Source organism: Heloderma suspectum, chromosome 4, assembly GCF_057233095.1.
Source record: "Heloderma suspectum isolate Gila_16-S chromosome 4, 16-S_ref, whole genome shotgun sequence".
Classification (NCBI taxonomy): Eukaryota; Metazoa; Chordata; class Lepidosauria; order Squamata; family Helodermatidae; genus Heloderma; species Heloderma suspectum.
Genome location: NC_139461.1, coordinates 163,135,543 through 163,278,739, shown reverse-complemented (window position 1 = coordinate 163,278,739; position 143,197 = coordinate 163,135,543). Strand labels below are relative to the sequence as shown.

At 46.8% G+C, this 143,197-nt stretch overlaps 3 protein-coding genes across 11 annotated transcripts; 2 read left to right on the top strand and 1 right to left on the bottom strand.

Moving 5' to 3' along the window:
• Positions 1–25,550: 25,550 nt before the first annotated feature.
• On the top strand, positions 25,551–115,342 carry NOS1AP (nitric oxide synthase 1 adaptor protein). Of its 5 annotated transcripts, none has more exons than XM_084850974.1 (12): positions 25,551–25,775; positions 48,991–49,062; positions 71,465–71,563; positions 73,297–73,352; positions 74,630–74,738; positions 77,968–78,109; positions 78,579–78,739; positions 80,228–80,395; positions 82,465–82,630; positions 85,816–85,968; positions 110,024–110,330; positions 111,019–115,342. In XM_084850974.1, the coding sequence occupies exons 1-12, from the start codon at positions 25,653–25,655 to the stop codon at positions 111,488–111,490; spliced, it is 2,028 nt and encodes a 675-aa protein (XP_084707100.1). In that variant the 5' UTR covers positions 25,551–25,652; the 3' UTR covers positions 111,491–115,342. The 5 variants fall into 5 exon arrangements, with proteins under 5 accessions (XP_084707100.1, XP_084707101.1, XP_084707099.1 ...); XM_084850975.1 differs by having other exon boundaries at positions 73,294–73,352; positions 110,117–110,330; XM_084850973.1 differs by having other exon boundaries at positions 73,294–73,352.
• On the bottom strand, positions 97,479–99,357 carry SPATA46 (spermatogenesis associated 46). Its single transcript, XM_084848268.1, is given in 3 exon segments — positions 97,479–97,657; positions 97,660–98,073; positions 99,252–99,357. Coding segments are annotated over 3 exon segments (699 nt in total).
• Positions 115,343–119,737: 4,395 nt separating the features above from the next.
• UHMK1 (U2AF homology motif kinase 1) lies at positions 119,738–142,025 on the top strand. Of its 5 annotated transcripts, none has more exons than XM_084850979.1 (9): positions 119,738–119,999; positions 122,631–122,923; positions 126,535–126,726; positions 128,007–128,101; positions 133,093–133,169; positions 133,654–133,752; positions 134,248–134,336; positions 137,817–137,987; positions 140,437–142,025. In XM_084850979.1, exons 1-8 carry the CDS (start codon positions 119,753–119,755, stop codon positions 137,961–137,963), a joined length of 1,239 nt encoding a protein of 412 aa, XP_084707105.1. In that variant the 5' UTR covers positions 119,738–119,752; the 3' UTR covers positions 137,964–137,987; positions 140,437–142,025. The 5 variants fall into 5 exon arrangements, with proteins under 5 accessions (XP_084707105.1, XP_084707106.1, XP_084707104.1 ...); XM_084850980.1 differs by having other exon boundaries at positions 140,466–141,198; XM_084850978.1 differs by lacking the exon at positions 140,437–142,025 and having other exon boundaries at positions 137,817–139,446.
• Positions 142,026–143,197: the final 1,172 nt, after the last annotated feature.

The following is a 143,197-nucleotide window of genomic DNA, read 5'->3' as shown; positions in this document are numbered from 1 at the left end:
GGCAACTTCAAAATAAGCCAAATCAACCAAATTCACCTGTCACACATAACTGGATGGGAGTGACACAATGAGTCACACACACACACACACACACACACAGCCACAAAAGTTCCACAGAAAACATGTTCAGGTACCTGTTCCAGGCAATAGCCCATATTCTTGAAAAAAGGCCCAGAATGGCCACTTCCAAGTGACCCAAATCAACCAAACTCAGGAAATAGAAATATAGTTTGCAGAAATGAACAAGAAACTACCCTCCTGACTGGTTGGAGCTAGGGAGAGAGACAGAGACAGAGAGAGAACTATTTTTAAGAGCTAAAAGCCTAAGGCAGAGGGGCAGAGAGAAGCAGAAGGAAGAGAGGAGGGGGGAAACGAGGAGGAGGCCCACAGTCCTAGAGGAAATAAAGAGTTGAAACTGCTGGAACTGGAGAACTGATTGAGAGAGCTAGACCAATGACAGGTATTGCTTGAATAAGGGACCTGAATAAAATAGGGACATAGTCTAAGTAGGTTAGTTGGGTGCATTTATCCCTGATTGTTTTATTATCTTATTGCTCATATGTTTTGTGTGTGTATATATATCCATTCAGATTTAAAGCCTTTTCCTATTAACATTTTTCTTCAGTAACATTTTAAACTTTGTTATTTGAAACTTTGTGGGCTCTTTTCATTTTGAGTTTCCCACCTCACGTCACCTAATAGCCAGCCCCCACACTAACTAAAGTAGATACCCGAGGCCCAAAGACTTTTAATGCTGGTTTGGTGGACAGAGCCAGAGAAAAGAAAGATTTCCATTTGGTGGCAGCCGAAAAGGCCGCAGGAAGGGAAGGGCAAAAAGGAGTGAGGGCACACTATTGTGCCTATTTTCATTCCATTCATGGACCAGGGCATTGCCAGTCCATGATAGAGGCCCTACAGCAGGGTTCCCGGATGCAGAATATGTGGCCTTCCAGATGTTGGACTGGAACTCCCATCATCCTCACCATTGCTTATGCTGACTAAGGCTAATAGGAGATGAAGACCAACTACGTCTGTAGGGCCACAGTCTCTATGCCTTAGAGCATAGCGTTAAACAAACTGAGAAGATGCCTAACTCAGTCAAATATAGATCAAGCTAAAACTTGAGGACCTAGAAAATAAGTTGCCATTTAAATACTAAGGCACACTGGGCCTGTTCAGACATGCAGGGGGAGAGGGTGGGTAGGCTCCACACACTGCAGGATAGTTTCTACTAACCATGCCAACTGTTCCCCTTCAAACAATCATGGAACCAGTCTGTGACGTGGTTGCACTAACCACTCCTAACCAGCCTCCATCCTGCAAAACCCCACAGTCCTTCACGTAGGCCGCCATGGATCCCAGTGGCCAATGCCGGAGAACCAGCCACAGGCAGCCATCATGGAACAGGCACGGCAGCCACCACCTCCCCATTGGGCTGTGGCACGCTGGGGCAAACCTGCTCCACCGCCAACTGGTGCTGCCACTGCAATCCCCGCCCCCTCCACTGCCACCATCCCAATGTGGAAGCTGCACGCCTGACCTGCCAGTGAACCCAAGTTGGAAGCCTAAAGCGCAGCTCGGGTACTGGCGTTGTTGCAGTGGATGCAGCTCCTCAGCCCCCACCATGCTTCCCCAGTGTGGCACAGTGTGGAGGCAGGCCTTGCCTGGCTGCCTTCACTCCCACCCCCTTGAACCCCTTGCCCCCATAAAATGCCACTTGCCGCCATGCCCCCTCCCCATGCCCCACTGACATGTCCATGCAGCCCATCGCTGCCCAGTCAGAGGGAAGGTGGGTCCAGCCACTGCCAGAATTCCAGGCCTCCTATGTCATAGATGCCCCCGCCTCCCACCCATGTACTTATATGTACGCAGAGGCCTGTGGCCACCATGGCATCAGCGCAATGCCCTTGTCGCTGTAGAGCTGAAGAGCAGCTGTGGGGCCACTGCCGCCTCGAGGGGCTCCCATCACTCCCTGGTGGAGGACACTGCTCTGGAACGTGGAGCTAAGGAGGCAAAGGCCATCACATCCCCTTCATCCCGTTTGTCCTGCTTCCACTCTACAACAAGGGCTGAGGTGAGCCCCCTCTCCCCAGGCACAGGCCGAGCCACCCCCTCCCCCGCCAACAGGTGCAAAGTAATGCTTTATGGGTGTATCAATGCAAAACCATTATGAGGATGCAGATCAGGAAAAGGGGTATCGGGTCAGGAACCCGGGGAGGAAGAGGGCGTGAAAAGGGGAACCCCTGGCACAGCAGAAAGCACGCTCATGGCGCTGGCTAGGTGGCTGGGGCGTGGCTGACAGGAGGAGCCCTCACCCATGGGACACACAGGGGTAGTGATCCCAGGTCCGCTCTGCCATGACAGAGCACACCAGCCGCACATTGTTCTGGGTGGTGGGTGCGGGTGGAAGGTTCAGGGGCAGGGGTGCCTGTGCAGGAGAGAAGAGGGAAGGGGGGAGGTGCAGGGAGGCAGAGCACAGGCAGGTGTGGGAAAGCGCAGTGGGGGGGGGGCAGCCAGCAGCAGGCTCAGAGGCACATGCAATAAGGGGCACAGGGGCATGACTATGCTTGCAGATTTGCTAGTGTGAGCCCCTATTGGCGGGGACAATGAGGGCTGCGCGGGGCCCAGACAAGCCCCTTCTGAACACCGTGCACTCCAGCTGGTGCAAGCGACACACAGCAGTGAGTAGGTGCATCTTCATGGCCCTTGCATGCCTTGTGGATGCACAGATGGATGCAGCTGCGGCAGATGGAAGGGGCTGTGATCAGAACAGTAGGGGCAGGGAGAGGGATAGCAAGGGGGGATATTGGATATCAGCCAGGAGCCCATAAGGGCACAGGGGAAGGTCTCCCCCCCTCAACCCACCTCATGTACTCCAGCACCGAAGCCTGTGGAGTGCTGTGCAAAGCAGACGGCACCGGGGCCCATAAATGCCTCTGGGACATGCAGCCCAGAAGCAGCTTGCAGAACACCCCACCCACCCTGTCCTAGCTCCCCAAAAGCCACAACTTGGTTGACATTCCAGAGGCTGGCCATGGCCTTGGCGGTGCAGCTGGGAAAGGGGCAGGAGCAGTGGTGCAAGGGGTAAGCTAGGTGGGGTGTGTTAGTCTGGCAGCAGCTAGCAGCAGCAGTGGCACTTCTAGGCCCGGTCACCCTGTCGAGCCCCCTCCCCCTCATCCCTGCTTGTCTCACGGTGCTGTGCATGCGGCCTAGGTTGATGCAACGGGGGCTGCCCCAACCACAGCTGGGGGCCTCAATGGTCCCGGCTGCAGTGACAGCGGGACCCTGAGGGGCTCAGGGGGATAGGCTGGTACGGTGGCCCCACCTGCAGGTGGCATGGGGGGGTAAGGGTTGGGAAGGGTATGGGGGTACAGCACATATGGCACAGGCACCTGGTGTGGGCAGATGGCCCCTTGGATGGCCTCTATCAGGGAGATGATGGCGTCGGTCTGGCAATCCAGGGCAGACACGCGAGCTGCCATCGCACAATCGTAGACTTGGTCGGAGGTGGCCATCCCCACGCACACAGACTCCCCGGAGTCCTGTGTGGCTTGTACGCATGCCTGGATGCTGTTGCCCATTGTGTGTAGACCACATGGTGAGGAAGCGCTCGCTGGCCCGTCTCCTGGCCTCCTCCTCGGCCATATCCTGGAATAGGGCATGGGTGCACTCCCAGGGCATTTCCGTTGCCACCACCAGATCCCGCACCACTTGAAGCCTGTTGGCCTTTCACTTCTTGCAGAGACGGGATGCCTGCTCAGCATCGGAGGGCACAGGTGGTTCCTTATCTGGGATCATGCTGTCATTGGCTGGCTGCTGGGTGGCCTCTCCCCCTCCTGTTGCTGCGGTGGGGCAGGCGGATGCTGTTCCTCTAGTTCGCTAAGCTTCTCATCATCAACCTCCTCCTCCCATGGAAGCCTCTGCCCATTGCAGTCCGAGGGTGGGCATGCAGGATCCCCAGGAATCGTGGGCATGGGGGGGGGGGAGTTGCGGGCTCAGGCAGGATCAGAAGCCAGCCTCCCAGGTGCACCTGTGAGAGCTCTGGCAGGAGTGCCCTCTCCGGTTCCCCTCCCAAGTCTGGCAGGGGTCTCCCCGTCTGGGTAAGGGCCTCCGTCATGTGGCAGTCTAGATCCAGGAGGGTGTGCTTGGACCTTTCCCATTCCTCAGACTCTGTCAGCTGTCTGTAAGTCACCGGGCACAGGGGCTGCAGTTCTAGGGTGCCAGGACCTGCCTCTGGCAGCATCTCTCCTGGCCCTGCACCGCCAATGCCCTTGCGGATGGCGGTGGCCAGCCTGTTGCAAGGCTGTCCTTGCGGCCTGGACTGCAGTTGTGACATGCCCTCCCGTGGGACCTGGCTGAGCACAGGAGAAAAGAAGAGGGGGCTTGCACCCGAGGTGGTGGATGTGGCCAAGCTGGTTTCTGGCATGAGCCACAGCAGCCTTAGTGGTGGGGGCAGCACCTCTTGGGGCAGGAGTGAGGGGCTGGGGGCTCACTGCAGGGACAACAAAGCCACTTTTTTGCCCTTTCCTTTGCTGGTGGCAGCTTCTGCGTGGGATGGCTGAGGCCATGCTGAGAGGCCCGGGGTGGGGGCTGTCTCCTGGGTGGTTGGGACATGGCCCTTATTGGCCCGTGGGTGCAGCCGGGGGGCCTGGTGGGTTGGCACCACACTCTCCACGGCATGTCCCGCAGTGACATCCTGCCAATTGATCAGTAGTCAGGCGAGCTTGTCGTAGAAGGGCATGGTGTATAGCTCTACCCCAAGTATGATGAAGGTGCACAACTCGGGTTTGGTCCACGTCTGTGCCCTGGTTCTTTTGCCTCCCCCTCATCCTGGGAAGGGCCCCCGGTTGGGGTCAGGGTGCTGCACTGGGACTGGGATGCCTCTGGGGAGTCATCATCTGAGTATAGCGTCACTCTTGGCCATGGGATCAGGCTTGTGGGGGCCCTCCTGAGCCTGCCATTTGTCCTGGAGTGCCTGGGTGACACTGCGGGAGTGATGCACCTGGGGCATGTGTCCTTTGCCCTGTGCCTGGGCTGCACGGTGCTCCTTGGAATTTGGGCATGCCAAAAAGTGGTGGAAAAGTCTGGCAGGGATGGGGGTGCGGACTAGCCTCCATAGGACTGTGTGAGACTGGGATGCCTGTTGTATGTGTGTGGGGGGGGTGTTTCATACTTGCGCTTACTTGCCATGTTTTTCAGGGCTCCCCCCCCCCTTCCCTGGCATTTTAGCTGTTTCCCCCAAAGGGGTTGGGGACTGTGCAGGGGAGGGGGCGTGGTGGGCAGGGGTGTTTAGCATACTAGGGCTCAGCCATAGCAGCCATGGGGCTGCTGCGGATGGTGTGAGGAGGATGTGATTTTGGCCAGGGATGCAGCAGCTTGGTTGGCGGCCAGGTGGGTGGAGGTGTTTTTGCTTTCCGCAGTGCTCCCAGCTGCTTGTGCCTAGGAACCCAATTTGCTCAAGGTCGCTGTGCTGATAACAGCATCATGAAGGCGAAAACATCTTTGTGCCTGGCATGCTTCTTGGATTGTGTAGGACAGGCAGGGACTGACATGACTGGGGCTGGCTCTTAGCAGCCGTGTCATATGTTGCTAGGCAGATTTTGACCATGGAGCTCTCACACACTGGCAGGAGCAGCAAGGCCATTTTCCCCCACTCTTGCCACAGAGCTCTATGGTAGCACTATGGTAGCTCTATGATAACCACGGGACCCTGACAGACAACACATAAGCCACGGTTAGGGATGCTAACCCTTCTGCAGCCCATGGTTAGTGAGAGAGGTTATACTGCGGTTATGTAGCCACCATGACTGGGAAAAATGCCCTACATATGACACACTAAACCATCATAGTTCACTCAAAATACCTAACCACCATGGCTTAGCCATGTAACCTCACTAAGTGAACTTGGTGAAGAACTAGGATTCAGATATCGAATGAGCACACCTTGTGCAATTGCCAAAACCCATGATATCATAATCTGCTTTGCACATTATTCAGCTTTGCACTCACAAAAGAGGACAACAATCCTAGGAAAAGAAAAGAAAGATTTTGAAGAGGCGAACCAACCCAGGCACATCCATGAGATCCTTCATCAGCAAGTAAAGAGAAAAACTATACAAAGACTAATGGTATCTCTATTGATCCAACACTTGATAAACAAATATATTTATTCCAACCTGGAAAAGTGGTGGCAAGTGTGAATAACATCTACAAACTGTAAAAGAGAGTGTATAAGTAATTTTAACACTACGGGAGAAAAATCCTCTGGGCAAGTGTCCATAGGATGGCTCAAATTTCCCCTTCAGACCCAGAAGTGGGAGTTGGAGATTCGGCCCCCAGCCCTTCACAGCTGGTGCAGAGAGAACGTCTCTGGGGTCAAAAACTCCACCGCAGAGAGTGAGGAAAGGGGTGTTTTCCTGCGCCTCCACCAGACTCCTTCCCTCCCTCTCTAAACCACCCTTGCTAGAGCAAAAAATCAAAGATCGGGGGGAGGGGGGGAGATTGCCTCCACTGCTTCTCCTGCCCTGCCAGCTTCATACTGGTAGGGCACAGGAATCTCAGAAGCCCCCGAGTTTGGGGACTTCTAAGCAGCAAGGATCACGCCCTAAAAAGATTTGCACAAGGAAAAAGATGTATTTCTGTAAAGTGACACAAGGGGGGTAGGGCTGGCCTATAGTAACTACAAACCCTTCCCAATCACAAACCTAGATATGCCAAGAGTCTTTAAGACCTTTTGCAAGGGAGCCCTGTGAACAGATATCCTACACAGAAGGCCTTCTTTAACTATCATAGCTTTGTTCTAGTTCCATGTTTAAGTAATTTAGGGCGCAACCCTATCAGGATAGGCGGCCGCCTCCGAATGCGGAGGCGACCGCCTATCCAATGCAGGGCAGGAGACGCGCAGAGGGGATCGTCCCCTCCACGCTTCAGCTGCCCTGCATTTGTGGCTGGACAGCTGATGGGAATGAAGAAGTGGGGGCAGACGCCGGCGAACGGATAGGAAGTGTCAGAACAGCACTTCCGCCCTCCCAACCCCTGCATGCCCCCTTTTTGCCGCTCCGTGCTCCTCTTCCGAGTGTGGAGCGCGGGGCCATTCTGTGCTGCCTGCAAGGCAGCGTGGGAGGGGGTGGAGGTGGGTTCTCAGGGAACTGACCTATCCTATGGCCATCTAGCAGCTGACTAGCAGCCATAGGCTTGCACCCTTAAACTTTTTTTAAAATCCGGGTTTGTGTCGGAAGTTAGAACAGAATGTCTAAGTACAGGTAGTGAAAGGATGTAACTCAAGGCAAGATTGAATGGTACAGTCAGGGATGAAATGCAGCATATTAATAAGGAGGAGAGACTATTAAAAATGTATCCTTTGAGCACATTATGCAGCACTAGGACAGCAATACTTTTTCAAAGACTGTTCCTTTTCTTTGTAAAAAGCAAAAAAAAAAGGAAACACCGTGAAAGCCCAGGACTATAAAGGGAGATTTTATTTTTGTAAAGGGCATATATGGGAGAAAGCTACTTACAATTACATCAATCTGTATGTCCAACTAACAATCCTATGGAGATAGTTGTCAGCATCTGAACTCAGAGGCTGATGATTACCCCATGCAGAGTGGCCAGAGCATGGAGGCAATCTTCACCTTCATGCCCGAGCCCCCCCCTGCATTTTTAGCTAGACAGTCGATTTCGCCTGCCTAGTCAGGGAGCTTCAAGAGTGTGTGCGCACGGGGTGGGGGGAGTCTGCATGGTATGTAGGAATCTGGGCAATATGGCTTCTGCGGTCTCCTCCCCTCCCCACCCCTGGGACTGCCCCCTTTTCCCCATCTCTGCACTCCGTTTCCGAGCACGGAGACATAGCCAGCGCAGAGAGAACCACACCAGGTATGAGGGGGCAGGGGCGGGGGTGAGGAGAGTGGTTTCTGGGAGCCAAGGTTGGAGCCCTGGCTCTGACCTAGGTTCCCAGAAACCAAAAAGCCCTATGGCCCTCTAGACAATGTCCAGTAGCCATAGGATTGCCCCCTCACCCGTTTATCCAAGGTACTACTGCAATGGAATACCTTTTAAAAAGGAGAAATTATATGGAGCCTGTGTGGTGTAGTGGTGAGAGTGTTGGACTGGGAGCCAGGAGATCAGGTTCTAGTCCCCACTCAGCCATAGAAGCTCACTCACTTTGGGCCAGTCACAGACTCTCAGCCCAACCCACCTCACAGGGTTGTTGTTGCAAGGATAAAATGGAGAGCAGGAAGATAATGTAAGCCACCTTGGGTTCCTTGCAAGAGGAAAAAAGACAGGATTTAAATGCAATAAAGAAATAAAGATGGGGGGCAGTTTCTAAATTGACTACAGTATGAACAACTAAACAGGAAAGGAAAAGAAACAGAAAAGAAACATAATCAGCAAAACACCTAGTAAACCTATTCAGAGATAATTAATTAACAGATGCGTGGAGAACACAGAATCCTACAGAGCAAAATTACACATTCTGTTCCCCCAAATATCAAAACACTTTAGAATAGACTACATTTTACTGTCTAGCACTCTGTCAGCAGTAGTAAAGGCCACCAACGGTCAGCAGCTGTCTCAGACTATGCATCTGTATATGCACAATTAAACATATTTGGAACACACACCAGCATGGAGACCAAACTCCATACTTCTAACAAAACAATCAGTACGCAATAGAATTCAGGAGGAGCTACAATGTACTTTTAAGAAAGCACCATGGCAGGACCTTCTACCACCACCATCTGGGACACAATGAAGTTCTGTATAAATCTGTAAGATATATCTGTCTGTCTGTCTATATGCAATAAGAAAGGAAATTAAGACTGCATAGCAACCAAATTATTGTTTCTAAAGTAAAAATACTATGAATTTTGAAATAATAAAAATTCTAAGATATTAGCTAATAGCTTTAAAAAGTGAATGGATAATTTCAACATGGACAAACAATGGAAAGATAAACACATAAGCCCGCTGCTTCCAAATTACTATACTACACTGTATACATCAGAGCATCCATCTGAACAAAATATTGAAGACTGCCTAGATCAGGGTAGGCTCTACTGCACTCCTGGACACCTTTCTTGGCACCCGTGGATGCTCTACCCACCTTGCTTTCTGTGTGGTGTATGTGTGTGTGTGGGGGGGGGAGAGAGAGCATCTGGGTGGTGAGCCAGGGTGAGAGAGAAAAAGAGATAAGGAGAAATGAGGTGGCAGAGGGAAGGGAAAGAAAAAGAGTTTACTTTCTGTGAAAGAGGCTTCTGTTGGTGCTGAAAATGGTGGGCTCAAAGGGGCTGTTTAGTGTGTTGAGGCTCAGACTCCACCTATGTTGTGTATTCAGTCTTTTGGGCAAGTTAGCTGTCATTTTTAACTAGCCACACCTCTCAGGGCAGGCCATTTTTGTGGTGGCACTGAGGAAAGTTTCTCAAATTGCCAGATGTGCTCATGGGCTCAAAAAGATTGCCTATCTTAGATTGCCTAGTTTATGTTAAAATCAAACCTACTGAGAAAGCACAAACAAACTGTTCTGCCAAAGGCAGAGAGGTTCTTATTTTGGATTCAGAAGCAATAAGCACAGCAGTAGGTAAGAGTCAAAGAGTTTATTAAGTAGCAGGCAAAAGATTACAAAAGAACATGTGTGGTCTCAAAGCAAAGCTAAAAGCAAGATCTCACCCTCCGTTCTGCTGTTGGGAGCCCCAGATAACAACAGTGGAGAGACTCCAGTTGGCCGACATGCAGCACCTCCATGGTACCGGTCTGCATCGAAGTTCAACTTGATTTCCACTGTGAAGGGACTTGGATACCACAAATTCCTTGTATCTATATGCCACTGTCCGCAACCTCCTTAATCAATCATACCTGTTTTGGTGGTCTGATTCTTAGTCTCATGATGTTTATGCAGTAAGACAGTCTTATTGGCATTGGCCAATTTTGCTCTCACAGCCCAATCGCATAGAGCTAATTTTATGACCTTTCAGGAAATTACAAATTAATATTATTTGATTTTTTTTAATGTATGTTGTTGATGTTTATGCATCCTCCCATGAGATAAGCTAAGGCAGGTGGACCACAGCGAGGGAGATCCTTCCTTATTCCAAGGTCGTACCATCCTGATTCTAACCTTGAGAAACCTTAGAAAAACATGTTCTTGGGCCAAGGAGCCTGGAAAGCAAGAGACAGGCCAGGAAGCCTAAAAGCCCTAACTTTTAAGGCCTCACAGAAAGTTTGGTCATGCAAGGAGCAGCTGCAGCATGTCACATCTATCTCCTCGAAATACAAAGTTCTTCCGGCATTTCCTCCACACAAACGTTAAACACAAAATTACAATAGAGGAAATCAAGAATGCTACATTAAAACTACACTAAACAATTAGTTTCTGGGACCTGATGGGATCACAGAAAATGTCTACAAAAACTCAATATCTGATCTTGTGACGCTATTTAATTAAATTCTCAGTGGTGGCCTGTAACATCTGCCTGTTTTGTTATGTATGTTCTTAAGTTGTTAAATTTAATGCAGATAAGATAGGGTTAATAGTATGCCAGCGAGTGAGTGAAAGGTGGGCAGGGCCTGTGAGAGTGGGAGGGTTCTGAGGTTATAAAAGGAGCAAACTGACAGTAGGGGTGTACAAAACACACTCACCAGTCTGCTGGGGGGTCTGCAGGGGGGCGAGGTGATCCGTCCCTCCCCCCGGAATCCTCCCCAGCTGGTTCCACTCCGCGGCGAGTCCACAGAGCCACCAGCTGGGCCTGTCCACAGCTGAACTTCCGGCTGCTGCCACGCAAATGGCGTCCAGCATAGTGGATGCCATTTGCATCCCTGCCTTTTGCCGTGATAGGCTACGTAAATCTTTACGTAGCCTATCATGGCAAAGAGCAGGGACACAAACGGCGGAGCGGACACTATTTGCGTCCCTGCCTTTTGCCCTAATAGGCTACGTAAATCTTTATGTAGCCTATCATGGCAAAAGGCAGGGACGCAATTGGTGTCCACTACGCCGGACGCCATTTGCGTCCGTAGACAGGCAGCAGCGGACGGACGGGGGCAGGTAGGATCCGGCAGGCGCAGATTCCCCTGGGTGGTGGAGGTGAGTCTTTCGTTCCGCCGCAGACTCCGTGGGGCTGGTTTCTTAGAATCCAGCCTCATTGGAGTCCGTGGCGGAATTCTCCGCCATCCCTAGCTGACAGCCAGATGTTTGACAAGGCCTTAGGGATCCTGGCAGCAACATCTAGGTAGTGGGGTTTGTGTGGGGGGTTTTAGGAGGAGGAGAGTAAGTAGAGAAGGTAGGAACAAACATTGATTAATAATAACTTATAACTTTTAATGTTTTAAATAAATATTTATTTGTTTTTAAAAATCCAAATTCCCATGTGTTGTTTGATTGTACGCTACCTTTATTATCTCTATTTCCATGTTACTTCTCCTGTAGTGGGCTGAGAGAAGCAACTGAGCATAATAAGTTTCTCTGGAACGCAGAGAGAAAAAAAGGGCTGAAGCTTGTGGGACAGTGGGTACAGCTGTCCCAAAGTGAAAGCAGGCATTTCCTGAGAGGTTTGTTTCTCAGCTTCAGAGGTGGAAGCAGGGGAAAAGGAGGAACCCCCGGCAGGAATGCCACATGACCCAAAACCAGGGGGGGAAAGCCTAGACATACTTGAGTCTTATAGGTTAAGATTTTCCTGTCTTCCCAGGCATTTGTTGGCAGATGATGGGTGTATAATGCATGAACTGAACTACGTATGGTTGTCACTGATGTTTTAGTTGTTTTATTGGGGAGGGGGGGTAGTAGATAATTTTTTAGCTGTTTTAAATTTTGTATCTTCTAATTGTTTTGTAAGTCACCTGAAGTCTCTTTTGAGAAAGGCACCTAAGAAATCTAATTATCATCATCCAATAGCCCTCTTAAACCAATATATATGTATTCATAGCAGTAGTTGCGAACAGGCTGAATAATTCATATCTCTCCAGAACAAGTGGGGTTCCTGATCCAATAAGGAGAATACTGAACACTAATTCATTTTAATAAGACCAACAAAATGCTATTACTTATTCAGACACTACATACATATAAGGCCTTTGATGGCTTGGGGTGGCCTTATTTGTTTATATGTTTTTATGTAAATACTTTTTGTATTTTGTATAATGTGTTTTAATAGTTTTTAATTTTTGTGAACTGCCCAGACAGCTTCAGCTACGAGGTGGTATAGAAATATAATAAATGAAATGAATGAATGAATTTAATTAAACAAATGGAAAAAAATTCAAATGGAAAGGAGATTCATTAACACCGTTACAATCTTATATCAAAAATATACAGCCACCATCAGAGTAGATGCATATGACACAGAGGCTATTATAGTTTGAAAACAGAAGCACCAAACAAGGACACCCTTCTCACTTTTATTTGCATTATAACCGGAACCCTTGATTGTTCAATTGCAGCTGCACTCTGGAATAAAGGATCTGAAGAGATGGAAAAATTACAGGACAAAAAATGTTAACCTCAAACTAGCTTTATTGAAGATCTATGGTGATTGAAATAAAAATGTAACATCCAAAGAACTGATTGGTTTTATGCTAGCTGCAGCTGGGCTATAATAAGACATTGGAAATATTCAGATGACTTGATCAATGGTATCAGAAGACTTGTGGCTGAGGCTAAAAAATTGACACATCACCACAATATTCATTCACACGATTGACAGAAAGCTGTTCTCTTCAATCTAAAGAAAATAGATGGTTATATTCTTATGAGACCATCTCCAAATATGACAATATTCTGCTAAAATGAAACAAAAACAAAAGACCTTACTGCTACTATTAATTTGTTGCTGGGCAGTATTCAAAACTATCGCTAACACAAATTACATTCCACTAGGGTAAGCGACCTCTAGCACAATGTCAAAAGTGTTTGCTGGCACGGCAGGTTTGGGCATTTATGTTAGCAGCAGTGTCAGATAGCATACTGTTCAATGTATTATATTATATTATATTATATTATATTATATTATATAAAATTGCTTTTTAAAAACATGTACCTTGGATTTCAGGAAAGCTGATTTTAATAAGCTCATTGAAATGCTAGTAGGATTCCATGGCTAGATAAATTAATAGGTAAAGGAGCCCAAGATAGGTGGAAATTCCTGACGAAGGTGCTTCTAAAGGCACAATCACAAACAATTCCAGTGAGAAAGAAAAATGGAAGAGCTCTAAAAAAGCTGCCAGTGTGGCTGTCAAAAAGCTTAGTGTGGCACTGAAAATAAAAATGGACATGCACAAGAAATGGAAGGAAGGACAGGTAACCAAGGTCCAGTATAGATGAATAGCCCAGACTTGTAGGGGTCATGTCAAAAGGATGAGCTGAAGTTGGTGACTGATGTTAACAGCAACAGAAAGGGTCTTTCAGGTCCGCTTGAAGCTAGAGGAAAGAAACACTAGTCTGGCTGTTCAGGAAGGATGGCGAAATGTCAGCAGGCGACAAAGCGGAAGCAGAACTACTCAAGTATTCTCCCTCCCTCTTCTCCTAGATGGGGATCTGTGTGCAACTCGCAAAAGTACTGTGACTAGTTTCGGTATCAGGATCACAGTTCAAAATCAATAAGGAATTGATCAGGAAATACCTAGCTGGCTTAAATGAGTTCAAATTTTCAGGGCCAAATGAATTGCACCCCATGTATTCACAGAACCACAAAGAACATGTTCTCTTCTGCCCCAGAGAACAGGACTAGGGCATATGTTACAGGAGGGTAGATTTCAGTTGACCATTAGGAAAAATGTCTGGATGGTAATAGCAATTTCGCAATGGAACCAATTACCTGGGGGGAGGGTGGGCTCTCCTTTGCTAGAGGTCTTCAAGCAGAGGCTAGAGAGGGGATACTCCAGCTCTGGATTTCCTGTATTGAGGAGGGCGTTGGCCTGGACAGCCTACAAGGAAGGGCCCTCCAATTCTGTGATTCTGTCCATCATATCTGAGAAATCTTGGAGAACATCACAAGACTGGAAATATTGTCCCTATCTGCAAACATGCATAAAAGGGGGATCTGGGAAACTACAGACTTTGTAGACTTGTTCTCTGTTGCTCTGGATTGCCTTCCTCTCCAACTCTATGAGAATACACAGAATGTATATCTTTCCAAGTTTCTAATAAACATTATTGGATCGAGAACACCTACTTACACATTTTCAAAATATCTGTTTCTTTCTAGGAACTTTCTGATTATTTGTCTCTTCCAATATGCCAAAACATTATTTCAGCTCTCATATTATACTCTAATACATCAACACTCCCCCCACTCATTTACGCACACACACTCATACTTATTCACACTCACGCACACGCATAAATCCCCCTCCATCACTGGAAGGGGGGGAGGCTTTAACCTCCCCCTGCCCCAGCCAGCAGTCAAGCTGTTTCTTTGCTGCTTTTAGAAGAGATCTGCTGAGGGGAGAGAGAGGCTTTAACCTCGCCCCCACTCTAGTGATCCCAGTGCAGGGAAGATAGCAGCAGGCAAACAGTGATCTTGATCAGGATTGCTGGAAGAATGAGGGAGGTTGAAATCTCTCCACCCCATTGCTAGAGATCCTCAACAGGATCACTGAGGGAGGGGGAGAGGCTCTAACTTCGCCCCACCCAGGGATCCTGATGAAGACTGCGCTGGGGAAGAGGGTGCGCGGAGATGACTCTCCTTGCTCGCCCTCTTCCACAACTCAGTTGGGCTCCTGACAGCCAGCCAAACAGCTGTTTGGTGGGCTGTTGGGAGCACAATTCTGCTGGGGAAGAGGTTGCATTAGGAGAATCATTCTCAAACACCCTCTTCCCCTGTGCAATCATGGCAGCTCAGGGGTGGGGAATTCAAGGGCGTAGTGGCAGCAGTATGAGCGCTGATGCTAGCCTGCATTTGAGGCCTCCGAGGGATGCAGGTTGCCCATATATGCTCTAATATTATTAGGTTTCCCCAGCCTTCCCAGAACTGCACCAAATGTAAGTGTAACCATATTTAGTGTACCGAAATTATTTTAAATCAATTTTCAAAGAAGGGTCCTTCACAGTCCTTTTTGAGTCTTGCTTTTATAATTAAGATACAACTTTTCAGTCTGTATTGTGCAACTTCCCTGCCTTATTTTGTGTCAGTGAGCCCAAAATAGAGTTCTAGTACCCATAACAGATGTATCTTTGGGAAGACACTAACATTTTGTGGTGCTTTCATGCATGTTTTTCAAGCTGAAGTATAACAGATTAATATGTATGGGGGCCATGTCCTGAGAATTTTATTGAAGGGTGTATTTATTTATTTATTTATGTATTTATTCATAAATAAATACAGATTAGCAGATCAACAGATACATCATTTAATTTCTTTTCCTGTAGCCACACCTGATTTCATCAAGGCTACCCAGCTGTTGCTGATGTTGTTCCAACAAACTTCCTCTTCAGACAGACACATGAAAATTCAAATCTTTTCCAAAAGACACCAGATCATTAAAGCTGTACAACATGTCATCATCAAACCTGTGGTAAATATGTTGACATAACATCAGACACACCAAAACCCCTCCAGCAATTCCTAGACTGATTTCTTAAAAGCAGCAGCCCAGAAGGGGATAGGGTGCTTTCATATTCGTTCTCTATTAAATTTTTAAACCACCCAATAACTGAAGTTCTCTGGGCACTGTACCAATTAAAAACATAAAATGCAAAGTAATGACATGACAGTAAAACAAATCAGATAAAACCAGCAATACATAATAAACCCAAAATTAGAACTAGCAGCAGGGATAAAAATCTAAACCCGCGAAAAATAGTTCCTCAAATGCCTGGGAAAATAATTGTATTGCTTGGCATTTTCATCCTGACATCTGTTTATCACTTTTCTACCACCATGTGCATTTTAGTCATGGACTTCTCTCATCTGCACAACATTGTGAGATAGGCTACTTACCTTTTGCCTTTATACAGATAAGAACATGAAGAGTGAAAAACAGCACCTCGCCTAAAGCCACCTGGAGGGGGTTTGATGAATTCATGAGTACTAAGGATCTTTGGCCCTTTCCCCTCTGCATCCCTGGGCTTAGTGATCACATCTCCATAGAGCCAGACATCAGCTAGTCTGAAATGAATGCTAGGAAAGCCAGTCAAACTTTCCCAACTTTCAGTCTTAAGAAGGAGGCAGGGAATATGGCCAAGGCTGAGGGTGCAAAGCACCACTAAAGGAAAAGATAGGAAAAAGTCCTACAACTCCAGGCGTTCCCTAGCCAATTCCCCATTCCTCAGCTTTTATCCCGTTTAATATGAGTTGGGGGAACGAGGCAGCACCTCCCCTGTACAGTAGCATCTTAATAGATGGTCTCTTAACCAACCAATGGTGTCCAGCAGGTGGCATCAGAGCATCATGCTTTATACATCCTAGACACTGTAGACACACAGTAGGGATGTATGAAAAATTTGTCTTTGTTTTTTTATCAGGATTTCCCGTTTGCACCTTCTGGACCTGACTCAGATGCAATCTGAGATCGAAGTCCATACATTTCTGAGCTTGCAATGTGATTTGCAGACAAAAAAAATGTGTTCGACAGCATGCATACGTTTGAAAAATGCACACAAATACACTTTAATCAATGTGAGAAGAATACACAATTAATGCATACATTTGGGCATATACACGTGAAAATACATAGATTTTCATGCAAAAAGAAAAAAACACAGCTCGTAATCTGATATGGGCTTGAGTTGGAACGCGCTTCGAGATGGAATTTGGAAAACTTTGGCAAGCTCAAATTTTTCTGATTTGCACATCCCTAGACTAGAGCAATTTACCCTTTCAGAATTCTTCACTCATCTCATTATATGCAAGTCTGTTCTAGCTGAATCTGCTCTGAGTTTTTGGTCTACCATCCAGACAAAATTGCACACTTTTATGTCACATTGATTTCCATGTGGATAGTTAGATATGAGGCCAAACCTTCTAAAGCACTTCACTTTGGCTGTGCAGCGCCCTATGTTTCTTACAGCAATGAATTTTGAATATGCAAAGATAAGCAGCTGACAGTTTGACTGAGTCATTGTCAAAGGAGGCTGGTGGGGGTTTTTCTCCCTTCTCTTGCTGCTTGTTCCCATGACAGCTGACCACTTTCTCACAAATTACACCAAGGTGTGATGAGCTAGAAACAACCTGCCTCTAGTTTAGCCAAACTGATTTGAATGAAGGAGCTATATGGTTCTAAGGGGAAGGAAGGGGTTAAATGTGATCTTCTTATGTTTGATACGTTCTGAATATATTCTAAGCAGCTAAAGAAAAAGTGATGAGTTTTAATTTGGGTAACTTTATGAATTCATGAGGTTATGTCCATGCCACGCCATTGTCTACTGCCCACTTGAGTCTCACCAACTCCACTGCTAAGAATTAGAGGACACAGGAGTGAATTACAGAGGCTTGGGCAGATGGAAATATTCTACACATGCCCATTGAGTCCCATGGAAGAGAAAGGAATACAATGCAAAGCTCTTTGCTCAGGAAGAGATAATGTGCTACCTGTACCTGTCGAGTGCTAAGCATTAGTGTGCAGAATGCCTGTGTGCATGGCAGCACTGAGCTACACTTAGGGCTTTATTAAGACCCAGGTAATTATTTGTCAGTCCTGTCTGCCCTCCCTTCCTTATTAGTGATGCAGATGTAAATTCATATTCCTTTTAGGAGCCTCCCTTTTGGGTAGGGCATCTAGCTAATGGCACATAATAACCCCTTCAAGCCTCATAATAACCTGCTGGAATATTTGTGTGGCAGTACAGCAATCAAAAAGGCAAGAATGACAGCTTTGAAGTGCAATGGAGCAGCTATGTGCATGGATTAATGAATCAGGGCAGACCTAGGAATGCAGGAAAGGAAAACCTGCTGGCAGAGATTATAGTAGAAATGAACAACTGCTGGTTAGCAAGATTTGCCTGGAGGAGGCACCGAGCATAAGATCCTTAGCATATTTACTCAGAACCCAGCCCTGTTACGTTCCATCATGTTCCATTTTTAAGTAAGTGTGCAAAGGATTGTAACTGTACAGCTCCAGTTCTGTGCATGGGTGCCCAGAAGAACTGCATTCAGTGGGGCTTGCTGCCAGGTAAGAGGGCACAGCATTGTAGCCTTCGACTCTTAAGCAGCAACTGCCTATCAACCACAAATTACATATGAAATCATGCAAGTCCCCAAGTCCCAAACTCCCAGAGGATGCATAGTATACAAACAAAAGGGTGTGTGGGGGGATGCTTCCTGAGGACAATTAATTTGAGGCAGTTAATGGGCTGGAAGCTCAAGCAGGGACTCCTTTGTGTGTGTTCTTTTCTTGTAGTTCTTGTCCTCTTTTTTGCCTCTCCTTTCCTTTCATGTCATATCAACCCCAAAGACTGCTCACAATCTTGCCCTAAGACCTCTCTATTACACTTTGCACTTCATACCACAAGCAGAGAGTTCTGCTTATGATATTAAGCCTCTGACAGCCTCCTGACACTGGCAAGTCATCCTTTGATGTTGCAGTTATCAAGGGATAGGGGAAGTAGCCTCACCATCACCGTCACCCAAAGAGCCTCCATTCCACACGCAGATGTTCCTAGTTAGGGGCGGACACATCTGTCAGTTTCACTTTCTCCCAAACGCAAATGTTTTAAATCTCAAGTCCCGTTTATGAAGAAATTGGCAAATTTTGGTATTTTCTTATCAAATAAGAACTAAACAAAAATTTCATACATTTTCACAAGCCAAATTCAATAGGTACAGCTATTCCCAGCATAAATCTCAAACTCTTTCTACCCAGTTTATGAAGAAATTTCTGAAGGTTTCTTTTAAACACATACACAAAGATTTTAATAATGCATTTAACATGACAAGGTTATACAAAAGAAAAGAAACAAAATAGTTTTATAACAACCACAAAACGATTTCAATATAACCTATTATTTTGCCAGTTATGGTTCCAATAAATAATAAAAGCATTCCATTTGTCTACAATATAAATTATCTGTTGATTTCCCATTCTTCTATGTATACTTTCACAGAACATCAATTTCTGCTATTTCCAAACACTTAATCAACCATTCACACACTATAGGTGGATGAGCCTTCTTCCGGTTTCTAGCCCAGACTAGTGTAGCTGCCAGTAACATATGTATAATCAAGCCCTTTTGAAAATTTGTTCTAGGAAATTCAATTACATTAAAAAGAAGCAATAAAGAAGACAACTGCACATTAAAACTCAGTATCTGTGAAATAATACTAAGTACTTGCAGCCAATAACTCTAGGCACTTGGGCATACCTACAACATATGGAGAAAATGAGCCTGTGTAGCCATGCATTTCCAGCATATAAACCTATTCCTTGCATAAATCTGATTTAATGTGGCAGAGATAAAGTCTTATAAAAAAAATGAACAAAATTTTCACCCACCCTGATTCTGGTGGCAGCTGACAATGGCATAAGAACATAAGAGCCCTGCTGGATCAGACCCAGGTCCATCCAGTCCACTATTCCGTTCACACAGCGGCCAACCAGCTGTTGGCCAGGAACCCACAAACACGACACGGGTGCATCAGCACCCTCTCACCCAAGTTCCCCAGCAACTGGTGTACACAGGCCCACTGCCTCTGGTACTGGAGGTAGCACACAGCCATCAGGACCAGTAGCCATTGATAGCCTTCTCCTCCAGGAATTTGTCCAATCCCCTCTTGAAGCCATCCAAATTGGTGGCCTTCACTACATCCTGTGGTAGCAAATTCCATAGTTTAACTATGCGCTGTGTGAAGAAGTCCTTCCTTTTATCTGTCCTGAATCTCGCACCAGTCAGCTTCATAGGATGACCCCGGGTTCTAGTATTTTGAGAGAGGGAGAAAAATTTCTCCCTATCCACATTCTCCACACCATGCATAATTTTGTACACCTCTATCATGTCTCCCCTCACCCTCCTTTTTTCCAAGCTAACCAAGCCCAGCTGTGGTAATCTTCCTTCATAGAGGAGATGCTCCCGCCCTTTGATCATTTTAGATGCCCTTTTCCACACTTTTTCCAGCTCTACAATATCTTTTTTTAGGTGTGGTGACCAGAACCATACACAGTATTTGAAGTGTGGTCACACCATAGACTTACATAAAGGCAGTATGATATTGGCAATTTTATTCTCAATTCTGTTTTTTCTTATGATGCCTAACTTGGAGTTTGTCTTTTTTTTTACAGCAGGTGCACATTGAGCTGACATTTTCATTGAGCTGTCCACCTCAACCCCAAGAACTCTTTCTTTGTTGGTCACCGCTAGCTCAGATCCCATCAGGTTATACTTGAAGTTTGGATTTTTTGCCTCAACATGCATCACTTTAGACTTGCTTACACTGAACCACATTTGTCATTTAGATGCCCATTCTCCCAGTTTGGAGAGATCCTTTTGGAGCTCCTCACAATCCCTTTTTCTTTTCCCCACCCTGAATAATTTGATGTTGTCCGCAAAGTTAGCCACTTCACTGCTCACTCCCAATCCTGGATCATTTATGAACAGGTTGAAAAGCATTGGTCCCAGTACAGATCCCAGTGGGACCCCACTATTTACTTCATTGGGAGAATTTACCTTTTATTCCTACTCTCCGCTTTCTGTTCTTTAACCAGTTACTGATCCATAAGAGGACCTGTCCTCTGATTCCATGACTGCCAAGTTTGCTCAGAAGTCTTTGGTGGGGGACTTTGTGAAAAGCCTGAAGTCCAAGTAAACAATGTCTACTGGATCACCCCTGTCTACATGTTTATTGACACTCTCAAAGAACTCTAAAAGTTTAGTGAGACAGGACTTACCTTTGTGGAAGCCATGTTGATTCTTTTTCAGAAGGGCTTGTCCTTCTATGTGCTTAGTAATTTTATCTTTACTATGCCTTCAACCAATTTCCCCAGAACAGATATTAAGCTAAATGGCCTGTAATTTCCCGGATTCCCCCCTAGAACCATTTTTTTAAAATGGGCATTACATTGGCCATCTTCCAGTCCTTTGGTATAGAGGCTGATCTTAGCGACATGTGCATATTTTGGTTAGAAGATCAGCAATTTCATATTTGAGTTGAGAACTCTAGGATGGATACCATCTGGGCCCGGTGATTTATTTGCTTTCAATTTATCAACAAGGTAGAGAACTTCGTCTTCATCTATTTGCCTCAGTTCCTCAAACTCCCTTCCTGAAAATATCAGTTCAGGCACAGGCATCTGTTGTATATCTTCTGCAGTGACAACAGATGAAAAGATTTCATGCAGCTTCTCTGCAAACACCTTGTCCTCCTTCAGTACTCCTTTAACTCCATTGTCATCCAGTGGTCCAACTGCCTCCCTAGCTGGTTTTCTGCTTCTGTTTTATTTAAAGAATTCTGTATTATTGCCCTTGATGTTGTTAGCAATATGCTCTTCAGAATGCTTTTTTGCATCTCTTATTGTCTGCTTGCATCGCCTTTGTAAAAGCTTGTGCTCCCTTTTGTTTTCCTCACTTGGGCAAGACGTCCATTTTCTGAAGGAAGCTCTCTTTTCTCTAAAGCCCCCTTGACACTGCTCGTTAACCATACTGGCAACTTCTTGGACTTGGTGCTATCTTTCCTGACCTGTGGTATGCATTTCAGCTGGGTACACATTTGACCTGTGGTATACATTTTAGCCTCTTATTGTGGTTTTGAGTAATCTTCAAGCATTTTGAAGGGATTTAATCCTCTTTACTCCCCCTTTTAACTTCCTTTTCAACATTTCCCTCATTTTAGAGAAGTTTCCTCTTTTGAAGTCAAATGTGACTGTGTTGGACTTCCTATTCAATTTTCCACTTAAATATATATTACATTTGATAGCAATGTGGACACTGTTTCCAGTTGGTTCAACAACATTTACGTCTCATACTAGGTCCTGGGTGACACCACTTAGGATTAAATCCAAGGTCTCCTCCCGTCTGGTCAGTTCCATGACCAGCTGTTCTAAGGCACAATTGTTTAGGGCATCAAGAAATTTAACCTCTTTGTTGTGAGTGGAACATGCATTTATCCAGTTAATGTAGGGATAATTGAAGTCACCCATTATTACAACACATCCTTCTTTGGAGGCCTCCTTGATGTTGTTTTCCATCTCACAGTCACCCTGAGCATTCTGGTCTGGGGGACAATAGCATGTTCCTAGCACTAAATTAGTTTTGGAGTCTGGTATTGTCACCCACAGCGCCTCCGTGGAAGAACCTACCCCCTTTAGGTGTTATAGTCTACTCAACACTATGTAGACTTTGCAGGCATTGTTGTACATGTGGCACACACTGGATAGCCCCCACTGCCCCTGCTGGCTTTCTACTTTCATAACTGTTTTTTTTTAATTTGGTTGTGTTTTCCCTGGAAAACTTAGTTGTTACCAGGAGAAGGTGGCAAAAAAAATTATTTGTTATTTATTTACAGTTATTTACTGTGAGTACAGAATAGGGAGGAAAGAGTTGACTGCCCTGGCTTCCTCGCCCTGTTGCTAAACTCACACATTTGCTTAACTCACTTGTTTGCTGACGTTTTTCACTGGGGCTGAGAGGCTTTGTCACTGGGGCTCCTTGCACTCGGAGAGCTGGCTCCCTTGCAAGCGTGTCTCTTTATATAGATAGTTCCAACTGCTGCTGCAGTGAATCTGATTGGAGGGCCTTGTTTGAAAAGCAAGGGAGGCTGCGTGTGAACTCATAATCAGCACTGGCTTTCAGTGGCTGGGAGTGTAGGTCAGTTGGCCCACCAGGGAATGGTGATTCGTATTTAGGAAGGAGGACTATGAACAATAGTGAAAGGGAGACCTATTGAGTGGAAATCTGTATTCAGTGGGTTGCTGGAGGGGATAGCAGACAAAAGGTAAGTGATTAGGGAAGCCTGTGGTTTGAAAGGTCTGCATTGTCTTTCTGTGTGTGTTTTTAAAACTTAAAATATGCTGAACTCTTAAAGTTGCTTTATTTAGTGAACCGCTCTTTAAGGCCTAAAGCCTGAGCCTAAACTGAGCCCAATCTGAAGCTAGCCTGCACTTTTTCCTGCTTTAAGCAGACTCTTCAACTACTTTACTTGCATGAAGATGCTTTGAGGAACTGGACCCCACCTAGTACCAGGTGGTGATTGAAGCCCAAGTAGAGGTTTCCACTCCAAATCTAGTGGCCAACTTCTCTGCCTGCTTCCAGCCTAAACTTTAGCGATTCCTCCTGGGGATTTGATCCTTCCTCTTTAAAGCAGTCCAGGCTCCTTCTACCCAGCTGCACTTGGATGGGTGCATGGCCGATGTGAGGGTTTCCCTTTCTCCTGTCAAGGATTGGATTCAGCTTGTGGCATGGCTTGGGGGAGAGACTGACACTTCTGGTGCAGCTTGAACAATGGGAAGTTAGGTGAAGCATGTTAAGTGAAGCCTAATTTTAAAAAAACTGCAGTTAACAACAGCACTTTTATCGTGACAGAAAAGTGGCTGATCAGCAGCAGTTGCTGGTGAGGAGAGGAAATTACATAATAAACAGCAATCTCTCCTGCCCTGCAGCCGAGGCTGGGAGAGGGCTCCCCAGGAACATCCCCCCCCTGCAGTGTCTCCTCCTCTGAGCTCTGCCAACGGGGGTGGGGAGGAGTGTGCAAGCAAGAGGAGGCGTGCTCACCCTCTCTGGGAACTGCGGTAGCGAGCACTGGACCCACAATGCTGACCCGAGACAGTGGCCTCTGCCGGCTGACAGCCTTCGTGCACTCTCTGGGTGATGCCGCAGGCAGGGTGGGTCAAAGAAGGAGCAGTGACCTCCTCGTCTCCCTTGCTGACCTGCACTTTCTCTCTGTGCTGTGAGGGTGGGATTGGGCCCAGGGAGCCAGTCCTCGCCTGGTGAGAGGGCCAGAGAGTGAGGAAGAGGGGCCGCTTGCTTGCTCCCTCTGCAGGGGACTGTGGGGCCCAGCCTTCCTTGCTGTGCTGCCCAAAGAGGGGGAGGACAGGTGAGTGCCGTCACTGCCCAATCTTCCTTGATGCTGAGAGAAGGGAGGGCCGCACAACCATGTGGGGCAGCCACCGCTCCTGCAAGTAGCCACTGCCGCCTCCTCTAACTGGTTCTCCTCTCTCCACTTCCTCCCTGCCGTGCCACTACTTTCTGGGTGCACAGCAAGGAGGACTTGGCTACCTGGGCTGAATCCCCACCCCTGGGCCACCCAGAGGGAGAACTCGGGCGAGAGGCGCGCTATGGTTGTTCCTTGCATGCCGTGACTCTACGCTGCATCGCCCAGAGAGAGAGGGCACTTCCAAGTGAAGCTTTTAAGGCACCGCCACCACCCACGGGATTTTGTGTGGTGGGGGCGGACATCGTCATCTTCCATGTGCAAGGCTTCTGTTTTCCCATGGCTTCTTTCGCCTTTTCGCTTACTGAAGAAAACCCTGGTGCTTCCAGGCGAAGGGGTCCTAGCACTAACTATGAGAAGGCACTGTGCAGCTATTCCATATTTTTTTATTTAATCCATTTTCCATGGGAAGAAAAAGGATGGAAGTAGCAATGGGAGAGTTGCAGGGGCCCTCTTTTCCCTGCGGGATAAAAGCCTTGTCGGGAAGCACCTGCCACCGACGCCAGAGAGACAGAACTGCTGCACAATGCCTTACCGGGCATCTCTACACCAGCCTAAAATCCTGCATTTAAAATGGGGCTTTGTGTTTCCATTTTAAATGCAGGATCACAACTGACTCCCTTTACACAGCCTCCCGCCCCTTCCCCCGTATCTGAGTCTTCCATTATCTTTCATCCATCTCGCTCCTCTTCTTGCCGCTTTAACTCTTTCCACGGAGGAAACTGAAGCGGAACACGACCGGGTAATTTGATAGCTCGTTATCTGCTATCTATTAAAAAACGGAACAAAGGGCATTTAGCGCAGGAAAGTCACGGCGTCATGTAAAGAGCCCGTAAACTTCCGTGAAGGAGTAATCCCAATCGCAGGATAAAAGCTCCGTGTGAGGCAGGGAATGCCAGGAGCCCTCCGTCCGGAAGCCCCGAGTTGGCGGGCAGGAAGAGCGCAGGTCGCGCCCGGCTCTGCGCCACATCATGGGCCCAATCCACCCCGCCCTGGTGCCGAGGCGGAGGGCAGCCAGCAACAGCTGCTGCTCGGCTGCTTTTCCTCGGACGTCGAAGTGGCCGCGTCACCCACGCTTCTGGAAACACGCGGAGCAGCCTGGCTCAGAGGGAGGACGAGCGGCTGACTGCTCCGGGCAAGAGCCGGCCGCCTTGGAAGCCCAACCCGCCCCGGGGCGCCCTCAGCGCCGCCTGCTGGGCCCAGCCTTCGTGCGGGCCGCTGCGCTGGCCGGCTCGGCAGCCGCAAACGAACGCAAAGGCAGGAGGCGCGCCCGGAGGCGCCTCCTCCGATCCCGGCCCCAGGCGGCCTCGCCGGCGGGTCTCGCGGCAAGGAGGGCGCCCTCCCGAGGCGGGCCCGGCGGCGGCCTCTCCTCTTCCTCGCCCGGCTTGGCGCAGGCCCGACAGCGGCGCGGCCTCCCAGCTGCGGCGCCCCGGGAGCGAGCCACTCTCCGCCCGCCGCCCCGCCCCCGCCCCGCCCCACTCCGGGTCGGGGCGGAGGTGGCGGCCGGTGCCGCCGCGCCGCGGCCTGCGCCGGTCAGTCTGCCCTGGGCGCGCGGCTCGCCCGGCTTCTCGCGGCGCCTCCGCCATGCCCGTCGGTGCCTCCCCCTCGGCCAAGTCCCGCTACAGCCTGGTGGACGACAGGCACGACCTGCGCGTCCCGCTGCACAACGACGACGCCTTCCAGCACGGCATCGGCTTCGAGGCCAAGGTAGGGCCGCCCGGGAGACGGGCAGGCATCACCCGGGAGCTCTCGACGCGCCCTCGACACGTCCAGAGCGCTCCTGAGAGGGTGCCGAGCGCCCCGCCAAGGCACGGCGAGGCATTCCTCCCCTGGGCTGAGTGCGCCGAGAGCTTCGGGCGGGCCCTCGGCAGGCGCGGGCCCTGGCTTCGCTGGTCGTCGGGGGCTTCCTCCGCCCCTGTGTCCGGAGCAACTTGGCTCGGCCCCAAACTGGTCGTTGCGTGAGGGCGATGTGGTCTGCGTGTGCTCGAGCGCACGCTTGCTGCCTTCACAGGCTTCACGCTGGAACCTGAAGTCCTGGGACGGGCGGAGCCTTGCTTCGGGGGCTTTGGCGTCCGCTGCTGGGCGCTTGCTGGCAGGCATTCGGGGGGGCGGGGGAGAGCGCGGGTCCCAGGCCCCCCGCCGGCAAGGTTGGCTTGACTCGGCCGATTGCCTTCTTCCTTGCAGTTGCCCTGCAGTCGTGTCCTTGTGCCGCCTTCGGGGGTTGAGGTTGGCGTAGTTGCCGTTTGCTTCTGCGGATGGCCCCTAAGGGTGGGGCAGCAGCGCCAGGCTCAGCCTGTTTTGGGGCGGTCCACGCTGCACTGCTCTTGTTGCAAAAGGCACCATGCCTTAGCAACGTCGGCAGGCTGGTTGATGTTTCCATCCATGCATCGGTTCGCCTTGCTTGTAGTCTAGTGTCCTTCCTTGCATTGTGGGAATTCCATTTTCAGGTTTGCACGGAGTAGGGGCTTCCTCCCTTTGTTCTGCTTAGACTCATCGCCTGAAGGTCCTGGAGCAGGTGTTCCTCAGCTGCGGTCTTTATTCCTGGAGCAGGTGCTCTGTCCTCTTTCCTTCATGTAAATAAATAGTGCAGCAATTACACAGTGATCGTTTTAGCGCTTGGCTTGATCAGGACTGGTGCTACTGAACTATGGGTTCTGCGGACCTCATGCTGAATTGTTGCCTTGCTATCTTTCTCCCCCCGCCACCGCCCCATCAGATGGCTTCCAGAGGGCTCTGTCTGTGCCAGATACTTTGGCACCACTTTGTCATGTCAATGAAGCATCTCTTTGATTGAAATTACTCTGATGTGCTCAGATCTTGGACTTTTGTTCCCTTAATGAGAGTGACTATTCCAGTATGCTCTACAGGGGTGATTTGGGGAGAAAATGGGATCACTTACACTAATTAATAGTTAACTATGATAAGGAATTCTCCTGTGCAGTGCAGGGCAAGATAGTTACAATTGTAATTTCCCCAGTGCTCTCAGCCTACATTATGCTGATCACTCCCTGCTTTTAGAAAAATTGAACATTGCTCATGGAGTCTCTCCAGCGTTCAGGATTGACCTTATCACAAGGCAAGTGAAGGCAGCTACCAGGGCAGCAGTTTGTAGAGAACTGCACCTTTGATGAAATGGCAAGTAGGCGGGGTTTTCTTCTCAGCATCTTGGTATATCATATGTGCTCCAGTTGTCTGTGAAAACCAGGCAAGAGGGTTTGATGGAAGGAATGTAAGAGGGGGGCAGGCAACAGGCCCTAGTGGCACCAGGAAGGGGAGTGTGAGAAGTGCTGTGCAGCAGGAGCTGGGCACGGCACATGGATGAGTTGGAGAGTACCAGATAGCAGCGAAACATCTGGGTTTGGGGCTCATTACAGAGACAACTTACCCATTATTAGACAGCCTAGGGACAGAGCAAAATGGATAAGTGACAGGAGCTTAAGTGTCCAGTGTCAAGGATTTATTATTTCCCCTAGGCTCCTAAAATGTTGATGGATTGCAGCAAGGAAATTTGGGGGGCCTTTGTAACCTGTATCACACAAACAACCACAAAAAGTCTGTATCAGCTGCTTCTGTACACTTTGTATCTAAACTTGCCATTCCTGTTGTTTATATCCCATCCCATATCTTATCCAAGTTAGTGCTCCATTTCCAAGTTAGATAAAAGTACTACTCTCCATGCAAAATACCTTATAGGCATTTGGGCAGGTATCCTACTGCATCCATCACTCATTAGACTGCTGGTCCCCTTATACAATCAGATAATTTCTTTAAAGGCAACACTGGGTTATGTATATTGCCACCTGCTCATTCGTCCCAATAACTTGTTTTGTTTTTGTAGCATGGGGGGATGAGGGTTCTCTCACTGCCCAGCCCTGACTGAGTTTCATAGTATCACTGTTGTCCCTTCTACATGTGTGAATCAGTAATTGCTGCTTAGGCAAGGGCCTTTCTTTGTTTGTTTTTACAGCAGCAGAGCTTATGGACTACAATGAGTCACTTTAAGGTGCTTGTAAACACTTGTTTGCCTGGTTGCCTGTAGCAAATACGAATTGCCTCTAGGTGACCAGGCAAGGAAGCATAATAGAAGTTGGCTGTTCTTTCTTTTATGCCACAAATGACTAAAGTAAGGGGCAAGCAAGCTAGGAGCAAGCAAGCTACCCTAAGTTTCATGGTGGAAGGGCAAGATACAAATGTGACAGTATTTAAACACACACACTAGTAAAAGGGATGTAGGTTAGGGAAGGCTTTCAGTTACTTCTTTATGACAGCATTTGCTGGCCAAAAGTTCACCCCCACACACACAATACTTCTGTAGTCATGACTAACATTGGATAGTTAATGTGGTGGTCTATTGTTTATCTGTCATATTTGTATCTTGCCCTTCAACCATGAAATTTAAGGTGGCATACAAGGGTATTATGCCAGTCCTGCAAATAAGTCAGCAAGAGTTACTAATAGGGTTGGAATGCTACTCCAGTCAAGTATTGTCAATAGGTCAGTTACCTATCCTTTCCTCGCAATCAGATATTGTCAAAATGAACTGCCAATGACTCCATCTTGCTTTCAGCAGGATCCAAAGCGTATCCTTCCATGTACTCTGACTATCTGCTCATTAAAACTCAAGTGAGGGCTAGGAGCAGATATAACCCGGGAGCATTCAAACAGGGGTGCTTGCAAAAGCAAGCAAGGAAGCTGATGCTTCCTGATGCTGATGTCAGGAAGCTGATGCTATTTCCATCACTTCTGCCTGGGAGAATGCCCCAAGGAGGGAGGGCACCTCCACTGCCTCCCCCTGCCCTGCCCTGCCCTGGGTAAGTTACTGGGCCCTTGGGGAGCAGGGGGAGGTGGAAGTACCAGGGGATGCTCTGCAAGCTTTCCCTCATAATGTTCTCAACTGTCAAGGTCTCAAGTGGTTCTCTTGATTTGAAGGCTCAGCGCCTGATGGAGTTAGTAGGAGGATGCTCATGCGTTTGTTGGATTCACGTCTGGCTGCCAAAAAGGCAGGCCTGCAGGCACTGGGCAAAGTAAAACACATGAGATACTGCTGCAAGTGAGACATTTGGAAGTTGGGGAAAGCCCAAGCCACTCTTTTGCTCTAATAAGCTGCTTTAACAACACTTAACCATTTTTTGACCAAATACCCATGTCTGGTTACTAACCCACTTTTTAAAAACAGCTAGTTTGCTTGCCCTTGTGTTAGTCTTTGGTGGCATAAAAAGATGAAGAGCCTAACTTCTATAACACTTCCTTGCCTGGTTGCCTAGGGGCCTGCATGCATCTATGCATTACCTTGGTCTTTCAGACTCCATCCTTCCCCCCTGGTGGTGGGGGAACGCTAAGGCTCAGGACCCTTCCTGCACTTTGCTTTTCATTTGGGTTAAAGAAAATGAGGGGGTACAAGATTGAAGACGTTGAGCGGGGGAGACACACAAGACTGGGGACAGACAGGCATTGGGGCAAGTGTCTGTAAAATTTTGAGATGGCACTGAAGTCAGCAAGAGAAAGGAGGAGGCAAGTCCCACTTTTCAGTAACTATGCAAAAGACTGCATGCGCAACCTCTCCCTCAAATGTATACAAATGCACACAGCAGCAGCACCTGCCTGCCTGCCTGCCTCTCACTCACCCCCCACCCTTCCAGGCACACAGCAGTAGCATCTCTCCCCCACAGAATTTCTATTGGCATATGTTTGCCAGTATATTACCCAGCATTTATAATAGGAATTTTGAAACCTCGTAATTTTAAGAATAGACATCAGATTTTAAGCAGTCTGCAGAGGGCAGACCACTGCAATATCCCCTGTTTTTGACCTGATCTAAACTGGTAAATGTTAGCAGCTTTGTTGATAGGTGGAATATAAATATTGTTAATAATTGTAAACTCCCTTGAGTGGTTTATAATTGTGAATTGTCTTGAGTGGTGCCTTTGGGTGGAAAGGTGGGATATAAGTTTTTTTAAATAAATAATACTAAATAAATGAAGCCGTTGAAAGTTTGATTTCAATTGGCAGAAAAATGGTTGCAAACAATGGGACTTCTGCAGTTCAAAGCAAACTTGTATACTTCTGTAACTCAATACTTTTTCACTTGATTATTAATCCCTCTCCCCCGATTACATAATTCACCAGGTAGATTCTACATCCAAAATTTCATGTGGACAGGACAAATGTTCTTGGTTTTACAATGAATAAAAAATTCAGGCTTTAAAAATAGTAGAATGTTGGAAAAAGAAAGATGTTTCTGCAGCTCCACAATTTGGGGAAATAAAGATTTGGAAAATGACTTTCCCAAGGCTTCACAATGAGCTCATGGCACACATCACGCTTGAAGTCACATTTTCCAGATCGGTGCCCAACTCTGTGTCCACTGGACCCAAAATGCATAAGACTCTGTAATTTAATTTAATCTGTGAATAAAGAATATCCTTAATGCCATCAGGTAACTTTTCACAGCAGTGTACAATTCTATAACTACTGTACTTCACAAAAAGTATTTGTTAAATTATTTTGGTGAATAGATCCTCTACCCAATTAGGTGTTAGTTAAATTACTAACCTGTCTCTATCTCATCCCCATTTCTTCTGGTTTTGGATTGTTGTGCAATTAAGTTTTGTGTAAGAAAGAACAACAACAAAAAGTTCACAAAGAAAATGAGGGCACACACACAGAGTGAGCTATGCCACCTCTAGGGTTTGGTGTTAGGACAAGTGAAGAACAAAATAGGTGGGTGTGCTGGTCAAACATGTGTCAGAGAGCATGAGAGAGCATGCTATATAAGCAGAAGCAAGAAAAATATGTGTGGCAGTAAGGGAGGCTCCACCAGCTCTAGGAGAAACCCAGGCCAAAAATAACAGTTTGGGACTTTGGGTGGGAAAGACTGGATTTTAAAAAAATGTTTATTCTGCTGGGAAACCTTTGGCAGGAAAGGACAGTACCCTCATATATGGCACCCATGGTCAAGATCTCATTGCCCCCACTTAGGCTCCATGCTGGTTCTTTAAAATCCATTCGCAATTATGCATGTTTTATTTTGTAACTTAACTAGAGAGTTACAAAGCTCATTGCATTTTCTCACAGAGATTAATAGGTTGGTATTGCTTGGTCATTGGTGTTTGCCTCATTCATTCCCCTATCATCAGGATTTCAGTAAATCAGAGCTGGTTAGTTCTGTTTGATGGGATGTAATAGTCAGCTCCCCCAACAATCCTTCAATGTAAGCCTTTAAGTCTCTCTCAATCTTCAGGCCTCCTGCAAGTATCCAAAGTGGAGAGATAAAAATCCCCTCCAGAACTGATATGTTGGTGTCCCAGGGGGAAGAAGTGTACATGCTTAAAGGTTTCCATTAAAAGAAGGTTTCATAACATTGTACTGACCTTCCTCCTCCTCCTCCTCTTCAGGGTTCCTTTAGACAACTATTGCTTGCGTGAAGTTGAGTTCAAGGAACTCCTGTATATTAAGGTCTTTTCAAAGTTACAGTGTAGGCCATTCTGATAAATGGTACTCCTATTTAGTTCACCTCTAATGATACTATATAGTTCTTTGTGAATATTGGAGGCTGGCAAGAAGAGATTGAGCAGGATGGAAAGATCAGAGAATGGAGTTTGAAGGGGCAGTGGCAGTGGGGATCGGAAGATGACTGGTAATGCCTCTTCCATTTTCCAGTTCCTTCCCTGTTCCAGGATGTTTAGGGTTGGTGGTGAGTGATACCTTCCAGTCTCTTGCTACTGATGTTCAGTGCCAGATTGCTGATGATAATTCAGTATTTGCATTTTGGACTGTAATTTAAAAGCATTCCTGTTTTTAAATTACAGGGAGGATGATTTTGAATTAAACAGTAGGAACTTGAAGGAGGAGTGCAGCACTGGCTGCCTGGGGAGGTTGTGAAATCATGTCCTTTAAAGGTTTCTCAGAAAAAAAGAAGTCATCAGGTGGGTGGTTTAGACACAAGAGATCATGGGTGTCTGGGACCTAGTGAATCGTGTGTTTGGGTGTTCAGTAAATCTCAGAGGGAAATGGTTTCCCCCAACAATTGTGTTGGGGCTGAAGTGAGGCTGAGCCCTTCCCATCCCAAGCAGATGGGAAGCAGAGGATGAAATTGGGCCCAAAGAGAGACAATTCCCCACACTTTCCCCTCCCCCACTGGTACTTTGGGAGGAAAGGGAGCGCTCAGCCTCCCTTTGGCCCTGAAACAACTGTCATGAAAAGAGATTTGAGATCAGAGACAATGTGCCAAAGGATGCATAGTCTTGAGCAATATCCTTTCTGAGGTGCAGTGACCAGAACTGTACACAGTATTCCAAGAAAGTACCTCTCCCATTGTCCCTATCAACCCTGCCTCTGCGCAGTGCCCCACCAGACTATGCCCTGGCCAATTGCTCCTTGCCAGCCTCCAATATTTATGTAGAACTAAACAGGAATACAGTTTATTAGAATGACCTACCCTGTCTTGCCTCAGGGCTAGCACCTGCACACTGCCCTCTGCTGTCAGAATATTGTCTGGTGCGGACAAAAATATGCAGGTGCCCATTCACTGCTGGAGCTGCTGGGATATCTTACGTGGCAGAAGGAAATGCACAGGTACCCGCCCAAGCCTGGGAATGTCAGGGTGGCTGGGTTGTTTCAGTTCCCCAAGGAGTTGAGGGGTCTCTCCCATTGGTTCCCAGCATGTCTACACACCCACTTTCCTAATATGTAGGACATTGTGTTTTCAGGGGGAGGGGATTCTTTGAGTCTAAGCAGGTGGCTGGCTAACTCAGGAGAAGCTGTCAGTTAAGGTGCTCTTCCGATATTAACTTAATGAAATAGGTGAGTGATATCTCTGCAACTTTCTTTGCAGAGCATCATCGTGTGTGTGTGTGTCTGTGTGTGTGTGTGCGCACGAGTGAGAGAGAGAGAGAGAGAGGCAAAAAGAAGAGAATGGATGGCGTTAGGCAGCATAAAACATAGTGAAAGTTCCGTAATCTCCTGAGTCTTGTAGAGAAGGCTGTGCATAAACATACACTTCTGAAAGTTGCAGTGACATAGAACTCTGGTGAGCCAAATGGAGCCCTCTTGTTCATTGGACAAAACAGCAATCGCTGTGCACAGATACTTGAGATTGTACATGCTACCCTGTTTTCTTGCTTTTTCTCTTGGTCATGTGAATTTCCTCTAAGGTTACACATTTTTTCATGTCAGCTCTGCTTGCGTGATTCAGTAGCCACAAGATGGAAAAGAAAAGGTCTGGCTTGCTAAGTGTCACAGGTTTTGACTTGATGTAGCATTTATCTTCACGGGGGTGGGAGGCAAATGAAATTGATGCTTTTGGTTACAGCACTGGATTTCTGTATCATATTTAGATTAATCATACTTTCAACTGTGCTGGACATTAGGGGTCTTCAACCTTTTGGGGTCAGTGGGCATATTTGGAAATTTGAGCAATCATTATGGACTCTGCCACAAAATGGGTTCCATAGAGGGACTCCTTAGTCACAAAATAGCTGCTATCGGGACCTGCATAACTTGCCCAAGAAACTTTGTAGAAGGCAGGGGATGGGTTTGAGCCCCCAATCCCAAATCGTACATTTGCCCCCACAAAGCACAACAAAATACTCCTTTCAGAGTCAGTCTCGAGGGTAAGCATGGTTGGGCACCTGCCAAGGGCCCATACCCCAGTATGGGCCTGCTGACAACAGCCCCCTGGACTTGCTCCTCCTCTTCACCACTGCAAGCTGCTTGTTCACCTGCTCCTCATTCTGGCCCAGACAACAGTAATGGTGAGAAGGAGCAGCAGCAGATGCCATGGCCTACTTGCTCACTGGCTCTCTGCCTGTCACGCAAGCAAATAATGAGAAAGAGGATGAGAGCAACAGCAACTGGTGAAAATGGTGGTGAGAAGGTAGACACACTGAGGGAGGAAGCCCATTGATGGTGTCTTACCCAAGGGCTTTCCAAAACCTGGAGCTGGCACGGACTCATTTCATTGACGTTAAACTAGTAATGCTCAGAAACACACACATACCCCCCCAACACCCCCCTCAAATCATACAAAAACCCACAGACAAAACACATAAGACTCACACCCCACATAAAAACATACATGCAGACTTACAAAAATACATATGCAACACACACACCAACCACAGCTAAACACACAAACCCCACACCTCACAAAAGAACTAGGCAAAACACCCCCAGTCCATTCCCCACTGCTCCTCCAGCCCCAGTTTGCTCCTGAATGTTTCCAGGTTGCATCCACTGCCCTCCAAGTCACTCCCTGCTACCCCCAGCACCCAGAGCTTACCAGGCAGCAGCAGAGTCCCCCACTTGCCTTTCAGAGACAGTTTTGTCGGCTGGCTGGGCATGCTGGAAAGCAAAGCACTAGCCTCCAAATGCCCTGGCCTTTTCCCTCATTAAGAGTGCTTCTGGTCCCACATAGGGCAGCATTCTGGGAGAAGGAGAGTAAGAGTGTGGGACAACTGGAGGGGTGTGTGTGTGTGTGTGTGTATAGATGTAGATAAATTTTAAAAAATTTGGAGGTGCAGGGTGCTTTGGTGGGCACTAAGGGAGGAGTTTGGGGGCATCATGGTGCTTGGGGGCACCACACTGGGGGACCCCAGCATTCCATGAATCAAAATCTTGAACCTTGCTAAATCCAAGGTGCTGCATTCCTCCTCTCCAGTAAGCCAGTCACTCGATCAAAACAAGGAAACCAAGTTTGTATGACATGTTCAGTCTTTTAAAGATGCGTGTTGGCTTCTTGCGCAAGCTGGCAAACTGCATGAGAACCTCCTGCTGGAATAGCAACTTCTGTTTTTAATTAGTAAGTACATACTTATATGAATGGTGGACACCAGCCAGGGCTTCTGGATGATTTCACTAAACAGGTGAAACAAGGCAGCTCACAGCAATGGATTCCTTGCTGACCAGGAGCCTTGTGAGTCAGAGGGGATGGATGAATGTGGGTGATATACCTGGTGTTGCAGTAACTGACTGCTCCATTTTAATGTTATGATTAATGAGCGAAGGAATACTTAACTGGCTTTGCCAGAGGCATGGAAAACTATTCTGTGCCAGCACTGAAATGTAATGAGGAGGAAAGTTTCAGCAAATTTGACAGAAAACTAAAATTAGCAAGGGATCTTTCATTCTCCAGTGCTCTGCTTTCCCATTTCATTTTATTTTTAACATTTCTATCCCTCTTTTCTTTCACTGCGGGATTCCAAAGTGGTTGTCATAAAAATATAAAAATAATTGAACATTATCAAAACAACATAAAGTCAGTAATCCAAACAAACAGATAAGAGCCATTAAGAAAATATAGCTCATCAGCAAAGACTTCTTTAAAGAGCCTAGCCTTCTCTGGTTGCTGGAAGGCATATAGTGACAGGCCATACTGATCTACCTAGGGAGTCTCAGCACCACAGCGGAAAAGGGCTCATGCCTAGCTGGCAGCAGCATTTTGGACCAATTGACATTTCCAAATGCTTTTCAAAGGCAGACCTACATAGAGTTCACTACAGTAGTCAAGGCTTCTGGCAAATGCATGACCTTAGCCAGATCTGTCTTCATTAGGAAAGCAAAACATGTCCGAGCTTTATTGCACTTCTTGTAACAAGGCAGTTTTTTTGGCCTATCTAGATTATCTCTCAGATATGGGCTACTAGTTTTCCTATTAATAAAGAGTCAAGGAATGAGAACACTATGAAATGTAATTCAGAAAGCTATTTGGGAATTGGATATTTATGTCTTTAGTGTAGTGCTGTGTGTGTGTGTGTGTGCGCGCGCATATGTATATATATATATATATATATATATATATGTATGTATATGTATATGTATATAAAAGAAAAGCCTCTAAAATTCATAATGGATACATTTTCTGTTAGCACCCAGACCTGAGGTGAGGAAACTTGGGCCATCTTCCCATATCCCTTTGTTGTTGTTCTGATGCCGTCCTCTCCGAGTGGGCCTTATCAGCCCGGGCTTGTGGGACATCAGAAAGGTTTTACTTTAAATAATACTAATGTTTATAATAATTATAATGATAATAGATTTAGTGGGAAGGACTAGAGAGGTGGTGGTGGTGGTGGTGGTGTATGTAGCTGGCTATAGAAACCAAGCTAGAGGAGGCTGGCTAAGCACCAGAAAAACTGAGTTGTGATTCTGGTGGATTGGAGTCTGTTGGATTCCAAAACTTAAATCAGCACCTAAGAGGTATTTTCACAAGTAACTCACTCCAAGGGAGTGGCAGTGGTTGCTGCTGGTACACAGATAGGATCATGCTTCCCTTCCCACATTGCTTTGTCTGCCCCAGAGAGACATTGAGCTCTTTCCTGCTGCTTTGTTTCTTCTTCGTTTGCTAGTATGTATGCGCATACGTAGGAAGGAAGGAAAGAAAGAAAGAAGAATGTCAGTATGTGCACAAGAGAGTAAGAACATATATTTGGTAGTGCAGAAAGCACACACAGAGACATGCTGATCAACCACACGGATCAGTTTTTAAATTGTCAGTGTGGCTCTTGGACCAGAAACTGTTCCTGCCCCTTACCTAAATTAATTATAATTTACATGGAAATTCCTGAAGACTGAGTCTATCCACTTCAAGATAAAATTTGCTTTCTGTATATCCCTTGGAATTGAATTTTAGTTCCCTAAATCTGGCATGGTGCATCATGTGCTATGTAGTAAACTTCCTGAGATGGGCCTAGAGATTGTTCCCCTCACAGCTGCAAAAAAGAGCAAAGTTACATCTATTGAGCAAGAACATGTGCCACATACTAACCTTTAAAAAAAAACAAAACACCTCTGTATCCTCATGCCTAGATTAGTCACATTAGATTGCTCCTACCCACCTGGGGAATCGCACAGTGGATGAGACACTACAGAATTACATAACCAATCACGTTTGTCTATGTGATGATGTAACTGAGGGCAATGGAAATGAATAACCAAAAAAAAATTGCTAAAAATTTTTCTGGTACTACAGATCTTCACAGAAAACAGTGAATGGATTTGGCTTGGCTCTAAGGTGATATCAGAGTCACGATATCAAGATAAGATGAGACCTTTTTCAAAACGTGGTTTTCCTTGGGATGGTCAGCTTATGGAGGGCTTTGGAGTTGCAGTCATCCAGCAAGGAAAACTGGCCTGCTGATTGTGGCAACTCAACAGGGGGATGGATAGTCAGACTTGTATTTATATATACATACTTATACCCTACCTTCAGTACTGTTACAAGCAGATTGAAATATGATGCAGCCAGGAGACAGGCCACAGTGATTTATAAAAGCAGTGGCATTGAAGATGTTTTGGAAGAGGCAAACCTTGCTTTTAGAAAAATATGTAAACTCGGTGGTATTTGTAAGCCATTTAGCAGGAAGCTTTACCAGAGGCAAGAGCAGGGGTGGGCAACTTGTGGCCCTCCAGATGTTATTGGACTGTGACTCCCATCATCCCTTGCCATTGGCTATGTTGGTTAGGAGCTGCAGCCTCGTCATCTGGATGGCAACAAGTTGCCCACCGCTGGCCTAGAGGCTGGGGCAGAAAAGGCACTTCACCTTCCTACAGCTGATGTTACTTCTAGAGAAAGGACTCTTAACAGGACCCCTTCCATGGAGCTTAACTAAACAGGGGCTCATGAGGGGAGATGGGCACTCAGGCCTTAACAGCCAAAGCTGCTGCCTTGAACTGGGCCTGGAAACCAGTGCAGGCTGCAAAGCTGATTGAGTATCTTCTTTCCTCTCCAACTCTAAGGGCCAAACGAAAGATTCTTCAAACCACGCCTAACAAATCTATGCATGATTGGATTATTTACTTCAACATAAGCGTGTGTGACCCCAATTTGGATTGGGACCATGGTACTCCTGGAGGGGGATTTAAACTTTCTGCCCTCCCATGTTTGTCCTGAAATTACACGCCCCTGCTGAAAGGGGTTTTAAAAAGTGGGGGTAGACCCTCTTCATTGATTCCAATATTCTAGTTTTTCATTTTTGACACCCCCCGTGGGGTGGGGAGGAATTTCAGTATGAAAATGGGAGGGGGAAAGCTTCCCCCCAACCCCCAAGTGCCATAGTCCCAATCTGAATTGGGGCCACGTGTGCCTACACTGAGGTAAACAATCCAATCACACATACAGTACAGCTTCGCTGTACTCAGCTCTGCTGTATGTGATTTGAAGAACATTTAGTTTGGTCTTAATGTGCTGCAGCTTCCATCTGTAGTTCAAGGGCAGCCCCATATAAACTGCATTCCAGTGCCAGATGTTTTGGACTTCAACTCCCATCAGCCCCAGACAGCATGGCCAATGGTCAGGGATGCTGGGAGCTGTAGATCAAAACATCTTGAGGTCACCAGGTTGGGGAAGGCTGCAACAGTTTCCCCTCAACAATACAAATGTGTTAATGACCGTGGTGAGATCCCTGCTTTTCCAGGGAATAGAGCAGCAGGTGAAACGGATAATAGACGCCCCTAGCCGTAGTCAGTGCACGGTTTTTCAGATATGAAGTCCTAGGTGCAGGAACAATTTGAGAAACTCATGCTCTGGTTTTCAAAGATTTTTAATGCCCGAATGGGCGCAGATTATCTAGCAATGAACTTGGATATTGAGGAGTTTTCTACACAAGACTGGCCATCTCAGGGTAAAAAATCCAACAAGGCTGGGCAGGCACGGTTCCATTTAATAATAATAATTATTATTATTATTATTTATATCCCGCCTTTTCCCCCAATACTGGGACTCGAGGTGGCTTTACAACATTAAAACTTATACAATTAAAACCTATAAATAGAAATATAAATACAAGTGTACAAAAGTTAAAATATAATTAAATCATCAATAGTAACATCGTAAAAATATCAAAACATTAAAAGACAACAAGAAAAATAGTATCCATCTGTCATATTTTCACAGGTCCAGACTAGTTATCCCCAAAGGCCTGCTGGAACAAAAAAGTTTTTACACGCCTACAAAAGCATATCAAGGAGGATGACACTCTCGCCTCCCTGGGAAAGGAGTTCCAGAGCCTTGGGACAGCCAGCTAGAAGGCCCTTTCCCGCATTCCCACCAGGCATGCCTGTGATGGTGGCGGGATGGCCAGAAGGGCCTCACCTGAAGATCTCGGCATGAGCAGGCTCATAGGGGAGAATACGGTCTTTCAGATAACCTGGACCCAAGCCATATAGGGCTTTATAGGACATGACCAGCACTTTGAATTGTGTCCGGAAACAGACTGGGAGCCAGTGAAGCTGTTTTAGCAGGGGAGTTGTATGCTCCCTGTAGCCAGCCCCAGTTAGCAGTCTGGCAGCAGCTCTTTGAACCAGCTGAAGTTTCTGAACACTCTTCTGAGGCAGCCCCACATACAGTGTGTTACAGTTATCGAAATGGGATGTAACTAAGGCATGTGTTACTGTGGCCAAGTCAGACATCTCAAGGAATGGGCACGCTGGTGCACTAGCTTTAACTCCTGGCCACTGCTGAAACCTGGGCATCCAGGCTCAGGGCTGAATCCAGAAGTACACCCAAGCTGCGAACCTGTGTCTTCAGGGGGAGTGAAGCACAAGCTGGATCCCTATTCCCTGATCTACCTTTCGACTGACCAGGAGCACCTCTGTCTTGTCTGGGTTAAGCTTCAATTTGTTTGCCCTCATCCAGTCCATTACTACAGACAAACACCTGTTCAGCACCCAAACAGCTTCCTTGGCATTAGATGGAAAGAAAAAGTAGAGTTGGGTGTCATCAGCGTACTGGTGACACCGAACCCCAAAACACCAGACAACCTCTCCCAGTACTTTCATGTATGTTAAATAGCATGGGGGACAAAACAGAACCCTGAGGACTCCACTAGGGGTGCACGAAAGTCACTTACCTGGTCTCGCAGCTTTTCGCGGTGGGGGGGAGGCGCTTCGCTGCTCTCCCCGTGAAGTTCAGGCTGGGGGGGGAGGCTTCCCGCCTCGCCCGACCGAAATTCAGGCCGGGGAGGAGGCTTCCTGCCTCGCCCGGCCGAAATTCAGGCCGGGGAGGAGGCGCCTCGCCTCACCCGGCCGCGAAATTAAAAGTTAAAAAAAAAAAACAACGACCCCGTGATAGGCTACGTGACGATTAACGTAGCCTATCACGGCTAGATCTGCAAAGTCAGCCGTGATAGACTACGTAAATCGTCACGTAGCCTATCACGGGTGACTTAAAAAAAAAAAAAAAAGCGCGTATGCAAATGGCGGCCCCCATAGGGAGCCGCCTTTTGGGTTCCTTATTTGGTCGCTGTAGTCTACGTAAATGTTTACATAGACTACGGCGAAAGTAAGGGCAATGCTATTTGCGTTGCCCTTACTTTCGCCGTAGTCTATGTAATCTTTACGTAGACTACAGCGACCAAATAAGGAACGTGAATGGCGGCTCCCTATGGGGGCCGCCATTAGCCGTACGCGCTTTTTTTTTTTAAGTCACCCGTGATAGGCTACGTGACGATTTACATAGCCTATCACGGCTGACTTTGCAAATCTAGCCGTGATAGGCTACGTTAATCATCACGTAGCCTATCATGGGGGCTTTTTTTTTTTTTCTGTTATTGGAACGGCAGCGGCGGCAGCCGGTCAAAAGACCGGCTGCCGCTCCCGCCCCTGAAGAAGACCCGACGAACCGCCGGCCGGACCCGCCGCCGGGAGGGACATTCGGGAAAGGTAAGTCCCGTCCCGGGGGGGGTGCGGAGAATTTCTCCCCGAAACTTGTTCGGGGGGCCGAACACGTTGGCACTCGGCCCCCCGAAGTTTCGGGGAGAAATTCTCCGCCATCCCTAGACTCCACAAGCCAATGACCAGGGAGTCGAACAGAACTCCCCCAGCACCACCTTCTGGTTCCACCCCTCCAAGAAGGAATGGAGCCACTGCAAAACAGTGCCTCCAAGTCCCATCCCAGTGAGGCAGCCCGGAAGGATACTATGGTCGCTGGTATCGAAAGCTGCTGAGAGGTCCAGCAGAACCAACAAGGACACACTCCCCCTGTCTAGTTCCCGGCCTAGGTCATCCACCAAGGCGACCAAAGCTGTTTCTATCCCATGACCAGGTCTGAAGCCAGATTGAAATGGATCTAAATAATCTGTCTCATCCAGGAATCCCTGGAGTTGGGAGGCCACCCTGCGCTCCAATATCTTGCCCAGAAATGGAATATTGGAGACTGGCCAATAATTATCCAAATATGGTGGGGTTCGGGGAGGGCTTTTTTAACAAAGGTCTCACCACCACCTCCTTCAGGCAGGCTGAAACTCTGCCTTGCCTAAGGGAGGCATTAACCACTCCCCTTACCCACTCAGCCAGTCCACCTCTGGCTGCTTTTATGAGCCAGGAAGGGCAAGGATCTAGAATACACGTGGTGGCTCTCACCTCTCCAAGGATCCTGTCCACATCCTCAGGCTGTACAAATTGAAAAGTATCCGACAACACTGGACAAGCAGGGGCCAAAGTTACATCCACTGGGTCTGTATCAACTATAGCGTCCAAGTCAGAGCGGATTCGAGCGATTCTGTCTGCAAAGTGCTGAGCAAATTGTTCACACTGGGCTGTCAAGAAGTTTAAATTCTCCTCTTGCAGGCTGGTGTGTAAAAGAACCCTAACCACTCAAAACAGCTCCGCTGGACGGCTCTTTGCAGATGCAATAGAGGCAGAAAAAAATATTTTCTTTGCTGCCTGTATTGCCACAGAGTAGGCCTTCAAATATGCTCTAGCCCATTTTTTATTGGGTTCACTTCGAGTTTTCTGCCAACGTCGCTCTAGTAGTCTTCTCCCTCGTTTCATCGCTGCCAGCTCCCTAGAAAACCAAGGTGCTGGTGCGGCTCCACTTCGTGAGAGAGGACACTCAGGAGAGATTGTGTCCACAGCCCTGGTCATTTCCCCATTCCAGAGATCGGCCAGAGCTTTGACAGAATCGCCTGCCAAGGCAATAGGAGAATCCCCAAGAGCTGTCAGGAAACCATTTGGATCCATCAGCCTCCTGGGGCGGACCATCTTAATTGGCCCTCCACCCCTTCAGAGGTTCCAAGTGCCAGCAAGTCTAAACCCCACCAGGTAGTGATCTGTCCATGACAACAGAACTATAGAGAGTTCCTCTACTCTCAGATCACTATCACCCCATCAAGCACAGAAAACGAGGTCCAGAGTGTGCCCAGCAGCATGGGTGCAGCCAGATACCTTCTGGGACAGACCCATGATTGTCATGGTGGACATGAAGCCCTGAGCCATTTAATATTTAAACACCAGTTATTTCATGTAAATGGAAGTCCCAAGGACAATGCTAAGGGTTATTTCACCTACTTATCAGACAGAGGTGCCAGTGTGGTGAACTGTATATTAGTCTCCACCTCCCTCTGGAATCATGTTTTACATTTAACAATAGAAAATAGAGCGGAAAGGGATCTCCCACCCCTCACATTGCCTCCTGGAAGATGTCAAAAACCTGGCAATAATATTCCAGGTTGAAGCTCACAGACTGGCAGGGCAACAAAGCAATACAGCCTGTCATATGGCTGGTTGTGGTTTGAAGGTGCTGGCAGCTGCTATATTGCTACGACGTCACACTTGGCTGAGAATGGCAGGGCCAAGAGACCAGATCCAGAGAGGAGGACCTCCCATTCTATGGGGAAGGACTTTTTAGTGCCTCTGCAGGTGAAAGTTTGGATCACATCAGGAAGGAGCAGGTGGCTGGGTCCTGCCTGAGGTAAACACTCACACCAGGCTAAACACCATCTTTAACTCCATCTGTCCTGTTCTTTCCAACTGGCTGGGAACCTTCTTACTCATGTGGAAATCCATCATGGCTGACACATGGGTACTTTCAACCATCAGCCACCGTTATGCTATCAAATTAGATGAAATTCTCCCCATGGGGTTTTTCTGCTCCACCCATCTGACCCCTGTGCTCAGGGAAGAAATTGCCACACTTTTGGACAAGGGTGCAATAGAAAGAATCACCTCTTTACAAAAGTTTGCCAGCATAGATGCATAATGAGAAATAAAAGTAAAAAAGACAACGACTGCTGAGAAATAAATTTTATCTAAACATAAGGAGAAACCTCGTAAGGGTACAAGTTACTTGACAGTGGAACAGACTGCCTCTGGGGGCATTGGGCCCTCCTTCTCTGGGGGTATTTAAGCAGAGGCTGGACAGTCATCTCTCAGGGGGCCTGTCGTTACCTTCTGCATTGTGCAAGAGATTGAATCAGATGACCCCCAAGGTACCTTCCAACTCTATGATCTTATGAAAAGTTTAAAAAAAAACAAAAACTGCTCCGTACAGTTTGCTATGTGAAACAGTCTATGTCACCCTGTTGCATGGTAGAACCTACCACCTCTGCATCCTGCGGGCATTCTTTAAAAATGGTTCATGCCTTGACAGCTTTAACCATTACGACAGGTATGCATTGCACTAACTCACTCATACTTAAAACACATTGACTTAGGGAGCGATCTTATGGCCCCTAGACATTGTCTAAGGGGCCATAGGATACTGGGGAGTCTCTTCTCCAAGGTCAGAGACAGCACTCTGACCTCAGAAGGCTGAGTTGGAGATCCAGCCCCCGCCCCCTGGTAGCCAGTGCAGAAAGAACCACACTGGCTGTCCTCTGAAGTTGGAAAATCAACCTCAGAAAAGGCAAAAAGGGGGCATTCTGGTGGGTGAGGAGGGGAGGAGAATGGAGAGGCCAGGATACAAGTTATCCTGAGCCTCTGCCTGCCTCCTTCCCTCCCCCTCCAAATCACCATTGTGAAATACGCAGGGTGGGAGAACATGGAGGTGAAGATCGCCTCTGCCACTCCTCCCACCCTGCATTGGATGATTGGAAGCCTCTGTGTTTGGGGGCTTCTGATAATCGAGGGTGCATTCAATAGGATTGATTATTTAGAGTGATATTTTAAAACAAGGAAGGTCAAGGCCTCTCCAGTCTGCTTAAATTTTGGCACACCACAAAAACAAAACAAACTGAAGGCATGTTTGGACTGCACAAAAAACAGTTGCAAACAAGAAGATATTTAAACTGCTATATCTCAGCCATTTCTTAACAGATGTTTTTGAAATTTGGACAGCTCATAGTGGTTGGCGTGAAGCATATACCTGGCATATTTCATACAATTGGGACAAATTGTCTTGATTTACAAGTAATAGAATATTCAGTCTTCATTATGGTAGAATGCAGTTTAATCCCTTCACCTTATCTGGTGCTCCTGTGCAGGAGGTTTTAAAAACAACAACCTGGTTTTAAAAACTAATTGTCTGCCCTGTAGTGAGGATGACTTGGTGAAAGGGAGAGTTGACTTTCCCAGCAGAAGGGAAAATAGGCTGTAGACCCAATCCCCTTCAGTTGAAAGCATGTCCTGCTTGCAGTGGGAGGAGGCAGAGAAGGATTGGTCAGTCAGGGTGATCTCTTAGCAATAAAACTAAAATTTCTAAGAGCCCAGCTTCTAAGTAGCTGTCACATATATTAATGGAAGTAGTTGAATTTTCTTTCTTTCCTTCTCTTTTTAAAAAAGAATTGGTTTTAGTGCTGCTCACCCACCCATCCAGCATTTTGAAAAAATATTCTACTCTTCGAATTTTTTCTATCTAAGGACATTTGGCTCACTTAAAGAGCTTAGTGATACCTACCTACTGGAGGTAGTTCAATTGCCATTAATAGTGTGACCAAATAAGACATAAACTAGAAATGCTGACATGCAATATCCCTTCATGATCAGGATCTTCTGTGTGGTGTTTTGTTTTGGTTTTGCTTCAGAGCAATTGCATGGGGTTGCTAATATCATTGGGGGAGCCAACCTTTCCTCTTCCACACTGTTGTCCTACTCTAAATCATACTTGAAGCTGCTATGAGACCCTGGGAAGAAAAAATGCAGGTACCCAGCCATGACATAAGGGGGGTAGTGGTTTAAGCTAAGGCAAGTGGAATGTAATTAGAAAGTTGAGTAATTAATAGCAGACTGTTAGGCTAGGGTGTTGTGTGTGTAGAATGGTGAGGTCAGGAAGTCAGAAGCCTTTGTGCAGGCCCTCAAAGGAGATAACTAGAGAATTAATGGAAAGCCACCTTATTAGGAAGAGAGAGCCTCTGCAGTAAAATGAGGCTGTCTGGATATATAACCTTATTGGTTTTAAAGATCCCCTCCATTTAAGAGCTTAGTTGTATATATTATGCAAGTGGAATGTTACTTTAGAATTTAGTGACTTGCCCCCCTGAAGAACTCTTTGTAGTTTGAAACGTGTTGAGATTACTGTAGCTAATATGTATGTCTGTATATGTCCACAGAAACTAATTTCACAACACAATCTATGGCTACTCAGAAGTAAGTCTCAATGAGTTCAGTGGGGCTTACTCCCAAGTAAATGGGTATAGGATTGCAGCCTAAAACTTTATTTTCTGTCTTTTGGCCACAATATCCCTCAAAGCAGCTTACAAATCAATTAAAGCAAAATAAATAGTGATAGATCATTATAAACAAACTAAAACAGCAAATGGTAAAAAAAACAGATATAAAAACAATTTAGTAGATGCTAAACAGATTATTACGGGTCAAGATTTGTGTTACTAAAAGTACGGGTGAACGGTATGGACTTACCCTGGCATCTCAACCGTAGTAAAGATTGCACCAGGCAAACATATCTGGGGATAGAATTCCACAACTGCCCTTCACCCAGTTACAACCAACGAATGGCTTTGTTGCCATTCTGAGTTTTGGGTGTTGCTCTCTTGTCAAATACTGAGAGGAATTCTTCAGCAGAAGCAAGAGGACCAGATGCTGGACTTGCAGACCCCACACAGCTTTGAGAGACTGCATCCAGTCTAGTGAATTCATCGTAAGTTCACTAAGTTTAACTAATCTTAAGCCTTTTGGCCCCAAGCCCTGCCCTCTTCTTTTTTTGGTCCAGTGTCAACACTCAAATCAATCTGATCCTAGAAACAGAGCTAAAGATGTCAGATAGGATTGTTTAGATGGGATTATTGTTGTTGTTGTTGTTGTTCAGTCATTCAGTCGTGTCCGACTCTTCTGGTAATATGAAGTAATATGCCTGGTCAGAGGAAATGGGTATTGTGCACCCTACGGGATGCCAAACACATTGCAGCATGGGAAGAGTCCGAATATCCTAATAATCCATCAGCAGACTGAGGACCTAGGGTGTGTTTCCACACTATCAGCTTCACCTGGCTTGCAACTTTGTTGCGATGTTTCCCCAGTCGCATCTGCTCCTTTTCCAGTTTCCACAGTGCTGGGGCTCTGTGCTGTTTCCACTGAGCTCTAATCAGATTATTTTCTTGATGGCTGGGTGGAGGCTGGGTTGGGTCTTATTACCTCATCCGTGTTCTTCCTCTTCCTGAGTCCTCCCTCCCTCCCCCTTCGCTGACAGAAACCTACTTCCGGGTGGGATGGGGGGATTGGAAGTGAATGTCATCAGACTGGCAGGGGCTGCTGAATCAGTCGGAGAGTCTCCCCCTCCAGGCTCTGCTCCCCTTAATGGCAATCTCAGGAATAAGCTTCATTGACCGCAAAGGGAGTTACTTCTGAGTAGTCTTCCTGGACGTATCCCCGATTCTGCCCACTGTTGTTCCTTTCCCTCTAAATAGCAGGCTACCGCATTAGGAGGCACCCCTAAGGCTACCACATTAGCAGGCACACCATAAGTCACTATCTCATTATCACACTATTGTGCAAATCTTCCATCAATATGCATACCCTCCACATCAGTATGTTGCTAGGACTCTATCACGAAATAGCACTAACATGCATTTATGCTATTGCGCAATAGCGTGAATGCATGTTAGTGCTATTTCACGATTGAGTGATAGAGTCACAGGAAGATACTGACATAGAGGGCATGCATATTGTTCGAAGACCTGCACAATAGTGTGATAATGAGATAGCGACTTAGTGTGTAATATGAACACTAGACTATGATGCTTGCGGCATTGTTTCGCTGGTCCAAACGACCCAAAGGAATATTAGCCATGGATCCTCCCCACGTGTAGTTCTGGGGAAGCGACCTGAGATAAACCTGATTTTCAGGCTGTAGTGGGAGTACTTGCTTGCCCGCGATAGCAGGCTTATACGCAGTAGTGTTCTAGCGCTTATTTTCAATGATGTTTTAAAAGTTGGTACCTCAGCATCCTGCTCCAAAACAGCGATGAAACTTCTGAAAACAGAGAGGGAAAGGGTTGGTCACTGAGGTCATGAGTGACACACCCACGAAGGCTGGGCTACACGCCCCATGGGCAGGGCTATGATACCGAACCCGGTGTGGTTATGGAAACAGGTCAGCAATGGAGCCGAAGTAAGCTGGAAAAGTCGGACTATAACCAGTCCCAGAAGAAGCGGTTTTTCTGTGATAAAATGTGCAGCTGGTGCTGAATGGCCATGACCTGATGGAAAAACAGAGACCTCACCGCACAGACAGGTTGGAGTAAATCGCTGGTGGAAACACAGCCCTAGCCTTGCTCACCCTCCATGAACTGCTGATGTATTAGAGTTACCGAGTTTTACCAAGACATCAGGCAAGCCTTCCCAAGTACCTGTGTCTAACCACCACTGCTCTCCTCATCATCTGGTCCTGCATGCTAAAAGCACTTTTAGATAGTATGGGAACTGTCTGTTTGTAGTTCCTGGCACATGCCTGTCCTGACCCCTCCCCCACCCTTCCACTCCCCTCCCCCCCCCCCACACACACCCAGACTAACATAGGCTAACATAGTTTTGAACTGGCCATTGATTGCATCTTTATGTATTACCAAAAAATGAAGATGTTAAAGTACTGATTAAAAGAAGAATGCTTAAAATTTGTTAAATACATATTTAAAGTCCTGCTGTGAACATTTATGCCCTGAAAGATTGGATGTATCTCTGAAATTGTTCTCCCATAATTTGAACACCAGTTAGTCCTGTAAAAAATATGGGCCCATTTGCTGTACTATGGGTGTTTTTTTTATTTTTGTTCTGTGAGATAATCCTGCTTGCAATATTTTGATCCACAGAAAACTATTTTACAAAGTGGTTCTGTCTTTGAAATGAGTTTCCCTGTCAGGGAAAATCTGACATGGATTGACTGGGCTTTATATGTCTCAGTCTCTCAAATCCTCACAGGCAGATAGTAGAGAGGAGCTGTTCTTTCTGTGTGGGGGTTGGGTGCTGAAGTCAGCAGTTTGCATATCCAAGCCAGGGGCTGGTGACCTCTGGTCAGGGAAATGGCTTCTCTCTGAGCCCAGGACACTCCTCTCATTACACATCATGTCCCCCTAGAGTAAAGGCTTTTCCTTGCTGGAGTTGGGAGTGGAAGTCTTTTCTTTCTGGGTACCAAGAGAGACTGGAATTTTTCCTCAACCTGTCCCTTGTCTTCCCCCTTTCTTCCCTCTTTCATGTTCCTGCTTCCCAGACATAAAAGGCAACGTGCATGCCTGTGACCCATGGGGAGCCTTTCCCGTTTCTTTCTTTCATCCATCCCAAGCAGCTCCCACTGTTCCTGGATGCCCTGTTTGGGCCATCTGGTGGGGAAGCCCTGTATCTTTACATAGTTTTCCACAATGTGAAGAACTGAGTTTATGCCAGTGGTGATCTCCAGGAAATGCCTGGAGTCTTACATCTACTGTGATCCTTAAATGGCCACTCAAAAACAAGACCCTTCAGTTGAACAATTGTTCACAGCGGCAGAGTTAGCTGGGTTGCTGGCATGTTGCCAGGTGAAGATTTCCCTTCCATTCCCTAACTTCTATAGCGTCCACAAAACAAGAGCTCTGTGGCACTGCATAGAACAAGCATAGAAGTAAATTGGTGTATAGATACCTCTCTATACCCTGGGTACAGAAAGGAGGAGAAGAATGGTAGTTGTTCATGGGAGGAAGCTGCCTGCAAGGTTGGTTTCCTTGTTCAGGATGTTTTTGGTAATGGGGGATTCTTCCCTAACTTCTCTTTTTCTTTTTCCTTCCAGTATATTGGCAGCTTAGATGTGCCGCGGCCAAACAGCAGGGTAGAGATTGTGACTGCTATGAGGCGCATCAGGGTAAGTGGTGGCACTGTTCTTGCTTTGACTCCAGCCTGATTTTAAATCTCTACTGCATCCCGAGGAGTCTGGGGTACGTGATTCACTGTATCTGCCTGGATGGTGTGTGTATGTGTGTCCAGGATATCTGTTTGACTAAACCAAGGGATATGTTTCATCCTATAGAGTCCCAAGAACCTGGTTTGTCACCCTCATGGCTAGTAGCTCTCACAGAAACCTTCTCATAGCTCAGCAACCAAGATAATCTGGCTGGGGCTTCTAATGTAACCTGGTCGCGGCAAACCTCCTCTCCTGAAGCAGCCACGGCTCATTGTGAACAACCTCCAGGACGCACTGCCCTTCGTGGGACAGGAGGAAGCTGCAGGAGGGCAGAGCTGGCTGGGCGAAACAGTGGAAAGGAAGGAAGCTTAGGCGGGCAAAGGCAGAACACAGGAGGGAGAGAGGCAGCTCTGCTGGAGAACAGGAGAGGGTGGGATCGGGGAGGAGGAGGGAGGGACAAGGACAGTGCCTCCCTGTAGGTCTCCCAGCCAACCAGGTATAGCAAGCAAACCATGACAGCACTCTCACTAAACCTGGCCTTAGCCTTTCTGTCAAAGGAGTTTATAACTCCAGAAAGCTACCAGCCCACATCTAGAGTTAGCTATCAACAAGAGTGGTTAATAGAAGGGGAATGGTACAACTGGAGCCCCCTTTCTAGCCGATTGTGCTCCTCTGGGTATCCACTAGAGAAACAAGAAATAGTGGCTCCAGGAAAACTACAGAGTAGATCCCAGTGTGGAATGGTGGGCATAGGAATGGGACTTCTCTCGCTAGTAAGAGAAGCAAGGTTGCCAACTTCCCTGTACCCAGTGAAGTAACTGGAGAGTGCCAGTCTGATCTGGCAGCCGTTTCCCATGTCTTGGTTATGTCACGGTTAGACTCTTGCAATGTGCTCTGCATGGGGCCACCCTTGAAGAGTGCCTGGAAGCATCAATTGGTGCAAAATGCGGCAGCTAGGCTGCTGACCAATACATGGCGTCATGATCGTGTTACCCCAGTACTGAAAGGTCCTCACATTCAGTTCCTGTTGTTTTCTGGGATCAATTCAAGGTGTTGCTTTTAAGCTTTAAAGCTCTAATGGCTAACTTGGCTCTCTGAGGGACTGTCTATCTCAGTATGAATCTGCTTGATTATTAAGATCAGCAGGAGAGGCCCTTTCAAATTCACCCTCGCTTGCAAACGCCCATTTGTTGGCCACGCAGGAAAGGTCCTTCTCCTGTGTTGCTCCCAAACTCTGGAACGTGTTCCCTCTGGAGCTGCGACTGGTCCCCACTTTCTCTGCTTTCATGAAGGTGGTCCAGACACATCTTTTTAACTTCGCTTTTAAAATTGTTATTATGGTTTTAAAGGTTGTTTTTAGTTTTTTGATATGTTACTATTTGATTATTGCTTTTTTGTAAACAGCCTTGGTTGGCTTCAGAAAGATGATGTAGAAATACTGTGAATGAATGAATGAATGAATGAATGAATGAACATTCCTGCACCCAAGGAAGTAATTGGAGATTGCCAACTGATCTGTGCCTAGTGAAGTAACTGGAACCTGTAAATAAAAGTAGTGTTCATGGAGCTAATGGAGGACGAAGGGTATAATGTGTCCCTCCCAGATTATCTTGCCACACTCATCCTTGCCGCATGTGTGCCATTTCTAGTAATAATAATTTTAATATAACTATCAATGTGCATGGTTCGGTACAGAGTAACAGCAAGAAGACAGGTCCCTGTCCTGAGGAGCTTACCCTCTAGAAGTACCATAGACAGGGAAGGCAGCAGAGGGGTGGCAGGAAGATGGAGGAGTGGGTAAGCAGGAGAAGAGCATGCATTTAGTTCAATTACACATGCTTAAGCTTAGTTTTAGTAGGGGGTGGAGAATGAGGGGTTGTGTGCCAGTGGCTTCATGGAAAACATGGGCTTTCAGGTGGGATTTGAAGGAAGAGAGGAAAGCAGCATCACATAATGTTCTCGGGTGAAGTTTCAAGCAGTTTTTCTACAGGTAAACCAAATACTTGGTTTAAGCAGCCAAACTGAAGTGCACAAATTAAATATATTCATAGTTTATCTGATCTTAGGAGGTGGGCAGGAGTCCACAAATTTTGGCTGAGGCTGAGTAGCCAACTCAGAACTTCTGATCGCTAGGACCCTACCCCAGCCCCAGCCTCGGCTTGGCATTGCACCTCCATGTGAAAGTGGGGACACGCCCCTGCTTCCTTCCCCAGCTCCAGGTGAAGAACTGGGGGTGGGCAGAGCTTCAGAGGCCAAGCACATGTGCAAGACTGATCTGCACACTCCTTCTGTGGTGCCGGACTTGGAGCTAGAGGAGGGGAACAGGCTTGATTGGGCAGTTCCTCCAGTGCCGGAACAGCACTTTGTCCCCAGCCTTTGTCTGCAGCTTGGTACTGGAGAGGAGGGCAAAGATCTTCCTTGTCGTTGCACTGCATCCTCCAAAGCTCAGTGTGACTGCAAGGATTGTCCTCTGCCTACTCCCGCTCCAGGCTGGAGCTGAAGTGCAGAGCTCCCCACATCACCCTCACCAGAGGGTAATGAACACTTGCCATGGAGAGGGTGGGCAGGGGAACTGTGGACGCTTGGAGCTGGGGCTCAGTTCTTAAGTCATTTTATCATTTATATTTCCAAGTTTTGAAATATGAAATTTCGCTGCAAGTTTTTTTAAAAAAATCACGCACATCCTATTGATTCACTCACACAGCACTCTGAGTATGTTCTGCTCCACTCCTGCGCCAGAAATCTTTTCTGGCCTCTGCATACCTGTGCCTCCACTCCCTTGCCCAGCTCCAGTCCCTGTTGAGCCCATCACTGGATTGCATAAAAGAGTCCAATACTGCACCAACTGTGGTTCCTGAAACCCACCGTAAAGCAAATGGGGAGCCCCAAAGGCCCTATGTACAGCCTTGCATAAGGGGAGGAAGGACTCAGGTATCCCTGTGACATCTATTGGGTGACGTCACGTTCACTATGTAGGGCCCATGGCAGAGGGACTGGCAGGACAGTAGATGAGAGGGACCCCTTCTGAGCTCCCTGTGTGGGGTTTGGCTACAGAGGGACGGGGCAAAAGCTGGCTGGGCTGCCACTGACACTACCCTAGGGAGAAGTGCCCATCCACTTGGTGGTGGTGGTGTGGGGAGAGTTAAGGAACCCCCTATCCAGAAAGGTGCGTAGAATCTCTGTGGTTGGGATGGAGAAGGAAATAGCATGAGTTCCACCTCTAGGTCTGTCTAGAGTTCCAGTACCCTAGGCACTGTCCGGAATGGCAGAAAAGACAGCTGCTGCTTCTAGTTGCTAGCTGCAGAGTTTCCATCCAGGGTCTCCTGGAGATTCCCAGCCTTTGCTTGTCTTCACAGCTGGAGCCCTGACATTTTGAGAACCTAGATATTGGGAGCAATTTGAGGAGCACATTTAATCTGCTTTCTCAGAAGTTCTTAGTCACTCTCCATTTCTACATGATGGTGAACATGGTTCTGTATAATACTGAGGCAGGGCTGTCTTCTCTCCCTGGAAATTAAGTCCTGCTGACCCAGTATGTTTGATCTGCACAGACATGCAACAGTGGTATCCAGCCTCCTTTTTTCCTATCCCTGCTCAGTCCTGTGCAAATAAAAAAAAAAGGCAAATAATGGGAATTCCTGAAATCCCTGCCTTAATCTATTGCTCTGAATTCCATCTTGAGATGGCAGGCAAAATGGGTATAGGCTGGAAGACTTGGAAGGGGAGTGTCTCTAGCCCTTCCTGGAACTTAGAATTACAAAGCAGGGGTGGGATGGGACAGGACAGTGGCAGGCTTTTTGAATGTAGAAGGGCAGGTAATTGTTCACCAAAGTACGGTCCTCTTTACTATTCTCAGCCAGTCTCACATTGTGCATCACAAGTCGAAGAGTGAGAGAGAATATGGCGAGGTGTACCACTTCCAGAGCTGGACAAAAAATATAATCAAATACTTATGTAAGATGCATTTAAAATACACAATTGGGTCTGGGTAAAAAATCACATTCCTAAGTCAAAATAGCTGCTTGGGATTTTTCCAACTCCACATGAAATGCAAATGTGTTTATATTAGAACTGTCACCCAATTATTTAGAAAACGCTCCTATGCTCTCTGAGTGGAGTCTTCCATATTGAAGGCTCCACTCCATCGAATGCCCTGTCAGCAAAAGCCAACTGGATAGAAGTGTGGTGAGAGGCAGGCCTTTTGGTATTTTTCCTCCCTCCATGGGTTCAGATTCTTCCATCTTTTTTATTATGCAAAAGAAACAAGTAGGTGTTTCAAAAGGCACATACAAAACGAAGGACCAATCTAACACGCAAAGGAATTTTTTCAGTTTGTGCAAATCCTGGTCCATGAAGATCAAAACTGAAGTTTATGCAAACTTAGATCTTTTGGACGCCAAGGCTGAGTCTCACTTTACTTTTTGTATTCAGTTGAACATACCCATTCAACATATACAGATGTTTCTTTCAGTCAAGAAATGTGCACACATTTTTGGTACTTGTCCCTTTTAAATTGCATGTGATTGGAACATGACTTATATATATTTTAAGGGGACTTGCATATATTTCAAGTCTGAAAATCCATTGGCCTGTGAGCTTCCTTCTTGATGGACTCCACATGGATTTTGTATTCTATAATTTATACTTGTGTACACGTGCTGATTTCGGCTTAAATTGAAGAACGTTGGGAAAACCACTAAACCGTTCAGGTATGACCTAAATCATATCCCTGATGAATATACAGTGGAGGTGAGGAATAGATTTCAGGGATTAGACCTGATAGACAGAGTGCCTGAGGAACTATGGACGGAGGTCCGTAACATTGTTCAGGAGGCAGCAACGAAATCCATCCCAAAGAAAAAGAAATGCAAGAAAGCCAAGTGGCTGTCTGATGAGGCTTTACAAGTAGCTGAGGAAAGAAGGGAAGCAAAAAGCAAGGGAGAAAGGGGAAGATATACCCAACTGAATGCAGAGTTCCAGAGAATAGCAAGGAGAGACAAGAAGGCCTTCTTAAATGAACAATGCAAAGAAATTGAGGAAAACAACAGAATGGGAAAGACTAGAGATCTCTTCAAGAAAATTGGAGATCTCAAGGGAACGTTTTGTGCAAAGACGGGCATGATAAAGGACAAAGAAGGCAGGGACCTAACAGAAGCAGATGAGATTAAGAAGAGGTGGCAAGAATACACAGAAGAACTATACAGGAAAGATCTGAATGTCCCTGATAGCCATGATAGTGCGGTCACTGAACTTGAGCCGGACATCCTAGAGAGTGAAGTCAAGTGGGCCTTAGGAAGCATTAGTAACAACAAAGCTAGCGGAGATGACAGTATTCCAGCCGAGCTATTTAAAATCCTAAAAGATGATGCTGTTAAAGTGCTGCATTCAATATGCCAACAAATCTGGAACACTCAACAGTGGCCACAAGACTGGAAAAGGTCAGTTTACATTCCAATTCCAAAGAAGGGCAACGCCAAAGAGTGTTCAAACTACCGCACCATTGCGCTCATTTCACATGCCAGCAAGGTGATGCTCAAAATCCTACAAGCTAGGCTTCAGCAGTATGCGAACCGAGAACTACCGGAAGTACAAGCTGGGTTTCGAAGAGGCAGAGGAACTAGAGATCAAATCGCCAACATTCGCTGCATCATGGAGAAAGCAAGAGAATTCCAGAAAAACGTCTCTTTCTGCTTCATTGACTACGCTAAAGCCTTTGATTGTGTGGATCACAACAAACTGTGGCAAATTCTTAAAGTGATGGGAGTACCAGACCACCTTGCCTGTCTCCTGAGAAACCTATACAAAGGTCAAGAAGCAACAGTAAGAACCAGACATGGAACAACCGATTGGTTCAAAATTGGGAAAGGAGTACGACAAGGCTGCATATTGTCACCCTGCTTATTTAACTTATATGCAGAGTACATCATGAGAAATGCCGGGTTGGATGAATCAGAGGTCGGAATTAAGATTGCTGGGAGAATTATCAACAACCTCCGATATGCAGACGATACCACCCTAATGGCAGAAAGCGAAGAGGATCTAAAGAGCCTCTTGTTGAGGGTGAAAGAGGAGAGTGCAAAAGCTGGTTTGAAACTCAACATTAAAAAAACGAAGATCATGGCGTCTGGCCCCATCACTTCCTGGCATATAGAAGGGGAAGAAATGGAAGCAGTGACAGATTTTACTTTCTTGGGCTCCAAGATCACCGCAGACGGTGACTGTAGCCACGAAATTAAAAGACGCTTGCTCCTTGGGAGGAAAGCTATGGCCAACCTAGACAGCATAGTAAGAAGCAGAGACATCACCTTGCCGACAAAGGTCCGTCTAATCAAAGCTATGGTTTTCCCAGTAGTAATGTATGGCTGTGAGAGCTGGACTATAAGGAAGGCTGAGCGCCGAAGAATTGATGCTTTCGAACTGTGGTGCTGGAGAAGACTCTTACGAGTGCCCTGGACTGCAAGGAGGTCAAATCAGTCCATCCTAAAGGAAATCAACCCTGAGTGCTCATTGGAAGGACAGATACTGAAGCTGAAGCTTCAATATTTTGGCCACCTAATGCGAAGAGAAAACTCCCTGGAAAAGACCCTGATGCTGGGAAAGACTGAAGGCAAAAGGAGAAGGGGACGGCAGAGGATGAGATGGCTAGATAGCATCACGGATGCAATGAGTATGAACTTGAGCACGCTCCGGGAGAGAGCGCAGGACAGGAAGGCCTGGCGTGCTATGGTCCATGGGGTCACGAAGAGTCGGACACGACTGAACGACTGAACAACAACAACAACATGTGCTGAAGTAAGAATGTACTCTTATTTTGGTCAGGAGAAAAAACTGCAGCTATGCCAGTATTTCCCAAGAATATATGACCTACCATTTACTTTTTTAAATGGACGGGAGGAATCATCATTTTGTATCTTATATGCAAGAGTAGGGCAGGCAGAAAATTAATCATACAGCATTCCTGGCTCCATGATGCTGTGCACATTCCTAGGAACCACTTACCACTTTCCTTCTTTTAGTCCATTGCTTTCCCTTGCTGTCTCTGTTTAGGGCAGCCACCAGGATAGAGCAGGAGCATAGTTGTAATGCTGGAGGCCTTTGTAAATACAGAAGGCTGGCCTGCCAGCCAGCCAGACGCTGCTGCTGTCTTGCAGAAGCATCAGCCCTGTGCTCTTGGGAAGCTGTGCTTGTGCACTTGCCACAAGCGCTTGCTTTTCTGCTTGCCATGCCCACCCACTGGGGCCTGCCTGTGCTGCTGCTGCTAGTGGAGGGGAGTGGAGAAGGAAGCCCCAGCCAGCTTAGCAACAGGCAGCCCAGGCTAGGTGGGAGGGATGTGGCCTGGGGTTTTGTGTGTGGGGGGGAGCAAACAGGCCGCAGAAGCCACCACTGCCAGTGCTACCTGTCTTATTCACCTTCCTGCTTGTGGCTTCTGAACAAGCCCAGTGGAAAAGGGGAGGAACCACCCATCCTTTCTGAGTTCTCTGCACTGAGTGGAGCATTCAGTGATGGAAGCCTGTCAAGTAGATTTGTGGAGTCCTTTCTGGGGCTCCCTTCACCACAGCTGTGCAGGTTAAAATGGGAGGGGCAGCTGGGCCTGACTTGGTGGTGGATGCCTAGCTGGAAGGGCCCAGTGGAAGTGAAGTTGTGGAGGTGATACCCACTCATGTCCTTCCTCATGTGGGCTGTTGAGGGCATCATTGTCTTAATTCCTGGTGCAGGGCAGTGTTTTTTTTCAAGCACTTTGTTAAGCAACGGGATTTAACAATCCCTGCCCTAGAATAGACCCATTGCAAACGCAGGCTAGCAGACAGGAGTTAAGATCAACCTTTTCCCCTTTTGCAGCCCGATCGTGTGCATGTTTATGCTGAAGTAAAGCCCATTGTGTTCAATGGCACTTAGTTTCAGGTATTGTACATAGGACTGCATCGTTACGACCAACTGCATGTGGTGCAAGAGATCAGTGATAGGATCTTCCCACCTTTTGTTTGGTTTTTTTTAAAAAATCGTCTTCACTGCCAATTTACTGATCAGAATTGCTTCCCCCACAATCCTCTGTTAGCTTTGCAGAGGACGGGGGAGAGCACCCCCTCCTTCACTCCTGTACCTTTATTGTGCTCACAGTAGGGTAGGGCTAATAGCAATTTCAAGACAGGAGCATCTTTGATCAGTAAAATGGCATGATGGGGGGCAGGGTTTAACACCCCCTCTCCCTGGCACCACTGCCCCAATAATACTTTTTAATGTGTTTTATTCTTGTTTTTTTTGTTATTGGTTGTATTGTTTTTTTAAATTAATATTATGTATGTTGCCCTGAGCACTTCGACTACAGGGCAACTCATAAACTGAATAAATAAAAATAAATAAGTTAGATAAATCCAATTAGACATTCCCCTCCCCACAGCTGCTTTTAAGTTAAGTTAAACACATATGCACTTTTCAGGAGTTCAGATTATGGGTCTCCCATATCACATGTAATTTGGCTCTTTATCTCTGTGTTTTGGGATTTCCTGATATGTATGCATTTTGTCAGTTCTTTCTGCTGAGGACAGTAAAGCATCAGAAAAGACAATGCAAAAGGATGCAAACTAAAGATGCAATCTAAACTAAGGATGCAGTCCTTTGCAGACTGACATGGGAGTAAGCCGCTCTAGTTGGACTTGCTTCCAAGTAAAGCATGCCTAGGAGCGTCTCCACACCAGGCTTTCTATCTCACAACTTTACTGGAGCTTCTGCTTCTGGATTCTTTGCAAGATTAAGTTCAGCCATTTAAGCACACTTCCCCTTTTTCCAGGGATTTCCTTTATCTGCAAGTTCTAGATGTTTCATTATATAGCCACAAGATGGTGCTGTGGTTATAGCACAAGTCCGTCATTACACGTTGAGATTCAAATTGCTGTTTTTAAATAGCTCATTATTGCCATTACAAATAAAGCCATGGAAATGGTCACAAAGTACAGGAGAGGCCTTGGAGAGTGGTGACATCATGTAAAGGATCCGCAAACTTCCATGAGTAACGAGTCTCGATTGCAGGATAAAAGCCCTGTGTGGAGAAGCCCTAGAACTAGGATGTGGGTATTGCTTTGATTAATGCAAAGGAGGAGGGACTTCACATTTTTGGAAGAATGTTGATCGTTGCGTTCTCTTACAAATTGAGCATCAGTGCTCAGTAACAAGCAAGAGGTGCCTGGACTGATCTTCCTAAGGGTCATGTCCTGAGACTTTTCCTCTCAATCCCAGAGCCAATGGGGGGGGGCAGGGGGGGATAGGCCATTGTGAAGGAAAGTCCTTGCCTTCCACTCTCCTCACACATCCTTAGTCCCTGGGCCCCAGGTTGGATTTTAATTGGTGAGAGGGGAGAAATTTTGCTGACTGATTCCCTGTCAGACAAGGATTCAAGATAATGCTAATAACTGTTGTTTTGCTGATATATGGGATATTTCGTTCAGTTGAGGTTAAATCACTGACTTGAACTTTTGTGTTCATTCTCCCTGGCATGTCTGAACAATTTTGCCCAGATGTATTTTTCCCCTTTCCTTTACATTGCAGTTGTAGGAATGTTTGTAAATAGTCCCTGCTCCCCTGAGCAAAAGGACTTTCTACCTGTGGACTTTGCACAAAATACTTTCTCAGAGCAAGCATCCACATTTCTCAAGAGAAGTAATTAAATCTGTTCATATATCAGAGGGAAGCAACAGGGAAACAAAGAGACAGCCTGCTACAAATCTGTGCACACGGACTTGAAAGCAAGGCCCATTGACATCAGTGGGGCTTTCTTCTGAAGCGAACATGTATAGGATGGGGCTGGAGGGGTGTGCAAGTATCTTATGCCAACGCTATATTTAGCCATCAGTCCAGGCAACAACATATGTCAGCGAGAGAAGGGAGTAGGTTACAAAATCCCCCGCTTGCTTGGGAGTGAGCGCCATCAAAATCAGTGGGTTTTGTTTTTTGCGTAAGAGGGGGTTGGTGCCTGGAAGCATGCATTGGTTATCTGTCACAAGATCTTTGTGTAGCTCTTCTAGTTACAGTGAACTTTTAGGGTTTGATTTTAGAACTCCTGATTTGCAATTCGTGTAGTGTGTGGCAGGTAGTTGGCTGGTTCTCCCAGGTGCAGTGCCATTTTGCAGCTGTCTCCATGCAGTAGTCATTGCAGTGGTGGTTTTTTAAAAAAGAGTACACACCCCTGCAAATGAAGCTGTCAGGGAAGGAACTGGTCAGAAATAAACTAAACACTTGCATCTGAATATGCAATAAGTAACACTCCCACTGTAAACCAATATCAGTTCTTTGCAAGAACCCTTCATACACTTTGCCCCTACATAGCCAATGACACATAAATCAGGTTCATCATCATTTACATTTCTATACTGCCCAATAGCCAAAACTCTCTGGATGGTTTAGAAAGATTAAAAACATTAAAAAATATAGACGTGAAAAGCCATTTACATAAAAAAACACATGAACAGAGAAACAAATAATAATAAAGATGCATCAACATTTGCACATTCCAAATTACCCTTGTCAATGGATTATATTGATTAATAAACAACTTGCCTTTATTAGCAAAGCTAAATGTTGCCTGACCGTTATGTAAAAGTATTTTACATATAATTAAGTAATATACTTTTACTGAAGTATCCAATGATAATTAACTGTGACCTGGTTTGGACAGTATGAAAACCCACCATGGGTTAATTTACCTGCAAGGAGCTGCAGCATGTGCCATTATGAATATGCAAGCCCCAGCTGGGGGTTGCCGTGGCTTGTCGTGTTGTCTGAATCCAGGTGGCAGGGGTTATTTAAGGGTTAAACAATCCTCATGTAATGCACAGTCTGTTTTAGGGTTATGCGAGGGTTGTTTAACCCTCAAATAACCCCCACCACCTGGGGTTGGTGGGGGTTATTTGACATCACAAGCCACAGCAGCCCCTGGCCAGGGCTTGCATATTCATAATGGCAGCCAGCACACGCTACAGCAACTTGCAGGTAAATTAACCCACGACAGGTGCAAACTGGCCCATTCTGTTGCTGTGAAATACATTTTTTCCCCCTCAAACTGGGTTTTATAAAATCTCAGGCAAATGGTATAACAGCCTTTATTATAGTCTGATTACTAACTGAAGTTGTTGCAGCTTCAGAAAACCTTACTGAGCTACGAGTGATTTTATCTCTTCATCCTATTTCAGCTTGTGGAGAGATGTAACTTTCCATCTGGTGACAGAGGCTAGATTTGAAGAGGGTCATCCTAGCTCAGACCTCCTACTCCCAGCCGCTGTGCTATGTGAAGGCCTTGGAATGGCTTATAGTAACGTAGACAAGGCAATGAAATAATCTAAACCGTTTAAAAATGCACATTAGTAGCAGAAACTTCTCACATCCCAAATGCATCTTGATGAAAATGCATGATTTTGTCAGATTGTGGAACAAACTTTCTCTCTGAGGTAATGGAATGTCTGTGGAAGTGTGGGGTAAGACACTTGAAAGTTACTGCTTACCATCCCCAATGCAATGGATTGGTTGAGATTTAACACCACCCTTAAGGGAATGATTAAATCTTATGTAAACACGCACCCTAATGACTGGGATGACAAACTGCAAATAATATTCCTTCCTTATAGAGAAGTTCCCTAGGAGTCAACAGGATTCTCACCTTTTGAGCTATTGTAAGGCAGAACAGTGAGAGGCTCCTAAAGGAAAACTGGGAAGGTAAACTGGTGGAAAACAAAACTTCTGTGGTAGACTGTGTGCTGAATCTCAGACAAACCGTAGATACTCTCTGTAAACTGGTTCAAACAAATGTAACAAAGACCCAGGAAGTGCAAAGTTCTGATATGACCAAACTGCACGCTCCAGAGTATTTGAGGTGGGGGATCGCGTAACGATCTTTCTTTCCCTGCACAAAGACAAGCTCAAAGCTGCTTGGGAAGGCCCCTATGTAATCACAAACAAATTGGATGACCTGACATATATGGTAGTTAAGGAAAGGTCTGAGAAAAAGCCAAAACGTGTTGCAAGTAAATACAATAAAGCCATATTATACAAGAGGTGCAGTGGTTTTACAGGTACACAGGGTACCTGATGAAAATGTGGAGCAAGAAGAGGGAAATGGCCATATAACACCTTTATGAGACAAGGTTGAGTCTATTAACAGCTGGGACATACCTAAAACCAAGAAACAGCTTAGAGCATTCTTGGGACTTGCTGGGTATTACAAGAAATTTGTACATAATTTTGGTGAAATTGCTGGTCCTTTGTAATGCAAACCTCATAAGATTGTGTGGACTGCTGAATTTCAAGAAGCATTTGAGAAACTGAAAGACATTTTAATTTCAAGGCCAGTGTTAAAGGCACCTGACTTTGGAAAGACATTTGTTGTAGCCTCGGATGCTTCAAAAACTGGCATTGGAGCTGTGTTGCTACGGGTACGTGACCCTGTTAAACAGCCTTGCCCAGGGAAAGGAACTTGTCCACCATCCCGAAGGAATGTTTGGCAGTGGTGTGGGCCCTGGACAAGTTCAAACCCTATATTTTTGGATAGGAGTTTACTTTATGGGCTGATGCAATGGATACAGATTATGCAAAATACCAACTCAAAAGCTCCAGAGATGGTCCTGGAAGTTACAGGAATTCCAGATGAAAATTGAACATGTTACAGGGAGAGCGAACGTTAACTTTGATGCTGTTTCCTGGAAGTAAAGACTGTTAAGTTGCCTTCTATTAAGTTGGATGTTTCACGATTAAAGGTGTGGTGAAGGTCTGAGGCCTAACAGAGACAAACGGGAAAAGGTCAGGCTTAGAGTTTCTGTTGGGAGGGGTAACCCTGACAGGGAGTAGTTTCATTTCTCCCGTTAAGTGTCAGTTTCATTTCTTCAGGTTTGAAGCAGCACTTTTGGTTTTGAGGGAGGAGGGTATATAAAGAGAGGGTTGTTGTTCAGTCCTTCAGTCATGTCTGACTCTTCGTGACCCCATGGACCATAGCACACCAGGCCTTCCTGTCCTGCGCTCTCTCCCGGAGCGTGCTCAAGTCCATATTCATTGCATCAGTGATACTATCTAGCCATCTCATCCCCTGCCGTCCCCTTCTCCTTTTGCCTTCAGTCTTTCCCAGCATCAGGGTCTTCTGATCAGCATCAGAGAGTTTTCGCATTAGGTGGCCAAAATAGTTGAGCTTCAGCTTCAGTATCTGTCCTTCCAATGAGCAGTCAGGGTTGATTTCTTTAGGATTGACTGATTTGACCTCCTTGCAGTCCAAGGGACTCGTAAGAGTCTTCTCCAGCACCACAGTTCGAAAGCATCAATTCTTCAGCGCTCAGCCTTCCTTATAGTCCAGCACTCACAGCCATACGTCTGGGAAAACTATAGCTTTGATTAGACGGACCTTTGTCGGCAAGGTGATGTCTCTGCTTCTTACTATGCTGTCTAGGTTTGCCATACCTTTCCTCCCAAGGAGCAAGCGTCTTTTAATTTCATGGCTACAGTCACCATCTGTGGTGATCTTGGAGCCCAAGAAAATAAAATCTCACTGCTTCCATTTCTTCCCCTTCCATATGCCAGGAAGTGATGGGGCCAGATGCCATGATCTTCGTTTTGTTAATGTTGAGTTTCAAACCAGCTTTTGCACTCTCTTCTTTCACCCTCAACAAGAGGCTCTTTAGATCCTCTTCTCTTTCAGCCATTAGGGTGGTATCATCTGCGTATCTGAGGTTGTTGATAATTCTCCCGGCAATCTTAATTCCGACCTGTGATTTATCCAACCCGGCGTTTCTCATGATGTACTCTGCATGTAAGTTCAATAAGCAGGGTGACAATATGCAGCCTTGTCGTACTCCTTTCCCAATTTTGAACCACTCGGTTGTTCCATGTCTGGTTCTTACTGTTGCTTCTTGACCCTCGTACAGGTTTCTCAGGAGACAGGCAAGGTGGTCTGGTACTCCCATCTCTTTCAGAATTTGCCACAGTTTGTTGTGATCCACACAATCAAAGGCTTTAGCGTAGTCAATGAAGCAGAAATAGACATTTTTCTGGAATTCTCTTGCTTTCTCCATGATCCAGCGAAAGTTGGCGATTTGATCTCTAGTTCCTCTGCCTCTTTGAAACACAGCTTGTACTTCTGGTAGTTCTCGGTTCGCATACTGCTGAATCCTAGCTTGTAGGATTTTGAGCATCACCTTGCTGGCATGTGAAATGAGCGCAATTGTACCGTAATTTGAACACTCTTTGGCGTTGCCCTTCTTTGGAATTGGAATGTAAACTGACCTTTTCCAGTCTTGTGGCCACTGTTGAGTGTTCCAAAATTGTTGGCATATTGAGTGCAGCACTTTAACAGCATCATCTTTTAGGATTTTAAATAGCTCAACTGGAAGACTGTCATCTCCGCCAGCTTTGTTGTTAGTAATGCTTCCTAAGGCCCACTTGACTTCACTCTCTAGGATGTCCGGCTCAAGTTCAGTGACCGCACTCTCATGGCTATCAGGGACATTCAGATCTTTCCTGTATAGTTCTTCTGTGTATTCTTGCCACTTCTTCTTAATCTCATCTGCTTCTGTTAGGTCCCAGCCTTCTTTGTCCTTTGCACAAAACGTTCCCTTGAGATCTCCGATTTTCTTGAAAAGATCTCTAGTCTTTCCCATTCTGTTGTTTTCCTTGATTTATTTGCATTGTTCATTTAAGAAGGCCTCCTTGTCTCTCCTTGCTATTCTCTGGAGCTCTGCATTCAGTTGGGTATATCTTCCCCTTTCTCCCTTGCTTTTTGCTTCCCTTCTTTCCTCAGCTACTTGTAAAGCCTCCTCAGACAGCCACTTTGCTTTCTTGCATTTCTTTTTCTTTGGGATGGAGTGAGTTGCTGTCTCCTGAACAATGTTACGGACCTCCGTCCATAGTTCCTCAGGCACTCTGTCTATCAGGTCTAATCCCTGAAATCTATTCCTTACCTCCACTGTATATTCATCAGGGATATGATTTAGGTCATACCTGAATGGTTTAGTGGTTTTCCCTACGTTCTTCAATTTAAGCCGAAATTTTGCAAGAAGAAGCTCATGATCTGAGCCACAGTCAGCTCCAGGTCTTGTTTTTACTGACTGTATAAAGAGAGGGAGAAGGCCATTAAGAGTTAGGAAAGACCAGGCTGCAGCCAGAGCAAGAGCAAAGGCAGATACAGCCAGAGCCTGAAGTGACAGCAAAGTCTGAAGAGTGAGCTGGAAGAAGCAGCCTAGAAAAGTCTAGGACAGCTAGGGTAAAGGAACTTGTGTTTTGCTAATTTTATTTTCTTTTAATGCGTTTTGTATCATTCAACTCTATTGTGTAAATACTTTTAGTTGTAATTTGTTTGCTTTAAGACTAACTGTTGTGGTTAAACCCTGTGTCTGGAGTGTCAGTCACCCCATGTATACGGCCTAAACCCAATGTTACTGGAAAGGGGAAGTTTAAAAGAAAGAAGATCGGACCCTTAAAGAGGCAGGAGATCCTTAAAGGGTTGCTCAAGGGGTCTATGTCATAAGTGGAACCCTGACATGGGTATAAGAGGGGATGGGGTTCTGCACAGCTTTGGTGGCCCCTGGGATGTGCAGGGGAAGGCTTTGATAGGGGCAGTTCTTAGCCCAAGTTCAGGGTAAGGCTTTGATGAGGGCAGTTCTTAGCCCAAGTTCAGGCTGGGCTGACCTGGCCTGACTCTGAGGGCCCCGAGGGCTAAGGAAAGGTGTCAGCCATCTTTGTATATTCAGTGCACATTTTTGCAAGCCTGCACGTTCAAAGAATTGAAATATGATTTGGGGCAAGTACGCCTTGTTAGTGAAATCAGGTTCCAGAGCTGGTATAAATCAAGCCTGATAGTGCTAGTCCTGAAGTTCCACTGCCCCTTGACTCCAAAAGAGGATCTTGAATACACATTTAATTGGCCCCATCTCCAGGTAGAGAAAATTGCCTGCAATAACAGCAGCTTTAGTGCTACCAGATTCAGTTCTCCCAGCTGGCTGTTGGGACTCTCAGTGGATGTGTGTGTCCAGCTCCCGAGTGTGGCACAGCAGTGGTTTGCTCCATTCAGATGGATGATCTGTGCTTTTCCTCCCTACCCTCAGCACAGCTGCTCCTTCACCCCACAGTGGTTCTGGTGGGTCTTCACTGAAAGTTCAAAGGACAGGAAGGAGCTCATGCTTCTTTCACCTGGGTGGGGTTGCCTGTTTGGCATTTCCCAGCTCCCCCTCCTATGAATTTGCTTTCCTCCTCTGCTTCTTTGCTTCCCAGTTTGCTTTCTTCCTCTGCTTCTAGTTTCTCCCACCTCCCATGGCCTGATGTGAAGGGGGGGAGCAGCTTGCAGGTGGGAGTTGGTGGGAGAGGGGATGGTGGTCGGCTTCTGGCATTTATCTGGAATGCCTGGAATTGCTGCTGTATGTAGTGACCTTTTCACTTTTGCCTGTGTTAAGGACTTTCCTGATCTGCAACGAAGAGGCTTGGGATGGTGTATTTGATGTATTGCCTATACCAACTTGAATTCCATCAGGTGATACTCTTCTAAAGCAAAGAACACCAGTTGGTTCAGTGTCAGGAAATGCAGTCCGCTTCTCCCAGTGATGTTACTTTAGCTCTACCTCTTCATTTCATCTTGTTCTGAAATCTGTCCCAGATTTATTGTCAACTCTCAGCCCAGAGGCAGCTGCAAAGAACTGTTAGGAAGAGGGTTGAAATATATAACTCATATTTATATTTAACATCATATTTACTCGTAGTGAACTCACCATCAACAGATGAGAGGAAGGAATCAACAGGCTTGGGTGAACCCCAAGGTTTGCAGATGCATACTCAGCATCTATGGAATGCAGGCTGGCTGTTGCAGAAAGAGAGGGGAAATAAGAAAGCAGGGGAGTGGGGGTAGGGAATGGGATGGAATGGAATGGAATGGAGTATCCTGGAAAAGGGCATGGCAGGCTGGCTGGAACCCTGAACAGGAGGACTCCATACTACAACATACTACAAGCTGGATGTGCATCTGTTCTATTATCCTCTCTCCTACCAGGTTCTCTCTAGCTGCCTCTGCCCTGTAAACACAGTAAATCTGGGACTGCACCACTCTTTGAGATGGAGATGAAATGAAGACCAGGTCTTTGGTTAGCAATTAGTTTTTAAACTAGGGCCATGCTATGAATTAAGCAAGGGAAGAAGGAATAGCACCCTTGGCTCCACCCCACCGCCTTTCTCCCAAGCAAGCTTAGGCATGAGCACGGAACCCTTTAACACCCCCTTTTCGAATGTGAACAACAACAGTCTCTGGGTATTCCTTCCCCTTCAAATGCACTAGGCTGTTAAATCCTGGTGTGAGCCCCAAACACAGGGAAATAGGGGTGAGCAACAGAGGTGCCAAACAGGGATAGACGGTTAAGCAAGAATGCCCCTTCCCTAAAGTTCACTTTTGCATTCATGGATGGTGAAAGTAGACAGTGGCAGGGGTGGGGGGCGGATTTCTCTGAGAGGAAGGCAAAATACTCCAATAGTTGGGGTGGGTGGGTGGGTGGGGAGGGGAGAACTATGAGACGGGCATTTAGCAATGGAAACCTGTCAAGTAGGTTTGTGGAGTCCTGCCTGGGCCTCCCTCCACCACAGCTGCACAGGCTAAAATGGGAATGGCAGCTGGCCTGACTGTGTGCTGGACGCATGGTAAATGCATGGGGGGTGGATTGTGCTTGCTGGCCACCCCCACAAATGTATTCTGCATTCGCAAGAAAGCACCCTGTGTACATATAGTTCTTCCTCGTTATTGGGAACCTTGATTGAGTCAGGATTCCCAGCCTCATGGAGTACCCTGATGTGCATATTAGCCCTTTCTCACTAACACTGAACGTGAGGTTGCTAGGGGCGTTGTCAGCAGCCATGCCAGGGGGGTGACCAGTGGCCATGTTTCTCCTCATTCCTACACTTTGGAAGGTAGGCTGGGTGTACAGGACTCATGATGGACCTACCCATGGGAAACGTGGGAAGGTGATGAGCAAGTGTTCACCACTGGCTTCTGGAACCTTCCAGACTCTCTGGCAGGAACAAATGGAAGCATTTGAAAATGGCCTTGTGGGCCTCTGCCAGGCCCTGATCATCTCTTGATAGCAACTACGTTCAGCTCTCTCAATGGCAGCCAGGGTCAAGAGAACAGCCGCCATCCAGACCCATTTGAGCTTGGCTGGCAAAGATCTGGAGGCTGCCATCATGGGGGATTTGCTGTGAATTGGGAGAATTTGAGGTTATTGGTGGTAGATGACGGCATGGCCAATCTGCAGCCAACCTGGAGATTTCCAGTGGAAAAGCCAGATTTTCTGAGACTTCTTTTACTGCATTTGATTTCTTTAATTTGGGTTCTCCACACCTCTCGTGCAGTGTGCCCCTATCCTCCGCATTTGCTTCAGCATGATAGCTCTGCCCAGGGGTGTGTCTTTCACCTGGCCATGACCTCACTGAGCCATTCCAGCCTTCAGAATCGCCCTGCACTCCCATTTCGCCAGTATTTAGCCTCTGTAATGATGCACTTCTCTGATGTTTGCATTACTTCGCTTCTCCATTGTTGTGTTAAATCGCATCTCTGATATTGTGTAAAGTCGCTTCTTTGATGTTATATGAAGTTGCTTCTCCGATCTGGCAAGGTCTCCAGAGTCTGTTATTGCAAGCAGGGAAAAAGTGCCCAAAGTGTGTGAGTGTGTGTGTGTGCACGTGTGTGTGTAAGCAATAAGTCCCCCCCCCCAGTGAGAGCCCAGGGCCCTAATCCCACCCCTCAGCAAGTCAGCCCCTGTCTCCGCCTCTAAAGAAAACCAAGTGCCCCTTATTCCCTCCCTCTCCCAACTGAAAAAGCCACAGCCAATCAGGAGACACCATTTACAATCTGAACATTCTAACTCTCCCCCCGCCCCCCACCTACTTACCATAGCCTTTAGAAAAAGGATATGTTAGAATACATCAATCATGCAAACAAACTTTCAAACACACAATTAAACAACAAAACAAAATACCATTTCATCACAGAGCACTTCACCACTCCGCCATCCCTCAACTTGCTTCCCCCCTCTGCTTCTTGTTTCTCCCACCTCCCGTGGCCTGTGTGAAGAGGAGCAGCTTGCAGGGGAGTGGGAGTGACTTCTGGCATCTGTCTGGAATGCCTGGAATTGCTGCTGTAAGTAGTCACAGTTTTCCTTCCACACGCCAGGCAAAGGGCAGGGGCCGCGGTTGCTGGGATGGGAAAGCCAGAAGAGTTGCTCACAGGAGGGCACTGGGCCCATGTTCCTTCCAAGCCAGCGAACCTTACAGTTTTGCCCTTGCCTGCTCCTGGGAGAGGAGGACTGTCTATTCCGTGCGATCAAGGACTTCTGTCCTGAACAGGGGTCTTGCTTCCCTCCATGCCTAGATGCCAGTGGCTGTGCAGGGCAGCTCAGGATACGAAGTGCAATCTTGATATTGATGCAATCACATTTTCCCCCGTGTCTTGTCGTCTGTGTTGTCTGTGTCACTGCTGGGTTCCAGGCCTGGAAATGTTATTCTGCAGTACATTCAGGGCAAAGGATATTGAAAGGATTTTGAAGTGCCTCTTGGCATTCTCTGTCTTGCACAGTATCAGTGGAAAGTGATGTCTGCTCCCTTGTGATTTTTCAAATGGGAAGTAAAGAACTATGGATGCCTGGCTTGCATGGAAGAGGGACACTTGGCCCCATACACCTCTCTGCAGTGCTCCCACCCAGCTATGCTGGAGAGCGGGCATGGGAACCTCAGGCCCTATCGGGTCCTTTGGCATTCCCCAGATGGCTCCGCCCACTTTCCCCTGACCACTGATTGTTTGGCGGTTTTCCGTCTTTTACACATTTTTCCCCATTCTAAAAGGTTGAAATGCCTCACCGAAGGACTAGTTAGCTTTAAGTTATAATATGCAGCTGTTTTTGGTGCTTTGGCCCCCACTGCCCCCCCCCCCAGTGCAGCACCTGCCACTCTGCTGCTAAAATTCACCATTGTGGTGGCAAAAAACCCGGCGTTTTGCTGCCAAATTTCAGGAGCAAACTGCATATTTTTTTGCTGCTGCCAAATTTAGTGGCATGGTAGTGGCAGTAGGAATGTGGCCCACCGGAAGGGGTTGGAAGTGGCCCTGGACCCCTCCAAAGTAGCCCGCCTGTGTCTTAAAAGTTCTGAGATGTTGTTCTGCACATGTGCAGGAACCTATATGTGCGGCTGCACAGGTGACCACTCAACAAATACCAGCTATGGTGAAGCAACATTCTTTCCCCACAGACTGATCCTGGATGACAAGGGTAGGGCTGCTGTTCTTTTTAATAGCCATTGAGGAAAGACACTGAGGAAGATCAGGGCTTCTGCCCTGAAAGGCAGCCTAACAGATTTTAAATAAAATCAAATAAATAAAGATACAGAAAAGATTATGGAGGTGGAACTCAAGTGACCCCCCCCCTCAGAATTTTGTATGAATAAAAAGCTGCTTTATAATAAACTGCCTGGCAGGAATGTGTGTGCTTTTGTTTGTTTTTTTATAATATGTAAACTACAGAAATGTGGAAGCACTGCATTTTAAATTGATGGATTCTGTTACGCTTACCCTTTAGAAAACAGAACCTTCTAAATATTTTGGCGTCAGGCCTTTCAGCACTGATATTATTCACAAAGAAGTCCAGCTTTCTGTAACATTGAAATTCTCCCTTTGTGCCCCCAAATGCTATTGGGTTTGCAAATGCAGAATTTTATTTTGGCCCCTAACTGAAATGGGAGTTATACCAGTTACCAACTTCGCAGAGTTGTGGTCTGGATTAATAAGTGCTGGAGAAATGGAACAGTTTCACATGGTACAAGGTCCTGTGGATATAGTGCCTTTCAAGTGGCTTGTACATTTTGGTAGATATATCTGTTTGCTCAAAAGGCTTATTCTGCCATAACATGTGAAATTCATCACAGTGGGACTGGCAAATTCACAGTGGAAAAGGAAGTTCACACAGAGCTGACTTCAAGATTTGTGTGTAGGGCTATGCTGTATTTCACACCCAATCTGTCACTAAGCCTTGTGGCTTCACATAAGCTGTGTGTATGTGAAGGGTTGGGGGGGAGTATGAAAGAATATGAACGAGATTTAGTTTAGTTTATTATTGAATGCCTTAAACCATCAAATCCCAAGAGCTCAAGATAGCTGACTTTAGAAACACAACCTGGAAAAACCAGTAAAATAATGCGTGGGATTACAATTACCCTATTCCTGATTAACGTCAGCTGCTGTAAGACAGCCTTGAACACTGCACGCTGAGTTTGTACCTGCCTAATAATGGGTATCGAGGATATGGTATAATAATACCCAAATAGTAGCTGCTGGGATAACCTTCCAGAACAGACTGAAGGCAACATGGGGTATTGCTGTGCTGTTTATTAGGGCAGTCTATTGTTTTACTACAGAGATGGGCTGCTGGAGGAGTAAGGAGAAAAGCAGAGTCAGCCATTGGTTGAACATGTTGCACTGTATATGGACACTCCTTCTCAAATGTCTCCCCTTATTGGTTCAATTACAAATTTGTTCATCATCCCAAATTAGATTGGCAACAGGTCCTGCTTCTACCTTCCTCTGCAGTGCTGTGATGTCCCTGACTGAAGTTATAGCAGTATTTCCAGGAGCAGAAAGGCAGGGACTAGTGTTGGTCAATAGTAGGCTCAATGTAGAGTGCGGGGAGTAGATGCACATCTAACTTGCCGCCGCCGCCATTAGCCCATGCAGATGTGCTGAAGTATTGTCAGATGTCCTGGGTATTGGGACTGGAGTTATTATAGCTCTATGCTCCAGAAGCTATTAAAAAAAAAAAAACATGTATGTAGTGTGAACTTGCTTTTCAAGTGTGATGTATTTGTGAGGGCTGCTAGGTATTACGAGGGCTTGCGGCGGGGGGGATAATTAGTCTGGGGCTGATTTGAAAGTGGACCCAGACCATGGCTGGCACAGGAAGTGCTGTGACCCCTCAGATTGTGTCATCATTCATCTTTTACTCAGGGTGGGATCTCTCTATTTTTACTCATCAGAGGGGACCCTTTTCCTCATTAGCAGACTGTGGGCCAGGTCTTCTGAACCTCCCTGGTGCGCATGCTGAACTCCTCCCTCTGCCCTCCAATCACACCCCTTTTCTCCAGTGTTCGCAGTGGCTGCCAGTGTTCCCATCCCATCTGCCATGCTACCTTATGATACTGCGCACACATAGCTCTGTGCATGCAAAATACCACTTGGTGGTTTTGAGAAGAGCCCCCACAGGTACCTGAAACAGGTGATGGCTGGGGTGTCAGGTCAAAGTGTGGGCTGCCATGCCCCATAATCTTATTGGGGAACATTGCTAAAAGGGGCTTACTACCAACTGTCTTTTGGTCCCCACAGTATGAGTTCAAAGCCAAAAGTATAAAGAAGAAGAAAGTGAATCTAATGGTGTCAGTAGATGGAGTGAAGGTGGTGCTGAAGAAGAAGAAGAAGAAGAAGGTGAGTTCCTGATTTCTCAAGCCGTGGTTGGTCCCGAGCCCTGCAGAGGGAACTCCTTCTGTGCATTGGGTGGGAGGCTTCGGAATGGCCCTGGGAATTCTGGATTCCAAAATGCTGTCCGAAAAGCCTCACCAGGCTTTGTTTGCAAACTGGACAAAGCACAGCAGACCTCAGTCTCTCCTTGACCCTCACCCTCATCCTGTCGCTTGACAGTTGCTTCCCATGCTATGGTGTTGCTGCTACCTTGCAAGTTGCTTCTATGATGAACACTGAGAATTTGTTGCTACCCATATCTACTCAGGAGGCTGACAAAGTCTTTCTTAGGCTATTGGGCATAACCTGGTCTCGCTTGCAAGAGACGTGGATGTAAATCTTCTCTATACTACTCTTTTCTTCACAGGTGTGGCTTATAGTACATTTTCTAGCCTTCGAACTCCTCTGCTCTTTAACAAAGCCCCACAGTGGGAAAATGAACGTGCTTCTTCCTTTGACTACTTCATAACTGTTGTTGTTTTTTGGAGGGGACAAGGGAATAGAAAGAGACCACCGCCTTTCCTGCTGAAGACCCATTTCTGTGTCCCTGACCTGGGGAAGCTGCAAACAATGGCGGCCAGTAAGGCCACAGGAGCCACTTGCTCCTCTGCCTGGCCTTGGCCTTCCAGCAACGGGCCTTGTCCACAGGGTAGTGCTGCCTCTGCACTCTCATTGGCTTCTGTTCCCCCAAAGCTGCTGTGGCTGGTGGGCTCTTTCCTGCACAGGAGATAGTTGACTTTTGCACTGTCTTGCTGAGGTTCTGTCTGCCACCTGTCTGCCAGGGATTCTGCGTCTTGCTGCGTGCAGTTTGCCTAGTTCACACTTTTCCCTGTTTTTGTCTGTGACCCTTGTCTATACACATGGCTACCCGAACTGTGGCTTCTAATCCCTGAGCTGGATTTACCAGCCTTTATATGTCTTCCTGTCCTGCTTCTCCACCACTCCTACCCCTGACTGTTTACCTGCAGTCAGTCTCCACCTGCCTATTGGACTACACATGTGCCCAGCCCTTTGCCCTGCGTGTCGTGCTGCTTGTTTCTGGAGGTGTTGGTTTCCTCTAGTTGTCAGTCCCAGTGCTGTCTTGCTGTCTTCCCTCCATTTTTCTCCCCTTGGTTTGCTGACAACTCTCAAAGTTTGCACAGGATGAGCCACTGGCATTGGACTGGCGTTTCAGCACTATAAGGGCAAGAATGGCCAACTGTGGGCTACATCTGGCCCATGAAGCTGTTTTATCCGGCCCTTGGTGGCCATTGCAAATTTCAGTCAAGGTGGAAAAGATCAGACCTTTCAAAAGTTGTGGAAGATATTCTACCTCTATTAGTTATAGCCCTCCTTGTGTTTTGTAAATAATATCCTGCTCGTTGCCTGAGTGCATGTGATCCATAACTGTGAAGCCGAAACTGCTACATAGCGCTGACTTGATGGAGGAGGATCATCTCCAATCATCTGGATCACTGCTTTGGCAAGAGGGCTCCCCCCACCCCTGCCCCAATAATATAGAAGTTGGCATTCCACGCTTTAAGGCATTCAGAAAAATGTAGTTATGAAAGGACTTGAATCCAAAGAGTGGAGCCTCTAAAAAGAGCGTACTGATGTCTGAAGGAGGATCACTGCATAAAACAGTCCTTGGGGGTTTTGTAATCTTTGTGCCACTCAGAGAGGCATCTGTCCTGCTTATACGCAGCTCTCTTTTGCAGAAGAAAGAGTGGGACTGGGATGAGAGCAAGCTGCTGGTGATGCACGACCCAATCTACAGGTGAGAGCTTGTGAGCAAAGGAGGAGTGTTGGTTTGCAGCTGGGCAGCAGCACGGTTTACAGAGTTGGCCCCTAGTAGGAAGAAGAGTCAACCAACAGCAGATTGCACTTAAAAAGCAACAATGATGCACTAACAATATTAGCAAATTTAAACAAAAATTGGAGAGAAGAAAAAGCATACCTGGGCACTTATTCAGACAATCAGTGGATATATGCCCCAAACACATTTTAGTTTTTGCTTGGTGGTCATACAGCCCCAATTTAAAGACAAGAGCATGTTATTCACTCTACAAATAATAGAGTGGAAGAAAAGAGCTATTTTGCCTTTTGGCCCTTAAAAAAAATATAAGCAGGGGAGAGGTGAGTTCCAGTGCTGGAGAAGGGAGGTGGGGTTCACAGCCTTCAAAAGAACTAACTGATTTTAAAAGTGTATGTTTGATGGAATGTTTTATTTATTTATTTATTTGATTAAAATATTTCTTGGCTGCCTTTCAGGGCCCCAAGGCAGCGTACAACAATAAAACACATAATAAAAACCAATGCAGTATTAAAAATGGTTAAAAAAATAAAAACAGCAAAAACAGAATAAAAACAGCAACAGCAGCAAACATTCTAAAAAACAACGAACAGCAGCATAAAATAAAGCTTACAACAGACCACTGCAGCCACAAATGAGCAGCAAAGCCTCGCAATGCAGAGGAAGAGGGAAGCCTAGTTAGTGTTCAGCACTTTTTGGTGCAGTGGAGGAGAGGCCCAAGAGAAGAGGACTCGGTCTCTAAAAAGAATAAACCAAAAATGGCATGAGCCTGGCGAAGAGTGGCCTTGCTTGTCACCACACATGAGAGCCATTTGATGCCCATGGCATTCACACTTCATGCCAGTGACAGGTGGGCTTTTTATGGGGAAATTTTATTTTCTGAGGTCAAAATATAGCTCATCAAATGCCGGGGAATGTGTAATCCTCCCACAGAATTGTAACCTTGAGGGATCTGGCCTGTTTCACAGCTACGTCATTTCACTGAGGTGGAAACAGTCTAGAAAGTCCTTTACTGTTGCTTGTGAATGTGCCCTTGTGTTCCCATTGTAGCCCCATTCACATGGGGCCTGGTGGCCTTCACTGCTGCCTGATACCCCACCTGCAAAGTTCGCCCAACACAAGAGTTCCCAACGGCAGGAATCTCCTGCCTAGACCACCCTGCTCAGACATTGGCAAACTAGCCTGTTTCCCACACGGTGCGTGGACATGCACATGCACATACTGTTGTGCTGTTCCTGCAGGATATTCTATGTGTCTCACGATTCCCAGGACCTGAAGATCTTCAGTTACATTGCCAGGGATGGCTCCAGCAATGTCTTCCACTGCAATGTTTTCAAGTCCAAGAAGAAGGTAAGCTGCAAATGGACCTGGCTGACCAACTTACAAGCTTGGGGGCCTCTGATGTTTCCATAATGAGTTGAGTATCTCCCTCAGGGGTATCATGAGGCATTTGTACCTCTGTGTCCCAAGGTGGGACTTGAGGCCTACTCAGGTGGATATTGGGATCAGGTTATGAGGAATACATTGTTCTCCCCTCGAGAGAGAAGGACAGCTAGCTTGAGGGAAGGCTTCTCCTTTGGGGCCAGGAAGGTAGTCTCTGATTCTTGAGTCTGGAGGCGTAAAGGCCTCTCAATCCCCAGACAACTTCCCTTTGTCACGGGTAGGTAGGCTCCAGCAGGGATCCTGCTTGCAAAATCCCAACTTGGGGATGGGGACAGAAAGTGTCTTAGATGCAGCCGGGAGAATGAGTGAGAAATCCCCTACAGCCCTGTGCCAACTGACACCAAAGGGATTGGGAGTCGCTCCCCCAGGGCACTTTCTTTTCCCCACCCAACTGAGGCAGCAAAGGAGCATATTTGGGCTGCCACCACACAGGCACTGCCCTGCATTGCTTCCAGCCACCTCCCTCAGCAGCTGGTTTCACAGGCCACGTTGCTGAAGGAATGGGCTCTCAAGAGGCACAGAGGCAGCACAAGGGCACATGCAGGGGAAAGCACAAGTACCACCCCCTGGGGCAGGGAGGGAGGATCCTAATCCACTCTGTTCCCTCCTCTCCTGCTAGACAGAATGAGGAGTTTAAATGTTCTCCCCTCCCTCCATGGTAGAGGGTGAAAGTATCCAAACTTTGTCAGGTGGGCTGGGGCCACCTTGTCCAGGAGTGCCCCATATTTTCTCAGGGGGAAAGTAGAGCTCGTACGGATCAGTCCCCTCTTAGAGACTGGAGCAGGTGACCTGCTACCCACAGTTGATCTAGGGACAGGTGCAGCAGCCCAGCAGAGAACACTCTCCTTCAGCCTACAGTCATACAGGGCACTGTAGCTCAAGGGCTTGCCTCCACTTTTGCCAGTTGATGCCCACACTTGCACCTGCTCCAGATCCTGCTCTTGTAGCATAGATGTGACTTTCCCATTCCTGAATATTGGTCCACACATAAGAGGCAAGGAGATAAGTACAATAAAACCTCTAAACAAGGGGGAAAACTCCCAGATTTGCACGTCTCCGTGGGTCATAAAATGAATAGAACTCCCTCTCCAGACCTTCCAGGGAGGAAGAATCCAGATGTCTTACAGGGGGCTCCTCTGCTCTTATCTGTGTCTCCCATAACCCCAGTTCTCCTAGGCAGGGTTAGAGAACTCAGGGCGGGCGGATGGTGAGCACTCAGCAGGGGAAGAATTAGGGACAGATCAGCCCAGGACAGACTGTTCCCAAATTGCAGTTTCCCAAACCTCCTGGCCGGGGAGGAACATCCGACTACATATTACTTTAAAGATGTAGCTACCAACTACATCTTTTCCTTACTCAAAAGTAAGCATGAGGAACCTGATCTGGATTGGGACCCAAGAGCAGGAGTAGTTTTACTCCTTTGCCTTCCACTGCGCCCCGCTTCCAGATCCATGGAACCAATTACCTGGGGAGGTGGTGGGCTCTCCCACACTGGAGGCCTTCAAGACGAGGCTGGACAGCCATTTGTCAGGACTTGGATTCCTGCATTGAGCAGGGGGTTGGACTCGATGGCCTTGTTGGCCCCTTCCAACCCTACTATTCTATGATTCTATGATCCCCCCACCTGCAGTATGCATTGCCTAAAAAGGATCCATTCATAGGAACGTCAGAAGCCCTGCTGGATGAGACCAAAGGCCCATCTAGTCCAGCATCCTGTTCCCACAGTGGCTGACCAGATGCCTCTGGGAAGTCCACAAGCAGGACACGACCACAACAGCACCCTCCTGTTTGTGTTCCCCAGCAACTGGTATCCAGAGGCCACTGCCATTGGTCTTATCCTCCATTAATACCTCTAAGCTTCTTTTAAGGCCAAGCTGATGGCCATCACTACTTTGTTTCAATGGATCCTTTTTTTGGCATCCAACCCAACATGACCTCTCCCAGCAGTTCCAAGTAAATGTTAAATAACATCAGGAACAGAATAGATCCTTGAGGAGTCCCCAAATGCTAAAAGCCAAGGGGCTGAGTAGTAGTCTTCCAATGCCACCTTCTGGGGCTTACCCATTAGGTGGAACCAGAGCCACTGCAAACCCCATGCCTTTCAGCCGGCTCAGAAGGATACTGTGGTTGATGCTACTGAAAGCTGCTGAGAAGTCCAGCAGAACCAGCAGGGAAGTGCTCCCCCTACCCAACTCCCAGCGTAGAACATCCCCTGCATGACCAAGGCTGGTGTACTCCTCGATCCTCCCTGTGCTAGCTGCCCTCCTAAACTCAAGGAGAGAAGCAGCAATTCCCATTTTTCCTCCTTAGTAGATGGAACTTCTGCAGGGGGACACAGACCAAATCACACAGGGATGTCTGTTGGAATCTACAGGCCATCCAACTTGAGCAATTGAGGTTTCTTTGAATGCTTCAGAGCTGATTTGTAGAAAGGGTTCTGAGGCAGCGATCCACAGGGATTCCTGGGGTGGTAAAGGCTCCTTCACCTTCTGAGACTGCTGGAATGGTAGCCAGGCTTTGAGTTCCAGTGAGCTGGCCCTGCCTGCTCCAGATGATTTTGTCCAGACCAGCAAAAGGTTTCTTTCAGACATCACCCTTGTCTGCCTCCTCTGCTTTTGGAGTGCCCGGAGCCTGCCAGAAAAGATAGAGATGGATTTATAATAGCCACAGCATCAGAAGCCAGGACAAGGAAGAGCGAGCAAGGGCCTGTCTCTGACCTTTTAGGTACCTTCAAACTATGGTTCTTTCTGACTGGCCATTGTGCCATGAATCCCTCTGGCTTCAGTGTGCCCCTGCAAGGAGCCCCTGAGGCCAGATTGCCTCCACAGCAGGCCCTTGCTGAGTCAGTGTGCTGGGCAGGTCCTGCAGAGGCCACAGCAATCAAATGCGTGAGAGAAGCATGGGGGGGGGGGGCAGCCTAGGCCTCTGTAGGCCACTTGAATGATCAGGCTCTGATGTGTCTTGCCATTGACCTCTGCACCACTCCTAGCTGGAGCTGGATCCTTGGCATAGCGCCTAGCTCACGTCAGGGGCGCGTTGGGGCTTGGCAAAGGACTCTGCTCCGCAGCACAAGCTTGGAAAGAGGCCTTGTTCTCTGTGGACTGGGGGGAACTTCTCCTTTCTCCTCTCTATGCAGAGTCAGGCCATGCGCATTGTCCGAACTGTGGGTCAAGCATTTGAGGTCTGCCACAAGCTGAGCCTACAGCACACTCACCAGAATGCTGATGGCCAGGAGGACAGCCAAAGCGAGAAGGGCAGTGAGGGCTTGGAGGCACCAGGTAGGGGTCCAGTGCGGGGGAGGGAGGCAGTGGGGGTGGCTTGAGCTGCCTTTGTTCCTCGGGCTCTGTAGGCATCCAGCAGAGTTCAAGCCCTGGAGAGAGGCACCACCTGGCTTGAGCAGGAGGGCTGGCAAAAAGTGGAGAGCAGGCACCAGCAACATACCCTCGGCAGGCAGAGGAATGCTCCCGCTTCTTTGACACAGAGTGGGGAGGGTGTGCAGAAACGTCTCCCCCCCCCCCCACTTCCTCTCTTGGCATGCTGGCTACACTGGGATTCTTAACCCTGAGAGTCTTTCAGAAAGGCAGCTCACAGGCTCACTGCCATTTTCTGCCAAGGGCTTCTTGTTGGTCTGAAGCCTGCTGTGAAGATGTTGGGCCTCCAGCCAGGAAGGGGTTAGAGAAGGGCCTCCGCCCGCGCTCGCTCGCACTCTCTCTCTCTCTCTCTCTCATACCTGTCAATCTCTCACAGCCTGTGGCCTGCCAGAAGCTGAGCCTGTTGGCACTGCTGAGGAAACAGACATTGATGCTGTGGACATTGGACTGCCAGGGAGCAACCACTTGGAGTACAACAGAGGGGTGACAGACCTTGATGCTGTCGGTGGAGAGTCGCCCAGCCTGCTTTGCACCAAGGTACATTTATCCCTGTTGGTCTTCTCCAGGAACAATGAATTGCAGCCCTAGAGAAGAATGAGCAGGGGAAGTCTGTTGCCTGCCAGTTCTTGGAATTGGGGGTTCTGGAACAGAGCAAGAGCTAATGCAGTCAGCCACACACATGTCCCAGCCAGCCCCAACATGCTGAAATAGATGTCTGTGTGCCACAAGCAGAGAGTAGGAGCGAAGGAGACTCCTGCAGAGCAGGGCTCCAGACTACTCAAGCAAATCCATCAAGCCACACAATCTTCAGGAAAACAAAGAGCTTACATTTACTGGTTCTGATTGTAGGGAGGGGTTGCTTTCTTGCGTTCAATGTGGCAAATCATTTTAATCATAGGAAAGACACCTCCACAGAATGTGTTCCCAAAGGGACTTTTATTGTGATTCATGTGGACCCCACTCCACAAGCAAACTGCCTCTGTCCTTGATACCCTAAAGACAGGTGAAAGCAATGTTTCCATAAGTCCAGGTGATAGAGAAAAGGCCCAGCCCCCTCCCCTCTCATTCCCAAGCCTGCTCTGCTCCTTCCAGGCCTGATTGTGGCAGGAAGAAGTTGTACTTGGGTGGCTACCTGGCCAGACAAAAAGTCTCCATCTTTAGAGTTTCCCATTCGAGCTCCTGGATTCTGCCCTCCCTGAGCAGTCATGGTTGACCTGGATGGTGCTCCTTTATTGATGGAGCAAAAAGAGAAGAGGGCAGGTGGGCAGCCCTGTTCTGCTTTTCCAGCTATGTGTGACTTTGAGACACACAGATGTGATCTTTGGGATCTGTGTGCAGTCTCCTTTCTTAAGTGAAGTGCAAGCTTGTTTATGATTCTGCTGCCACGTGATCCCTGCTTCCTGCCATATGATATAAGCACTTCTCGTATGTATTGGGCATGGGAGGTGCTTTATTTGCTTGGGAAAAGGTGTCCATTGCACGCCAGGGGATGGGTTACACTGAGTCTTACATTCTTTTGTAGTATCCAGATGACGTAGCTGCCAGCATCACTAGGGATGTATGAATCAGTCTATATTTTGTCTGTGTCATTTTCACATGTATTCAGTCATATGTCCATTTTGCCCAATTTCTACATCATCCTACGAATTTTAAAAATATTTGCATTGATTTTGATATGCAACTTTCCCTAGTATACGCAGTTTTGTATATATCTTTCCCTAACATACACAATTTTATATGCAACTTTCCCTAATACACACATTTTTGTATGCAATTTTTGAGCTGAGGACTGCATTGTAAAATTAGAAGAAGTGCGGAATCCAAAGGATAACTATGTTCTGATCCAGAAAGTGCGAATTAGGTCAGTTTCAGACCAAATGAAATTCTCCAGCATCCCTGCTTCACCGGTGTGGTCTTCTAGCCTGGCCCTGGCGTATACTGTGTTGATTGAGAACTTTCATGGGTAGGGAGGGTGAGGGATTAAGAAGGACCCTTCTGATCCCTGCATCTGTTTGTATTTTTCAGGGCTTGCTTCATAAAGACAGTATCCTGATGGCTTCTCCCAAGATGCTGCTCCCTTCTTCTGCCCAGTTGCCTGAGCCAGGGGTCTCTCTGTCTGCTCACCACCAAATGCAGTTTCTGCAGCAGCTCTTGCAGCAGCAGCAGCAACAGACTCAAGTTGCTGTGGCCCAGGTCACTATCCATTCTGCAAGACAACAGAGATACCCTGAGCAGAGCCAATACATAACCTCGCCTAAATGCCTAAGCAGCAAGGAGGCCTGCTGAGCACTCAGTTCCTGCCCTTTAGCTGAGAATCAGCATGAACATTAAGGTGCCGTCTGGCTTCGCTGAGCAGTCTCCAGGAGTGCCCCTTGTCTTCTCTGCCATAAGCTACAGGAAATTTAGAGGCCTCGGGTGTTTGGTGACATGATAGAGCATGATAGGGTCTCCATGACTCTGATCTCAGTTTGTTTTCTTCTTGTGTTTGGAATTGATTGTTCAGTGTTTCCACTCAGGGAAAGCACGTTCAACTGCATTCTCTCCATTGGGATTGCTTAGGAGTCTGTTATTGGTCCCCTGCTATTTTCTCTCTATGTTTTGTCCCTAAGTGACTTCAGCAAATCTGTTGACTTTCAATATTGCCAGTATACCAATATCACCCAGCTCTTCTTCTCTGCCCTACATGGTTCCCCCTCCACCCAGTCTGGCATCTCCAGCTGCTTGTCTGATCTACTTGGATGTCTCATCACCATTTCAAACTCAAAATGTCCAGGAAGGAACGGATAATGTTTACTCATGAGCCTTCTTCTCCTGAGTTCCTTCCTGTATCCATTGGCAACATCACCAATCCATTCTGTTGACTAGGCAGAAAGCCTTGTCTTTAGCATGGATGATTCCCTCTCTTTTCCTCTCAGCTTGCAATCAGTCACCATCACATTACTTTGCCCTGTACAATGTAGTGTTAATCCAGTTTTTCTGAACCTGTGCTTCCTCTCTAGTAACATGTAACTGCATTCACACACAATTTCTGTGTCCCTTCCCTCTTCCCTCCCATCTACTGTCGTCCCCTCTTTCGAAATATATGAGGGGATTTGCCTTTATGTTGCTGTGTAAGGCACAAGGCATAAGAGTAGTGATAATAAGAATAACTTTGGTACATATTTTGTGCCCATTTTGTGATTCAGCTTAGGCTTATACGTGGTTATTGGTTCTTTTTTATCTTTTTTTAGCGTTAAGTTTTCCTAACTTTGTGCTGTGAGTGGTTATTTATCTCTGTTTTTGTAGGTTGCTTCCTTGATTATGGGTACTGCTTTTTCTCTCTTTTTTTGCATTGCAGTTATGGCCATGGTTATCTGATGTTTAGTCCTGATTTATGAGTTCTGAATATTTTGAATTGATGCATTTGAGTTTAGCATTATTTGGTAGCTCCTTTAGGGTATCACCAAACATAGCAAGGCTGCTTTGAAACAGAGCCCTGTCTGTCTGCTCTTTTTCTCTCTGGGCAGTGGCAGAGAGGACTGGCCTTGAAGGCACGTGGCCAGGTAGGCAAAATGTAGCCTATGCTTGCCCCATTTGCACAGTGTGTGTGCGTGTGCACATGTCCCGAACTGACCTGGAATTCCACCCCACCCTCTTGGTATTCACAGGTGAATGGGGTGGGGGCATTGTTTTCTTCTGGGAGAGGGAATGTGAATTGTTTTGAGGGGAACAGGGTGCTTCCCACTGTAGCTGGCAGGTTCCTTTTTTTTGTCTTCTTCCCCTTTGGGGGCAGTTTTAAAAAATGCTGCCTGTTTTGGCAGTGGTAGCTCTTAAAAAATAATTTTTTAGAGTTTAAAAACGTGCACATGGACTGACAGTTGACAGAGCAGAGCTCTGGCTGGCTGTAGCACATGTATCAATTTTTAGAAAATTAAATGGTTGTTTTTTCTTTAAAGAGCTGCTGCTGCCAGAGCAAGTCACATTTTTCTAAATTACAAAAGAAGAAGAAAACAACAAAAGGAAGCCACCACAGAAGGCACACCTCCCCCCCCCCCAATTATTCATTCTGTTTCAGGACCCCGAAACAGCCCCTTAAAATGGGCCCCCAGTTTTGGAGAACCAGTAATTTTGGGGATGGGTAGAAGTTCAGCCCCAGTATATGCTTACCTGCATGGGTATAGAGTTTTGTCAGTGAAAGATATTCCTTGCTGGCCACTCCCCCCCCCCCGCCCCCTCCTTGCAATGGCATATGACCAAGGCCTTTTCTTGTTTCTGTCCTGCAGGTGCATTTGCTCAAGGAACAGCTGGCAACAGAGGCAGCTGCCCGACTGGAGGCCCAGGCCCAAGTGCACCAGCTCCTGCTGCAGAATAAGGACCTCCTCCAGCATATCTCACTTCTAGTGAAGCAGGTGCAAGAACTGGAGGCAAAGCTGTTGGGATCGGGCACCAGTAAGAGCTCCGCTCCCTCTCTTCATATGGAACCATTTTTATTTTGCTGCTTCTATCCCTCATTTATAGCATACTTCTATTCGACCATGACATCTGCTTTTCAGGCTTTGTATTCATCCTCACAGAGACACTGGAAGGACATTTTTGTAGAGATGAGGCCATAACTTAGTAGTAGAGCGTGTGCTCCTGTCTGTCTGTCTGTCTATTTATTCTTATGGTAAATGGGTAGATATAGATGGAAACAAAACATTTATATTCAGTTTTTCTGGATGCTAAAAGCAGTTTACAAGGCAATAATAAAAAATAAAAATAAAACATCAATAAAATCCAATAATCAGAAGAAACAGCCACGGAGTCTTCACTCAAAAGCCAAACCAAAGAAATAGGTCTTGCAGCCTTATAAAAAGAAACCAAAAAGATAGATGAACTCTACTGGTGTAACTTTGCTTGTAGAGTTCTTGGATTCAATCCCCACCTCCACATAAATATTAGGTGGTAAGCCTGGGAAAGATCCCTGACTGAGGTTATGGAGAGCCACTGCCAGTCAGGGCAGACCATACTGGGTTCTATGGACTAATGATCAGAGTCATTATAAGGCAGCTTCTTATGTTCCTATCGCCATTTCATAGAGAGGTAACTGAAGCTGAGAGTGTGTGACTTGACTGTTGCAGTCAGTCTTGGAGTTAACATTTTACTCCCATTTCTGCCTTAACTGATCTTATTCCAGATGTGCTGAAACTTATCTGATAAATTCCCATAATCCTATCAAAATTATGTGGCAGCTGAGGGGTGTACCCAGGGTAGTTTGTTAAGAAAAAATATTCTTCCCCTGGAAATTTCTATGGATGTTTTGCCTGAGCAAGATTCTCGAAATTCAGTTGCAACTGTAAAACCTGGTCTGGTTCCATCCCACCAAAGAAGCTTTGACACAATAGTACTCTTGCTGGCTCCTTTCCCTTATGAAATCAGCATTCATAGAAACATGATTGAGACTGTTTGTGCACTTAAGAATTTGAACTAAAACTGTTGGGTAATAAAATGGCCTCCTCTTAACTTGAATTTTCTTGCAAACATTTTAATTTATAGTCTTCTAATTCCAGTTCCGGTTCCAAATGTATTCTATTTTTAGGAAATCTAGAAATGTAAGGGGTAAAATACAGAATTTGGCAAGTTAGATTTTTGCTTTTAATCTGCTTCTTAATTGTCTCTAAAAACTGTGTGAAAGTTTCCTATTAGCTGTAACAGGGGTGCAGAAGTGGTGGGGGTCTAGACTGGCTCCCACCCGGCTCCCAATGGGCCAGATGATGTCGGGGGCATGGCCCCACCCCTCAATGCAACATCAGGGGTTGTAGCCCCACCCCCGACACCACCCTTCTTTCTCTCTGTGCTGGAGAGAGGAGAGAAGGTACTCAGCCCTCACTGGGAGGAGTGGCTGCTTCTCCCAGAACAAAGAAAGGGACTCGGACGGTGCTGGGAGGAGTGGCCACTCCTCCCGACACCGGAGGAGTCCCTGGCTTTGCATGCCATCCGACACCTTCATGGGCACCCTGTGAACCTACTCAGCCGGTGCTGGGGAGAGCGGCTCCTCTGATCAAAAATAACAGCGTGAGCAGAGATAACAGCGGGGTGGTGTGGTGGCTGGATTCAGCCTGTGCCGTAAAGAGCACCTGCTCTTCCCAGCATGGGCTGCGTCCCACGCTGTCATCTCCAATCTGAGATCTGGCTTCTGGGAAATGAGTGTTCTGGAACCAGACATGCCCCCCATGGTGGCCATTTTATGACTGGGCAGGGTGCCTCTATGGAAAGGCAGGTTGACATGGGAGGAGACAATCCTTCATGTTCTTTAGAGATTATCTCTGCAGTCACACAACCCACCTTCCTGCCCCACTGCGTGTGTCTTCTGCTACCTTTGGGTTTCCCAGCACTGTAGTTGGAAGGGATTGAGTGGGAAGGGGCAAGCACCAGTTCCTTGGCTAAAGCTCTGGAATTTTCAGACGCTAGCTCTGCACAGGCGCAGGATCCCCTTAGTGTGACTACACAGATGACCACTTGAACTTCAGCTACAGCTAAGCAACCTGTCCTTGCCAACGTATGTTTTCCTCATAATGCTAATGTGGGCATCCAGAAGGCGTTTCTGGGGAAGAACTGGTGGGCAGGATTAGGCTCTTAACCCCTCCCCTGCTTGCTGATTGTCCCCCGCGAACGCTTCCCCTGGTAGCTTTAAAGAGCCGTGGGGAGCGGGGGCGGGGGGAGAGACGGTGCGTCTGGGGCGCATTCGCTGGGGAGAATCAGCAGCTGAAGGAGGGCTCAAGCACCTGCCTCCCCACCTGCTGATCCTTCCTGCAAATGCCCCATGCCCACATCCCCTGTTATCTCAGTCAATGCGGGATTAGGGCGTGCATTTCCCAGTGTAACAGCTGGCTTGACCCTTAGTTCCAGTGTGGTCTGCATGCGCCCCCTTTGTGTCTCTCATGACATCGCCTGACTGTGGTCGTGAAGAGAGTTGTTCTGCCTCTTAGGTGTGGAGTGTCAGTGTCAGATGGAGCTCTGGCTGTTGGTTCTTCACATTTGCAGCTGCATCTCACAAGCATGGAACTTGGTATATGCCACTCAAGGTCCCCAAGCTTCCTCCTGACTGGCAGAAGCAGAATGCACAAGGGCAGATAACGCACCTGTGCTTTATTTCCCTAATGGAATCTCAGAGTTAGTTTTCTAGTCTTTGGGGGTGCAAAATTGAGCTGTAAAATGTGTCAGTGGAGCCTGGTAAAATCTCAGAAACCAGAAGGGCACTGGGCAAGATTTCCCAATGTAGGACCTGGGAGGGGGTGTTTGCAGGGCAGCCTCAGTGGGCTACATCATTCTGCATTTCTGCTTTTCCATTCCCCCGTGGCTGGCAGAAGCAGAATGCCCAAATGCACATAACACAAATGTGCTTTATTTCCATAATGGAGTCACATTGCAGAATTCAGTTTCTCTTGTGCAGGATTTGTCTCCTTTGAGCATTTACACCTCTTCAATGCTCAGTCATGCCAAAGGCCATAAGAAACAACTGAGCTGCAGGTTTCTTTACTCCAGGACTCAGATTGGTGGGTGAGCTGCCTTCTCTCTCTCTCCTCCCCCCCCCCCCGCCCCGAGACAGAAGAGATGAGTGACAGGATGCTGCTCTTTCTCTCCCTGTCTTTCAGTGGGCTCTCAAGACGGTTTGCTGGAGATCACCTACCGATCAGCTGCCCTGCCTGTTCTGTGTGACCCCACCACCCCTATGCCCGAGGATAGCCGCCTGCCCCAGCTCGACCACAGCTTCTCCAATGCTGCCAGCTCTCTGGGCAGCCCCATAGGTAGGAGTGACTGCTTGGCGAAGCTGGAATGCTTCCGCTTCCTCCCCAGCACGGTGCCTCCCTTGGGCAGCTTGGAGCTCATCAAGTTCCGTGAGTCTGGGATCGCCTCTGAGTATGAGTCCAACACGGACGAGAGTGAGGAGTGGGACTCGTGGGCCCAGGAGGAGCCGCTTCGCCTGATCAGTGTCCTGAACAAGCAGGGGCTGGGAGATAGCCTGGAGGAAGAGATTGCCCTATGAAAGGAAGCAGAGATGTCTGAGGTCTGCGGCAAGCAGTAGGGAGAGTACCTGGGGTTTGGGTTTCCTTGTAAATAGGCCTGAACGAGCTTGCCTTTCATGGCGGTTTTCTGAGTACAGACTCCTTACTGGAGAAGGAGAACGAAGTCTAGTTCTCTTGAGGAACAAAGTTTCAGTGACAACTGGCAATTCCCTAGGCTGTTACGTGGTCTTGAGTCCTGTTTCCTACCAAAGGCAGTAGGCATTTCCCAGGATGACTAAAGGCCCTAGGAGTTCCACCGTTGCATCAAAAAGTGTGCAGATTTTGGCATTATGAGAATCTCAGTTTTCTTTCTTTCTTTCTTTTAGAAAAAGTTTTGAGCAAGTTTTGAGCACTTAAGCTGACAAAACTATTGTCTTGAAAGAGTGTGGTCAGTGCCTGATCTCAAAAGCCAGCAGCGGGAGTTAGCAGGAGCGCCGGTGAACAGGAGGGGTGTCTCCACTGCCCTGTATTGCTCTTTGCCCCTCCCCATAACTGCTGGAAGCAGAATAAATTATGCAGGTCTAGCAAGTGTTTGCAAGTTTGTCTAATTTGCATAATGTATAGAGGTGGCAGAATTCAGAGGTTATTTTGAACAGAATGTTCAAAACTTTGGCACAGAATTGTATTGCGTATGTTGTGGGGTGAACTTAGTGTCGAGTATACACAGCCCTGCTCTTAGCCAAACCTTTCCTACGTGCTGCCTTCCCTGTTTAGCCTCCAGACAGGATCAGTAGCCTTATGTTTGTGTAAACAGAAGGAAACTGTTCAGCTAGGAACTGTGTTGTCTGGGGAGAAGTAGTTCAACATGGCTGGAGACTTCTCTTGGGACTGAAGACCTGGTCATTGCTCATATCATTCATGAACACCATTTGAATTCTTGACGTGCCCGTCCCAATTCCAGAAGAGTAACTCTAGCATTTCATCATGGCACCTTAGTGCAGCCTTCCCCAATGGCCATGCTGGCTGGGGCTGATAGGAGTTGTAATCCAACACATCTGGAGGGCATCAGATTGAGGGACGCTGCCTTAGGGACTGACATGTGTTTCCAGGGTTCATGTGCATAGTAACATAGGACCAGCTTCTCCATAGTCCCATCTCACACGTTTGCGGGCTGTGTGTGACTGATGCAACCGGGCAAGCAGGGCTAGTCTTTTCAACATGATAGGTTTTCTCCTTGACAACTCAGTGCTGATTGCATTGTAAAGACTCCACTCCGACGGTTGCGTTCTTCACACGTAGCTTGCAGCCATGTGGAATCGCACCACAGGGAAGCTGCTTCCATGCCGCTGTGGCTACACATGGAGGGGGCCTCTGTGTTGCCTCCAGACACTCAGGCCACAGTGAATCAGGCTCTCTGGTGCCCCGCGTGCTGCTCCTGGTTGGTCCCAGGGATCTCCTAGAACAGTCGGTGCTCCGGAGCCTTAAGCAGGCACTTCCTCTTGGAAGCAAAATAGTTCAGTTGCTCCGTTGCTGCTTCTGAGCTCCACCAGTGGCTGGCGCAGGCGGAACTCGCTTTGCTCCTTCTTCTGTCAGTTCCTCCCGTTACATGTGATGTTCTGTTTCTGGAGAGGTCTCACTGAAATAATCCTCTCCCTTTCTGGCACTGCTTTCCAGCCTAGAGCAATCCTGGATCATGGCTGATTCCCAAAGGCCGGCAGGTGTGGTTTTGCCTTTTGAAAATCTGCTTGCTTTTCTTGTGACAAAGCAGCACTCAGACTTTTCTAGTTTAACAGCGGTTTAGCAGTAATTCTGTGCATGTCCTCAGTTCCTACCCCAAATTTTAAAAAATGTTTAAAGGATATTTCAGAGTATTCCTGCTTTAAAATTAGTTGTGAGCAAACTTCACCTAACCAGGCCCGGAACTGGACTGTAAAAAACCAAACTGTTTCCCCCATACTTGGAAAATAGCTCAGTTCTTTCGAGCCCAATTCTGAGCCTGTTTCAGACCCTGTCACTGGGAGTGCAAGAAGGCATCATCCCTCCCGGAACCCCACCATGGGCATCCAACACTCTTTCACCAACCCATCTGCTTGCCTGCCTGCCACTCTCCCTCCGGAAACCCTTCCCCTCCCTCACACTTACCTTTGTTCTTGCTCTAGCAGAGGAAGGGAGGTAGTTCTGTCTTCCCCCTCCCCTCCCTAACGCCTGGCATGCGCTAGACTGCAAGAGTGCTGGATAATGTTGTTTTCCAGCACTACTGACCATAGCTCAGTAGTACTGGAAAACCTACATTTTCCATCACTCTTTGTATTGGGCGCTCATCCATTATAGTGTGCCAGGTGCTAGACAGAGAATGAGAAAAGAGAGAGATCCCCCCTCCCTTCCTCCACTGCTGGAGCAGCATGACAGGTAAGGGATGGGATGTGTAGCATGGAGTAGGGGGTGGGAGATGGGAGGGTGGGAGGCCAAGGCAGTGGAAAAGTTTAAATTCCTCTCTGGCTTGGATTTTAACCCAAACTAGAGAATAATTTGGGGGGTTGCTTGGTCTTGAAGCAAACATTACAAGCTCACCTGGATTTGACCTCCGAGAAGTATTTGGATAATGTTCAAAACCATCACTAGTTAAAATGATTCCTGGCTGCATATTCTCCTCACTCCTCTGGAGAAACAAAATAGGCTCCCAAGCATTTTGTTGTTATTGTTCAGTTCAACCTTTCCTTTGACATTTTTTTAAAAGTTCCACCTAAATTTCATTTTGAATTATTGTGGAAATTTGCCATTTTATTCGTGGAGGAATGAAAGAAGGCTTGTGAGGAATAATCACTTCCAGTCTTCCAACTTGGAGAAAAATGAGGCAGTAATCGAAGACCTATAGTTAACATTTGCCAGAGCATTCTGCATGCTCCCAAGGATTTGCTTGCAAACACTGGTTACAGGAAGTGGCGGGGTGCGCCTGCAGTAGTGAGCACGGACAGATACATGCAACTACGTGGGGAGGTGTGTTGCCTTTCATGTTCAAAGGTGGGCTGCTGTACAGTTCTTTCTCATTAAGCTCATATTAAGATTTATTGGGGAGGATCCTTTTTGTGAGTTTTTGTGCAATTATATGACAGAAAAGCTCTTAAAGATTATTAGGGAAGGAGTTGCTTGAACAGCAGTTTTCACGTCATATCTGGATTGTTCTGAAATTTTGCCTGTGTTTCCAGTGTACCAAGAGCAGCACTGGATGCTGTGGATATCAAAGGAAGCCTTTGGAAAAGGAGGACAGCTTTTTAAGCAGCTCTACATGAGGGACAAGAATGGACGCATGACTGGCAGCGTGGAAGCTCTGAGGGCAGGCATGAGCAGCCATGCGTAGCTGTGTGGGACTGTGTCCTGCCTGAGGGGAAAGCTGAGAAGGGACAGGCTGAGGAAGATGAGGCCTTTTGTGTCTGAGGCCCAGTTTTCCACCCACACCTTCCACCCCCAGCTCAGTTCACACATGACAATCCCAGTCTGATCAGCCATGGCTTATCGGGGCAGGAACAAGCTGTGCACCCCCGTCCTCTCCCTCCCCCTTGCTCGCTCTTATGTGGCGTCAACAAACCTATCTTGGTTTTCTAAATGAGTTTCCTGCGATACCCAAACCTAATCTTGGTTTCATAACCTGGTATAGAAGGAGCCCTTAAAACACAGTTTCCTAGTTTGGACATCACAGAAAACTGACTCAAGAAACCAGGACAGTTTTGCTGAAGTTCTGTATGAGACAGGATGAGGGGAGGGGAGGAGCAAGGAGTGAGCCTGCAGGCACCCAGCTCGTTCCTGGGCTGAGACCCTAGCACCAGGCCCACTGTTTGCTCATCAGCCAGATTTTCAGGGATGCAACTCAGGGAGAAAGTGCCTTCTGAATGAACTGGGTGGAGGGCTTATTTCCCCACCCCCATTCTTTACACTGCTCATCTAGTTAAGGGGTAGGAAGGGAGCAGCAGAGCTGCTTCTGTGTTTTTGACAGCAGCGACCAAGGTAGTGTGAGAGGAGAAAACTGCTGCTCCCAATATGTGCTGGGAGTCCCTCATACTGGGCCCATCCTTGCTGAAGACAAGAGTGAGGCAGGGAAGTGAGATGTGACAAGCTGGAATATCTGCAATGAATGTTTAGAGATGGGAAGAGTATGTGCAGGGTGAATGGGCAGGAAGGCACATATCAGGTGCTATGGGGAAAGGGCATACACCAGCAAGATGTGGCCTGCAAGTGGCAGCAGTGTCTGTTTTAGCAGGTTATGGGATATTGTGTAGGGGCAGCCCCACTCCCACTTAGGGAAGGGTCTTTTCTCAGATGGGCTGTCTGGGGCTCCTGGCTTTCTTGTATATTTACACCACAGAGGGTTCCTTCATCAAGCCCGTTGGGATTTCTGTATCTTTTTGTTCTTTACTTAGAGCAGTGATTGTTATGGAATTACTTTCTGTGTAAGTGCACTTAATCCCAGGGCGGTGGTGTTAGCTTCTTGGCTTTTGCTAAATAAATCTTCCTTATTCCTAAAGCTAAACTGTTGTTTCTGCTTTCTTTGTTTCTTTTGTTTCCCCTATCTCCTCCCAAACTCGCCTCTTTTACTTTCCATCCGTTGGAGCATGAAAAGAGATGGCTGATTTGTTCAAGGGTCCTCACAAGCAGCAGTGCAGGAACCTTCAGTAGAGAAAGGTCTCCCAAATGCAGTGCCCCAAGGTTGGAAAAGAGGGGAGGCCACATGGGAATCTATGCCTAACAGGGGCAGGTGTGAGGAGTTTGTGCACACCCAAAGTTGGACATAGCAGCTCTTTCCCCATAAGAGCACAGCATGCAGAAACCAGCTGTGCCAAGCTGTGCCAGCTGTGCCAAGCAGGCACTTTCCTGGTGATGGTGGACGGTCAGACCTTATGGGGCCGAATTGCCCCTATCCAGAGAATCACCCTTGTCTAATTGGGCTAGAAAGCCCCCTCATGGCACCTCAGCAATCCAAATCCACTGACACTCCAATTCCCATGTTGTTTCACTCATGGGCAAGGTACAAGTTACCTCTTCGCTATTTAGTGAACTGTCCAGAGCAGAGTCCAGCTCAAAGCCTGCGCTAGTTTTAATGGTCTGTAAGCTCCTGCATTCCTCTCTGGTTAGTTTCAAAAGGCCAACAGCATCCCCACTGAACCCAGGCTGGGGGCTGTCCTGTGCACAAGTGCTGCTACAGCCTCCTCCTTTTCTGAGCAAAAACTACATTCGCCTTTACAGTGGCCCTCTCATAGGTAGGAGTAAATATGTCCCTGTGAAAAAGCCACACCAAGAGGGCTAACAGGGCAGCACAGAGTGGAGAAGCAGCCAGAATGATGTGCCTGGGTGAACTCATTGCGTGGTGAAGAGCAGCACCACAATCGCATTTTAACAACAGCTGTTGATCAACTACATTGCTTGGATCCGTTCGACTTCCTGCCATAGGAAGTGCCACCCTCCCAGCTCTTGGGTGGGGGGGGGGGGGAGTTGTCAGCACTCTTGAAGTGGCCCTGAGGGACGAAGCTCTGCTCAGTGGCATATCCAAAGGGAAAGGGAAATAGTCAATATCTGGAGAGAAAAAACTGGAGTGAAATGTGCACTGGCAGTTTATTTTCAGTTGCTTTCCTAATAATCCCTAGTAGAGAATATGCTTCTTCTTTCTTACCGCTGCAGTACACTGAGTCAGGACTCAGCACATCACGCAATCCTGCCTGACTCTCTTTCCTGGTCATCTACCACTTATTCACACCCCATCAGTGAATACTTGAGGTTAGGATTTTTTGCACCAGTGGCAGTCTCATTTGCCATTTTGCTGCCCATTTGCATTGTTTGGAGAGGTCCTTTTCGAGTTCCTCACAATCTGCCTGGATTTTAACCCTCTTGAATAATTCGGTGCCATCTTCACACTTCACCATCTTGCTGCTCACCCCATTCCAGACCAGTTATGAATATGTTAAATAGCACCACTCCCTGCCCAGATCCTTTTGGAACTCACTGCTTACCTTTCTGTGGTATGAAAACTCTGTTCCTACCCTCTGCATCCTATTCTGTAACCAGTTGATTGGTGAGAAGTTAACTATTCATCCCATGAGGAATGGGCCCCCAACAAGGGATTGGTTCCCTCTTCCTCAGTGCAACCCCCTCCCAACCAAGAGACCTGCTTCTCCAGGGCAGCAGAGGAGCTGTTGGCATGGGAGTTGGACCTGTGCTAGAAGGTCTCATTTACACACCTTTACATCTCTCACCTTCTCTGGGTTAGCCATCTTGGCTTCAAGGGAACTTGCTTCCTGAGAGCCAGGAGCTCATTATACCAATCACACCCCCATGACTTCCACCCACCCACCCTCCCACCAGGCAGGCAGGCAGGCAGTCATATATGTAGCACTCAGTGCAAAAGACTGAATATCTCCACATTCCTGCTGTCTACCTCATAATTTAAGGGCTTAGTGGTTTGTTTTTTAATCAGAAGTTTTGGTTGAGGTTTGGTTTGAGCTTACTTTAGGGGAGGGGAGAAATTCATCATCCTGGTTTCTTCCCTAAACTTGCACAAGTGCTTAACTTGGCTGCTTTCTCTTTTCCTCAATGGCTTGTCATTAGGGTTGTAATCCTTCCTTTCTGGGGCTACCTCATGCCCCCAGAGACAAGTATAACCAAAAAAAGACTGCACCACGAATATGCAGAAATGGGAGGGATCCCTCCCAATGGAGGCTCCTTAGAGAAGTTATTTAATTGCAAAGGAACCCACGCAATGACTCTTCTTCAGGGGACGGTCATTTAGGGCACAATCCTGTGCATGTTTAGACAAAAATAAGACCTTCAACTCCCAGCATGTGCTGGGGAATGCTCAGAGTTGTGGAACATATTTCTACCTAAACATGCATAGGATTGCGCTCCTAAGAGTCATGTTAGTTTGTTCTTTGTTAAAGATGCAGTTCTCTGCCATGCGCTCTCTTCCATGTACCCTCTATATTTATGTTGCCACCGTTCATGGTTTGATGCAATTTAGGGGTCAATTTGGCTTGTGCCTTACCCTCCAGATGGTAAAGAATTCAACACCACCAGAAATGCCACTGGGTAGAGGCTCCATCCCTTCCAGCCTCTTCAAGGGAGCTGACAAATGCAGTAGAAAGAGGTCCTCCATTAGCTGTCTTCAGACATTTCCCTCACGTGTTGGATCAGCACATAAGGGGGCCACACCAACTAGCCCCTTCCCCAATATCACATGTGCTGAGTCATCCTTCTCTTTGGCATCTGTGCGTGCAACATGAAGATCTGCATGGAGGGGCCTTCGTGTGTGCAGCTATGTGCGTGAAGGCTCCCGTGCGTGATTGGGGTTCCAGGTCATGTAGAAGCCGCCCTCATGTGCACAACCATACACATGAAGGCCCCCTCCCTGCAGACATTCATATTGTACATGTGGATACCAGAGGAAAGACTACTTGGTGTGCGTGACACTGGACTGGGCTAGTTGGCCCAGCCCTGCTTCTCCCTTCCCCCCTTCAAATGCATTGGTCAGGGGAAACATCTGGAAGGCTTTTCTCTGCTAGGCTTTCCAGCCCTGCCAGCATTGAAAGGGTGGCAGTGTGAGGAACATCCTGCTACCCGTGGACTATCCAACAGGCAGCTGATGTACTTGCAGAGGAGGGAGAGAGATTTGTATGGACTCTAAATGCAAGGTGCGTAAGGTCTCCTCATTCTGTGTATAGGGAAGTGGTATGAGACTGCTTAGGCAGCCTGTTGAGAGAGGAGTATTGGTCATGCAGCAGAGTGGAATGCAGGAGCTGATCCTTGCTTGACCAGAGTGTGGGGGCCGAATACTCTTCTGCTTCTCAGGTATCTGCAGGCACAAGAAAGCAGGGCTGTGCTTCACTGTGCTTTTGCTACCACCTAGTTTTTAAATAATAGCTTGCCAGCTCTCAGTCCTGTTTTGTGGTTGAAAGATGTGAAATTTTCCTGGCAGCTTACTGGGAAAGCTCCATATGAAGAAAAACCGCCCTCTTACAAGCAATCTGTTTATCATAGTGTCCACAGTGAGCTGCAGCAAGATCTCATTCGTCAAAGCACATTTGTAGCCATCATGGTAACCACTGAAAAGTTTAACATACAAAATGTTAAAAGGCTTAGAAATGAGGGAGAAAGCAGAAAGGTCACATTCATTGCCTTTCAACTCTGGTACTTTCTGTGTCCCTATATTGTTCTTCAGTGATTGCCTGGCATCCTTCGTATTTTCATACAGAAAAATTGTAAAACAGCCTGCCATCCACAGTTTGGTATCAGACAAGAGCATTCAATTATGAACATTATGTTAACTGCATGCAACTAAATAAGCAAATTAGCTGGAGCCATGCAGCTGACATTGCTTCATAGAATCCTAGAGTCAGAAAGGGCCATTGAGGCCATCGAGTCCAATCCTCTGCTCATTGCAGGAATCCAGTTTAAAGCATCCCTGACAGATGGCTGCCCAGTCCCTGCTTGAATAGCTTCACCAACAGAGAGCCCACCTAGAGCCCTCCCTAGAAAATTGGTTTGGTTTCATTGTCTGACTGCTCTGATCTTTAGGAAGTTTTTCCTGATTGTCAACTGAAATTTGCCTTCCTCTAACTTAAGCCTGTTATTTCATGTCCTACAGTCTTGGATGATAGAGAACAGGTTGTGGCCCTCTTCTGTGTGACAATCCTTCAGGTACTTGAACAGTGCAATCATATCCCCCCTCAGTCTTCTCTCCTCAAGGCTAAACATACCCAGTTCCCTCAGTCTTTGCTCGTAGGACTTTCTAGTCCCCCGATCGTCTTTGTTGCCCTTCTCTGAACCTGTTCCAGTTCATCTGAATCCTTCTCAAAGTTTGGTTTCCAGAACTGAACACAGTATTTAAGGTGAGGTTTGACCAGTGTAGAGTGGGACTATTACTTCCCATGCTTTAGAAACAATGGGTAGGATTCATCAGGGGCTGTGCACATGCAACTAGCCCCGCGCACAGTCCCAATATAGTGCTTCTGGGGACAAGCCCCCACACAAGCGAGAACAATCATTTCTGGAAGGGGCATGACCTGCCTCTTCCAGAAACCAGAGTTTTCGCTCACATAGGCTTGCCCTCAGAAGTGGCATATTGTGGCCATGTACAGATCAGGGCCAGTAGTGCTGGTTGTAAATGCATGGCCCCTATTGGATACTCCCCTATGCTTCTATTGATGCCACCTAAAATTGCAGTTGCCTTTTTTGCAGCCACATCACACTGCTGACTCATAAGCTTGGGATCATCTACAACTGCAAGACCCTTTTCACACCTACTATTGCCAAGCCAGGTATCCCCCATCTTATACCCATGCATTTGATCTCTTTTTCCTAAATGAAGAACTTTGCACTTGTCTCTGTTAAATTTCATCCTGTTATTCTCCGCCCAGTTTTCTAACCTGTCAAGGTCATTTTGAATGTTGTCCCTGTCTTCTAAGGCAGCCTCCCCAAGCTGTAGCCCTCCAGAGTTGTTGGACTTGGCTGGGGAATTCTTGGGGTTGCAGCCCAACACATCTGGACAGCACCAGATTGGGGAAGGCTGTTCTAAGGTATTAGCCATCCTACCTTATTTCATGACTTCTGCAAATATGATAAGCATTCCCCCACCTCTTCCTCCAAGTTGTTCCTCTCTCTCTCTCTCTCTCTCTCTCTCTCTCATTCATCCACTTCTGCTTTAATTTTAATTTTACCAAATGCTTAGCAGCTCTTTCGAAACCCTTGCAGCCAGAGAAGAAGGTCTTGCACTGCCCCTGTAGGCAGAAGGTCCTTTCCTCCTAAGTGCAGCAGGACAGCAACCCCCTCTTTTGCAGCTGGCAAAGCTTTCAGCAGCAAGGAATCAGGCCTGTCACCTCCCAACTCTCCCTTGCACGAACAGCTACCAGCAAACAGGCAAGTCGGCCAGAACATTAGGGCTGCTCCACACTCTACCCAGCAAGTGTGTATGTTCTATGTACATTATTAGTGAGCATGTAACGGGTGGGCATCATACACCTGCCTTTAAGCATCTGTGCACCAGAACCTTGATTGGCCAGGGTCCCCAGCCACGGGGATAGGGTGTTTAAAAATGCATGTCCACACATGCTCTCCACACTTCATTGAGCTTCCATTTTCCTGCAGCAGAAACCAACATACGCTCAGCAAACATGTTTGCCACGGAAAGTGGGGCTGTCTTTAGTACAGCAATGTTTGAACTACTGCAAAAATCTGAGAAGCTTTGTAGGCAGCAATGTGTGGCTAAATGGCCACAAGCTATTCAAACTGTTATTCCTGTTACTAAATATTGTCTTTAAATGCCATGCAGTCCGCTGCTGCAGTTACGTAGCATCCGAGTGAAGGTTGCAGTGTTTTCCCATCTTCCCTGTCCTAAGCAGCAGGAAGGGCAATGGATCCAGTTCATCCTGCTTATCTCCCCATCTCATGCTTGGAAATCCCATGGTAGCTGCAGGCCGAAACACCGCCGCACATGCACTTTGACTGCATTCCAACATCTTCCCCTTGTTTCCTGTTCCCTCTGCTGTAGTGCGTGCCACAGTGCCCCTTCCAGAGGTGTTGCAGGCGACTTTGGTGGAGGGGGCGAATCCTGCCCGTGGCACACCACTGGCAGGGCTGCTAAGCGCCCCCCTTGCCCCCTCCACTGCCAAAGTAGGAGCCCAGCTCTGCAGACTGCCTGGCCCTGCACGAGCCCCAGAGGCACCCCCACTGACCGTGCTGGAAGAGGAAGAGCGAGTGAGGGGCAAAGGCTCGTGCCCCAGTGTGCAATAGGGATGGGTGGCGTGCAGTCTCTCTCCACCTGCCCCATGTGCAGATGTACCTTTCATGGCCCTGTACTCTGTGTTGATTGGATCAGCTGCCTTGTGGTGTCTCCAGCTGGGGTGCCTGCCCTCCCAAGGTGGCCAGACAGCCTTAGGAAGCAGCGTCCAGGCTCCTGGCATGGTACTGGCCGACCTGGCCTGGCGTCTGTATTGCACTGGTCTTGCTGACGGTGCCCGGGAAACGCAGACGCCTCTGCAAACAGCAGGTCGCTGGCAGGGCAAAGGGGGAGGGCGGGTTGCCCAGCATTGGCGGTGGGGCCAGGGTCTGAGGAGGAGCCGCAGGGGTGGAGATGGCCCAGCTCAGGGAGGGAGGAGCACTTGGCCCAAGTGCCTCGTCCTGTCTGGAAACATACACTTCAGGTGAGGAAGAGACAGGAACTGTCATGGAGCCGCGCACTTGTTGCAAGCAGCAGCCCCGAGGGCAGGGATGGGGCCTGATGGGTCTGTGGGAAGAATGCAGCCAGTGGCGTCAATAATTGGCTTTATTCCTTGTCAGACAGGGCGTCGAGGTCTGGGAGCAGTCGTGCTTTGCACGTGCGGGCCGAGCGACTTGAGCATTTTGCCGCTGCTGCCTGCTGGGCGGTTACTGGGCCTGCATTTGTGTTCCTTCTCCCACAGGGTGTTGAGCTTGTGGTAATAGACCTTGCAGCTGAAGCCTTCCTTGGATCCACATTGATGTGGGTCCTGAGCGAGTGTAACGTAGGGAATATACGGCAGCAGGCCATGCATTGGCAGCCGTTCTGCTGAGGGGGCTGCCGCTGGGAGGCCAAGAGGACGTCCTCGGAAGTGATGCGCTCCTCGGCCTCCCCAGCAGCTCCGGCCTGTCTGTTGCTCCCACTGTCCTGGGGATGAGCTTCCTCCTGGGAGCCAGAGGAAGAAGAGCCTCTGTTGGGAATTCCTCCAGCTTGGCCGGCGTCTGCTGGGGTTCCCCTGCTGTCAGCTCTGCACGTGTCTGGCAAGCAGCAGGAGTCCACATGACCGCCTTTGTCCACGCACACCAAGTAGCTGTAGGGGGAGCACCAGGGCCGATAGATGGTGCAGTTCCATCGCAGGGGCTCGCTGCTCTCCAGTTCTGCAAGGAGGCAGTCTGGCAAGAGAAAAGGTGGAGTGAGCCAAGGGGCTCCTTTTTCCTTTCGCAGATCTCGCTTGTACAACTCGCCTGCTGATGTGCTGGGAACAGCAGTGCACTGTATCCCTGTGAGGATACCGAAGTCATGTCACTCTGACACCATCAGCCAAGCCCAGATGCTTCCTTAAGAGCCATGTTTGTTTGTTTGAATCTCAGGCCTCTGGTCAGGTCTATGTCCTTCTGCCATGGGGCAGTCTGTGCTTCTACCTCCCTTCAGCTCACACCTTCAGCTCTGCTGCTTTTAGTTGCACCCTCACCAGCAGGACTTTCCTTGCTGTTCCCCTTTAAAAAAAAACAAAAAACGATTGCTGTAGAGCAACTGTCCCCAACCTGGTGCCCCCCAGATGTTTTGGACTATAGTGCTCAGCATTCCTGGCCATTGGCCAAAACCTTTGGAAGGCACCACATTGGGGAAAGCTGGCATAGAGACGGCAGTTTCAGTTTGGTACAAGGCACATTCACCTCCACTTTCTTGACCCTGGGACCAAATTTGTTTCCTAAAATTAAGGGGCTACTTGCTGCCCTGCTCTGCCTCCCTCTGTGGCTTGAGATGGACAAATAAGAAAAGGTCGTCACAGCATATCAAGATCCCTACATGCACAGCACAGAAAGATGACAGGCTACATGTGTTTGCAGGGGCTGCAAGGTCCACCTGGTCCTAAAGAAGGAAGTGCTTGGCTATGGACCAGGGAGTATCTTGCCTGGTGGGGAGACACATACTGGGGCACATGTGGAAATGCTGGGGCTGTGATCATCATCCACAGGAAATAGGTGCCTCTCCGCATGTTGCCATACCAAACAAGCCATGCCTGACTGTGCATGCATTGTTTCAAGGCCAAATGGGGCACCTCAGCTGACAGATCAGGGAGCACGCTTCCACATCAGCACCTTCATCTCCTCTCTTGCCCTGTAGCCACAGCCTTCTTGCCAGTGATCGAGTGCTTCCCAAAACTGTGAAGGACTTGCAGGAGGATGCCACCATGGTACAAAATGGTAAAATCAGTGGCTTCATCTGCTCCAAAGTAATAACAAGCTTCTCCCAGATTACTCCTACTACTGCTTCACATTTCATTCAGAAAATATTTCCTCTGTTCAAAGCTCACTGGGTATCCCTTCTCCCCGTACCCCCAGCTCACCTGGCAAGCTAGTTGTGACTATGGGGCATGTTAAATCAGGTACATCCTTCAGGGCAAAGCTGGGGAGATGTGGCCCGGAGATTGTCAACAGGGAAAAACTTTCCATTTCCTCTCAAGACTCAGCTGCTCAACTAAATGGGCTCCTTTGTTGTTCAGAAGTATTTCAGTACAAATGACTGCCCAGGTAGCTGGCATTGTGATATCTCTGCTGACATCACAAACAATTGGTCCGGCATTTTAGAGCCTGATGGGTAATGCTGGCAAGCTCAAAAAGCAGTTCTGTATGGATCTGGTGCTGAAACCTTCCTGAGGTGAGACATATGTAGCAAGGCTGCAGAGTTTCATGGTACATATGCTAATGAAGGTGGCTTGGTGCCCTTCATGATGTACCACAGCTTCATCTATTCTGGGCTGCATTAATAGAAGTATATCCTCCAAATCACGTGACGTACTAGTTCCCCTCTACTCAGCACTGGTTAGATCTCATCTGGAGTACGGTGTCCAGTTCTGGGTGCCACACTTCAAGAAGGATGCAGACAAACTGGAGAGGGTTCAGAGGAGGGCAATGAAGATGATCAGGGGACTGGAAACAAAGCCCTACAAGGAGAGACTGAAAGAACTGGGCCTTGAGAAGACTGAGGGGAGATAGGAGAGTGCTCTTCAAGTACTTGAAAGGTTGTCACAGAGAGGAAGGCCAGGATCTCTTCTCGATCATCCTAGAGTGCAGGACACGGAATAATGGGCTCAAGTTACAGGAAGCCAGATTCCAGCTGAACATCAGGAAAAACTTCCTGTTACAGCAATATGGCAATGGAACCAATTACCTAGGGAGGCAGTGGGCTCTCCCACACTGGAGGCATTCAAGATGAGGCTGGACAGCCATCTGTCAGGGATGCTCTGACTTGGATTCCTGCATTGAACAGGGGTTTGGACTCAGTGGTCTTGTAGACCCCTTCCAACCCTACTGTTCTATGATTCTATGATCTACCTAATTTATCATCTGTAACAAGATAGGCAGCAATCAATGGATTAAAAACAAGACAAGCTCTAACCACAGGCCCACAAAAGACAGGAAACAAAAGGAGCAAAGAGGAGAGGATAATGGAGGAGGATTTTCCAGGGGAAGCCTAGAGGAAGAGATGCTTTGCAATAACTTCTTAAATGAAGTGACTGAGGGAGTTTAGGGGAGGGAATTCATCCACCTCTCAGTAATATGGTGCAACCCAGATGAAAAGGATGAAGGCAAGCCATGATTGAAATCTAAAGTTTGACAAGGAGATTTGAGCCAGAATAATGCAGGAGTGAAGAAAGAATGGAGCAAAAGAGACACTTAAAAGATAAAAGTGTGTAGTGAATCTGAAATGAAAAGGAAACCAATGGAAAGAGGGAGACACAGTCACAGTGACATGCATAGTAAATAAGATAGCTGACAAAGTTATGAATGGAAGTAAGAAGACAGAACACAATCAGATTGAGGTATGAATAAGATTAATAGACAGGGAGTCACAAAAAGGTCAGGGAGAGAAGTATTAAGAAAGCTGGGTAAAATAGAAATACAGTGATTAGAGAAGGGGAAAGCAACATTCATATGACCAGCAAAGTGAGCAGAAAAAGCAAGACAAAATGAACCAATGGGAGAAAGAAAATGCTGAGTAGCACAATAGTGGTAAAAAGAGGGAGATTTGGGGGGCAGTAGATTACAGCAACTTGAAATGGAAGCAAATCATATCAAACATCTACTTAATGGAGAAAATAACACAGAATTCAAAAAAGAGCAAGGGACAAGAATATTGGTTTGCAGCAGTAGGTGAGTGGTTAAACCAACACCACCTCCACAGTTACTGGGACATGAGGAAGGAGGGTGGGGAAACGGAGCCAGAAGAGAGAGCAAAGCCAGAAGATGAAACACAGGTTAAGAGGGAAATTTACTGGGAAGAAACTATTATTTATTATATATCACCAGTGTCTGCCTTTCAGAGCAAAAGCCCTCCCAAGGTGGCCCTCTCACAAAATTAAAAGATGCTAACATTAAAAATCAACTAATATCACAAAACTAAAACTACCATCTAAAACACTTTACAATCCAGCATAGTAAAGAACCATTTAAAACAGAGAAAGCAGCAGTATAAACACTTAACAATCCAGCTCAGCCCCTTTAGGTAAAAGAATGTTTTGCTATATGCCCCTGTGTGACCCTGCATTTGAAGCACTGCCAAATTTGCAGCTTACTACCTAACTCATGTGCTTCCAACTCATGCAGAGCAGCAGAATGGCGGTGGAGAAAATCACAGTCAAGCCACTGATGGACAGTAAGGTAAGGCAGGAAGAGAAATGAGAGGGGGGCAGGGATTAGGGAAAATGTTCCCAAGCTGAGAGGAGCAAGTTATCAGCAGACAGAGCACAGCAAAGTCACAGTAAGAAATGGAAAACAGGGAGGGAAAGTGCCACAAAGGAATGCAGATGCAAGGCTTGGCTTTGCCTTTCATTTCATCAAAACATTGGAGCTAAAATTAATAACATCCCAACACTTACAGAAAAAGCACAGGCCAGTTCTCAGCAGTTAGTTCAGCTGATGATACTCTCCGAGCACTAGTTAGACGGCGGTCTCCCCTGTGATGCTCATTGCACTGCTATCCTGTCTCGCCTCTGCCCTCCAGAAGAGGATGAGCCTTAATTGCGAAGTGAAACCTGGTTCCCATCCTCCACCAGAAAACTGGCAGCCCAACCTCACAACTTGCTGTCATCCTCCAGGTGGAGGATGGCTGGAGGCCCATAAAGACCTGGTTCGCATGTCATGCTAAACCACAGTGGGTTGTCATCCATGGGTTACCATGGGTGGCTGCAGGGTGGCTTAGCATGACATCTGAACCCAGAGTGGTTTTTCCATGGTACCTAGTGATTTCAGCAGCATGGCCCCCTACCTCTAGGAAGAGGGGGAGTGGGGGCTGCCCCAACCTGAGGCTTCTTATACAGTTCAGAGGAAAGCAGTGACATCACAACTGTGATGAGCCAGACACTGCTCATAGGCGCTGGAAATGTGCTACTTGCTATGGGAGAACAACTGAGTTGGCCTTCCATCCCGTATAACAAAAGAGGGGGCTTGGGGATTGTGGCTGTACTTGCTGGAAACAAAAGTCCTACTTTTCTATTCTTTTACCAAAAAGATGACTTTACATGCCGATGACTGTCTTATAGACAGGTGTCAAGGCTGGAGTTCAGCAGTGGGAGTGTATTGCAGGTAGTTGACTAGGTGACTTACCAGATATCAGTCTTGCTATCCGGCACATTCATGTTTTGCTGAATTTTTATCCTCACCTTTGCCTTTGGGGAATGCATTTTAAGAAGTCCATTAGAAACTGAATGGCTTGCTCTAGTCTTGCATGATGCTCTCAACCCCAGTCCTGTGCCTTTCTCCCACCTTTGCTGAAGCTGGGGATGAAGACACCGGGCTTTTTGGCTGTGTCCCAAAATGGAGTCAGTATTGTTCACTCAAAAGAGAGCTACTTTGTAACACCGCTCACTGGTCTGTAGCCCTCATGTTCATTTGATGGCTAGCCACAGAGACCAGTGGAGGGAAGCAACAAATACAAAGGGCGCAGGGGAGCTGAAAGTGGCTGGTGGGTGCAGGAGAGAGGGAGCTTTAGGGGCCGGTGTTATTACTTCAGTAGAACATGAAGTAGTCTTTAAAAAAAAAAAAAAAGTGCTCCCTAGCAAGGGAAGCACCAAAGTCAAGGATGAAATTGATAAGGATATTGACAAGAGTGGGATATTGGTTGTTGTTGTTGTTGTTCAGTCATTCAGTGGTGTCCGACTCTTCATGACCCCATGGACCATAGCACGCCAAGCCTTCCTGTCATGCGCTCTCTCCCGGAGTGTGCTCAAGTCCATATTCATTGCATCGGTGATGCTATCTAGCCATCTCATCCTCTGCCGTCCCCTTCTCCTTTTGCCTTCAATCTTTCCCAGCATCAGGGTCTTCTCCAGGGAGTTTTCTCTTCGCATTAGGTGGCCAAAATATTTGAGCTTCAGCTCCAGTATCTGTCCTTCCAATGAGCACTCAGGGTTGATTTCCTTTAGGATGGATTGATTTGACCTCCTTGCAGTCCAGGGGACTCATAAGAGTCTTCTCCAGCACCACAGTTCGAAAGCATTGATTCTTCAGCGCTCAGCCTTCCTTATAGTCCAGCTCTCACAGCCATACGTTGCTACTGGGAAAACCATAGCTTTCATTATACGAACCTTTGTCGGCAAGGTGATGTCTCTGCTTCTTACTATGCTGTCTAGGTTTGCCATAGCTTTCCTCCCAAGGAGCAAGCGTCTTTTAATTTCATGGCTACAGTCACCGTCTGCGGTGATTTGGAGCCCAAGAAAATAAAATCTGTCACTGCTTCCATGTCTTCCCCTTCCTTATGTCAGGAAGTGATGGGGCCAGATGCCATGATCTTAGTTTTTTTAATGTTGGGTTTCAAACCAGCTTTTGCACTCTCCACTGTCACCCTCAACAAGAGGCTCTTTAGATCCTCTTCGCTTTCTGCCATTAGGGTGGTATCGTCTCCGTATCTGAGGTTGTTGATAATTCTCCCAGCAATCTTAATTCCGACCTGTGATTCATCCAACCCGGCGTTTCTCATGATAAATGCATATAAATTAAATAAGCAGGGTGACAATATACAGCCTTGTCGTGCTCCTTTCCCAATTTTGAACCAATCGGTTGTTCCATGTCAGGTTCTTACTGTTGCTTCTTGACCCTCGTACAGGTTTCTCAGGAGACAGGTAAGGTGATCTGGTACTTTGATCCACACAATCAAAGGCTTTAGCATAGTCAATGAAGCAGAAATAGACGTTTTTCTGGAATTCTCTTGCTTTCTCCATGATCCAGCGAAAGTTGGCGATTTGATCTCTAGTTCCTCTGCCTCTTCGAAACCCCGCTTGTACTTCCGGTAGTTCTCGGTTCGCATACTGCTGAAGCCTAGCTTGTAGGATTTTGAGCATCACCTTGCTGGCATGTGAAATGAGCGCAATTGTACGGTAGTTTGAACACTCTTCGACATTGCCCTTCTTTGGAATTGGAATGTAAACTGACCTTTTCCAGTCTTGTGGCCACTGTTGAGTGTTCCAAATGTGTTGGCATATTGAGTGCAGCACTTTAACAGCATCATCTTTTAGGATTTTAAATAGCTCGGCTGGAATACTGTCATCTCCGCTAGCTTTGTTGTTACTAATGCTTCCTAAGGCCCACTTGACTTCACTCTCTAGGATGTCCAGCTCAAGTTCAGTGACCGCACTATCATGGCTATCAGGGACATTCAGATCTTTCCTGTATAGTTCTTCTGTGTATTCTTTCTACCTCTTCTTAATCTCATCTGCTTCTGTTAGGTCCCTGCCTTCTTTGTCCTTTATCATGCCCGTCTTTGCACAAAACGTTCCCTTGAGATCTCCGATTTTCTTGAAAAGATCTCTAGTCTTTCCCATTCTATTGTTTTCCTTGATTTCTTTGCATTGTTCATTTAAGAAGGCCTTCTTGTCTCTCCTTGCTATTCTCTGGAACTCTGCATTCAGTTGGATATATTGTCCCCTTTCTCCCTTGCTTTTCACTTCCCTTCTTTCCTCAGCTACTTGTAAAGCCTCATCAGACAGCCACTTTGCTTTCTTGCATTTCTTTTTCTTTGGGATGGATTGAGTTGCTGCCTCCTGAACAATGTTACGGACCTCCATCCATAGTTCCTCAGGCACTCTGTCTATCAGGTCTAATCCCTTAAATCTATTCCTCACCTCCACTGTATATTCATAGGGGATATGATTTAGGTCATACCTGAATGGTTTAGTGGTTTTCCCTACGTTCTTCAATTTAAGCTGAAATTTTGCAACAAGAAGCTCATGATCTGAGTCACAGTCAGCTCCAGGTCTTGTTTTTACTGACTGTATAGAGCTTCTCCGTCTTTGGCTGCAAAGGACATAATCAATCTGATTTCGATATTGACCATCTGGCGATGTCCATGTGTAGAGTCGCCTCTTGTGCTGTTGGAAAAGAGTGTTTGCTGTGATCAGTGTGTTCTCTTGGCAAAACTCTATTAGCCTTTGTCCTGCTTCATTTTGTACACCAAGGCCATGCTTGCCTGTTATCCTGGTGATTTCTTGACTTCCTACTTTAGCATTCCAATCCCCTATGATGAAGAGGACATCTTTTTTTGGTGTTAGTTCTAGAAGGTGTTGTAGGTCTTCATAGAACCGATCAACCCAAGCTTCTTCAGCCTCAGTTTTTGGGGCATAGACTTGAATTACTGTGATGTTGAATGGTTTGCCTTGGATTCGTACTGAGATCATTCTATCGTTTTTGAGATTGTACCCCAGTACTGCTTTTCCCACCCTTTTGTTGACTATGAGTGCTACTCCATTTCTTCTAAGGGATTCTTGCCCACAATAGTAGATATGATGGTCACCTGAATTAAATTCGCCCATGCCTGTCCATTTTAGTTCGCTGATTCCCAAGATGTCGATGTTCAGTCTTGCCATCTCATGTTTGACCACCTCCAGCTTGGGCACTTCTGCGGGACACCCCTCCACCGCAATTGTGAATGTATTCCCATATTCAAAAGGGCTCAAAAATTATTTTCTTCTTGTGATCTGATGCAGGAGGCGGGGTGGGGGGTCACTCAGGAAGCCCCGGAGGATGAAATTGACAAAGGCATTGACAAGAGAGGGATATGGCTATGTTGGTCTCAATAGTGGACAAGTGGTCATGAGCTCCTGAGCACTTCTGCTAGATCCCTAAAATATTTTTTTAACATCTGCGATTGTCTTCCCGTGTTTATACGGGCTTAGAAACCTACATACCTTTGGTGATCTGATGTGGAAGGGGGTGGAGTTTCCCTTATGAGCCGACAATCTCAGCGGACCAGTTGCAGAAAGGGTGCTGATGTGAAGAACAAGGAAGTTGGGATTTCTGCCCAAAGGCCCCTGGAATACCTGCTGGTAGCATTCGGGAAGGCTGAGAGGAACTGAGGGAGAAACAAGCCATGGCAAGTCACTGAGCGGGCGATGGTCTGTTGTGAACAATGGACAAGCCACCCACGCACCGTGGGTTATTCTCAGGGTGGCTTAGCGTGACGTGCGAACTCACCCAAAGGTGGTTTTTCTCCAAAAGTTTGATTTTTCGAACTCCGTGCCCAACTTGTGTTGAGTTATGGGGGGTGAAATCACTCGACACCTTTTGTTTTTCTCTGCCTTCACTACTGCTACCTGTGGCTTATGATGGTGGTAGCAGCAGCAATCCCCTGGGTGACTGCCAGCCAGTGGGCACCCCTCCCCCGAATATCACTTGGGCGCATTGAGGACAGGAGGGATGGCAGCTACTGGGAGCAGCACTGTCTTGCTGGCAGTGAGTTGACCCTTGTCCCTGAAATTCCACCACCCCTCAGAAAATCACTGAAATGAGTGACCACTTCCAACTCAGCACTCCGTCCTTTCAGTTCCCCCCTGCATCACTGTGCAATATTGCCACCCCTTGGAGCCTTTTCAACTTTCATACCTGACCTTGACTTCATTCCCCCCACCCCTGCCAAGCTCCATTCACAATTCCATTGATCCAGCTGCCTCCTTCCTCCTCCTCTTTTGGCCAGGCCTTTTAACTTATCCCCACTTCTTGCTACGGCCACTCTCTTGATCTTGTGTTCCCTAAAATCAACTTGGTGTCTGACTTCTCACTGTACAATACCCCCTCTTCAACCATCACCATTTCAGCACCACATCACCTTTTCCCTGTTCTGCTTCTTGTTCCTACCATGACTTGTAATTCATTGATGCAGGGGCTTTCTTGGAAGCATGGTCCCTCTTACCTACTATGTCACTTGTTCCCACTCCATAGACTCCGCGGTCTCCAGCTTCATCTTCTCATTATCCTAAACTTGCCCCACTATTCCATCAAACTGTTGACCCCATTAATTCTCAACCCTTGCTTACACCCTTCAGTTGTTATCTTTGTTCAAGCTGCAGGGCTGCTAAATACCTCTAAAGGAAACCAAAATAAATGGCTGACTTTATTTTACATTAATTCTCCTCCTCTTCCATCTGTCTTGCCAGGTTACACTGCCCTGATCCACACTCATTCTCACAATCTCTTTTGCCTCTTTTCTACCTGCCACTTGGCTTCCTTTCTACTTACCAACTTGCCCCTTTCTTCGATGAGAAAATCAAATTTATCCAGTGCAATATCTCCACTGCCCTCCAACCCTGCCGTGCCACCCCTCACCTCTCTTCCTTCTACCTCCACCCTACCTAGCCCCTCCACATGTCTCCTTGGCCCTATTTTCTCCAATCTCCTGGTTGCCATCTCCCCCACCATAATCTCCTTCTTCACCAATCTTTGCTCCGGCTCTTTTCCTGCTGCATTCAGACATGCCACTGCCTCATGCATTCTCCCAAAGCAACAACATCCATCACCGCCCTGGACTGATCCTCACACTCAAGCTGATCTCCCCTCTTCCCTTCGCCTGTGCTGCTCAGTTCCACTGCCAGTGCCAAAAAGCAATATTGATGAGGTTGGACAAATGATTGTATCAAGATGCACTAATCCACATGTGTGTGTGCATTGATAAAGCATCTCAGTAAATAAATCTTGATATGATTGTATGTCTGTTTGCATCAAATTTCTTTTTGTATATATGGTTCTGATGCATGAGGCCACACGAAGACCACAGCAAAACAACACACAAAAAGAGTATTGATGGAATCAATTATATCATCACACAATATTGCTTCAGTGCAGTGTTGTATCAATGCACATATGAGCATTGGTAAGCGGAGGGAGCAATCTTATGGCCGCTAGACAGTGACTAGATGGCCATAGGATATGCTGTTTTCCAGGAACTGACCTTGGAGCCCGCGCTTTGAGGTCGGTTCCTGGAGAACCGACCTCCTGCACTTCCGCACTGCCTCCAAGGCAGCATGGAACAGCCCTGTCCTCTGCACTCACAAGAGGAGCGCGGAGCGGCCGGAAAGGGGCATGCCTGGGGGCATTCCAGGGCGGGGAGATCATAACTGCCTGTATGACATCCTATGTGTTGTACAGCAGCCTCCTTCCCCGCTCCGTCCTCTGGCTGTCTAGCCAAAAAAGCAGGGCAGGAGAAGCGCAGAGGGAACGATCCCCTCCATGCTTCTCCTGCCCTGCTTTGGATAGGCGGTCACCTATCTAGATAGGATTGCTTCCTAGAGGAAATGAAAACCACAGCAAGTTACACAAACTCCAATTCCAGAATTAATTTTAGAAATTCTCCTAGTTAAACTAGAATTCAGGTGTGTCGTTCAAGGCAGAGTGAAGCCACAGAACAGATAAGGAGCTGAATGGGGATTATCTGCTAATCCCTAATTTCCATTGGCCAACAGCTGAAACAGAGGCTTATATTTTCAGCTTCCCGCTGCTCCATTCAAAGGTTAGACCAAGACTGGTATTCCTGTGCAGCATTGCAAAAATCCAGCCATTCCTTCATCTCCTCAGGGAAAACTGTAGCTCACACTCAAGTTGTCTCGCTCCTTGACTACTGCAACCTTCTCATCTCTGGCCTTCCCCTAGCCTTCATCTGACCACGCTTCAGTCCTCTTATCCCTCTCCAAAACGTTGCTGCCAAAATGATTTGTCTTTCCTGTTGTTTGGACACAGGCCACCCCACAAATCCTACACTGCCTCAAATCTCTCCCTGAACACAGGCCTAGAGCCACCCCCGTCCTTTCCTCCAAATCCCTCCCCAAACCCCACGTTTCACAAGGCCTTTGGCTTAACCACCAGCCCTAATTCCCAGGCGTGTACCTGGGCTTTAATCACACATCACTGAATTTGCTCACATGCGCCCGTTGCCGTCCTTGTCTCACCACCTTCCTGTCATCCTCAGCTTGTCTGTTTATTGTATATGAAACCACATGCTTTACAGCCACCTCCACTACAGTCATTAGTTTGTTTGTTTAGTGTCCTCTATGCTTAGCAGAGCATTGCTGATATGAGAGGAGACACTGACATGGCAGGCGAGAGATCTGACCTGCAGCAGCAGGGCAGCCCAGTGCTCTGAAGCACAACACTGCCTGCCTGCCTACAGCCAGGTCAAGCCCTCGGTGTGCTCTGGGGCAGCAGAAGAGGGTTTTAGGATCTGTGTTGTATTTGCAAGCAGCAGAAATATGTAACTCAGTGACAGAGAAATCAGAAGAAAGTGAGCAGAGGTCATGAGGGAGGAGGAGCATGGAGCCACAAAATCCACCGGATCCCTGAGCCTATAGACACTTCCTGTATGTTTTCAAAAATACCGTTGTAAGCCAGTGTGGTGTTGTGGTTAGAGCGCTGGATTGAGACTCAGGAGATCCAGGTTCTAGTCCCCACTCAGTGATGAAGCTCACTGGGTGACTCTGGGCCAGTCACTGACTCTCAGCCTAACCTACCTCACAGGGTTGTTGTGAGGATAAAATGGAGAGGAGGCACTTTGGGCTCCATGTGAGATGCTTGGGGCTCCTTGCAAGAGGAAAGAAGTCAGAATATAAACATAATAATAAACAAACAAACATAAGGGCTAAAAGTGTTTCTTTTTAAAAAAACTAAAGAAGAAGGGGGGAAAGAGAAAGTTGAGATTCTCGGAATTCCTTGCCAGCTCCCATATTCTGCATCAGGTACTAAATGATGCCATTCCTGGGTTCTGTTACTATCGTGGATTATCTTGCAGGTGAAATGAGATAAGATTCCTCTGGCTGAGACCTGCCTTACTCATATAGCTCTTCTTTTCTTTCTTTTGTAGTTGACCAAAGCATTTTTGAGAATTCAAACACTACTCCTGCACCAAAGCTGCCTCTAGCCAAATCTGTCTCTCTGCACACCCGATTGTCCCCAGGTTTGAATCTGCGAGGCCAGCCAGACTGGGGAAGTGGCAGCCAGCACCTGAAGACCCTCAGCAAGACTGTCAGCGCAAAAGTCAGTGATCTCCTGCGCAGGAAAGAGCCCACCAGTCACAGCAGCTTCGGGGGAACAGAAGCCAATGCGAGTGCAGAGGCAGAACTGCCCTGTGGACAAGGCCCGTTGCTGGGAGGCCAGAGCCAGGCAGAGGGGTAAGTGGCTCCTGGGGCCTTACTGGCTGCCATTGTTTGCAGCTTCCCCAGGTCACGGACATAGAAATGGGACAGCAGCAGGAAAAGCTGTGGTCTCTTCCTGTTCCCTTGTCCCCTCCAAAACCAACAACAGTTATGAACGTGCCAGGGGATGTCACATGGTAGGTGAAACTAATTAAAGGTTCAGGGCATACAAACCGTTGTCAAAACTGGAATTATGGCTTTCTCCTCCCTGTGATTTTGCCAGTTAAAAGAAGGGGCTGTTGTGGTACTAGGCAGCTTTGTCTATCACTGCCTTTGAATTCCTTTTGTGCCAGAAAGTAGCAGTTAGGTAAAGATGGAAAGGTACTCCCTCTGAAGTAGCACTGGAGCAAAAAAGCACCTTGGCTGTGGCACTCCTGGAGTGGCCTTTCCCAGGAGAGTTGGGAGAGGGTCATGCCAGTTTTCCAGCTGCACTATCCTGACAGGTCAAATGGTGACTGTTGCTTTCTGAAGGCTTCACGTTCTTGCTTTGTTCAGAGCAGCAGCCGTTGCTTAGCTGCTAGGGACAGCTTTGAGCACTGACCATATTGTCGCTTAGGAAGAAGCTGGAAACCAGGATTGGTTCCAAGTCATACTTTTTGAAGGATTTGATCATTCACAGTTCTGGCAAGGTCCTTCACTTAACCACCTTTTCTTGTGCTTGTAGGCACACACTGACTGATGCTATTCCCCGGCTCAACCCGCCTCCACTGATTACCAGAAAGCGAACCCCAAGAGCTCTGAAGACCACTCAGGATATGCTGATTGCTTCCCAACCACTGGTGGGTAGCACAGAAGCCTCCTTTCCAGAGGAAAGCCAGGAACTTGCCTGCCAACCCACCAGGACAGAGGCAGCATGGCAAGAGGCTGGTTCATTGGCACAGGAGAAAGCTGGAACTGGTCCTAGTAGGGCCTTTGGCGTGCCTGATCTTGTTCATCCAGAGAACCTAGAGCCCACGCTAAGCATTGCTTACAGACTGCCCTCTCCACCTTACCCAGAAAGTTGGGCTCAACTCCATTCGAGTGCTGGCAAGAGCCTTTCTGAATGCCAGCCCCAAAGCAGCATGGACCCCTCCAAGGCAAAGGCATCCACTCTGGAGAGTGACGGCCACAGCCCAGACTTGCTGTCCTTCGAATAAAATTGTCTCCTTTCACCAGTAGCTGTGCTTTTGTTGCAGAGCCAGTATGGTCGCCATAGCTGTTCCCCGGAGCGGATGTTGGAACAGACCCTATATCCCCTGAGGGCAGCTTCCTGACCTAAGGAAGTGGTGGCAAGAAGCATCTTGGGGAAAAGCAGCTACCTTTTACAGCAGCGGGGCATTCTTGCACTTGCCACAGGAAGCCAGCCATCGGGAATGCACAGGTTGGGCTGGTCCCGCACCAGACCCTTTATGCAGGCTGGCTGGGGACCAATTGGGCATAGATAATCGGCACAACCTAAATGTGGGGATTTGTGGGCCTGAAATTACACAGTTAGAACCTTCTGGGTATACTCTCAAGATCCATGCCTGAGACAGAACTCCAGAAAGAAATTACCTCCCTGGAACTGCCCTAGGAGCAGATCAGGAAAATGCTCTTCCTTTTGCTGGAATATAGCTTCAGGCCAGTCCTTCCTTCCTTCCTGGATTCTGATCACTACAGGTGTCCTCACACTGGAAAGCTTCACAAGGGTTAGTGACCCAAAGTGCAATTCAAAGTCAAAGCACCAGGAGAGAGACATCACTGCTCCAAGAGCAGAGCTTCATTCCCTTCCATCGCTGGCACTGCTCTGCAGAACAGGGACATGGGTATTTTGCTCCTCGTAGACAGTGGTGCTAAACGTCATGGACTGCAGGGTAGTCCTGGGCTTTTGTGGCTTCTGTTGAAGTTCTACACAAGGAAGCACTTTAAATCAGCTTCATGAATAAATCCTTTAATGCCTTAATATGAGAAGCAAGAGCCTCTTCTGCTAACAGCCACCCCTTTCAAAGGCAGGGAAGAGACCAAATTTGGCCTTTTCCATACCTTGACCAAAACCTCCCTTCTGTACCTGAGCTGCACTTCTGTACCTGACCACCACAGTCCTCCAGATAACATGCATCCAGAGCTTCTGGTGCAGTTCTGTTTATCCAGGTGGGGACCTTCATCTTTTTTGCCAAGTTGATGTCCTCAGTTAGCAGGGCAAGAAACCTAGGACTTGATTACCAATCCATTCCATCCCATAATCTGGCCTTAATATCCAGACCCAACACTGGGTATTTTGAAGGCAAAGAGGGCTGAGCAGGTTGTACTGAAGCTAACCTGTTCTCTAAAATCAGTTTATTTAGACCAGACTTACCCAACCTGGTGCCTCCAGGTATTTTGGACCACAACTCCCAGCATTACTGATCACTGGCCATGCTGGCTGGGGCTGCTGGGAGTTGAAGTCCAAAACGTCTGGAGGGTATCCAGTTGGAAAAGGCTGGAGTAGACACTTCCTCTTGGTGATGGCCTTCTCCCCTTCTCATTTCACCTCAATTACTTTGTGGAATTGGGGACTGGAGGAGATTGCAAAAGGACCCTTCCATCCGACTTGCACTACAGATGCCTGAGCATGTTCGTGTTGATGACATGCACATGCATATCCAGTAATACTCTCTGGAAATGCCAGCATAATTGTGTCAACCTCATTGCATATGAACATTCATTTTTTGGTAACCTCCAGCCACTGCAGATGCTCATATGATTTCCAAATGGTGGCCTCAAGTGGGAATCTAGCCACAAAACTTTCTTGTCAAGGAATTTCACCTCATTTATGCATTTGGACCTCCGTAATTACTCTCATCATTCCTGTGCCACATTTCTTCTGCAAGCGGTTCTGTACTAAAGCTGAAATAAATATGCACAAATATTTAAAATTAATTGAATGTTCCTATTTCCTCCCCTAGATGTTGAAAGTTTGAACATTCCAGACTTCTTTGGCATTTCTTGATTTTACTAGGCTTAAAGTGTGAAATCTCATAAACTGTCAGCTGTCCATTACTCCCAAATGCTAATTATAATTGCATGTTATCTATTAAATGCTATTTGATAGAAAAAGTATTAAAAGATCAAAAACTTTTCAAATGTCTCAGCTGTTCCTCAATGAGGGCTGATCCATATAGGCAGACAAGCTTCCCTGAAAGACCGCTTGCTAACCACTGGTCTTCCTCTGCATTGTGTAGCCACCAGGGAATGTTGGGTGTGTGAGAGGGCACATTCTCAGTTCATGATGAGGGGCAGTGATTCTTGACAGTGCCTCTTGTGAACTGACTGTGCATCGTAGGACAAGCCCAGGATCCTCTGCAACATGTAGGGTGGACATGTTGAAAACCACTCTGGTATCCCACTGTGTTTCAGCAATTAGTACTATCAAATACTAAATAGCACTGTATGTTTACTGTCAATATCAGTCAAATTAGGGCGGTGGGGAGCATCACTGAATGTCAAATCTAGATGTCAAATATTTGGAGAATATCCCCCAGCAAAATTTGTAAAGAATAAGTATGACAATTTTTGGAAGCAAATCTATTTTAGCTCTTCTCTGTACTCCCAATAGCTACATGACCAGCAGAAATTCAGTAGGTGAAGCTTTCCCCATCATTGATGCTCCAATACTTCCTGCATTGTTACTGTGTAGCTGTTGAAGGCACAGAGCCTCTGCCAAGAAAAAGAGAAAGCGAAAAAGACAGCCCATTCCTATGCAGAGCTAGGCACAAATAAATCCACTGGCATCTGTGAGCTCAAGCCAGTTAACTCCACATGGGACTGGGCCAACCATCCAGCTCCCCATATGGAAACGTGATTCTGAGTAAATCTTCTGTTTGGATCAAAGTGTACTTAAAGTTGCTGAACTGTTGGGACATGAATGCTTTTAGAGACAGTTGAAGTGGCTGTGTGACCGGCCAGATGGGCGATTAATAACTTTAATAAATAAATAAAAAAAATTGAAGGGAGGTGGTCAAACAGGTCATCATGCAGCATTGTTCTGTGCATCTTTACTCAGAAAGTTCAGTGGGGATTTAATCAAAAGCGTGTGTGAGAATCACCAGAAAACGTATGAGATTTGAATCAATTTCTGTTTAAATGTATCCATCCATCAGATGTCTAATGCTGTCGCCCAGATATCCATTTCAGATACTATGTAACCCTATGCAGGCATTTGCCTGCACATGTTTAGGGCTAAAGTGTGTAGAGGATGTGGGTGTGCATGTAAGCCAGTGTCCCTGTGAACCTAGCTGCCTTTCAGATCGTTGTGCATTCAGCACCATAGTCTGCAACCAATTCTGTAGCAGGTTCAGTTGAACCCACTTACAGCGCTTCTGTGATTGGCAGAGTTCACAATCGTGATAAGGCAGAGTTCCTGATTGTGGGAGCTTTGTAAGCGCATTTGGTCTAACATGCTTACAGAACCCTTTGCAGGTCTGTGCGGAATGTGTGAAGATCTAAAAGGCAGCCGGACACTTGGGAACATTGGAGGGCAATGCACCCATGTGCAGGCAAATGCCTGCATAGAGCTTGTATGTATGTATGTACCTGTGCTTCCTATATAAATGTATAATGTAGTATATTCAGGAAGGATAAGGCTATCAATGGCTGCTAGTCATGATAGCTATATGTTACTCCTGTATCAGAGGCAGTATGCCTCTCAATAGCAGTTGTAGGGAAACACGAGCAGGAGGATGCTCTTACACTTACGTTCTGCGTGTGGGCATCTGGCTGGCCGCTATGGAACAGAATGCTGGACTACATAGGCCTTTGGTCTGATCCAGCAGGGCTCTTCTTATGCTCTTAAATGCTGGTGTACAGAAGCTGAAGTTCCATATCACTGTTTAATGAAGTAGAATCTGCAACAGAACTGGCATCTGAAAATCACAGATTTTTCAAAATATAAACCAGATCTTTTTAGCTCTGTAATCTAAATTTGTCAAGAAATGTGTGCAGTTCTTGATGACTTATTCAGATTGCGCAATAAAAGTTATTTCCATCTTGTGAACATTGTTGTTGTTTTCACTAAACTTAAAACAGCCTGGAACCATAGTATCTGAAGGAGTGTGGCTTCCTGTAGAGTCCCTCTTATGCCTCAAGATCTGCCAAGGAGGCCCCTCATATTGGGATGTCCAGACAGTGGGGGCAAGTCCTAGACTCTAGGACTTTCTCAGCTCTGGCTTCCTAAGAAAGATTATGTGGCCAATATCTCCTGGTCTTTAAAGAGTTTGTAAAAACATTACTGGTTTATAATTTTTTAAAAAGTTAACAGCACTTACTTGTTTGCTTTGTTTGGTGAATTTGGTGTGGTTCTAACTGGATTTTCCATTAATTGTATTATTTGTTGATATGTAACCCACTTTGCAAATGAATTGATAACTCATTTTGTTTCCTATAAACTGAAGGCACTTGCTGTGTTAGTGCATGTCCCCGTTGCTCCACAGATATTACTATTTCAGATACTGTGGAAACTCCCTTAGTTTGAAGTTAATGTATTCCTGCACAAATGTTGCCTTGTTTTCTTCTAAGCATTCGTTTGTCAGTCTCTCTCCCAAGCATCCAGGACTGGAGGTAATAAGGCCACCAGAATCTGATAAGCAGTTCCCAGGTGCTCCAGCCAGAGGTGAATTTTCCAGTTCCCATATTAGCAATCACAACCTGATCCTGCAATTATTTGTGCAAAATGCATTAGGTCCATCCATGCCAAAGCCTCATCCTGTCCTACAAAAGCCTAGGCTGCTATGACACATATACAAGTAAGGGGGTGGTAGACTTAGTATGCTGTCATGTACTTGACTGCTTTGTGAAGTTGACCACCAACACTATCTTTTCAGTGCTGTTTACACTATACCAGCAAGAAGGGTTGGTTTGGAAATATGTGGATGGATGCCAGGAACATTCACTGTATAGAAGGCTATTTTTCTCAGTGATTGGACACCCTGTTCCCTTTCATAACTAGGGTTATCAAATTCTTGCCCAGAAGTGCTGCTTGGAGACTGGAGTAATTAAAGAACACCTTGAAGCACCCTTGGGGAGGGACCAGAGCGCAGTGGTAGAGCACAAGAAGCAGCTCTGCCACAAGAAACTTTTGCATGCAGAAGGTCCCAGGTTCAACCCACAGCATCTCCAAGGGCCTAGGAAACCCTCCAGAACCACTGCCAGTCAGTGGAGACAATACTGAGCTTTGTGCTGGGCATTTTTTGAACATATTAGAAAGTGAGGGGAAATCCCCCCCCCCCACAGCCCTCCTGAATCTCCCCTCCACAGTGAACTCAAGATTTTCCCCTGAAGTGCCCTTTTAATTCTACTTGTCCTTGATTTATGTTTGGGGAAAACAAAAAGCAGATTTAGATGTTGTTCCTGTTCTCCTCTAGACTGTGATGTAGGATTTGCCCTCCTGTTTTAAGCAAAACCTGTGCCTATGCAACTCATATGGCTTAATTAGATCTGTTATTTAAGGAGATTCAAAGTTTTCAAGCTCTTGTGTGCAGACTTGGGCAGGGAAGAGGGGAGGCACATGGGTGAAAAAGGTTTCCAGGGCTTTTGAAGCCCTTTTGACTAAGAGCTGCCAGAGTGGAATTCAGGGCAGGCCCAACCTACTTAATTATTTTAAAGGGTGAGCCCTACTTACCTAGTTATTCTCTTGGGGTCTCTCAAATCCATATGGATTTTTACAGTTTATGTCTGATCAGGGGACTTTCCTGCAGATGGATCTGAGGAAAAGCTTTGCTTCTTTAAAATCGAAAGCAAATCCTCCTCCTAATCCGCTCTTCACAGGCCACTAGTAACTGGCCAGGAAGTTCAGGCCAGGACCCTGGTGGAAGGAAGCTAGTGCAGGGTCAGGTGGGGGCCAGGAATTCTGTTGCTGATCAAGTTATTCTGACATTGGTGTTTAGGTGAGGTGCACGATGCCAAATGCTGAAAAGCATGCAAAACAGAATCAAAGAATTTCAACAAGCTGCTGCAAAGTGCCTTAAGTCGACAAGTATGTTTCCACGCAGTCTTCACTGCCTGCCCTTGTAACCACTATTGGATTGAATGACAGTCCCGTCCCCCAAGAACTACAGAAGAAAGATTTTAATCTTTTTACTCTTTTACTCTTTTATCTTTTATGTTCACTGCTCTGAAATCTGTTCTAGATATGGAGCAGTATACAAATATTGTAAATAAAATAATACATAAATAAATATCAAAACCTGACCAACAGAGTGGGAAAGAACAACTATTCAAAAGGAAGTGGGTTTTTATGGAGGAATAAAGCTTGATGTATCTTGTAAAAAGATTTCCAGAATTAGAATCATTGGAAGCTGCTAAGAATGGGAGAACACAGGTGCATGTTTGCCTGTAGACTGTGTCAAGAATATATAGAGGGAGCGAAGAAGTATTCAAAGACTGGGACTGGACCAATTGCAAGTGGCGAGCTGATGGGGAAGATTGTTTAAAAAGAATTAGGGATCGCCTCAGCTCAAAAGTTCATGAGGCAGTAAATGTTCAACAGACAATGGTGCTGCAGTGGCAGAAAGGCAGCGATAAACATCCATGTCTGAAAATACAGAAGGCACAAAATGCAGGAAATATCAAATTCCTGCTCACCTTGATGTATACCTTTGTGAGACCATGTCTGCATATTCATGGCCATCCAGGTCTTTGACAACTCCTGCTGCCAACCATTTAGTGTGCCTTATGCATGATGAAACACCTGGTGCGGAGCTACCAGCATTTAGTCCTGCAGCTTCTGATCTACACTACAGGGATCCTGTTTATTACACAGAAATGTTGGCAGGTATCAGTGCCATAGAACTAAAAAGAACTGCAAAATGTTTGATGAATGTCTGGTATTCAGTGTTCAGATTGATGGCAGTGTCAGCCCTGAAAATAGGCGGTTCTAATGTGAAGAAAATGACAGGAATGACAGATGGACAATCAGCAAACACAGGGAACTCTGGTCTCTGGAAACAGAAGTTTTAAGTGACCAATACAAGAGAGAAATTTTGACTTTTTGATGTGCTTACCAATCAGACCTTGCTGCAGAGTACATCAGTGTTACTGTTCCAGAACTGAAGATTTGAAAGGCCAACCTACTAGCTCTAAACACGAACTAACAAGTGTGTTACAACCATTGAAATGCGTGCCTTACTTGTGTGGAAAGTGTGCAAGCAACAAGATTTTTTTTAGCAGAACGCCTTCATACTGAACAAGACACCATACTCTCTGCTCTCAAAGATGTGCTATCAACACAGTCATTCACAGTGTGCGAAGGCAGGATTGGTACTGTGTGCCAGACTCTTCCCAGGGCACAATGGTGTATTTGCAGATGAAGAGTGTGAACAGTGGCCTGTAATTTCTGAAGTGCTCCCTCTTCCACATGGCAGTGGAACACGTTTTAGGATGTTCAGTGTCTGTGCATCTTCACCAACTATTGCCCATAACTTCTGGCATGGTGCAAATACTTCTGGCAGCAATTGCAACTCCCTCACCACCCTCAGTGCAAGCTGAAAGAATTGTGTCCCTGCATCATCTTATAGTGAATAACACACAAGCAAGTATGACACACCAACAGTGAATGCATAGCAAAACATAGCTTCGAATGGGATTGGTACTGCCTAATTATGATCCCTGGCTTGTTCTTGTCCATTTTCTTTCAACCAGAGACAGGAGACAATGTCAGCCTGTCCTGGAGATTTATGCTGAGCAGGATTTTGTATGGACATTCTAAGTTAAATTTTAAACGCCATGTTTCTTTAAATTGCAATCATTTACTATTAAAATACATGCTTCGTGGCCTTTCTTTAAATAGACATGAATTTCATTATTTAAAACGAAGATTTAAAATGCCCTTCCGCATGATTTTGAGGCGCCCTTTTGATTTCATCCCCCCAGTGAAAATTCCTTTCCAGAAGCGCAGGCTCGGTGGACCAGCGGCCGCGTCGCAGCTGCCTGTGCGCCAACCGCCGCCAGGCGAGGGCCTGCCAACCATCCCGCAGACACTCCGCCCCGCCAGGGTCGCCCTCCGGGCTGCTCTTCCTCCCCCCCAAAGCGGCCTTCTCCACTGCGCCTCCCACGCGGAGCGCGGCGCTCGAAAAGCCCTCCTCCGCATCGAGGGGGGCCTCCTCCCGCCAGAACTGTGCACGCATCTGCAGCTGCTCGGACGTCGGCCGAGCGCCTTCCCGCGACGGTGCCAGGGCCGCCCCGTGGCATCGCGAGTCCGTCCCGGAGAGGGCGCCTGCCGGGCCTCCGGCGCGCTGGCGCCTGCCCGGCTGCCCTCCGGCAACAGCGAGGCGCGGGCGCCGGGCCCGGCTCGGGGGCGGGCGCGCTGTCCGCCCCGCCGCGGAGCCGCCGCCTGACGTGCGCGGGGCGGGCCCGGCCGGGCCTGCGAGGCGGCGCCCGCGCTGTGCGCGCCTGGTGCCGGCCTCGCGATGGCGGCGGTGGTGGAGGCGCTGGGGCGGCTGTGGCGGGTGGAGGCCCCGCTGGGCAGCGGCTCGTCGGCCGCGGTCTTCCAGGCGCGCTGCCTCGGCGACCCCCGCGCCCCGCCGGCCGCCGTCAAGGAGTTTCTGCCGCCGGGCTCCAGGCTGCGGGCTCCGGGGAGCCCCGGCGGCTGCGGCGATTACGGCTTCCGCAAGGAGCGCGCCGCGCTGGAGGAGCTTCGGGGCCACCGCAACATCGGTGAGCGGCAGAGCGAGCGAGAGAGGCCACGGGGCGGGCCGCGCCGGGGTGGCGGGGAGCCGAGCCGAGCGGAGGGGAGGTGCTGGGGCTTGCCGCCATGGCCTGCTTGCCTGCAATGGGTGGAAGGCGAGGGGCTTCTGAACATGTACCGAGTGTCGTTTCGACCAACTCAGCGCCGCACGGAACCGGTGGCGGAGCTCAGCCGTGGACTGGCGCCGCGTACGTGCAAATTGCAGGGGCTCGGCCCCGGCCAGAAACCGCTTCTAAAACGCTGGAGCGGTCTGCGCGGGCGCAGAAGCAGGTGCTTCAGAACATGTGTAGAATGAGCAGCCTCCATTTCTCATTGTACGGAGATCGCACAGTCATCATGCTTTGAGGACTACAAGAAGGAAAACTTTTAGTCCCAGAAAGTCAAGAGAAAAGGGCGTTATCGTCTTAATCCCCAGACCCTGGTCCACGATTAAAAGCATCATTCTGCCCGATTTCCCATGCTTGGGGCAATGGCTTTTTCCCATAGAAGTGTCCTTATGGTCATATAATTTACCCACTGATTTCTGCAGCTCCTTGCACCTTTCTCTGCTGGTTGTGATGATTACTGACCTGACGGATGGAGGCTGCATGTGTCATCCGCAAAACCATGCTGTAGATTGTGCAGCATTGAGGGTAGTCTTGTCCCTTAACTTTAACCCCAAGTTGTGTCTCCAGCAGTTAGGAACTGGCTCCCGTCATTTTATGGGGGGACATCTGCATCATGAACAGACTGATTATCAGCTCAGAGACCTGAAGCAAAGGCATCTTCTATCTTGTGGTGGGACCAGCCCCAAGAACTGCTTAGGAAACACACTGTTATTCTATAGTTTACATCCCCCAAATCTGGAATTGTTCTAATCCAGCACCCATTTATGGGATTAGCAGTTGTTCCTTTGACAGTCAACATGTACTAGTCCTTTCCCTTCTTTAGGACCGTATCAGAGGTGTGAGAAGTGGCTAAGCCAGGGCACAGATAGGTGTGAAGTTCTGAGTCAGTTAATCTGATCTTTGGAAGGCATGTGGTACCCATGTGTAGCATGTGCTGGTCCTTTGGTAACTTACTTGGTAGACTGGGGAAATCACAGGGCCAGCACTGTTGGCGCAATTCAGCACTGTTGGTGTAGTACACTGAGGAATGGATATCCCAAATGTCAGTCAACTTGTTACTGGGGATGGTGTTAATGCTATTGATTACATTGTTTTTTGTCTAAAGCCTGAGCTCAAAACAAATGAGGCTCTAATGTGTGAACCAGTTTTAAAAATAAATAAATGAATGATGTGGATATGTTCTCCGGGGCTGAGACTAATGGTTCTCTAGAACCACATCTCAGTGCTTTCATTTTACTTGACTTCTCAAAGTTGCTGTCAGAGGTTAGTTTCAGGTGTGTATTTACCATGTGGTGGCTGCTTGTTAACACTTTGTAAGCTGCATGCAACCACGTGACTATCTTTTACTGTGTGGCCAATTAGGGAGGTGAATTCTTAGTACCAGCACCTTCATACACACATGCACAGGCACCCCAGCATACACCTAACTGGAAATGTGGTATCCCAAGGGCATCATAAAATTCATCACCTGGATAAATGCTACACATGATTGGTTCTGTACAAGGGATGCTTCCAGACAGATGGCTCCAAGAGCTATTAATTGTGCTGTTATTCCATCTCTTCTTCCTTAACAGATTTTTTGTGGAAAGAAAAAAAGATGGAAGTAACAATGATAAAACACAAAGAGGATTACAAGTGGAAGACAACATCACCTGGATCCCTGTAAAATTCCCTGAATGAGGCAGAGCAATCGCACGATAAACGCCGTGTCTGAAAGCACTCATGGCTGCATAAATCTACAAATGGCCACTATATTGTAAATGGGCATCTTCAGCCAACAGATAAATAACAGAGCGAAGTGATAGTAACCCATAGTGGTGGTTGGAGCTTTTGGAAACAAATTTCATTTGTTTCTGGGAAGCAATCCTGCTTCAAAATCAAGACATATTGTCTAAAATTCAGAAAGCTAGAGAATGTTACAGCTTCAGCTCTTCTTCCATTTAATATAATTGTCATGAAATTAACATGCAGTCGGGCAGATCCAGGGTTAAATATTCAAAATGGTTGCAGCATGCACGGGGCACACACCATGGCAAATCTTGGGTTAATTAACCCATGATTTGCCACCATTATGTACGAACAGGCCCTACGTGTGTGGATGCTTAATTTACTTCTTTGCTAAGAATGCTGACAATGATCTTCTCTGTAATGTAGCCATGCAGTAATCCAAACTAGAGTTTTATTTGTTGCAACATAAACCTGTGTCCTTATGTTACCACAAATCTTATTTGCACTTCATCAATTTCACTTTGACAGTCAGTATTGGGGGGTTGGGGGGTCAGGATTCACTTCCTAGTTAGAAGGTTAGCTCTCAGAAGAACTTGCCTGGCACTGGAGTAGACAGGCACCTAAGCCCATATGCTCTAGAAAAAGTGTCAAATAGGACTTTTTCTGGGAATTGCTGCAGTGCTCAAATAGAGAAATTCTTCCTAAGACTAGTGGTTCTATGCTGTTTAACTCTTGCCGATATTTCTTGATATTTTCTACTTGCAGTGACCCTGTATGGTGTGTTCACCAACTGTTCTTCTGCCAAAGGCCCGTCATACTGCCTTTTATTAGAATTGCTGGATGTTAGTGTGTCAGAGCTGCTTGTGCATTCCAGTCAGCATGGCTGCTCCATGTGGATAGCCCAGCACTGTGCCCGGGACATCCTGGAAGCCCTGTCATTTCTCCACCACAAAGGTTATGTGCACGCAGATCTGAAGCCGCGCAACATCCTGTGGAGCGCAGAAGAGGAATGCTTCAAACTCATTGACTTTGGACTCAGCTTCAAGGAAGGGAATCAGGTTGGTCACACTATCCTAAAACCTCTTCAGCATTATTTCTGGAGATCTGTCTGTGGAGGCAAGTAGTTCAACAGAGAGGTAACATGGATGCAGGAAGTGAGGCTATGTGTTTTCTGGTGGCCTCTGACATTTAAATCTAACTCTGGTCTCACACCCTTGCATTTGCCAGGCTTTCCCTCCTGGAAACCTATGTCCTCTGCTGGAGGAGATGGATGATAGTTGTTATTCTTTTCAGGAAGTTGAAAGAGGGATTTGCTGCTTGTGTGTATACTTCATCCCACTTTTGCTTCTAGTAAACAGGTTTTGCAGGTGGTTTAAAAAAAACTGCTGGGCAAAAGAAATATGCAAATATACTATGGGAAATGAAACTTATCCCAAAAAAACTTTCAATCCTGTAAAAAAAAAAGCTCTTGTCTATCTAAACACAAAACTGTTTACAACTCTATCAGCTAGAAACAAGATGGTGTGTGTGTGTGTGTACATGCATATAGTCATGTGAAAAAGAAAGTATACCCTCTTTGAGTTCTATGACTTTACGTATCAGGTCATAATAAGAATCATCTGGTCCTTAGCAGGTCTTAAAATTAGGTAAATACAACCTCAGATGAACAACAGGAAAGGAAAGATTCCTCCTGTGCAAGCACCGGGTCATTACTGACCCCAAGAGGGACGCTGCTTGCGCTGGTGTTTTCATGGCAGACTTTAGCAGGGTGATTTGCCATTGCCTTCCCCAGTCATGACTACTTTTCCCCCGGCAAGCTGGGTACTCATTTTACCGACCTCGGAAGGATGGAAGGCTGAGTCAACCTGAGCCGGCTACCCGAGACCCGGCTTCTGCTGGGATCGAACTCAGGTCATGGGGAGAGTTTCGGCTGCAATACTGCCGCCTACCACTCTGCACCACACAAGGCTCTTTCAGATGAACAACAACACATGACATATTACACCGTGTCATTATTTATTTTACAGAAATAAAGCCAAAATGGAGAAGCCATGTGTGAAAAACTAAGTACACCCTTACTGCTTCCATAGGTATGAAGAGGCTAGTAGCAGCCAGGTGCTGCTAATCAAACGCCCTTGAGTAATTGATCATCAGCAAGTGCGACCACCTCTGTAAAAGCTGAAGTCTCAGGAGTTTGCTGGTCTCGAGCATTCAGGTGTGTGTTAACACAATGCCAAAGAGTAAAGACATCAGCAATGATCTTAGAGAAGCAACTGTTGCTGGCCATAAATCTGGGAAGGGTTATAAGGCCATTTCCGAACAATTTAAAGTCCATCATTCTACAGTGAGGAAGATTATTCACAAGTGGAAAACATTCAAGACAGTTGCCGATCTTCCCAGGAGTGGACATCCCAGCAAATTCACCCCAAGGGCAGACCGTGCAATGCTCAGAGAAATTGCAAAACATCCAAGAGTTACATCTCAGACTCTACAGGCTAGCATGTTAAAGTTCATGACAGTACAATTAGAAGAAGACTGAACAAGAATGGTTTGTTTGGAAGGGTTGCCAGGAGAAAGCCTCTTCTCTCTAAAAAGAACAGCAGTACAGCTTAGGTTTGCAAAGTTGCATCTGAACAAATCACAAGACTTCTGGAACAATGTCCTTTGGACAGACAAGACCAAAGTAGAGATGTTTGCCCATAATGCACAGCGCTACATTTGGCAAAAACCAAACACAGCATATCAGCACAAACATCTCATACCAACTGTCAGCATGGTGGTGGAGGGGTGATGATTTGGGCTTGTTTTGCAGCCACAGGACCTGGGCACCTTGCAGTCATTGAGTCGACCATGACCTCCTCTGTATACCAAAGTATTCTAGAGTCAAATGTGAGGCCATCTGTCCGACAGCTAAAGCTTGGCCGAAATTGGGTCATGCAACAGGACAATGAACCCAAGCACACCAGCAAATCTACAACAGAATGGCTGAAAAAGAAGAGAATCAAGGTGTTGCAATGGCCCAGTCGAAGTCCAGACCTCAACCTGATTGAAATGCTGTGGCGGGACCTTAAGAAAGCTGTGCGTAAACAAATGCCCACAAACCTAAATGAACTGAAGCAATGTTGTAAAGAAGAGTGGGCCAAAATTCCTCCACAACAATGTGAGAGACTGAAAAAGTCATACAGAAAACAACTACTTCAAGTTATTGCTGCTAAAGGTGGTTCTACAAGCCACTGAATCATAAGGTGTACTTAGTTTTTCACACATGGCTTCTCCATTTTGGCTTTATTTCTGTAAAATAAATAATGACATGTGTAATATGTCATGTGTTGTTGTTCATCTGAGGTTGTATTTACCTAATTTTAAGACCTGCTAAGGACCAGATGATTTTTATTATGTCCTGATACGTAAAACCATAGAACTCAAAGAGGGTGTACTTTCTTTTTCACATGACTGTGCATACATTCTTTTATTAAAATATACCCCGAATCCATTATGGAAAGAAAGAAACTGGTAACTTTGATGCGACTTTCATCACTGTTGACCAATGATTGCCAGATTTTGTGGTATTTTTAGTGTGCTAAAGTACTTTTAAATCATTCTTGGTTATCTTCATTCCTCTCCTAATAGTTATATAATATGATTTTACTGGTGGTGAACTGAGTTTGTGACTTGATTGGGATATCCAGCAACTTCATGGCTGGCAAGTTAACACAGATCTGCAAGTTCAAAGTCCATTGCTCTAGCTATGCACCAACCCCATGCAGTCCTGAAGTTGAAACTGAAGATTTTGATGTCCGTTTTGATGTTTATGTCTATGTCTTTGAATAGATTTTGACATCCATGATTTCTAGAGTGATGAAATAAGTGTAAGCAGCTACAACAGGTAGCAGTATTCAACTTCTCACCTGGAGATCCATGCTTGGAGTCCCTCATCCTGCTCCCTGGCAATAGATTAGTTTTAGTGGTCAGTGGAGGCTGGTGGCTCTGATTTCAGTGGGGCTGTGTTCCATTCTGGGTTTTAATCGGAACCAGCCAGAACTCTAAATGAGCAATCCAAGGTGCTGAACCCAATCCTCAAAATGGGTTCAGCACCTCAGGTAGCTCTTTTAGAGTTCTGGCTGGTTCTGACTGAAACCCAGAATGGAATCATAGTCCCACTGAAATCAGAGCCACTGGCCTCCACTGGTAGTGGCTGAGAAAATGGTCTCCACACTCAGCCTAACTGCCGTATAATCTTTGGGTTTGAGAGTGTTACTCTGTTCCCTTTCCAGAGATCTCGACACATGACTTTCAGTTAATCATACTTCAGTATAAAGTTCATTTGATTCCCATAAACTAACATTTAAAGTTATGCTGTGGTAGTTTTACCATGGCAGGCAGATACTCCTTTTTACTTCCCCATGAAACAATATAAACTTAAACCACAGCACAGAATTTCTGTGTAGCTGCTGTTTGGGAGAGTATACTCCTAAAATAGTTCCCCGACAAACTGTTGGGAGTAGCAAAAGGTAGGCATTTCTTCTCAGAAGCTTTTGCTTTGTATGAAGCAAGCTAAATAGGCAGTATCCCTGGACCACTGTAAAACATAAGGCTATATAAAGCTGCAAAACCAGCATGGTACTTGGTTATTATTTCATAGTCTAAAGAAGCCTTTGATCTTCAACAGGATGTGAAATACATTCAAACTGATGGTTACCGGGCTCCTGAGGCTGAGCTGCAGAATTACCTATCCAAGGCTGGAATACAAAGTGGAACTGAATGTACTTCTGCTGTAGATCTTTGGAGTCTTGGAATAGTACTACTGGAGATGTTCTCAGGAATGAAACTGAAACATATTGTTCAATCTCAGGAATGGAGGGTGAGTAACTTTCCAGCAACTGTGCAGAGAAATCAGTTAGTTTTTGAGGGTTTTGTCCCCAGAAGATTTCTTCAACTTTGGTAGCAATCTCTCTTCAGGAACTTTAAAAAATCGTATTTAAGGAAGGCAGCACCTTCTATGGCTTCAATGTGCCTTAATGGACAGATGGCCTCCCTGACCAGAGCCAGTATGAAATAAGCAACAGCTTGGGGGTAAAAGCAGAACTGAAATTAACAGGGGAGCATAGGAAGCTGCATTATACAAAGCCAGGCCATTCTAGCTCAGTGTTGTCCTACACTGATGGGCAGCAGCACTCCAGGATTTCAGACAAGAGTATTTCCTGGCCCTACCTGGAGGTGCCAGTGATTGAACTTGGACCTTTGGCATGCAAAGCGGGGGCTCGACCAGTGAGCTACAGTCCTTCCCCGTAGTGTACGTATAGAGGCTTTGCTTTAAAGTCATAGCTTACACGTGATGCCTTTTGCGTCTGCCAACCTGATGACAGAAGCTGCTCACTGCTTCCTCAGCCAGGAGAGTTGTGCCTTCCTTCCAGGGTGGGCAAGGGACTCCCACGCTAGCAGTCACAGGGCAGTACCAGAAGATCATCAACTCTGCTCCATTCCCTAAGGTAGAATCCTCCACAGACTAGAACCTGGGCTCCCATCCACACAACCATAGTGTTCCACTGTGTGCCTTAGCGCTGGCTGAACTGGAGGCTCTCATCACTGGAAGAGAACAGTACAGGTGGCTGAAGAGAATGGAGGCACAGCAGCGATTATCGGCGCTAATTTTCGGAATGGATGAAATATACTTAATGTGCTACAGCAGGGTGGGTAACATGTTTTAGGTGGGGACTGAATTGTCTCCCAAGGGACCTTTGTGGACTGGGTGAGTTCACTGGGCGGGGCGGGTGACATCATTGCCCCACCCATTTTGCCTCTTTCCATGCTGAAAGAAGCATGGAGAAAGGACCTTGGCCTGTGTCAGGAGGAGCAACGGGTACTCCCCTGTGCAGTGTTTGCCCTGCCAGTTGGAGATCAGAGATAACAGCAGGCCAAGCTCCACCCCCAGAGGAATCCAAGGGGCCACCACAGGTCAGAGGTTCCCCATCCTGGTGCTACAGTTTCATTTGCTTTAATAGGAATTAGTACTGTTGAACATTTTCTAATATTATCCTAACTTTGAGATCTTGGAGCATTAGCCAACTCTGCTACACCCTGATAGATCCCTGGTCTTTTAAGAGATTTTGTTTTCCTTTTTTTTCTTCTTCCTGTCTCTAGGGAAATAATTCTGCTATTATTGATCACATTTTTGCCAACAAAAGCGTGGTGAATTCTGCAATCCCAGCCTATCACCTCAGAGACCTTCTCAAAAGGTATTGCTGCCCCTGTTAGTTTGAAAGGAGAGTTACCTATGAATTGTCTTCTAGAGGATTTCATCCTGCAGCAATAGCCAAGCCCTGTAAATGCAGTTCAGGGTACCCGCCAAGGGTGTGGAATTGTCATCCTTGAAGGTTTTGAAGAAGGGGTTCAACAGCCACCTGTCAAAGATGGTTCAGGATATGCTATAGTAGAATGGTAGAGAGATGATCCATTCGGTCCCCTCTGGTTCCCATGCTTTGATTCCAGAGAAGTTAGTTGTGTTAATTTTTCCTACTGCTTCTCTTAGCTCCATATTCTAAGTTGGTGACCTGGTGGAATTCCGCATGTGTAAACTAGCTAACCTAGGAACAGCACATGCTGTCCTCACACTTCAAATAGCAACTCTCTTGTGCCCTTCCATGCTTCTTCAATTGCCTAACAAAGGAAAAGTTCATCAAGGTCAAAGCTTCATTAGTTGGCAACTAGTACTGGGGTCTGGTATGCTGATTTAGGGATGCAAGAAAATCAAATCTCATGGGACAACGTTTGGAAAGCTGAACTAGCAGTCAATTTAACCATAAAGGTCATGTTTAAAGTATACCTTTGTTACTGTTTTTTTAATCACTTATAAACAAATTATGACAGAACACTTTTCTAGAAGTTAGCTGTGAAATCTAACCTTACCACAGTTTCAGTGGGCTTTACTTTTAATTGAGGATGTTCCGAATTATAGCTTTAAATCAATCGAGGTGGGTAACTTGTGGCCATCTAGTTGTTTTGGCCTACAACTCCCATCAGCCCTAGCCAGCATAGCCAATGGTGAGGGATGAGGGGAGTTGTAAGCGAAAACATCTGGAGGGCTACATGTTGCCAACCCCTGCTTAAAATGGATTTAAGTAATATTTAGGAACTTAATAAATATTACCACTTTTAAAAACCTAATAGCGGAATGTCTTCCATTCTGTTTTGTATGCAGAATAAATAAAATCCTATCATTCTTAATGTTTGTTTGAAGAATAAGAATGAATTACTTTGATTTATTTTTGCTCCATATAAAGCATATGGTTTCTTAGTTTAATACTCACCCAGGTAAAACACCTAGCTTTTAAAAGCTCATGTAAACTGAAGGTGTAGCAGCTGTGGAAAAGGCAAGTACCGAGTTACTAGGAAGGGACTGAAAATAAAACTGCCAATATCATGATGCTCTTATACATATCTACGGTGTAGCTGTACTTGGAATACTGTGTACAGTTCTGGTGGCCATATCTCAAAAAGGATATTGTAGAACTGGAGAAGGTGCAGAAAAATAAAACCTAAATTATCAATTGATGGAACATTTTCTCTATGAGGAAAGACTGTTAACATTTGTAGTTGGAATACCAGAGGACTGGGGGGGACTCTTGAAACACCATTGCTTCTGCATCTGTCTCTGCCGCCAGAACCAGAAGCTGTGATTGATAGCAGTGGCAGTAGCAGCTCATGGAGGAAGTCCTGAGCTGTGGGGGCTAACATCTGGCTGCTTCAGCAGCCTTTTACAGGAGATTCAGCTGCAGAGAAGCAGTGGGAATACAATAATAGAATAATACCTGAGAATATTTGAGAACTAGGGGAGAAACTTATATACGTCATTGCCCCATCTGAGTAATTCTCACCTATTTTACTGTATTTTAAACATATTGTAAGCTGCCTTGAGAATTTAATTAGTAGATGGGGTATAAATACCCCAATTAATTAATTAATTATCTTTTAAATTTAGAAAAAAGGCAATTTAAGGGTTGGGGGACCTGACATAGTGTGGAGAAAGTATGTAGACAGAGAGCCAGTTTTTCTCCCTTTAATTATATAAGATCACACAATGAATTTATTTGGCAGTAGATTCAACACAGATAAAAGCAAGTACTTAGTCACATCCCACATAATTTATGGAATTTGCTGCCAGAAGATATGGTGATAGCCACTAGCTTAGATGGCCTTTAAAAGGGATTAGACAAATTCTTGGAGGGTAAGTTTACCACTAGCTACTAGTCATGATGATTTATTTGTGTTGTAAGGTAGATATGCCACCCTTCTTGAAGGTTTCCAGAGCAGTTTACAAAAACAAGATAAAATACAATAAATTACAACATATTAATGATGGCTATATGGAACCTCCAAGTTCAGTGCAGTATGCCACTGAACACCAGTTGCTGAGAATAGCACTGTTGACTTCAATTGGAGAGCACAATCCCCTTCATGTCCCACTTGTGGGCTTCTCAGAAACATATGTTTGGCCACTGTGAGAAACAGGGCACTGGACTTGATGGAACTAGTCCACCCAGCAGGGCTCTTCACATGGGCTCCTCCTCCCCTCACAAAGTCCATTAAGGGCGCAATCCTATGCATGATTAGATGGGGGGAAAGTCCTACAATGGCTGGGGCATGCTGGGAATTGTAGGACTTTTTCTGACTAAATGTTGTGCCCTAAACCAACTACTTTGTGAGCAAGAGAGGAAGAAGAAGCAAATTGTCATGATCAACACCTCTCTAAGTAGTCTACTATTTTAATGACATATTATTGTTCTTATTGACCTTATCTAAGCCCAGGATAGGCAAAAAGTAGATCTCCAGATGTTTTGGACTTCAACTCCCAGCATTCCCGACCATTGGCCATGGTGGCAGGGGCTTCTGGGAGTTGCAGTTGAAAATGTCTGGAGATCTACCTTCTGCCCACCTCTGAACTAAGCCCCTCTAGGAGCCTTATCAACAGGATTTAAAAAATGCTTAAAATGTATACAGTGCTATATTCTTCCATGAGGGAAAAAAACCCCAAATGCCTTGCTTCATAACAGTAATTAATAACATAATGAGTGGATACAGAACCTGTCAAACTGGGCACTCAGAGTTGTGATTACCTTTTTTCAAACTGGGCTTCCAGAGTTTATTCAAGTGGTTGTCACTATGAAGTGTGGACACACCACCCACGCGTTCATGAAAATAGTATGCACAGCTCCTCAACTGTGCTAATATGAGTATGCTAACAGTTTTTGGTGTCTTTATTTCCCCCCCTTAAAACATAAACAGTGAAAGGAAGCTGTATGCTATTAAGTTGCCGTATTTTAGAATATTGACAAGTATTCCAGTAAAATGTACAAGTATACCAGTGCAAGTATTTACAAGTATTCTAGTAAAAAAAAATCTATGTGAAGTTTTGAATGCGTTTGAATATTACATTTAAACCACATAAAGCACACCCTGTTGAATCTTTTCCTACTCAATTCAACTACTTTTGGTTATTGACAGACTTTTCAGATACTTATACAGCATGTAAAATTAACATGGCATACTTTGTTTAGTTTCACTTACTTAAGTCAAATTAACATGCTAAATCAGACCCTAATCATGTTAATGCATTTGAAAAGTGTCCAGAAAAAACTCCACAAAAAGCAAAGGTCTTGGCTGTAAGAAAAATGCCAAAATCCATCTTTATTAGGCCAACCAAAAGGTCACAGAAACGTGCAAGCTTTCAAGATCTCATCAGGAGATGCCAGAAAAAGCAGGTTGGGAGAGGGGAGAGAGAAAAAAACTGAGTTGATATTGAAGTCATGGTGTCTGTATAATCACAGTCTTGAAATGGAGTCGGGGAGGAAGGATCTGCAGACATTCAAATGGGGGTCTAGCAAGTGATATGGTGGTTTCAGCTGCTCCTAGGGCTGATTGGGAACAAGAAAGGCAGCTAAAGTTTTGAAAATGAAAAATCCAGCTGTTACTCAGCAATGTCACTGTCTTAAGTAAAGCACATAGACTCCTTTATAGTGAAAAAGAGAGAGAAACTAGACAGTCTTTATATTGCAACCCCAACCCAATTTGCTTTTTGTAACATCTTGCCTGAGATCTTGAAACCTTGCACATTTTTTGGTGACTTTTTGGTTGGCCTAATGAAGAATGTCCAGAAAACCGTTAGCACTCCCCTATGCTGATTAATCCTTCTGGGTTGGAAGTGATGGAGGAATGCTAATGTCTCAGCGTGGGAGTCTCAGCACATAGCCCATCTCCTGTTAACAGGGTGGATCTGGCGATACAGTGAAGGAAGCAAGAGTTGGGCTGACGTTGCTAGCGGCCCCTCCAGCAGCCTCTACCACAGGGGTAGGAAACCCTTTTCTCTGAAGGGCCACATGCCCTGAGGGGAGTCTGCCAGGCCTTGCATGCTGGCCATGGGTGGGACCAGAGTGAAAAGTGGGTGCGGCCACACACACCCCTCTCCCTCTCCTTTTTCCTCGCCATCCAGTGGGCTGCCAGGGGAGGGACAGACCACTCTTGCCAGAAATCTGATCACTTGCAGAGGGTTTTTGGAATCAAGCCAAGGACCACGTGCTGTCCTGGTGCCTCAGGTTGCTGGCCCCACTTCCACCAGAAGCCCACCCGATGCAAATTTCTACCTCCCATTTCTCTGTTCCCTGCATCACAAATTGCCTGTGATGAGGGGAATGCTCATGTGTTAATAAATGGCTGAGGGCAATCGCTGGATGTATAATTAACCGGGTCTGTGCCCTCTGAGGCGATGATGCACAGGGCAACCCAACCCCAAACTCTGAGAAGCCTGCAGTGTGTAACAGTAGTTGATCCTGGAGGTTACCAGGGCATGGTTGTCCATGGCAAGAACCCTATTCTTCTAGAAAGAGATGCTATCAGGACATCCAGTGCTGGAGGCACTCCTGGGCAAGCCATCCCTTGAGAGTCAAATAGCAGTCTGGTCTCAGTCCTGAATTTCCATCCAAGACAGTGTGACTGAGTCTAGAATAGGCACCCCCCCCCCCCCCCGCCTTATTGGATTGCCTACTGTGAATGTGGTGGAAAGAGATAAATGTTTTATCTTCTTTCCCCCTCCTCCCCTTGCCAAAAAGAGAACTGAGATACATCCAAGATTGTTTTGCATTCTCTGTCAAGCTGTTGTCTATCCCAGCAAGGTGTATTTGTATTTTTTTTTAATCTTCTGTGGTCTTTCTGTTCACATATGTTTGCTTTCTAGCATGCTTCATTATGACCAGGAGAAAAGAGCTACTGCTGCAAAGGCCTTGTGCAGTCCATTCTTCAGCATTCCTTTTGGTAGGTTGTATAACATCTTGCTGTGTTTTGTAGCCACAGGTAAACCAGCCCTAACCCTTCACTCATTTTATTTTAGCATGTTCTATCCCTTTTCTCCATTAATGTGAACTGGCTAACAACCAACAATTTAAACAACAAAGCCATGCCCTTAGGGAAGAGTCTTATAGACCTTTGAGGGGTCCATTTGCATCTAGCACTTATTTTCTTTACATATATCCAGTCTGTGCAGTTGTACATTTCTGAACCAAGACTTGGTGACAGTGCCCACCCCCACTGCCCACCCCCACACACACACGTCCTGCCTCATAGATCTGAACACAACATGGCAGCATCTCTCTAGGTGTGTGTTATGGTGATTTGTACATGATAAGGCATGGTAAAGAAGAACAGAACTTCTAATACTCTGAAGAAAGGGTTGGGTAGACTCTAGAAACTGCCTACCAATTGCTGATTTCCTTTGATATAATTATTAATGTTTAAACAGCTCCCCATATTGAGGATCTGGTGATGCTTCCAACTCCAGTGCTAAGATTGCTAAATATTTTGAGTGATGCTTCTCTTCAAAGTGAAGAAGAATTTGAAGGTTAGTACACTCTCCATTTTCATGTAGCTCCTTATTCTGAATTACACTGCAGAATATGCTAGCAGGGTGGGGATAACTTAAGATGCTTAAACACTGGAGAAGACAACTCTTTCCAAGATTTCCCTGCTCCAGAGATCAGAAGCTCTGAAGGAAAATTCTGCTTCAAGCCAGGGGAGAAATAAATGTTGGGTATCAAGCCTGGACACCTATATATTTATCATGTTAAGTATTAGTGTGTACTAAATTTTATGTATTTATTAATTACATTTATATTCTGCCCTTCCTCCAATTAATCCAGATAAATGGTTTAGTCTTGCAACAACCCAGTGCGGTAGTTCAGGCGGAGTCATAGTGACTTGCCAAAGGCCACACAGCAAACTGGGTAGCTGAGCAGGCATTTTGAAAATGGGATTCCTGTTTCCATCCCAGTACTCTTTCTAGTATGCTACACTGGCTCTTGACCTTATGTTTTCAGTTGTCTTTCTAATTACATAGATATGGTGGATGACATAAGAGAAGAATGTTGCAAATATGGACAGATTATTTCCCTCTTTGTTCCAAAGGAAAATCCAGGCAAAGGTCATGTAAGTATTAGGCAGTTGAGAGGAATGTATATTGCAGCATTAATGTTTTGCTCTAACGTTGCAATGATCTGCAATTTCACCTTGGACTAATCTATGTGAGGTCCCCCCCGGCCCCGGTAATGGTAATGCATGGCTCACTCGCACACCACTCGACACATTCCCCAACCCATACTCCTCATGCTATTTTTGCCCTTATATTCCAGACTGTGGTGTTTTCTTATGTGTGACGTATTTATGTGTTAATATATTCTGGTGTGTGCTAACTTTGTGGTATTGTAACTTATTATACTAGTGGGGGTAGTTTCAGCCTACAGAGCTGGTCTGGCAACCTTTCTTCCCGCCTTCCTCCTTTCTTCCTTCTCCTCTGCTGTTGTCGCTGATCTGTGTGTTGTGTGGAATCCAAGCAGCAGCAGCTGGAACAGCAATGAAGGCAGGAGGATCAGGGCCATCTTGCCACAATTAGCACATGGAGGCAGCTGGCAAGCCTTGTAGTGTTTCCTGACCATGAACCCTTTGCAGCCCCACAAATGGGAGAAAAAGAAGCTCATCTTTTCAAGAGTACAGGGCAGCAATCAGCCTTCCTCAAGAGTTTTCCTGTCTGCCTGCAAAGCGCTTCCCCCCTCCTTTTCTCTCAGTTTTTGCCTTGTGCAAGGTAACAGGGTGGGAAATCAGTCTTGCTTCCTTGCACCACCATGCCTCCTTCCAAGAAAATAACGGTTGGGAATGACTTTTGTCTGTTGAGTGACACAAGTACTCTGCCCCCAGAGACCGTGCTTCCATGTAGAACTTTGTGTTCTACATTACATTAGTCTACAGGCTGCCTCACACGCAATTTTTGAGAAGTATCCGTAAAATGTGTTTGCACTCCAAAATTTTTAGTATACGCATAAAAGGATGTATTTTTAGGTACATGTGCTAAGGAGCAATGGTTGGCAGTAGCTTCCTTCTGCATCCACACATGCTAGGAAGCAGGGGCTTACCATGGCTTAATATGTTAAATGGCTGTTGGATGGGCTGAAATCTTGTGTTGTGTGTCCATAATGATCTCAGCGTAATCTGACATCTCCAGATATCTTGACATCTCCAGTTAAAAAGGATCTTGGGTGCTAGGAAAAACTTCTGCATGAAACCCTGGAGAGCCACTGCCAGACAGAGTAGACAATACCGGACTAGATGAACTAATGGTCGACTCAGTATACAATAGTTTTCTCTGTTCATATGTGGGTGTGTCAGTCGCGGAGTGGAACAATTTGGATCCCACCAGCTTGACCTCAGTACAAAGAAATTGTTGCATTTGGATAGCTTCTCCACTTACCAAATTATTCTGCATTCCCATATAGTTAAATTAGAATATTTGGATTTATATATAGAAGATGTAAACATAAACTTCTTCCTAATGGTGCTAACTCTGGCTTGTATTAGTTACAATTTTTTTCCCCTCTGAAGTTGCATTTCACACTGCTTTTCTATACACATTTCCATCCCACATCCTAGACCTTCCCTGAGTCCCCCAACCCTTAGGAGAAGCTTTTTAGAGACACGGGACTACAGTGGGGAAGAGGGGGCGGGGAACACCCCTTGTGTGTGTATCTTTGCATGAGCGCTGCATTGGATACAACCGCTTGTCTGCATCCTAAATAACCTTCCATGGAGTATCTGATGTACAATTACACTGAAAGTATTAGTGTCTCTTATTGCTAATATCCTGAATATTCTTATTGTTTCCACATAGAAAAAAAAACAGCAGCCAATTATTTTTCAATTTATATGGGAAAAATGATAACTAAAGAACCTGCAACATGGTCAGATATTGATTTTTGTCCGATTTCTGTTTCCAATACACATGGCAAGAATAAAAGCTTGCCAAAGGTGTGTCAGTCATGGAATAAGATTTAATAAGAATTAGAAAATGCCAGTTCCCTTTTAAAAGGTACCAATTAAAGAATTTATGCTTGTTTTCCCTTTGTGCTTTCTATCACTGGGTTCATTACTTCATTAAAGTCATCCCTGTATTATAATCTCATCTTCTGAAAGTCTTGTAAAGCCTCATAGAATGTTCTCTGGGTATGATTTGGGGTATAAATGTTAGCAATAGAAATCTTAAAAGAGCAAACATTCCTTTCAAAATAATAAACCAACTACTATAATCTTTGTTTTCAACCATAACACTAAATTAGATAGTTGGTTAAATAAATGTAGTCTTTAGATTTAGATGTACGTGGTGCATAAATCTTAACACTTCAGAAAGATTTACAATTAATCCTGTAGCATAGAGGCAATTATGCTCTTGTAACTGGAAGTAGATGTTTAAAAAATCAGATATTTCAGCAACCAACATCTCCTTGGGGGCAATAGTTGCATATCTGTTGGTGTTGTTTCTTTAGGAGTGAGAAAGTAATTTATTGCTGGCATGTACACGTATCCTTCAAACAAAATTGTATGCTATTGCATCGTATATTTTGAGCCATTATTTTAGCAGCATTATCTATTATTGGATCATGCCCTAGAAATACTGTACTATTAAGCAAATATAAAACTATCTTATAAATACACCTCTGCCTAAATCTTACAATATTACATTCTATATTTTGCCCACAAATTCTAGCAACATCTTCTGCTACCATATACACCCTTCAAAAATTAAAGGTAAAGGTAAAGGTGTCCCCAACCAGTCGTGTCCGACTCTAGGGTGCGGTGCTCATCCCCTTTTCTAAGCCGAAGAGCCAGCACTGTCCGAAGACACTTCCGTGGTCATGTGGCCGGCATGACTGAACACCGAGGTGCACGGAAAAATTACAGTATTGTAATATACTACCCTTATATTATACCCTAGCATAATGCTGGATGCTGTAGCAGTAGATTTCTCCAGCAACAAGGGGTTGGACTAGGTGATCTTTGTGGTAACTTCTAATTCTGTGATTCTTAATAGGGTAAAGCAGCATGAAATTGTGTTACAATCTTTTGTTTTCAATTAAATGTATATACCATATTTAATCTTTTGTTTCTTAACTCTTATCAGCATATAACAGCGATATCTTCCAAACACTCTTCATTAAGAAAAGAAATTCACATAAATAACTTGGAAAAGAAGGGTGATCAAACAAACGTCTCTGGCCTTCGCCTTGTGCTTGCCCAAAGGGCAAGTCCTCCTGGCTGCTCAGTGCTGCTGAGATCTCTCATAGTTACCATTAACTTTTCAAGTCTGAGCCTCAAGCAGTTCAAGGTGGGAACCAGCCTCTACCAGCCCCTAGTTCCAGAAACACCAGTTGCCAGGCATCTGCAGAAAGTCAGGGTAGCAGTTTCTTCACAGCAGGGTCCACAGAGACGGAATGGGAGCCACATCCCTTGCTAGCTGGGTCTCCTTCATGCATTTCCCTCCTCTTTTGCTCTCTGATTACTTTTATCTCTTGCTCACTCTAGAATAGGTGAGCCTGTAAAAAAAATACAAAGGAGATTAACATGCCTCCTGTTTCTTTTCAGGTCTTTGTTGAGTATGCAAATGCTGGCGAGTCCAAAGCTGCCCAGCAAGCACTGACTGGGAAGAGGTTTGATGGCAAGTTTGTTGTGGCTACATTTTATCCACTGAGTGCCTATAAGCGGGGATATCTTTACCAAACTGTGCTTTAGTCTACAGCAACAGTCAGGAAAGATGTACGTATCCAAAGCTGCCTGGCTTTGCTTGAGTGTTTTCCAGAGAGGGAATCCGTCTGTGCCCTTTTTCTTTCCCATTTTGTGATTTGCAGAAAAGGCCCAGATGTGTGTTTTTTTTAATTTTGCTACATATGAAACCTGCCTCCCTCTCTTCTTTGGTTTACTCTGTGGTAACCACAATGCTATGGAACGGACATCTGAGATTAAAAGCAAAGAAGGTTTCAGTGTGAAAGAAACTGTGTCGCAATGTTGCTGGTTAACATGAAGTCAGGCACCAAGCGCTGCGTGGTGCTGTGGAGTGTTGCTGTTGATGAAACACCACTGGAGCTCTTCTTTGGCAGAGAAGCAACAGAAGTTGCTCTTCCTGATATAGAGGACCAAGACTACAAATGCCAGCCAGCTTTCTATGCTTTCATTAGATCTGAGCCAGTAGGACTGCCTCTGCAGAGACTCTTAATAATGGGATTAGCAACCCTCCAATTAGAAAACTCTCTGGTTCCATGAAGAGGATCACTGTCTTAACAATAGAGATCCGTGGCAAGGTGGACTTACCAAATGCATTTGGTTATGTAGAAGCTGAGGCTGGACCAGTGACCGTTTATATTGCACTTGTAGTTTCTAGCTGTCGCTTGTAATATGCAGAGCCCTTTCTCTTGGGCACAAGGCTAGAGTTGACTGGATGTGTGAGCTTGTACTAGAAAGCTAGAGCTTTTCTCTAAGTACCCCTAAGGAGAGAGACCTTAAGTTTAAAGGCAATTCAGGTTTGGACACATTGTGTGTGCTATTTGGGATTCAGTTCCATTTCAGCCCTAGTGATTGAAGGGAGGCTCATAGCTAAATTATCCATAATAACTAGTAGAGGCATGGGAGGTGGGATTCTTTGCAGCTAAAGGTCTCTTAAGAATAGCACATTTGGTCCCAACAGTGTTGGCTCTTCCCAGCATCATCTGTAAGCTAAGCAGGTACCTTCATAAAGAATTTCATTCTGCTTGTGTTGATGCCATGTCTCTAAGACATTTGTGGTGTTGTCCGGTCCAATTCTTCCTGGGAGGCCTTCCATGGTGTCACTTTCCTGAACTAATTCAAACTAGTTTTTAGAGAAAATTAAGACCCTGATCTGGTAAAAAATCTTGACACTTCTGGAATTTGGCAACTGGTCCTGCCAGCTCAAGGCTTCAGATTTCTCAGCATTTTATGCATTGTTCCCATCTGCTTTTGCTGTTGCTACTGGGGATGTACTGGAGGTTCTGTGGACATGTACCGTGCTTCATGGCAACAACTTTGTCTGTTTTTATTGTGTTATCACCAAGTCCCTGTGGTTGGTCCTCCCTTTGTACACCTCACTTACTTTTTGTGGCCCTCTGTACTTCTCATGCTGCACATTAGGCAGAATTGGCTTGGGAAAGGACATGAAATCTAGAAAGAGGCTCTTTATTTTTAAATATATTCTCATCCCCTCAAAAAAAATCAACAGCTGTATTTTTTAAAATATTAACCCAGTTACACACATACACTCTACACACATCCAGGAAGCCTGCCTTTGGGAAATGTGAGGGACGTAGGGAGTCGGGGCCTATGGAGCCAGAGGGAGTTGGCTCTGTCCTCCCCTCGCCTTCCCTGATAGGAAAGGTGGGGGGCATGCAGAGCCTCAAGGAGTTTCTGCTTTGTACCTAGAGTACCCCAAAGCAGTGGCTCCCTTGGAAGCCAGCTCCACATGCCCCTCCCCTTTTTCTGGACCACGTCCCTGTTACATGGGCCATCTCTGATGCAACACGGAAGCAGTCCAGAGGTCAAAGGTCATTGGGTCATGGTTTCTGAAAGGGGGCCTTCCCTAGGACAGTGGAACAGGATCTCAGGCCCAGGTCTCAGTACAGTCCTCCAGGATTCCCCAGAGAGCCACGTCCCTTTCTGCTGACTAGGGATCATTTAGTGATTTCTCAGGTTTTGCCCCCCCCACCCATTCCAGAAGGTTGAACTGGCTCTCCAAAGGCTTAGATGCTGGCAGCGTGAGCGTGAGGCTACAAGATGCTGATCTGTCTGGTGCTTTGGCCCCACCCCTTTGGCCTTCAGCCCTGTCCCCATTGGAGCATGGCCCCTGAGTGCTTCTTCAAAATGGAATTTGGCCCTCCGGCCAAAAGAAGATTAACACCTCTTCCCTCTGGGAACGCTGGCCTGTGGGCCAGAGGTTCCCTGTGGCTGCTGTGGTCCTAGATGCACAACTGAGCTGCTGTTCCTGGTGTTTGCCTCCTGCTTTGGTTTCTGAGCTGTGACCTCCCCTAAGGCGGGCGGGAGGGAAGAAAGGATGTAGACAAAGTTCCTGTGCTTTCACATGGATACAGTTTTAACTGTAATGGGCAACTGCCAGGTACCAAGGACGGATGGCCAGCCTCTTAGGAAGAGAACAGGTTAATAAAAGGTACACACCCAGTTCACTCTCGCATTCCTACAGCTGCTTTTGCTTGTGCATTGGACCAGCAGAAGGCCAAACATCTTGACAAGGTGGCTTTTCCCGGAAAGAACCCCTCATGTTGGCCTGATTGGGTGCTGGTGCTGAGGATGGAGAGAAAGGGAGAGAAGGAAGGTCTGGCTACTGGAAGACCTGGAATCTAATTTCAAGATCGCACCTTTTCAAGGCAAAAGCTCAGAAGACTGGGATGAAATTTTGAGACGCAGAGGATAGTTTATGCTTTCTGAACTTTATCTATTCTGACATGTTTGATGAGCCCAGTCAGGTACCCCCTGGTCTCCCCTTTCCAAAGTTTCTGCTACCACCATCCTGCTTTGCTGTCTGAGCTTGCTTTTGGGCATAGCAATGGTACCCTGTAGAGATGCTGCTCTGCTAGCTGGAGGATCAGGTGTTTCTAGCACATTTTAAGCCAGAAGCTACAACGGCACTAACTGATGAAGGTCTTCATGCTATGATGCAAGGACAATGGCTCTGTTTGAAGACCAAATCAAAGTATAGCTTTGCACTTGCCAGGCCGCAGATCTGATCTGGAGACAACTTTGCTCCCAGCTAACTTCCATCTGTCTGCCCTGAGATAGATAGCAGCACCGCCTGTCTTGCTATATTTGACTGTTTCAGAGTGTTTAGATGTTCCATTTGCAAACTGTTCTGTACAAATGTCTGTTCAAATTATTTCAGGGGAACTCTGCTTGAAAAGATGGCAAAGTACAATTTCAGTAGAAATAAACATTTGTTCTGATGTTGAAATGCCCGTTGACCAGGCTACCCTGTTCCAGATTTGGTCGTGAGAAGGAATCCGGAATCAATGCTGCATTTGGGTTGGGTGGGGGAGAGTTCAACCAGCCCTTGGTCCCATGCTCAAAAATAATACCCAGCGTGTATATTGTGTTTTGAAGTGTTCAAAGCACTTCGTGTACATGAACTTAGTGCTGACACCAGGGGCATTGATGGAGCTGGGCCTGCCTGAATCCATTTCCCTTGGCTCTGGATATGTTCCGCAGAGATCTAAGTGTCCATTGGTGGCAACGGAAGGGTTTTCTTTCTGCTCAACTGCCATGGCAATTTTCAAGGGGGAGTGCAGTTTTAAAGGGAAGGGTTTACCTGCCTTCCCACATGCTGCAGTGCCCCCCCAACCCCCTCCTGCATGGCAATTAAGGGTAGAAAAAAATATTTCAATTGGTGCCAAAATGGCATGTTCCCTAAGCAGAGCAGCCAGGCAAGGTGGGGGCAGGGGAGAGTAATTCCAAGGGTATCACAGTTGGGGAGGGGATAACCTCCCTTCCCTGTGCACTGTGGGCCCTCCCGAATTCCGCCTCCCTGAGGCAATTAAGCGGGGGGCGGGGACGACTTCCATTGATACCAATGGGAAGTTTGGGCCCTGAATCGTTTGAGTGCCTAGCAGCGCCCTGGCTGACGCTGTCGGCCTTCTCCAAGTGCAAAAAGAAAGTGGGGGATTGATCAGAAAGCAGAGTTGTTGCTATCCAGCCTGGGAGTATCCGATGATCGAAATTGTGTGTTAATTTATCTGTCCTGTTGCTCTGAATAAAGCTTTCTGAAAACCTCCTGAAACGAAACGTGACGCCTGTCGTTGCGTAAATCTTTCTTTAACCTTAGCAGACATGGGGAGGCTTGATCAGGACACCGGTGATGGGCTCTTAACCTTTCATTCATGTGCCATAGGCCAGATGAAGACGCCCCTCATGTTTGGCTTGTGGGCTTCCCGGAGGCGTCTGGTGGGCAACTGAGAAAGAGGCTTGCTGGAGTAGGCGGGCCGCTGGCCTGACCCACCGGGGCTGCTCTTGCGTGACATTTGGCCCGGCGGGAAGCTCGCGTTGGTGCCAAGGGAGGCTTCGCTCCACGGCCAAGCGGCAGCTCGGGCTGGTGGGTGCCTCTCTGGGAACGTGGAGGCGGAAGCAGGTTCCGCGGTCTCCCGCCCCCGCGCTGTGAGCCCAGCGCGCCAGGGCGGGCCTCCCGCGAGGCGAGGCGGAGCGTGTGCTTCAAGCCCCGGCCGGGAGCCTCCGCGGGAAAGCGGGGCGTCCTTCGCCCTGTCCGCTGGCGCCTTTTCTCACGGCGATGAACGCCAGGGCGGCCGTCCTTGCCCCCGCTGGGAAGGCGGCGGAGCGAGCGGCCACCCGCCCCTCCTCGCGCGCCAAGGGGAGAGCTGTGAGCTCGTAGAGCAGCGCGGGAGAAGGGAGCGGGCGCTGCCGTGCGACTTCGAGCGGCGCCACGCGCCCGTAGCCGAGCCTCGCGCCTACGCCCGGAACCCAGCGCCGCCCTGGCTGGCGCGGCGGCCGCCTTCTGATCCCGCCTGCAGCCGGACACGCGTAGTTTAGCCGCCGCTGCTCCGTAACAACCAAATCTAGTGTAGAGAGTAAGCGGAGCTCTGAGAAGAAGCCAGAAGAGGAGGTATTGGGGGGGGGGTAGAAGGAAGAGGGGGTGGCTGTGTTGGGGGGCAGCCAGTGCCGGCTCTCCTTTCCGACGCTCACTAAAAACAGGGCAGACAGAGTTTTGTGCGATTTTGTCACTGCACGGATGGAGGGTTCGTGATGGCAAACTGCGGGGGGGGGGGGACGGGACGGCAAGCGATCCGTCTCGTTTTCAGCGTGTAGGGGGTCAGCTCCTCAAAAGGGCGTCCCCTCGGCAGACGGCCAGTGCTGTAAAGGTGTTGCTTTTTAATGAAATCCACAACAAGCTCCTTTGACCAGATTCCCCCATTTTAGGCAAATCACGGCATGTCTCTAGT

Coding starts and splice junctions, on each gene's coding strand:
- NOS1AP (XM_084850973.1), top strand. CDS start 25,653: ATGCCCGTCGGTGCCTCCCCCTCGGCCAAGTCCCGCTACAGCCTGGTG. Junction 74,739..77,967: donor TTTTCAAGTCCAAGAAGAAG/GTAAGCTGCAAA, acceptor CTCTCTATGCAG/AGTCAGGCCATGCGCATTGT. Junction 85,969..110,023: donor CTCTCTGGGCAGCCCCATAG/GTAGGAGTGACT, acceptor TTTCTTTTGTAG/TTGACCAAAGCATTTTTGAG.
- UHMK1 (XM_084850979.1), top strand. CDS start 119,753: ATGGCGGCGGTGGTGGAGGCGCTGGGGCGGCTGTGGCGGGTGGAGGCC. Junction 120,000..122,630: donor TCGGGGCCACCGCAACATCG/GTGAGCGGCAGA, acceptor TTCTACTTGCAG/TGACCCTGTATGGTGTGTTC. Junction 134,337..137,816: donor AAAATCCAGGCAAAGGTCAT/GTAAGTATTAGG, acceptor GTTTCTTTTCAG/GTCTTTGTTGAGTATGCAAA.